This window comes from Hordeum vulgare, chromosome 4H (genome assembly GCF_904849725.1).
Source record: "Hordeum vulgare subsp. vulgare chromosome 4H, MorexV3_pseudomolecules_assembly, whole genome shotgun sequence".
Classification (NCBI taxonomy): Eukaryota; Viridiplantae; Streptophyta; class Magnoliopsida; order Poales; family Poaceae; genus Hordeum; species Hordeum vulgare.
Window position 1 is genome coordinate 223638326 of NC_058521.1, and position 144179 is coordinate 223782504.

The following is a 144179-nucleotide window of genomic DNA, read 5'->3' on the forward strand; positions in this document are numbered from 1 at the left end:
AGGTCATTTTTTATTAAATAGGTCATTTTGGAGCTAACTAAGCTAATTATGTCATTTCGTAGGATAATTAGCCAATTTAGCCTTTCTTGGATGAGTCTAAGCTACGTAGAAGAAGAGAAAGAGAAGAAGAAGTAAAATAAGGACGAGGAGGAGGAGGAGGAGGAGGAGAAGGAGAAGGAAGAGGAGAAGAAGCAGAAAAGAAGAAGGAGAACAAGAAGGAGGAAGAAGAAGGAGAAGGAGGAGCTCCTTCTCCTTCTTCTCCTCCTTCTTCTCCTTCTTCTTATCCTCCTCCTTCTCTTCTTGTTCTTCTCTTCTTCTTCATCTTCCTTCCTTCCTTTCATTTTTCCTCTTTCTTCTCCTCTTGTCCCCTTACTCGGGCTAAATGGGCTAAGAATGCCTTTTTGGAGCTAATTATGTCACTTCTAGGATAATTAGCTAAGTATAGGTCATGTTTTATTAAATAGACCATTTAGGAGCTAACTAAGCTAATTATGTCATTTAGGTTGAAACCTAGCTAACTATATGTCGTTTCGGAGCTAACTTGGGTAAAATAGGTCATTCGGGAGCAAACTACGCTTAGTAAGCCATTTTGGATCTAGCTAGGCTAATTATAGGCCATTTAATACCTAAGTTAGGGGGAATAGGTCATCTTGTAGCTACGTAAGCCTTATTATGTCAATTAGGAGAAAACTTAGCTAACTATAGGTAATTTTTTATTAAATAGGTCATTTTGGAGCTAACTAAGCTAATTATGTCATTTCGTAGGATAATTAGCCAATTTAGCCTTTCTTGGATGAGTCTAAGCTATGTACAAGAAGAGAAATAGAAGAAGAAGTAAAAGAAGAAGGAGGAGGAGGAGGAGGAGGAGAAGGGGAAGGAAGAGGAGAAGAAGAAGAAAATAAGAAGGAGAAGGAGAAGGAGGAAGAAGAAGGAGAAGGAGGAGCTCCTTCTCCTTCTTCTCCTCCTTCTTCTCCTTCTTCTTATCCTCCTCCTTCTCTTCCTCTTCTTCTCATCTTCTTCATCTTCTTTCCTTTCATTTTTCCTCTTTCTTCTCCTCTTGTCCCCTTCTTCGGGCTAAATTGGCTAAGAATGCCTTTTTGGAGCTAATTATGTCACTTCGAGGATAATTAGCTAAGTATAGGTCATATTTTATTAAATAGACCATTTAGGAGCTAACTAAGCTAATTATGTCATTTAGGTGGAACCCTCGCTAACTATAGGTCGTTTCGGAGCTAACTTGGGTAAAATAGGTCATTCCGGAGCAAACTACGCTTATTAAGACATTTTGGATCTAGCTAGGCTAATTATAGGCCATTTAATACCTAATTAGGGGGAATAGGTCATCTTGCAGCTACGTAAGCCTTATTATGTCACTTAGGAGAGAACTTAGCTAACTATAGGTCATTTTTTTATTAAATAGGTCATTTTGGAGCTAACTAAGCTAATTATGTCATTTCGTAGGATAATTAACCAATTTAGCCTTTCTTGGATGAGCCTAAGCTATGTAGAAGAAGAGAAAGAGAAGAAGAACTAAAAGAAGGAGGAGGAGGAGGAGGAGGAGGAGGAGAAGGAGAAGGAAGAGGACAAGAAGAAGAAAAGAAGAAGGAGAAGGAGAAGGAGGAATAAGGAGGAAGAAGAAGGAGAAGGAGTAGCTCCTTCTCCTTCTTATCCTCCTTCTTCTCCTTCTTCTTCTCCTCCTCCTTCTCTTCTTGTTCTTCTCTTCTTCTTCATCTTCCTTCCTTTCATTTTTCCTCTTTCTTCTCCTCGTGTCCCCTTACTCGGGCTAAATGGGCTAAGAATGCCTTTTTGGAGCTAATTATGTCACTTCGAGGATAATTAGCTAAGTATAGGTCATGTTTTATTAAATAGACCATTTAGGAGCTAACTAAGCTAATTATGTCATTTAGGTGGAAACCTAGCTAACTATACGTCGTTTCGGAGCTAACTTGGGTAAAATAGGTCATTCCGGAGCAAACTATGCTTATTAAGCCATTTTGGATCTAGCTAGGCTAATTATAGGCCATTTAATACCTAAGTTAGGGGGAATAGGTCATCTTGCAGCTACGTAAACCTTATTATGATATTTAGGAGAGATCTTACCTAACTATAGGTCATTTTCTATTAAATAGGTCATTTTGGAGCTAACTAAGCTAATTATGTCATTTTGTAGGATAATTACCCAATATAGCCATTTTGGAGCTAACTAAGCTACTTATGTCATTTAGATGGAAGTCTAGCTATTTTTTATTAAAACACTAGAAATAACATACCATTATCGTCATCACAGCGGTGTAGCACGGTGGCTCTGGCTTGTTTCACCTGGAGAAGGCTGCCCTGGAGAAGGCTCGACTATAGAAGGGTCGTGCGATGCGTTTCGGGAGATATTCTGCACCAAACAACGTTTGCAATGTGTAGTTAGCATGAGGACACTCTTAAGATCACTGCACTGAAATGAAACTCAACGTCCCTGCCACGTTAATGACAGGCATCGGGGGAGGGACTTGGCCGCTCTTTCCGCACATAGACTGTACATTTGGTTTCGACAAGTCAAACTTTTTATTTATTAATGAAACGGACATTCAAATGCAAGATTTGAAATAACATGAAGTAGAAACTTACCACGAAGAGCTTGTATATGGCCCTGTTAGACGCATCATTCTGTGCCCTCTCCGCCTCCTACTTCTCCTCCTTCTTCTCCTCTCCTCCAGCTTCCTAATTTCCTTATACTTCTCCGCCATAGCCGCCTGCATTGCCTCTCTCTCTTTCTGAATAGCAGCCTTCAACACAACTCATTGTTAGCAATGTAATCATATTGGTTCCAACGCACAACATACTACGGAAAGATAGTTGAGTCCATTAAACTAACATCGATGGCGAGCTCGATTGGCCGTGGACGACGTGTTATCTCCGGACAAGAGCTCGTTTGGTGTGCCTTTATCTGCCGGAGAGTGCTAGGACAACGTATAAGGCCGTGTCCAATGGCGATCGAGCCATGGGGCCTCCCGTTGCCAGCTATCATCACCAGCTCTGGATCAATAGGCCCCTCGCTCGGGTTAAAGTCCTCCCCTTTCCTTGCCTTCCCGTGATCTCTGTACTTCACGAGCTTGTGGTGGGAGGAGATGTTGGTGAAGTTTTCTGGATGCTCGAGGTCAGACTCAGAGAATGCCTTGACCTTCTTGTACGAGGCAGTATTGGCCATCGCATACAGGTCGTACATCTGTGGCACCTCCGTCTTATTGTGATGCGCCTAAAAGAGAGAGAGTGGAAATTGTATTAGTAAAGGTCTCAATATAGTATTAAGAATGAATTGCATGAGGCATGACGCAAACCACATGGCCAGTTCTCGCTAAATTGGATTAAATTGACGCTCCCTTGATGATGTGGCACGCCAACCATTTTGCCACGCCTCTCCTTGGCGTTGTTGTGGCTGGCCTCCCACGTTTTGGAGCACCATGATCCACCAAGGCCTCCCAACAATCCATCTTATCCACACACCATCTCGGGGGCACCTAAGTTAATAAAGAGAAATTTGAGCGCGTAAGAACCAAATCAAGGAAACTAAATACAAAGCCTTAATAATATGTCATTACCTTCATGTAATGCTCCTTCTCCATCTTAGCATCACGACACTTCGCCTTGTCAATCCTAATACGCTGCGTGGCATAGTAGTCTCGAACAGCCTGCACCCGAGCCTCGTGCCGAAAGTTTTGAAGTAGGCGGCGACATTCAGTTTCCATAACCTTTGTCGCGTCCTCCTCGTATCCCTCCTCACAACTGTAGTAGGTCTGCAAACAAGACAACACCGATTAGTACAATAAATAGCTATGGTTGATTTATAATTGTGTGATGGAGAAATTACCCAGAACTTTCGGATCACCATGTCCGCCCTCGTGTCGCACAAAACACCGTCGATCTCCACCTCCGGCGGGGCCGGGGCACCCAAGTAGTGCTCCCAGGTCATTCCTACCTCTCGCTCCTGACCGGGCAACGTAACATACCCTGCGAAGTTTTTACGGCAAAGCACACCAAGGACGCTGTTGGGCTTGCGGACACCCTTGGCAACAATCCAACCCCTACAGTATGACAAATTAAAGCCAAAACATTAGATATTTGAGAAAACGCGAAGGGAAAAGGTTAAATAAGAGTAAATTAACTTACTTGTCCCCATTTGGCCTAATCGGCCACCTCTTCTCGGGGGTCGCTGGCACGAGCGGGAGACCTGAACTACCACGCTGGTAGACGGTAGCCCCCTCACCCAGCTCCTCGTCGCTACCAACATGGCCACTTGGCTCAGCCCAGGTATCTCACTGGGTCTCTTGGGACGTATCCTCATCCCTGCTTTGCTCCGGAGTCGCCTGGAATGAATCCTCTGGGACACAAGTCTCGTGGGTCGAAGGCTCGTCGACCTGAGGCTCGTCGACCCGAGGCTCGTGAACCGGAGACCGTGTAGCCTCCACCTCAGACGAATCCACCCTAGAAGTCATGTGCTCAGGTGAATCAGCTTGGGGTGGTGGCGGAGACCGTGTAGCCGCCACCTCAGAAGGCGTGGCAGCCACCGCCCTACCTCTCCGGCGACCACGTGTACCTTTAGTACAACCTAAATACCAACATGAGTAATAAAATGTATATAAATACCAATATGCATACAACATGAGTACAACATAAATACCAACATGAATACAACTTGTACCTTTAGTACCTCTTAGCTTCGCGGGGGGTCGACGTCCTCTCACGGGGGGAGCTCCTTGTAGAGTAGAGAGCAATGCTCTCCGAAGAGGCGAGGCAGGAATGGAAGTACCCATCCCATCACCCGCTGACGAGGAAGGATCCGCGGAGTGCTTTCGTCCCTTTCCCACCATCTTTCAACACCAGTCATGACGAAGAGTAAATGAAATTAGTACAACATAAATACCAACATGAGTAATAAAATGTATATAATTTAAGTGTATCATCGTCATATATACCAACATGACTAATAAAAATTGAATACCTAACATGAACTCAAAATTTATATATAGTATAATAGTTGAATACCTGACATGAACTAATAACAATCGTGCTCGGCTATATATGCTTCGGGGTCAATAAATGCATCATGATCATCACTATCATCAATAAATGCATCATCATCATCACTATAACGAAGAACATGTGGAAGGCCACCATTATGTAATCGGTCAAGAAGTGACAGGTCATCCGTAGCAGTAACATCTTCTTCTTCCAGCTCTTCCTGTTCGGGCTCAGGGGTTAAGACGGATTCACTGTCGCTGTCTACTTCAATGTTCTCGGGTGAAGTAGAGCGGTTCTTGAAACGTTTTTTGGACATACGTGTTTCTTGGAAGAATTCTCCTTCATATGTGTCTGGGTTAATGTGAGGTTTGTAATCCTCTTCATTGAGGGTAGGTGGTCTAAAATGTGGTGGCACTTCATAAATGACATCCCAACCTTTGAGATTTGGATCAGTTTGGCAGGCCCACGGTAGATAGAAAACTTGTGTCGCCTGTTGAGCCGTAATATAGACATCGGCAACATCTAAGTGGGTGTTTTGGTTCATGAGTCCTTCTAGTCTCCCTCGGCTCAAACCAATAACATTTGAAGACTACGACGGTTGGTGGGTTTTCACCATAGAATAGAAGTTCATAAATTGCTTCAACTCTTCCATAATACTCAGTGTATCCTTCGCCGATAGCAGAGACATAACAGTTTGTAGTCTTGAGGTCCAGCATAGATAGCTCTTTGCCAATGGTACGAAAGTGATACCCGTTGATGTTGTATTTGTCAAATGAACGGACCTTATAGTCAAAACCATTAGCGACTTGTCTCAACTCGGCGTCCATAGACTCTGCATCAGCCTACAAGTTTAATACGAAAGAATGGATGCATTAGCCGCAAATTAGACGAAGAAATCAAATGGGCACTTAATGGTAATTAATTACCCTTTGTTTGAACCAAGAGATGAAACCGGGATAGTCGCCTCCATGTTTTGCGAGAAGCTCATACTCTTCGACGGATCCTTTTCGATGACCGCTCCATCCGAGAATTTGGCGACGTATCGACTATATCAAATATCCGGGAATAAGAGTAGTTCATAGCAATAAGAAGTTGCGGAACAATAAATTGCCGAGAACTTACTCGATGTACGGCCGCACTTCTGTTAGGTTTGTGAAGATATACAAAGAAATGGTGTGCCATTCTTCGACATCCAACGATTTCCCTTTCAAAGCACCGGATGGTGCGAGCTTACCTTTGAATAGGCTGAGGTTGGATCGAACTTTTTTTGGATCGCCATCATTGTACCGAGGCTTCGGGTTATGCAAACGATGATTTTTGGCTTCCTAGTGTGCTGTCACGAAGTTTGCCGCCTCCTCAGTAATGAATGCCTCGGCCATCGATGCTTCAATTCTATGTTTATTTTTACACTTAGCTCGAAGCGTCTTCTGCATCCTCTTAGTTGAGTAGCACCATCGATTTTGAATGGGCCACCCTATTCTTGCCTTGGTCGGGAGATGCAAAATCAAATGTTGCATTGGATTAAAGAAACCCGGTGGAAAGATCTTTTCTAATTTGCAGATCAACTCCGGCGCCAACTCTTCCATTTCATCTAGCACGCGAGGCGATAGTTCTTTCGCACAAAGAGAACGGAAGAAATAGCTCAGATCTACCAGTACTAGCCATTCATCCTCATGGATAAAGCCACGCAACATCACCGGCATTGCCCGCTCTATCCATATGTGCCAATCATGAATCTTGAGCCCAAATATTTTCAATTTCTCAAGACTCGCTCCCCTCTTTAGATTCGCAGCATACCCATCGGGGAACATCAACCGCATTTTCACCCACAATAGCATTTCCCTCATAGCTGGCCTTTCAAGATTGAACCATGCCTTTGGCTTCGCTATGCTTTGCTTTCCTTTCCGTTGTCGCAAGTTTTGCTACGGTCTATCACATAGAGCCTCCAGGTCGATTCTAGCCTTAGGAATATCTTTTGACTTCCCCTCTATGCATAACAATGTACCAAAAATGGCCTCCGCAATATTATTTTCAGTGTGCATCACGTCAATGTTGTGTGGGCAAAGGAGGTCTTTGAAGTAAGGCAGATCCCATAAGCATGACTTGTGAGTCCACGTGTGTTCCGTATTATACCCTTTGAAGTATCCTGGACGCAAAGGATCAGGCTCGAGAGTGTTTAACTGATCAAGGGTCTGTTGGCCTGCCAACGCAGCTGGTGCAGTGTTTTTGACAACTCTACCTTTGATGAAATTCTTCTTGTCTTTTCTGAACTTATGGTCAGGATCGAGGAATTGTCTATGCAAACACCGGATAATCATGCGGATAATCACCGGATAATCATGCGTCGAGTACATGTACCAAACATGCATTTTGAAATTTGGTTTGGTAGCTGCGTCGTAGGTCTTGATCCCATTATCCGAGGCTTCTTGGAACTCATCCTTAAGTGGCTGCATGTACACATTCATATTCTTCCCCGGATAGTTGGGCCCTGGAATTATCAACATCAGGAAAATGTTCTTTCTTTTCATAATCTCTCCGGGTGGCAAATTTAGTGGAATGACAAATACAGGCCAAGAACTGTATTGTGCTGCCGTCATACCATACACATTGAACCCATCTGTGTTGATGGCAACTCTAGGTTGCCTTGGATCTTCCGATTTATCCTTATGTAATGCATCGAAGTGCCTCCACACAAAACCATGTGAAGTGTGTACCAGCATCTTGTTTCCATCCGCATCTAGTTCGGTTCTTTTGCCCAATTTGTGCCATGTCATCTGTCTGGCCGTCTCTTCGACCATGAAAAGACGTTGAAGTCTTGGTACGTTGGCAGATATCTAAGAACACTAATGGGGATTTTGGTCTGATTTTTCTCACCCATGCCGTAGTTCAAGGACGCATACTCAAGCCTAAATAAGGCACATCCATTCTCACAGGCATGTATCTTCTCATAGGGCATCTTAAGTACACGGAGGATTTTCTCTGACTGGTACAGGTTTGCAGGCAGTACATGGCCTTTGGGTAGAAAGCGTCCAAATATCATCATCATCGCGTCGTAGCATTCTCTGCCTAGGTTGAATTGAGCCTTCAGAGCCATTCCTTGCCCGATGGCATCCAGCTGACAAAGCTCAGTCTGCTCGTGGAGAGGATATTTTGAAGACTCCGACATTTCATAGAAGGCCTTTGCAGATTCCTCCATCTCATCGTCCGAATCCCGAGCATCATCAAAGTCTTGCACCATGTCTTCAATCTCGGTACCATGCTCGCCGGTGCGACGACGAATCACCTCAGCTCAGGCACGTTGGTCAGAGTCACCATGAAAAGTCCACACCGTATAATTAGGGGTAAAATCCCACTTCTCCACGTGTTTACCCATTTCAAACTCTGTTTGCTTTTTCCAGTTGTCGCAGTTGGGATAGGGGCACCATGTTTTTTGCTGGCCATTTGCAAATGCGGATCTCACAAACCCCCTGGTTTTTGTTAACCATTCATGGGGCATGTCTTTCTGACTAGGGTGACCAGTGTACATCCAAGCACAATCACTCATGTTGCCTAGCTACCTATGGGGGCACAAGAAATAAATATATAATTCATCATCTATATTCATACGCTAATCAAGTTTGACAGTTTTATTACATCCATGCAACCTACACGCTAATAGGTAATAATAGGTCCTAATCCCAACCGAGTATGTGTAGAATGGGTTCGTTTTCCCATGCTCTGCTCCAGATGTGATGCAGAATTTCGGGAGCACCTCCCCGCTCTTCTCCTGATACACGTCTCGGTAATAAGCAGAGAGGATGTGTACCCAGAGAACAACAGGGGAGGCACTCACGAAATTCCGCATCGGATCCGGAGCACAACATACGGAAAAACAAACCCAATCTACACATACTCAGGCTGTCCATGGATAATGTTGGACAATTCGAAAGGATGGCGGTTCTAAATATGCAAAGAAATGCATATTCATAGATGTCGCCCTTTCGAACAGGAGACGCATACTGGTCACGCGTACTCATGTTTGAGGAAACCTATAGCTAGCAAGTTTCATCGGCACGAAGACCGGAACATAGCAAATTAAGCGGTAGGAGGAGAAGTCATTTGTGCTCACCAACAAACGCAGGGGCGGAGCTCTTCCAACGCACGTGGAGGTCGTCGAACAACTGCACATTGAAATTCACACGATCAACACAAATATGATGTTTTTATAATTAACATAATCGAAAAATACGTGGCCTAACTCATAATTTTACAAAACTATGACCCCCGTCGGCTTAGTGGCGTCGATGGTCGGTGGTGTCGGGTGTCGGTCGCGTCGATGGTCGGCGGTGTCCGATGTCGGTGGTGTCGGGGGTTAATTGTGTCGGTGGTCGGGGGTCAGTGTCGTCGGGGATCGAGGGTCACTGGCGTCGGGGGTTGGGGTCTTTTCGGTCAACAAGAGGCCGAAGAGGTGTCGGGGGTCGGGGTTGGGGGTCGGGGGTAGGAGGTCGGGGGTCGAAGGTCAGTGGTGTCGTGGGTCGGGGGGCGAGGGTCAGTGGCGTCAGGAGTCGAGGGTCAGTGGCGTCGGGCGTCGGGGGTTGCGGGTCGAGGGTCAGTGGCATATGGAGTCGAGGGTCAATGGCGTCGGGTGTCGGGGGTCGGCGGTTAGTGGAGTCGAGGGTTGGGAGTCGGGGGTCGGGGGTGAACGGTCAGTGGTGTAGGGCATTGGGGGTCGGGAGTCGGGTGTCAGTTGCGTCGGAGGTTGGGGATCGAGGGTCAGGGGTTGGTGGCGTCGGTCGTCGTGGGCCGGGGGTCGGGTGTGAGGGTCCTCTTCTTTCTTCTTATCCTCTCTTCTCTTCTTCTTCTTCTTCTTGATCATCTTATTATTATTATTATTATTCTGTTTTCTCCTCCTCCTCCTCTTCTTCTTCTTCTTCTTCTTCTTCTTCTTCTTTCTTTTATCGTTCTCCTCCTCTCCTCTTGGTTCTTCTTCTTTTTCTTCTTCTTCTTCTTTCTTTTATCTTTCTCCTCCTCTCCTCTTTCTTCTTCTTCTTCTTCTTTCTTCTTCTAGTTTATTATTCTCTTATTTTCTTCTAAGTTTTTTTCTATCTATTTTTTTCCTGTTCTATATAATTTTTCTACTTAATAAACTAACTATCTAATTTAACATAAAAAACAAAAAAAAACTAACTATCCAATTTAACAGAAAAAACACAAAATAAACTAACTATCTAATTTAAAAGAAAAAACAAGAAATAAAGCGAAAAAGATAAAAAAACCTTACCTGCGCAGGGGCAGTGGGCGGCCTGGGCGGAGGGCAGTGGGACGAGGGGAGGGCGAGCTCCGGCCCTCGGCGGCGGGGAGGAGGTGCGGGGGGAGGAGGGGAGGGCGAGCTCCGTCCGCGCGGCAGTGGTGGGCCGGAGCGGCTCCGGTGGTGGCGGCGGCGACACTCGGGTGGGCAGGGCTCGGGGAGGAGGGGCGCGGGAAGGAGGGGCGCATGGAGGAGAGGCGCGGGGAGGAGTTGCGCGGGGAGGAGGGGAGGGCGAGCTCCGGCCGCATGGCGGTGGTTGGCCGGAGCGGCTCCGGTGGTGGTGGCGACGGTGCTAGGGTGGGCAGTGCGCGAGGAGGAGGGCGCGGGAAGGAGGGGCGCGGCGAGCTCCGGTGGTGGTGGCGGCGGCACTGGAGTGGGAAAGGGGCACACGCGAGAGGTCGAGGGGAGCGGCTAGGGTGGAGTGTGCCGTTAGGGGAGCGGGGGGTGGGGGCTGGGCGCCGTTCGGGGGAGCTCCCCTTTGCCGTCTGCAATGGCTAGTAGGCAGACGGAAAGGGGTGGGTGGGTTGGGGCGGGAGTCGACCGTTAGGGTGGCGCCCTTTTGCCGTCCGTATGCGCTTTACCGTCCGCCTGTAGGGCCTTTGCCATGCGTCAGCAGATGGCAAAGAGGTGGCAGACGGCAAATAAAACCTTTGCCATCAGCAACCTCTTTGTCGTCCGCTTTGTACCAATTAACGGCAAAGAGCATCTTTGCCATGCGTCAGCAGACAGCAAAGGCATGGTAGACGGCAAATTTATCAATTCCAGTAGTGATGCGCGTCAAGGGGAAAGGATCTTTGGGGCATGCTTTATTAACGACGGTCAAGTCCATACAAAGCCGCCATTTTCCACTTGCCTTGCATACAACGAATGGATTGGCCAACCACGTGGGACGGATGACCCCCCTGACCAGGTCGGCCGCTTCCAGCTTCTTGATTTCTTCGGCATTGAACTCTTGTCGCTCCAGGGCCAGCTTCCTCACCTTTTGCTTGACCGGACGCGCGTGTGGACAGAAAACAAGGTGGTGCTCAATCACCTCCCTGGGAATGCCGGGAATATCTGACGGTTGCCAGGCAAACACATCAAGATATTCCCGCATTAAGGTGATGAGCTTGCTTTCCTAGTTGTTATCAATGGTGGAGCTGATGGTGAAAGTTACACCCGAGCCATCTTCCTTAGCTGGCACTTTCTTGGTTTCAAGCGGAGCGGCCTTGGACTTTTTGCTTCATGTGGTGGAGCTCTAAGGTATGTCCCCGCCAGTAGCACAACACTCTAACGAGGTGCGCTCGCCGGGGTCGACACGGGAAGCTCCCTTGTCGTCCTTCTTCTCTCCTAGGATCCATGCCGGGGTCGACGGGGAAGGGTCCTGGGCGACGGGCGCTGCCACGACCTCCCAGTAGAGGAGGTCCGTGCATCGGAGTGCATCCTTCTTGTCGGCGCGGACGACTATGATGCTGACCGGGCGAGGCATCTTTAGGGTACCTGAGGCGTAGTGTGAGGCCGACATGAACTTGGCCAATGCTGGGCACCCCAGGATCCCAATGTACGCGAATGGGTTATCGGCGATGTCGAAGACGACCTTCTCCATTTGGTAGTTCTGGTCACTGCCGAAAGTCTCCGGCTATGTGATCTTCCCCTTGGGTTGGATCTTCCTGGGATTGATCCCTTGGAACACGTGTGTGTCCACAAGGTCTTCATCGGGGGTCTGCAGCTTACGGATTACATCGCGGGAAATGAGATTCAGGCCAGCCCCTTTGTCCACCGACATTTTCGTTACTCTAAGGTTGCGGATTGTCGGTGATACCAACAATGCAAGGCACTCGACCAAGGTAATGCGGTCTGGGTGGTCCTCATAGTCGAAAATGATCGGTGTCGGCGACCACTTGAGGTGCTTGCAGGCACCGATGGAGGGCTCTGTCGCAATCACTTCACGCGCCAATTTCTTGAGCTGGCGGTGGGAAGAATGTAGCGAGGCGCCTCCTTTAGGGCACATCATGTCCGTTGCCCTGTGGTATTCGTGGTCACTAGAATTGTCGTCACGGCAGTCTTTGTCATCATCCTCCTCTATCTCCTCCCGCGGCTGCACGGGCCTTGCCTTCTTCCCCTTGAACTTGCCGGTACGGCTCCCTTGGGCGCCCTTCTTCCTACCAGACCCTTCGCCACCTTGCTGGGCCTTCTCCTTGTCACGCCTATGGTATTCGGCTCGCTGCCTCGTGGTAAGCTGTTCGACTTGCCGGCAATGATGGAGGTCGTGTCCCTTGGTGCGGTGGATCTTGCAGTACTGGACGTCGGAGCCATCCGGTTTGTTGGTGCCTGCCAAGGCCTGGGAAAGGCCGCACCCGACGGTATCCTTGACGGAGGCCTTGGCTTTCGCCTTCTTGGCGGAGTCGGCGTCTCATGTCGCCTCGACGGCAAACACGGTATTGCCGTTCCGCTTCTTGTTATGCCGCTTTCCCCTCTTGGCAGGGACATTGACGTCTTCATCTTTGGAATCGGTTTCAACACCGGCGTTCTCGCCGGGGAGCCTTCTCCCTACTTCTGCACGTGCGCATCTATCTGCCAGTGCGTAAAGCTCGGTGACATCACGGACTTTGTTCATTTGCCAGCTCTTCGCCCATCTTCCGATTGCGTACGTTCTGGTGGAACGCCTTGATGACGGTGGCTGGGTGGACGTCTAGGATGTTGTGTTGGATGCAGTTGAACCTCCGGATGTACTTGCGCAGGGGCTCACCCTCCTTATGGGGGATGATGTGCAAGTCACTTTCCTGACCAGGAGCTCTGTGGCCGCCAGTAAAGGCGCCGAAAAAGTCCTGGCACGATTCCTTCCAGGAGGAGATGGAGTTCTTGGGGAGGTGCATCAACCACGACCTGACGTTGGGCTTGAGCCCCAAAGGGAAGTAGTTGGCCAGTATGTTCTCGTCTCGCCCCCCGGCAGCCTCCACCACGAAGGTCTAGATCCTGAGGAACTCCGTTGGAGGGGTCCTGCCATCATACTTTTCCGGGATCCCCGGCTTGAAATTACGGTAGCTGGGCCACTAGACACGCCGTAATTCACGGGTAAATGCTGGACAACCTACCTCGTATGGTAGGTCGCCAGGGTACCCCGAATCCGGTGCGCCAGCGGCGGTCCCATCACTCATATCGGATTGACGGCACGTCTCGCGCCGCCGACAACCTACCTCGTAGGGTAGGTCGCCAGGGTACCCTGAATCCGGTGCGCGAGCGGCTGTCCTTGCACGCATATCTGATTGACGGCGCGTCTCGGGCCGCCGCTCGATGAGGGTGTGTGTCACACCTTGATTTTGCTATCACTTGTCTTTATTATATAATTCTGAGCTTGTTAAAACTTTTTCAATACTAATGTTGTGAGTGCCATGATTGACATTGTATGCTTCTATGCTTGATCATGTGAGGTTACAAAACCCTAAATTCTTTTTTTGGTATTTTACCGATTTCCAAAAACCTTTGATAACCTAAGTAAAACCAGCTTTAGATTACACTGCATGTCTTTGATAACAAGTAGTGCTACTACTCGTATTTGGTAATCTGATTTTTACCTATCTTTATATTTCAAAACCACAAAAATAATTATTTGTGTGAGTATTCTCCTAATTAAATAACCTGTCCATTTCTAAGGTCAGAATTGGTATTCCAACATGGAAACATACTTTTCTGCTTTGGAAAAATCTGATTAAATTTAGAGGTGATGAGAAGGACATATATTTTCCATACATAGGATTTTAAAACCCATTTTATATTATATTTATTGATTAAAACTATAAAAGCTATTTCTATCTGTTTTGGCATTTTGTGATATTTCCAAAGGAAATATTATCAATAAATTCCTAGAAAATTCCAGTGATGTCCCTAAGCCTTGTTTGGTGTTCACATAAAGATTCACCTTGATCAAAGGTGGATAAGGACCCCAAATGACCCAAAAACCCTGTCTGTCCAGAATCAAGTTAGAGCAACTCTACATAGCAAAGTTTGTCCAATGAGGCTAAAACTTTAGAGGAGTCCCTACTACCTCAAATGAGGGTTCTACACCAAAAATTGGATTTGTGGGGCTTAGTTTGCCCACACTCCCTTTGGAAGGAACAGATCTGGTTATATTGGAGTGATCTCAAGTTTACAAAGCTAAACTTGTCTAGTGGAGCTCAAATTTCGCGGAACTCCATGGTTTATCACCAAAACCAAACCTGTTAAGTCTCAGCACCAGTGGTGGGGTGCAACCCCCTGTGACCACTGTCGAACACCTTTTGACAGTTAGGAAAAAGCCACCTTAGCCACAGTTAAACCAAACTCCTTTGCTTAAAACTCTTAGATTAAACAGACAGCACCTGTATCTAACCCCAGTCAACTGGCCCCTCACTGGTTCAAAGTGGAAATGCCAAAAACCCCAATTTAGACCTTAGTTCATGACTAGCAGCACTAGTATTTCTTGCCTCCTTTGACCAGTTGAAGCTCCCACTAACACCAAACGGCTAGCCACACCCCCAACAAGTGCCAGGACATGCTAGACACGTCCAAAGTGCCTCAGAGCGCACCAGCATGCCGTGGCATGCCAAAACTGCGCTCTGGACGCGCTACTGGAAGTCACCGAGGTGGGGCGACGCCCTCGGCCAGTTCCAGCCTCCCCCGGATGTCCAACCTCCTCCCCGACAGCCCCTCTACATCGGGCAAGCCTCAGGGCCCCTCCTCTCTCGCGCTAGAGCTCGCGCGATGCGTGCCCGCGTGCTCCAGATTCGGCCAAGCTTGCGCGGCCACGAATGCACGTCTCTCCTCTCTCTCTCTCTGCAGCGGACCGTTCGGGCAGTCCAATACCACGTCATGAGACCGTGGTTTCAACCCCAATGTCTCTCTGCACCCCCATGCGCGCCACGGTGAGTCACCAGCGCTCCCGAGTCTGCTCACCGTCGCGGGCCTATAAATAGCCCTCCCCCTCGCTCCAGCACCACTCAGATGGCTTCGCCGCATCCACTAGCACCTCCCTAGCCACCCCAGCAAACCAGCAGAACCCCCATGATCGAGATCGACCGAGGCCCCTTCGCCTCGGAGCTTCGGTCGATCTCCGGCTACACGACGGCTCCTGCGCCCCTCGACCCACCAAACTGACCCCCTTCACCCTAGGAAGCTTTCCCCTAACTCGCTCGAGCTTTTCCGTGTCTCTAGCCACCCCCTCGACCACTTCCCGAAACCCCTCCGCCACGGCCTCCTCGTCGCCGGCGAACCCCTGCCTCCCCGTCGTTGTTTCTCCAGGTCAGGCGAACCCATTCCTGTGCTCATTGGAGCTTGAGCACGTCGGCAACCACGTCGGTGTCCTACTCCTCCTCTCTGGCTGGAGGTAGGAGCCAACCCCGACAGGTGTGCCCCACCTGTCGGTGGCCGAGCCTCCTCCACTGCGCTGGCCTCGGCCACTGACCGAAGGGCCACGCGCGTCAGGTTCAAACCTGACGGCACGCGCGCCTGGGCATGCCGTCGGCAGGCCATGGGCCAGCCCAGCTCTGGGCCTAGCCAGGCCAGGAGATGGCCTATTTTTTTTTAAATCTGGATTTCTAAGATTTTTGTAAAACATTTCACCAGTGTAAAAATATAATTCTTCCACTGTTATTCTTCTAAAAATGTGTAGAATTTAATGATATGCTTAGATGAAATTTTCCATCAACTAATCTATTTTACAATATTAAAAAGGGCTAAAATGGAATAGTTTTGCTTATGCTTGGTTGTTTTTAAAAATATTCCTTCAAGGAAAATTAAGGCAAGTATTTTTTAAATCTTATCTTAGATTTATCAGAAATAGGGAACATTTTTAAAATGACTTTGTGGACTGTTTCCGTGTGAGCTATTCCTTATTTATTGTTTTATCGACGATAGGAAATCCGTGTGACGAGGGAATCGGAGCGGAAGACCTCGAAGACCCCGGATACTTAGCGGACCAAGGCAAGCAGCCCTTTGACCATGACTGAGCATATGTTACTTTGCATGTTATAATTGCAAGTATTCCCGTTGCATATGATCATAAGTGCCGGTAATCATTGAAATGATTTTACCGAAGGCTCCTCCGGAGCACATGCATTGAGCTTGACTCTACCCCTTAGGTTCATGCTAATACCATGTTGACAAGTAAAGATAGAAGTAGTATTATTCATGAGCATGATGTTGTCATAAAGCAAGAGTTTATGAAAACCTCGTCGGGTGCCACTAATACCCGAGGGTGATGATGAGTTAGGTGGTCACTTTTTGATGATGAGTTAGCAAAGAGCCACATTACTAGTGGCGGGAGTGATGTGTGATCACTCTCGTGATGGGGTCGTGCCGGGTAGGACGACTATGCCATTTTTTTGAGTTCCAGTCACACCGTTGATCCCCGCATAGTTGGTAGTGTCCAGAGTTGGTGCTCGTAAGACGTACAACATGTGGGCTGGGTACTAATCGAGTGGACCTCTTTGTCTAGTGTCGCAGGGGAAAGGCATTGATCGGGTACATACCTCGGCTATTTGATATACCGCGAGTCGTGGATGACACGGAAGTTTCCCGGATCTCGTGGGTCCAGCGTACTACCTCCGTAGAGTGTAAACTATTCGAATAGCCATGTCCACGGTCAAGGACAGTTGGGTAATCCTGCTTAAACTATGTCCTGAAATTTCCGCATAAACCAAGTGTGCGTAGGGTGAGTATGTGTGTGTGGTAATGAGAAAGGTGTTGCTGTGATAGCGATGCTATGACCAAGTTTGGTGACTTGGCATATAGGGTGAACCCGGATGGTTCAGCCCTCAACAGATATGTTGATATCTGTAACCTGTTCTTCAAGAGTAATTCTTTAAATTGATGCATAAGCAATGATCATTCCCCCCTGATGAGTTATACTAGAAATGCATGATATTGTTATCCTTCACTTTCATTGTTCATATCATGGGCTGTTTGCGAGTACATTCAAAGTACTCATTGGCTTGCCACTGGTTATGTTATTGACCAGACATGGAAGGACCGGAGTTTGGAGATGAGTACGTCTTCGGCGACACCCCTTCGAACTAGGACGCTTCGAGTCAGAATGCCTGTCGGAGTAGGCTTGATGGCATGGGCACCCGCTTAGCCCCTTTGTTTTCCGCTATTAGTGTACTCGTGTGATTTGGCCTTAGGCCCTGTCTTGTGAACTTGACCCTTCGGTCACGTGTTGTAATAATCGGTACTCGGATGTAAGACTCTTTATTCAGAATCTGTGTTCGGTGAGCATTGATCTCTGGGATCACTGAGCACGGCGATTCTCGACTAGTAAGTCGGGGTCCCCACAGTGCGGGCGTCTCCCTCATGGCGCTCATGGATAATGTCCCGCTGATCGCGGCGGTGGCGGGGTATTAAGACCCAGTCGAGTCGTCCTAGACGATGACCCGTTCCCACCGCCACGGAGGAGGGTGCACGGTGACGGTGGGAGCCCCCGTCTTCTCGACACGGTCCCGAGCGTGTTCGCTCGAGGGCCGTTTCGACGTCCTTGCCTGTCGCGCCTGGTCTCCATCGGCGACTGTGAGGAGGCTCTGGATGGTGGACGTCCACTCCCTTTGCTTGTCCGCTGGTGGAGAAACCTCAAGGAGCAGTTGGGCCCCCTTTAGTAATTCCGCCGGCGTAGCCGGCGGCTAGATGAGCGAAGACCGTAGGAGGCTCTCACTTCTAACTGTGTTAGAAGGAGCTCCCTGCTGGTCACGCAGTGGCTCGTCAGCCGACGCCGTAGCAGAGCGGGTACGCCTGCTCGGGGTACCTCGAGAATGAGGTCCAGGGGTCCCCTTAGGTGGGGGCGGATCGCCACCCTCCTGGGGCAATCCGTCCTGCGTGGCCTGAGAAGGCCACGATGTGTGGGCGCGTGCGGGCGTCTGGAGATGCGCCGACGCATCCTTGGACATGGTCGCGCGGCGGTGTCTCGACGTGCTAGGGGGAGAATGATCGCCGCTGCTGCAGGCGACTCCACTCACCTGGGTTTGCTCTCCTGAATGATGCGGAAGCTCAGGGCCTCCGCCCTCTTGACCTTCGCCCGCACCCTCTCCTGCACCCGCCGGGGCCGGAGGACTGGGTACGGGAGTGTTGGTCGCCGGACCGCCCCTCCTGTTGGGGGCCACGGCGATGAAGAAGAGGTGGTGTGCTGAAAGCTATGTCACATTAACGCAATCTCCCCCCCCCACCTACCTGGCGCCAAAGATGTCGGCGATGCTAGGTCGACACCTATCGGGATCAACGTGATACCCTTTTAACCATAGGGAGGGGGAAACAACGTCAAGAGAAGACCTAACGATCAACACCCGGCAAGCCTTTTTACCCAGGTTTGGGCCGCTTACGCGTAAAACCCTACGTCCTGCTCGTCTTATCATTTTAAGCATTCTTCCGTTGTTCATTACAGTTATGATAACCGTCTTCTTGGCCAATCTCCAAAAAGTCTAACCCCTTGTGAATGAGCTAAGGGTATCCTTTTGTAGGCAAAGGGGTCACCTATAGTGCTCGATAGTAGATTCATGAGATGTTACAGTGAACCTACAATAGCTATTATCTATCTACCGCTGTTAGGTGCATTAAATGCAGGTCTTGTCCATGTCAGCTAATTGCTGGTGAAGACATGTGTCCAGGTGTTTCGACACCTGGACGCCCCGCTGGTGCATGCAGAATGCGCTGGAACTAGGTGGGGGTGGCACTGTGGCAACGGCATTCGCCCTCCAATATCTTGCCACGTCATCCCGGGAAGGATGCTTGCAGGGACCTTGGTGCATCGTCCCGGCAAGGAAGGTTGCAGGGGGCTTCGGATTTCTTCCCGGTGACGGATGCTCGCCTCGGCCTTGCGCTAGGTGCGCTCATCACGTCCATTAGTCGAACATGGCCTTGGGTGTCTTCCCGGCAAGGAAGGCTTTTCGAGGCCTTGGATAACTTGGGGGTGCTTCTTGTTTTGATTCCGCTACGCCCTTCCGTCAGGGGCTCTTCACGCCCGTGCACAAATCTGGGGCACTAGAGACCCCAGTCTTTAGTGCACCGACATACAGAATAAATGAATACTAGCAAGGGTGAGGTGACGATGTGTGTTGGATCTAATTCCAAGGTTGATGTGATCAAACACCACACGCTCCCTCTACCATTGGGATTAGTGTTGAACCTAAATAAATGTTATTTGGTATTTGCGTTGAGCATGAACATGACTAGATCGTGTCTATTGGAATACAATTATTCATTCATATAGATTAATGGTTATTCTATTTGCTTAAATAAATAGCTTCAATAGTTTATTGAATCTCGATCACAGTGATACACATGTTCACGATATTGATGCCAAAAGATACAAAGTAGTAATGATAGTACCACTTACTTGTAGCACTGCCGCTTGAGTCATATTGGTGTAAAACGCATGAAATTCCATATTGATGAATCTTTGGACTCACTCGTTTTTGAATCGTTTGAGACATGTGAACCATGCCTATTGGTTTAAACGCATGAAGAAACTCCATGCAGATGGATCGTTTGGACTCACTTGATTTTGAATCACTTGAGACATGCAAATCATGCCACATGGGCAAGATGACTGAAGGCCTCATTTTTAGTGAGACGGAACGACTAAGTGACTTGTTGGAAATAATACATTCTGATGTATGCAGTCCAATAAGTGCTGATGCACGCAGTGGATATCATTATGTTCTTACTTCAAAGATGATTTGAGCATATACACGCATATTTACTTGATGAAACACAAGTCGGAATTATTGAAAGGTTCAAGAAATTCCAGAGTGAAGTTGAAGATCGTCCTGAAAAGAGGATAAAATGTCTACGATATGATCGTAGAGATGAATATCTGAGCTGGAAGTTTTGGTACACATTTAAGACAATGTGGAAATTGTTTCACAACTAATGCCATCTGGAACACCATAGTGTGACGGTGTGTCTGAATGTCATAGACGCGCCCTATTGGATATGGTGCATACTATGATGTCTCTTATTGAATTATCACTATCGTTCTTGGGTTAGGCATTAGAGACAACCGCATTCACTTTAAATAGGGAACCACGTAATTTAGTTGAGATGACACTGTATGGTTTGGACAAACCTAAGCTTTCGTTTCTTACAAGTCTGGGGCTGCGACGCTTATGTGAAAAAGTTTCAGCCTAATAGGCTTGAGCCCAAAGCGGATAAATGCATCTTCATAGGATACCCAAAACAGTTGTGAATACCTCCTATATCAGATTTGAAAGCACAGTGTTCGTTTCCAAAAATGGGCCCTTTCTCGAGAAAAAGTTTCTCTCGAAAGAATTGAGTGGGAGGATGGTGGAAACTTGATGCGGTTACTGAACCGTCACTTCAACCAGTGGTAGCAAGGCGCGGGAAGTTGTTCCTGTGGCGCCTACACCAATTGAAGTGGAAGCTGATGATAGTGATCATGAAGCTTCGAATCAAGTTACTACAAACCTCGTAGGTCGACAAGGTCACGTACTGCTCCAGAGTGGTACGGTAACACTGACTTGGCGGTCATGTTATTGGAAAAAATGGCCCTACGAGCTATGGAGAAGCGATGGTGGGCCCGTATTCAGAAAAATGGCTGGAGACCATGAAATCCGAGAGAGGATCCATGTATGAAAACAAATTGTGGACTTTGGAAGAACTACTTGATTGTCGTCAGCCAGTTTAGTACAGATGGATCTGTAAAAGGAAGACATACGATGATGGTGAAAAGTCACTATTAAGAAAAAGCTCGACTTGTCGCAAAAATGTTTCCGACAAGTTAAAAGAGTTGACTATGATGAGCCTTTCTCACTCCTAGCGATGCTAAAAGAATGTTGGAATTATGTTAGTAGTTGTTGCATTATTTATGAAATCATGCAGATAGGACGTCAAAACATTGTTTCCTCGACGGTTTCCTAAGGATGATATCATGTATGTAAGCTCCAATGATCCTTCTATGGACTGGAGAAAGCATCTCAGAGTTGGTTATACGCTTTGATAAGATGATCAAAGGTTTTGGGTTTATACAAGTTTTATGAGAAACTTGTATTTCCAACGAAGTGACTGGGAGCACTATAGAATTTCTGATAAGTATATGTGATTGACATATTTTTGATTGGAAATGATCTAGAATTTCTGGAAAACATATAGGGTTGTTTGAAAAGTGTTTTTCAAAGGAAAAGCTGGATTAAGCTACTTGAACATTGAGCATCAGGATCTATAGAGATAGATCAAGATGCTTGATAAAACTTTCAATGAAATGCATGCCTTGACAAGTTTTTGAAGGAGTTCAAAATAGATCAGCAAAGAAGGAGTTCTTGGATGTGTTATAAGGTGTGAATTGGAGTAAGACTCAAAGCTCGACCATGGAAGCAGAAAGAGAAAGGACGAAGGTAGTCCCCTATGCCTTAACCATAGGCACTAAAGTATGCCATGTTGTGTACCACACGTGATGTGTGCCTTACCATGAGTCTGTCAAGGGGTACAAAGAGTAATCAAGGATTGAATCACTTAATTGCGGTCAAAGTTATCCTTAGTAAGTAGTGGACTAAGGAATGTTTCTAGATTATGGAGGTGATTAAAGAGTTCGTCGTAAAGGGTTACGTCGATGCAAGCTTTGACACTAATTCGGATAACTCTAAGTAGTAAACCGGATTCGTATAGTGGATCAATCATTTGGAATAGTTCCAAATGGCGCGTGGTAGCAGCATCTATATGATGACATAGAGATTTGTAAAGCACACACAGATCTGAAAGGTTCACACCCGTTGACTAAAAACCTCTCTCACAAGCAAGGCATGATCGAACCCCAGAACTGTATGGGAGTTAGATTCATTACAATCACATAGTGACGTGAACTAGATTATTGACTCTAGTGCAAGTGGGAGACTGTTGGAAATACGCCCAAGAGGCAATAATAAATTGGTTATTATTATATTTCCTTGTTCATGATAATCGTTTATTATCCATGCTAGAATTGTAGTGATTGGAAACTCAAATACATGTGTGGATACATAGACAACACACTCTCTCTAGTGAGCGTCTAGTTGACTAGCTAGTTAATCAAAGGTTGTCAAGGTTTACTAACCATAGAAAAGTGTTGTCACTTGATAGAGGGATCACATCATTAGGAGAATGATGTGATCGACAAGACCCAAACTATGAACGTAGCATATGATCGTGTCAGTTTATTGCTACTTTTTTGCATGTCAATGTATTTGTTCCTATGACCATGGGGTCATGAAACTCCCGGACACCGGAGGAATACCTTGTGTGTATAAAACGTTGCACCATAACTGGGTGACTATAAAGGTGATCTACATGTATCCCCGAAGGGGTCAGTTGGGTTGGCATGGATCAAGACTGGGATTTGTCACTCTGTATGATAGAGAGGTATCTCAGGGCCCACTCGGTAATATAACATCACAACAATCCTTGCAAGCAATGTGTCTAAGGAGTTAGTCACGGGATCTCATATTACGAAATGAGTAAAGAGACTTGCCGGTAACAAGATTGAACTACATATGGAGATACCGATGATCGAATCTCGGGCACGTAACATACCGAAGGAGAAAGGGATCAACATATGGGATTAACTGAATCCTTGACATAGAGGTTCAACCGATAAAGATATTTGTAGAATATGTAGGAGCCAATATGGGCATTCAGGTCCCGGTATTGGTTATTGACCAGAGAATGTCCCAGGTCATCTCTACATAGTTCTCGAACCCGCAGGGTCTCCACACTAAAGGTTCGGTGACCTTTTGGTATAGTTGAGTTATAGGTCTTGGTGACTAGCGTTTGTTCGGAGTCCTGGATGTGATCATGGACGTGACGAGGAGCTTCGGCATGGTACGGAGGTATAGATTGGTATCCTATTTTGGTCTCCGGAAAAGTTTCGGGCTCATCAGTAGTGTACCGGGAGTGCCGCAAGGGTACCGATGGACCACCGCAATGGGTGTGATGACCCAACGGCTTCATGTGGTGTAAGTGGAGGCAAACCATCCCCTAGTGGGCTGGTCGAAGCCTCCCCTAAGGGCCCATGTGGCTGGAGTGGAGGGATAAGGCAAAAATCCAAAAGGTGGAAAGAGTTTCCAAAATAGGAAGGAGTCCTAATAGGATTCCACCTCCCTTGTCGAGGTGGATTCCTCCCTTGTTTGGTTCAGCCGAACCTCCTTGGAGTAGGGGCCAAAGCTCCCTCCTCTCCCCTTCCTCCTATATATATTGCGGGATTTTGAGGGCAGCACCTACCCCTAATTGCCACGTGCTCCCCCCTACTTCTCTCTAGATCTGTTTCTCCTCTAGTCTAGTCTGGCAGTGCTAAGGCAAAGCCATGCTGGATTAGTTCACCATCACCAACAACATGCCGCCGTTCTTGAGAACACATCTACCTCTCCGCCCCCTTGCTGGATCAAGAAGGCGGGGATCGTCATCGAGATGTACGTGTAGTGAACACAGAGGTGTCGTCCGTTCGGCACTAGCTCGGGATGGATCGTGATGGGATCGCGGGACGGATCATGATGAGATCACGGGACGGGCTGCGATTTGGATCACGAAGATGTTCCACTACATCAACCACGTTTACGCTTCCGCCTAGCGATCTACAAGGGTATATAGATGTATTCTCTCCTCTCTTAGATGATCATCACCATGGATAGGTATTGCATCTGCGTAGGAAATTTTTTGTTTCCCATGCAATGTTCCCCAACATTCTTATATTTTGATAGAAGTCATATTGTCAAGGATCATCCAACATGTGTTGCGTTCTCATAATCTTTGGTCGCCAATTTTTTTGCACTAAGTAAAGATAATACTTGCGCATCCAAACACCCTTAAACCCAATCTGTCATCAAGAAAGTCCACCATATCTACCTATGGATTTAATAGGATTTTTCAAGTTTTTTGTCATCGGTGCAAAGCAATAAAAGTTAATCCTAAATATGTATGTTCTATTATTGTAATGGAAAATAATCTTTATACGAACTTATGATGGTAACGGAATAAAAGCATCAGGATACTCAAAAAATATTGCCATCATAAGGGGCAATATAAAATCACGTTCCTTTAAAATAAGAGCTTGGACACCCAAACATTAAAACTGCATGATAACCTCTACATCCCACTGTGATGGACCTATCTTTTATTTTTCAAGCTTTACTTACATGCAAGATTCAGAAATATTTAGTCCTATTTCAATCTCAACTATTCTCCATTTGGAAATTATATTGTGGTAGGGAAAGATGAAGGCATATATATCCAGTTAAATATATGTAATCATGTGTTAATATTATTGACATTATTCCTCAAATGAATAAATTGGGAGGTGAGACATTAAACTCCCTTATTCATTTGTAACTGATTGAAACAGTTTGTTATAAAAATATAATTTGAGTACTGATACGTCTCCAACATATCGATAATTTATGAAGTATTCATGCTATATTTTCCTATCTTTACAATACTTTTTTATGGTTTGATGCATTTCATATGATTTAATTAGAACTAACCTAGAGTGATGTTCTTTTCACCAGAATTATCGTGGTGTTGTTTTTATGCAGAAAATAAAAGTTCTCGGAATCGCTCGAATTTTTTTGACATTTTTTAGGACAATATGAGAAACATCGGAGCGAAGAACCACCGGAGGAGGCCACCTGTGGGCCACAAAACGACACGGCACAGCCACCCCCCTAGGCAAGCCGTATTAGCTTGTGGGGCCCACATGGCTCTAGTTAACATGATTCCAACGCTAAAAATATAACTCAACCTAAATTACATTGAAAATAGAAAAAGTGAAAATTCAAGTCTAAAAGTATTTTATGCAATTTAAAATCAGGTATTCCCACCTACATTAATTAAAATAAATATTATTTGTTGTAAGCAAGAAATATGAGATTAAGAGTAAATAATCCACATAAAATCATGGAAATATAAAAGCAAGAATTACTGAAACTAAATTAAATCTAGGATTAAGTATTATTAATATTTATTAATCAAGCTTCTATGTGTTATGGTCAAATAATATTTACGTCATCGGTGATTATGCAGAGAAGTCCTTGTATATTTTCGATTTCAACCCACTCTACATAGTAATCAACCACAATCAGGAGAGAAAAAATGCACCACCACCTTACCTCCTATCTCCGTCTCCAGCGCATCTCCACGTTGTCGCGAGCCTCCACCACCACCCACCGCCACTCAGCGGTGCGCCGCCGCTACCCCTACGACTTACACCACCGGTGACACTCGATGCCGACGTCGCACCTTCCCCCAACTAATCTCTCTCCCCCTTCTCTACCTCCACCGCTTTCATCTGCCGACCATCTCCGTTGAAACGGGCAGGCGGTGCAAGACTCTTCTAGAAGGGCACGCAGTCGGCACGAGACACGGCTGTGGTGATGGGCGGGACGCGCGAGGCGCGACGTGGCCCGCGTGAGGTGTGGCGGTAGCACGAGGAAGACTGGCGGATCTGGGTACAGCATCGAGAGATCTGGAGGCTGGTGTGGCATCTTTCTCCGATGGTGGTGGCCTCCTGCTCATCCAGGGAAAGAGAGAGACAACCCATAAGGCAAAGAGGAATGAGAGGAAGAAAGAAGAACGAGATGGGGTGAAGGGTGAGGGATGCGAGTAGGACAATGTGTGCCTATTGAGGCAATGCGGCTCGGTGTGGGCTGGTTCAGGATCGAGCCTTGGTTCTCCACAAGAGTGCGGTTGGTGGAAAGGGCATCACCTCTCGCTGGAGCACATATTATTCCTGCCAGAAACCTTGGATCAACCGGCATGGCTCAACGCTGCTCGGTAACGACACCAGCGTGGGTCAAGGGGATCATTCCGGCATCAACATCTACTACAAGAAACTAATGGAGGAGGACCCCAACAACAACCTCTTCAAATTACGCGTAACTCATGTACCAATGGCTTTATTGGTTATTTTTATGAGATTCACCCTCTTTTTGCCAAGGAACAAGCCAGAAGGAGAGTACATGGAGGAAGATGGGAAGAATGGCTAGGCAGATTCCCCTCAACTCTGTAGAGGTGCAGCCAAACAAATCCTAGTTGGACATCATTTGTCGAGGTTTGTATACAACTACACATTGAAAATTCTAGCTTGGTTGATACAGATCCTACTGCTACTGCCTATCACTGACAGCATCTCATATTTTTTTGTGAGATAAGCGTCTCCTCATTTCACCACCAGCCAGCACTACCACAATGGTAGATATCTCACCTGCAACGCCATGTCACTCCCTTGCCTTAATCTCTTCTTATACTTTCTCATCACTTTGTATACTATGTGTGTGTACACATGCATCCATCTACTAGATTAGCACTTGTGTATGATTAATTATTGCACCTTAATTTGAAACTATAACTAAACCTAAATTGTATTGAAAATAGACAAAGTGCAAATTCAAGTCTACAAATATTTTATGCGATATAAAATCAAGTTTTCTGAACTATATTAACTACAATAAATATTATTTGTTGTAAACAAGAAGTATGAGATTCAGAATAAATAATCAACATAAAATCACCAAATTGTAAAAGCAAGAATTACTCATACTAAATTGAATCTATGATTAAATATTATTAGTACTTATTAATCAAGCTTCTAAGAGTTATTGTCAAATAATATTTCCTTATTATATTATAGGTACAATATTGGATAAAGAATCACTTAGTTACAAATTATGAACAATTTGCGTGTTGATCTTGTTCGATTGAAATCTTCCTTAAACCAAGTATTAAATTCTGAAAATAACATTTAAAGAACACCCTTACTTAAATAAAAATAATGGTTAGGTCAAAACCTACTAACTATTTTGGGAGAGCAAACTAAATTACCAGGGAAGAAAAACCATAAGCATCCTATTCATTAAATGCCTATTTCCACATTTCTCGAATGTTAGTCTTTATTAGACTATATGCTTCTTAGATAACCCGAGGCACCAACATTTGAAGGAGTCTTGAGTTGCACGGCCTTTCCGTTATCAAGCAAGTTCATACCTTACATGTCCTTTGTTTATGCTTTCGTAAAAGCGTATGTACAAAAACCTCTACTTACAATATCTATTCATTGCATTCAATAAAATTATATTCAGTAATATCAAATCATTGGTGGGCGGTGGAACTCGAGATGGTTACACGGTGGTAGAGTTCCATTGTACCAAGTTTAATAACCAAAGTCAGCACACATTCTAGTCTCATAGCGATATCGTTGAACACGGAATGTGGTATGGGATGGGCAAGACCTAGTAGTCCTCCTTGATGCCGATGTTCCCTCGCGTAGTTTATCGTCGTGGGGTGTCAATCCATGAGGAAGTACAGGGAGTTGTTCATCCCATCGTCAATGGGTGTTGTTAAGACCCTTTCGGCAGGGGGTGGTCAATCCTCTATCACCAGAGCATCGTAAGCTCGTTGGTTACGGGGTCGTATAATCAATATGTGTTGCTGATCTCTTGAGCGAGGCGCAGGGGCATAGGTAAACATGGAAGGGTGGAAGGACTTGGTTCTTAAGAGGCCTAACACTCATGGATGTGTGATGGGTTGACCTCCATTGCAAAAATCTAAGTTAAAAGCCTATGGGTAAAGTAACACACCTCTGCAGAGTGTAATGAATTATGGCATGTCACTCCTTGGTCTGGGAAAGATCTGTGAATGCAGCAAAGAAAGAAATCTATTAGAGATTCTAATAACCCGTGAAGTTTGAAGACTAAATCTTCTAAATAAAACTTCTGCTCCAGATATTTTATCAAAATCAGTGCTGAGACCTATTTGGAATGAGTAGAAGCAATAGTGGACCTCCACCCGACAATATCAATGAACTTGTTGAATACCTCCTATACTCATCCCTTGTATTTTAATCCCTCTAGAATCCGTACAGCAAAGAAATCGAAGGATCCCGAAGCAGATGAAGAGTTTTCTACAAGAAGCTAGACTTAGCAAGTGAAGCCGAAGGTGTCAACTACATCATCATCAATGAAGTGGATCAAGATGAAGAAATGCCTGGTCATTAGCATAGTCTAGTCATAGAAGTAACCTAGTCATGGCAGTCGTGGCCAAGGCTAGTATTACCATATCGTAGTTCGTAGTGGTATTGTGTATTTCGGTACTAGTAGTTTGAATCTTTTGGATCTTGTTCGAATAAATTTGTAACGTATGAGTTGAGTTGTTCATCTAGTGTTGGTTTCACACACTATGCTTCGGTTGTTCATCTTTCAGGGATATAAGGTTCATGAGACGATGTCTCATGGGCGTTATATCAAAGACTGGCATACTACACCATGGAGTAGTATGCTAGGTCACCGGACTATGCAAGTTGATTATTGCTTCAATAAATTGTTTGCTTGCAAAATCCATATGCATGGTAAATGGGCTAGATTTTTAAATGCGCTTGTCATGTGATTCATGATTCTCTCTTGCATATCTCAAATACTATTCTAGTGTGAGTATCATTGAAATAATCATGCCTAGGTAAAATGCATTAAAAAGCGCTTGTTGGGGACAACCCAACACTTTTACTTTTTGTTTTTGTGTATTCATAAGATAAATCTATTGTAGTAATCATTATTTTCTGTCTTCTATTTCTGTAAGGTGCCAAGTAAATCCTTCGGGATAGTGTGGATACTTCTTTGTTTGATTATCTGGAAAACAAAAACTTTTATGTTCAGTACAGAATTTCTCAAATTTTACTAGATATTCAAGAAATTCTGAAATTTTTACGTAGAATTGCGATGGAAAATCTCCATGTTTTCCTAATTGTTGAGAATTTTTAGAGTCTCACAAGTATGGTTTCCATTTAGATATTCACAGATTGTTCTGTTTTTGATAGATTCTATTTTGCATGCATAGTTTGATTGCTTTAGTGTTTGCATAGCAGTATTTTGTGATATAAATTATGGGAATGATAGAATACAATAGGTATTATGTTATAACAATTGTAAATCTTGTCTCGACAGTACCTAAGTGAATGATCTGTCTTTATTACACTAACCCATGTTACGAAGTTCTGTTCTGTTTTGTATGTTTGAAGTTTTCAATTGTTGGGTGAGATACGATATGGGGAGAATAAGGAGGAGCAAGAATCTAAGATTGGGATGCCCAAGGCACACTCAAGGTAATATCCAAGAACACCTCAGGCGTCTAAGCTCTCCAACACTATCGATATATCTTACTTAGAGATATATTTTCATTCGTCACATGGTATGTTTTTTGCTTTAAGCATCATTTTATTTTGTTAGTATTTTCTTGATGCTATTTATAATCTTGTTTTACAATAAAAAGTAACAAGAATTGCCTTTAGAATACTTGAATTCTATGTGTGATGTGTGTTGTACAAAAATAAAACATTTTTTATAGTATTTGAATTAGCATATTTTGCTGGAACATAGAAATTGTGTGAAATTTTTACACAATAATGTCATACAAATTAATTTTAATTTCCTAAATGTTCATATTTTTTTAGTTAAAGGTACACTTTTTGAATTAATTGCTACACACAATCCTCATTAAACAAATTGTTGTCATAGTTTTGTTATCTACTTATCCTATAGTTTTTGTAGCATATATTCATAGGTATAAATTGTGGGAATGATAGTAAGCAGTAGATAATATTTAGAGATTATTATGAAACTTGTCTTGTCAGTACATAAAGTGTTGCTTTCTTCTTATTTCCACTAACCTATCTCATGAGTTCTTGTCAAGTTTTGTGTGAATGAAGATTTTAAGATTTAGGAAACCGTGGTATGAGAGGAATTAACGAGACACAAAAGCTCAAGATTGGGGATGCCAAATACTCCCTAAGTTAATAGTACAAGAAGTCTCAATAATCTAAGATTGGGGATGCTACGCATCTCACCTCTCTTCATCGACAAATATCGGTTAGCCCATATTGAACCTAAGTTTTTATTTGTTCACATGATATGTGTTATTCTTGGAGTATATTTTTATTTTTTAAAGAAATATCATATATGAAAGTATTTATTGAGAGAGAGTCCTCTAATAGCTAGTTAATTGTTTGACCACTCATTGATCTTCATTTATATCTTTTGAGAGTAGTTTGAGGATTACTCTTGTGATTCACTTATATCCTAAGAGCAAATTGTGATGAATTGAATATCATAAATTTGAAACTATCAGTGTGCTATATTCTTAGTAGTAGTTTTGCATTTGGTTTAGATAGTAAAAACTATTGAAGTTTGATACTCACGATATTGGTCATACAAGCCATTCAAGATTGAGTAGTAGAAGAAAGACAACTTTCACATCAAAATATATCATCTTGGACATCTTTTATGATTGTGAATACCCATTGATTATTTTCAACCTTGATCAAATTACTAAATTTGCACAGGGAAGACAACATAATGGTTAGTTTTGGACATATTTTCATAGAAGTTATATTATTATGGATCCATTAAAATGTCTTTTGCTTGTTTAGGACCTTTTACTAGCCAAAACTTCGTACTAAGTAGAGATATAACTTTTGCATCCAAATACTCGAGCCAAGTTTCTTCCATCATAGTCCACCATACCTACCTATATATGGTATTTCACTGTAATTCGAAGTAAGTTTTCATGTACCACCTCGAAATCTACAAATAAACATTTGTTTTGTGTGCCCGTCCTAATCATGGAGCGGTCGGGTGGTCAATATCTTCCGTGCTAAGCGCGTTATTCTCATGTTGAGTGTTTATTCACTTGTCACTGAAAGAGAGAGGCTGGTAAAAAGGATGCAGAGTACTGCATAATACAAATAAATAAATAAACAAGAACTACCCCTAGAAATTGTATTGTTTGGAGGGCACTTGTGGATACGGCTAGCCATGGAAAGTGTTTCACTGGTTGAGGGGGAGTAAAGTTTCAATTGTGTTTGGGAACCACAAATAATGTGATTAGCATGGAATATATTGAATTATCTTGTTGTAATGAAGATAGGAAAGGCACACCACCCAAAATATACTCATCTCTATTTTAAACAATGAGCTCTAGCACTTCTGCAAATCCCTTCTTCCCTTTGTGAAGGGACAATCTATTCACTTTTATGTTATTTACTTTCAAGCTATTTACTTTCCATGTTGAATTAATTTAGTATTTCAACCTCAATCTATTAGCTGGCAAGCACCATCTGGTGGGGAAATAACCAAACACATATATCTAGCCCAATATATTTGATTAGGATTAATTATTCTTGACAATTATCTTCATGATAATACGTTATGAGGCAAAACATTAAGCCCCTATCTTTGTGTACATTCGATGGATGTTGTTTGTTCTACAAATATGAATTGAGTATTAGCAACCACAGAAGACTATATGATAATTGAGTATGTGCAGCTCTTTCTTAGACTTTGCCGAAAATATGATGCATTGAAATTGTTATTAGACTAAGAACATATGTTGTTAAGTTTCAAGAGAGTGCATTGCTTGAACCATAACATGTAAATTGATTGCTACATTATCATGATGAGTTTTATGAAAAAGAGTTGTTGTTTCTGATGGTACAAAAATTAACTGATATTATCATTGATCAAAATTATACACTATGGTAGCATTCACACTTCATAAATTACATATTCTATCATTTACCTACTCAAGGTTGAGTAGGAATTAAGCTTGGGCATGCTGATATGGCTCCAACGAATCAATGATATATGAAGTGTTCATGCCATATGTACCTATGTTTACAGTAGATGCATTTTATATGATTTAATTTGAACTAACCCGGACTTACGTTGTTTTCAGCAGAATTATCATGGTGGTGTTTTTATGCAGAAAATAAAAGTTCTTGGAATCGCCCAAATTTTTTTGATGATTTTCTATGGACAATATGAGAAATACCGAAGAAAAAACCCATCGTAGGGAGGCACCTATGGGCCAGAAAATAACAGGGCATTCCCACCCCCCCTAGGTGTGCCCTGTTAGCTTGTGGGGCCCACGTGACTCCGGTTGATGTGATTCCAACACTGGAAATTCCTATCTACAAGTTAATCTAGAACTTCTAATCCGCCGCCACAACTCTATTGGTAGAAAAAATCTCATCCGGAGCCCTTCCCAGTACCCTTCCATAGGGGGAAATCATAATCGGAGGCCATCTTTATCATCTCGATGGTGTCAATGATGAGGAGGGAGTAGTTCACCCTCAAGGAAGAGGGTGTGTACGAGTAGTTATGTAATTGGTCTCTCTCTATTGTGTTCTTGAGATGTTACGATCTTGTTGTATCACGGGCTTCGTTAACATAGTTGGATCATATGTTGTTCTTCCCTTGCCATCTTAATGTGATGAATTAATTCTTTCTCTTTGAGATTTTCTTATGTTGGATTGAATACTTTGGATCTGAACACTTGATGTACGTCTTGCATGTGGATACCCGTGGTGACAATGGGGTATTCTATTAGTTTGCTGGATATATGTTATGTCATCAACTTGTGGATTCGGGTGACATTCGGTGGTTTATGTTATCGGTGTACTAAAGAACGGGTCCCTTAGTACCATGACTTGCGCACAAACGACAAAGGTCTCCTGTCAGACAAGCCCTGTCAGAAGACTATGCATCCAACACAACGCCACGTATGAAGACCAGGCCACCGGCAAGTCGCCTTGCCGGTGGAGAAGACCCGACAGCCATCGTGCCCAGTAGGACTCCACTACCACTTCACAGCTCCACCTCATCGGGTTGATTGTCAACGAGCAGGGTGTCGAGCGGGCAGGCGGTTAAGTGAGCCTTTTCCGAGGCACGTGGCACCCCTTGGGATTTACAGCAGCTTTAATGACACCCGTCCCACGGCGTGTCCAGATAATAAGAGGTAGTTGGGCGAACGACACAAAAGGAGAGGCGATACTTGCCGAGAGGCGTCGCGAGCGTGACACCTGATGGCGCATTCAATGCGCTTGTCCTAATCCGTCAGGGTTAGGTATCTAACATTGTAACTCTTGTTAGTAGTTTTGGCAGCTACATGATCCATTAATTGCCCCATGTAATGTCCATTCTAGGCACTGCGGTAACCCCTTGATCGATAGAACGAGGTCCATGGCTACCTTTACAAAGGTCGACACTTTTCCATTTGCACGCGTAACTGCACTCCTCGATCATTCTTATCGAGCTATCATGCTCCTCGAAGTTCGTGATGCTCTTTGTGCCCGCGTCTCCCCATAGTTGAACCTACAAAAGGGGCCTCCCCGGTCCCATAGATTGTCGTACCCCGACATCATTCGCACGCCAGCTAGGGGCGCGAAGTGCGTGAACCTTCACTCACTGCTGCATGTCTTCATCAACATCTTCATTAAACGCCCATAGCTCCTAAGAAGGCCAAGGGAACGTCTGCAACAATCCCGTCTTCGTCCAAGCTGACATTGCAGGCAGCTACAGGCAACACATATGGAAGCAACCATCGAGCTCACCGTACTGGTGAGCGCAGCCACAACACAGTGCAGAGTCCCACGAGCCGCGACCCATACCCCATCATCATAGTGGGGCAAGACGCGTCTGCAGCGGACGGAGACAACGTTGCGGCAACAGCGGTTGCAACAACGACAATGGTGACCATGGGACCTACGTCGTGACCCTCACAAGACAAACGGGACCAGCGCCCGCACGATGATGACCCCGGGCGGCATGAGGACAAGACCCAATCGCCACTCCTAGGGCGCGCATGACCAAGCTCATCATCAACCTCTTGGCGAGGACGTGCAGCATGCAGCAGGACTGGAGAGCGCTCCTCGTGGAACCGCCAGAAGTAAGAGCGCCATTGGTACCTTGCGCTGCTCCATGCCAAGACCTCGGAAGAAGCCCTCGCGTAGGCCCAACTATTGTTGAACTTTCTGCCTACACCGGAGAATATGGAATATTGGAGGGTAACCATACAGAGCGTGATGAGCTTCACAAACCGCGACAAGCAGGAGGTTGCGGGTCCCTCGCGAAGGTGCCATGCGACTCTAGCAGGGCCCACTGCTGGACATGATGCATGTGGAGAACTAACTATGCAGTCGCCCCCACAACAACAACAACCGTCTCGCCAGTCCGAGGTGTAGGACGAAGTGTCCTATGCATCGATAGACCCATAGCAGAAGCGAGATCAACGCTAGGTATTAATGGACATGCGGAAGGAGGATGCTCGCACCACCATTGAGAGGCGACAGGAGACTTGTCGCCAATCAAACGGACGTGCGTACCCAGCCATCGACGAGCCTGCACCTGGGGTACCCGGCAGCCTACCTTATGAGATAGGTTGCGTGGTGTTCACCCATGAGCTGCGGAAAATACACTAGCCCTCCAGTCGGGCCATCAAGCCTTAGCTTCCGTACAAATACGATGGGAAGATCAGTCCATCGGAGTTCCTCAGCATCGACACGATTGTAGTACAAGATGCCAGGGGACAATATGAGAAAGTGTTCGCCAACTACTTCATGTTGGCGATCAAGCCCAATGTGAGGGGTTGGCTAATGATTTTGTCAGAAAGGTATATTTCTTCTTGGGAGTATCTGTACAACCAGTTCATCGGGGCATACCATGGGGGTCACAAACTCCCAGGGCAGCCCATCGACCTACATGTACTTCCCTAGAGAGATGTGAGTCCCTCCGCAAGTACATCCAGAGATTTAGCCGTGTACAGCACAACATCCCTGACTTCCATCCTTCCGCGGTGATTGTTGTGTTCCGTATCAATGTACACAACCGACAGATGTACGAGGAGATGTGCATGTGCTCAAGAAGGAAGACGACTCCCTAGAGAGGATGCTAGCGCCGAGGTTGATTCTAACGATGAAGACGCGCCAGCCTCCAAGGGAAAGGGTCAAGAGGGCAATCGAAAGTGCAAAGGCAAGGCAGGCATGTCCATTGAAGGGTGTGACAAGTCGAGCACCGACAACAAGGCTAAGTCCGAGGGGTCTCGTACGTAAGTTGTTGCCTTCTCCGGAGATGACGAGGCCACGGCAGGAGAAAACGCTGGTAGACCATACTACAGGATCCACCTCACCAAGTGTCAGGACATCACTGAATGGGACCAAGTAGATTAGCTTGTCGATAAGGAGAAGCAACAGTTTGAAAGGCGTGATACGTCTCCAACGTATCTATAATTTTTGATGGTTCCATGCTATTATCTTGTCAACTTTGGATGTTTTGTATGCATTTTATATATTTTTTGGGACTAACCTGTTAACTCAGTGCCAAGTGCCAGTTCATGTTTTTCCATGTTTTTGACCCTTTTCAAAGAAGAATATTAAACATAGTCCAAACGGAATAAAATATTCGGAATGATTTTTTCTGTAACAGAAGATACGCACGTTACTTGAGAACCAAGGCAAAGGACCCCGGGGGAGGTCACAAGCCCCCTAGGTGCGGCCTAGGTGGGGGTGCGCCTAGCCGGCTTGTGGGCCCCCCGTGGTGCCTTTTCCCTACTTCTTCTGCCTATAAATTCTCCAAAAATCTAAAACTACCAAAGGGAGCCACGAAAATACTTTTCCGCTACCGCAAGCTTCTGTCTCCGCAAGATCCCATTTGGGGACCGTTTTGGTTCCCTGCCGGAGGGGGGATTCGGACACCGACGGCTTCTTCATCAACACCATTGCCTCTACGATGATGCGTGAGTAGTTCACCATAGACCTTTGGGTCCATAGCTAGTAGCTAGATGGCTTCTTCTCTCTCTTGCATCTTCAATACAAAGTTCTCCATGATCTTCATGGAGATCTATCCGATGTAATCTTCTTTTGCGGTGTGTTTGTCGAGATCCGATGAATTGTGGATTTATGATCAGATTATCAATGAATATTATTTGAGTTTCCTCTGATCTCTTATATGCATGATTTTGTATCCTTGTAATTCTCTTCGAATTGTGGGTTTTGTTTGGCCAACTTGATCTATAATTCTTGCAATGGGAGAAGTGCTTGGTTTAGGGTTCATACCGTGCGGTGTCCTCACCCAGTGACAGAAGGGGTAGCTAGGCACGCATCGTCTTCTTGCCATCAAGGGTAAAAAGATGGGGTTTATATCTATTGCATGAATTTATCCCTCTACATCATGTCATCTTCCTTAAGGCGTTACTCTGTTTTTTATGAACTCAATACACTAGATGCATGCTAGATAGCGGTCGATGTGTGGAGTAACGGTAGTATATGCAGACAATATTGGTCTACTTGTCTCGGACGTGATGCCTATATGTAAGATCATTTCCTTAGATATCATCATGACTTTGCACGGTTCTATCAATTGCTCGGCAGTAATTCGTTCACCCACCGTAATACTTGCTATCATGAGAGAAACCTCTAGTGAACACTATGCCCCCCGGGTCTACTTCACATCATATTTTCAGCTCTACACTTTTACTTTGTTGCACTTTCTAGCTTCAGATCTCACCTTGCAATTAATCATGAAGGGATTGATCACCCCTTTATAGCGTTGGGTGCAAGTTTGTTTGTTTTTGTGCAGGTACATTGGTGACTTGCCTTGACACTCCTACTGGATTGATACCTTGGTTCTCAAACCGAGGGAAATACTTACTGCTACTGTGCTGCATCACCCTTTCCTCTTCAAGGGAAAAACCAACGCAAGCTCAAGAGGTAGCAAGAAGAATTTCTGGCGCCGTTGCCGGGGAGTATCAAGTCAACAATATTCTCCCTTCAACGTGTCAATTTGTGGAACCGGAGCCTATTCTAAGTGAAGCTTATCCAAGTAACTATCGGAAACTCAGCTCTTGCATTTACTTTTTTGCCTTTTGCCTCTCGTTTTCCTCTCCCCCAGTTCTGAAAAACAAAAAAGTACAAAAATATTTTCCTTTTTCATTCGCCCTTTTCTTTCGCTTGCTTTCTGTTCGCTTGTGTGCTTGTCTTCTTGCTGAAGTCACCATGACTGAAACACGAAATTGTGTGACTTCTCGAATACCAATAATAATGATTTTATTAGTACTCTGATTGCTCCCGCCACTAGTGCGCAATCATATGAAATCAATGCTGCCTTGCTCAATGTTGTTATGAAAGAGCAATTTTTCGGCCTTCCTAGTGAAGATGTCGCATCCCATCTTAATACCTTCATTGAGTTATGTGATATGCAAAAGAAGAAAGATGTGGATAATGATGTGATTAAATTGAAGCTATTTCCGTTCTCATTACGAGATCGAGCAAAAACTTGGTTTTCATCTTTACCCAAAAATAGCATTGATTCTTGGAACAAGTGTAAAGATGCTTATATATCCAAGTATTTTCCATCGGCTAAGATTATCTCTCTCTGTAATGATATCATGAATTTTAAGCAACTAGATCATGAACTTGTTGCACAATCTTTTGTTTTTTGAATGTAAGACAGTAGGATATGCTCCTACTTCATGTATATATTAAGACAACAATTACACATATACAGGAGGGGGGTGGTGTTGGTGGGGGAGGGGGTGAGGTGGGGGGAAGAGTTACATATTAGGAGGCGTCAGCTAGGGTTGCAACAATGTTATCTATGATCTGCACCTTGCTAGCAGGCACACAATATCTAAGGTTGGAGAAGTCTATAACCAATCTACGTCGCCAAGCTCCCAAAGAGGGGGTTACATGTTCAAGGCACTTGTTATTTCGTTCTTTCCATACACTCTAGGCTGCCACTAGGAAAACCTCCATGAACATGCTTCGGGGGTGCGTCGTCCTCTGATGTTGCAGTATCTCCAGCCTATGTCGTCGATCCGCCCATTTGATGTTTAGCATATCCCAACAACGTTGGCTAAAGTGACATTCGAAGAAGAGGTGTTCATGGGTTTCCTCCATGCGTTGGTCACATAGCATGCAGTCCAAAGTAGACCCGATATTGTAATGCCTTCGTTTGAGCATATTCCTCGTATTAAATCTGTCCATCAACAAGAACCACCCGAACACCTTAATCTTTAGGACACATTTCGTTTTCCACAACCAGTTAAACGCCGCATGGACCGTGGCTCCTCCGAAGTAGAACCAACGGTATGCCGCCGTCGTAAAAGTGTCAGCTCCCCAGGCACACACCTAGTCATCTCCTCTAGGGTTCAGTTGAACACTTGTAATTTCCTGTTGCATCACCTTCAGCTCCTCATGCGCTTGTTCCGACAGCGGCAGCGAGAAAGCTTCCTGTAGTGAGATTGTTCCTAGGAAGGTCTGAACCGAAACATCCTCAGAGCTAGTGAAAGAGAAAGCACGGCGGAACTTTTCTGCATAGACGGCATTGTTCCAGTCATCCTTCCAAAAGAGCGATGAGACCCCATTGTTAATCTTGACCCGCGTTATTCCTCGGAACACCGGCATAAGTTTAGTCAGCTCCCGCCACCAAAAAGAGCCACACTGATCTCATGCATGGGGTATTGCATCACTGTAGTGTGTGTTCCAAATTAGTGATACCCATGGTATTTCTCTTCGGTTGTAGAATTTGTGTAGCATCTTCAGGAGCATGGCATCATTTTGCAGCTTGAGATTTAAGAACCCTAGGCCCCCATTTTCTTTGGGGCGGCAAACTGATTCCCAGGCTACTAGGGCATTGCTCTTAAACCCATCCGCAGTCTTCTTCCTCCACAGGCACCGCCTCCGGATCTTATCAAATTGCTCCATGATTATCGGGGGGATTCTTTGAGTCCCCATCGAAAACACAAGCAGCGACGTGATGAGCGAGTTCATCAGAGCTAATCTGCCCGCATGCGACATCAGCGACATGGCAGCCGTGATTTTCCTCTTTACTTTATAGACCAGCGACGTCATGTCCAAAAGAGTGGGTTTAGACGTACCAAGTAGGAGCCCTAGATAAGTGAATGGCAGGGCTGCTTGTGCGCATCCGAAGATCGACATGATGGTGTTGCAGACGTCAGTTGTCACGTTAATAGGGACTATGTTTGATTTCTGATAGTTAATCTTGAGGCCTATAGTCGTAGCATAGTCATCCAGTATTCATTTCATTCTCGCAGCCTGAACGAGGCACGCCGGCATGATGATGATGGTGTCATCGGCGTATTGGATTACTGGAAACTCAGCATCACCTCTAGGATCGATGGGGTGCGATAACGTGCCAAGATTCAACTATTTGTTGATCTCAGTTTGAAGGAGGTCAGCCGTCAGGACAAAAATCAATTGCGAGAGAGGGTCTCCCTGTCTTACTCCACATCTGCAGGGAAACTGTTTACCAGGGATTCCATTCAGCAGGACGAATGATTTTCCTGACGAAAAGATGCATTTGATCAATTGAATCCACCTCGAGTTAAACCCCATACGGCGCATGATTTTGATTAAGGCCGAATGTTCAACAGTATCGAATGCTTTAGTGAAATCCAGTTTAAGAAGAGCTACCTCCTTTCGAGAGCTTTGGCATTGATGGATGTAATCGGAAGCCCATGCCAAGCAATCATGCATAGATCTACCTCGGAGGAACCCGTACTGGTTTCGATGCACAATCTGTAGGTTGATTTTCTGAAGCCGCTGCGCCAATATCTTGGTGATCATCTTGAGGCAGCAGTTAAGCAGCGTAATTGGACAACAGTCGTTTACTGTCTCAAGCGAAGCCGTTTTCGGGATAAGCGTGATGTGTCCATAATTGAGGGATTCTAAGTTTAGACTACCTTGATGAAACTCATAACAGAGATCATAGAATTCCTTTTTGATGATGGGCCATCAAGCTTTTAGAAAAGCCCCGTTAAACCCATCTCTTTTACTACTGCGTCAATTTCCTTCTTTTCAAAAGGGACAGTAAGGGCTTCAAAATCGACCCCTTGTCGAATTAGATGCGTTAAATCAAATCGTATGTCTGGTGATTTTGGTGTGCCTATCCTTGTTCTGTAGGTGTCGAACAGGAGAGCCTCCTTGTCTGCATGTGTCTCAACCACGACGCCCTCTGCAGTTTTGAGCGTGGCCACATAGTTGCGTCTATATCTTTCAGTCGTCACCATTTGAAAGAACTTGGTATTCTCATCCGCAAACTTGATCCATTTGATCGTACATCTTTTGTGCGAGTAGTCTTTCTGATACTGCATCAGTCTGAGAAGGTGAGTTTTGAGAATGCGCCTGAAGTTTCTTTCCGGCATTGTGAGAGTTCGTTTGTCTTTGATGGCATCTATCTCAAGAAAGGTCTTGTTGGTGTTGACAGTTGCTACTTTGAGGCGGGAGATACTGCTGCTCCAGCGTTTTAGCGCAAACAGTACCGCTTTGAGTTTGTGAGAGACTATCAAAGCCGCATTATTATATCTACCATGCTTGATGGGTTTATTCCATGCTTGCGATACCATGTCCATGAATCCTGGGTGAGCAATCCAGTAGGTTTCAAAGCGTAAGGTTTTGTTTCGTGGGATGTTTGTTTGAATCTCTACTGAATAGGGTATATGATCTGAGACAGGGCGAGCCAAGGGATGTACCAAGGTGTTGGGAAAGGAAGTGGTCCAATTCAGAGAGGTAAAGAACCAGTCTAGTTGTTCTAGGAGGGGGTTTCGTTGCATATTTGACTAGGTATAAGGTCTGCCTTTGATTGGAATCTCTGTTAACGCTTGTTTGCTGATGAATTCGTTGAATGTGAACATGTCTTGGATTTCTTCTCCGGGTAGATTACGGTTTGCCGGGGCCCTAATGTAATTGAAGTCCCCAAGTATTTGTCAGTCCTCGGATGCATCAATATTAAGGTCAAGGAGCAAGGTTGTGGAACGAACGCATTGTTCCCCTTGATAGGGGCCATATATATTCAGTAGCTTCCATCTATGTGTTGATTGCGTTGATGTAAACTGAACCCCTATAGCGAAATCTTCTTGAACAAACGTATCTCCTATAAACATATTGATGTTCCAAATCGTGACTAGACCACCAGAAGCACCTTTGGAGGGAATATAGGCAAATTTATCAAAGCGTTCGGGACACAAGGATCTCAAAGCATTAGCATCGAACAACGGCATTGTGGTTTCTTGTAAATAGATGATAGAGCAGCCGCTGCCACGAATAGCATTCGATAGAGCTAGGTGTTTTTTGGGAGAATTAAGACCACAAATGTTCCAACATAAGACATTCCAACGATTCAAAAGCACCATAATAATGATAAAAGTGTTATCGCAAGAACAAGCTTAAGCTTGGTCATCTTCAGAGCCTGGTTCTTCTCTAAGAAGCTCCTTAGCTGCAAGTTCTGCTTCACGTATGGCACAAAGGTGTGTCCCAATGGCTTGCATAGTGTTAATGGCAGTAGGAGGGGGCACCTCGACCTTCAGGGAACGGGAAGCATCTTGTAGTGCAATATTGGGGATCACCCTGGGCTTAACTTTCGACTTATTGATCTTACCCTCTTCCAGGGATGGTATCTTAAAACCATCATATTTGTTTGAGCGCAAGTTGCGGCGAAGGTTAGCATTGTCCACTTGGATCTTCATTTTGCCTTTGTTCTTGTGAGAGATCCTGTCTACTTGTGTCCCCTGATCCATGTTACACTCTGCTTCCACCATTGTAATAGGCTGCTCGAGACTTGGTGGCAGTGGTTGCTCAGGGGATATTGCTTCAATCACAACTGCAGATGGTGAGCTGATCATGGGGAATGTAGAGCAGGTGTTGCTAAAAATCAGACCTTCCTCTCCCAGAGCCACAGCAAATTCCACATTCAGACATTCACGCTTAAATCCATATCCATTATTCCAAGGTCCTCTAGAAGTTAAAAGATGTTTTATGGCCCTAAATATGAAGTCATTCAACTGCTACCTTGCAGCTGGGTCAGTTAACAATAAGGTGAGCACTAATTCTCCATGTTTAGATAGACCAAAACAGATGCCCTCATTATGAACTTCAAGAGATATCGTCACAAGGCCCTCAGAGTGTTGCTGTTGTATTGCTTGAGAGTGCATCACTAATGGAGGCAGGGATCCAGCAGAAATAGCTGTGCTACTAGAGCTGTTTGAATAAGAGATAGGATCATTCCATGCTTGGGAGGCACTATCTGAAATGTTATCTTCAGGGACTAAGCCATCTTGCACTTGGAGCCCCTGAGCAGCAGGCCAAGCTTGAAAATTATACACGTATGGAGGTAATTGTGGTGCATGTCACACACCCCATCCATCATTTTGTTCTTGCTGGTGTGGGGCTACATTAGCAGGAGGCACCACATTAGGAGGAGCTGCATTCTGAACAAGCCAGTTATGCACCTGCTGCTGATACAGTTGCTCAGCCGTTAGGTCAGGGCCAAACAGGGGATGTGGGTTGCCATCAGGAGGAGGGGGTTCCTCCCCTGCAGGACGAACTTCAGGAAATAACCCATTCCAGTCATTGCTACGTAGTATAGTAACTTGGGCAGTCCAGCAATCTCTAGCCCCTCCAAGCTGCCAAACTACAAAACTCTTCGTGATTAACCGCATATTAAGAACTCTCACCTTGAGCGGTACAAATCGTCTATCCAGTCTCGGGTTATACCAGGAAATGAGAGAGCCAAAACCACCTAGGGATTTCTGTATGTAGTACTCTGTTTGATAATCGTAAGGGAAACCAAAGTACATAATCGAAAGTTCATGCCCAAAGGTAGTACTGCGGCGATTCAAGTCTTCATTGTGCGGTACAAAGGTGATGAGGAGGTCTTCTTCCTCAAGCTCTAGGGGAGTAGCAATGGCGGTATCCCTCAAAAAACAATCCGCAAATTCAAAGATCCCAATACCCAATGGATGATCAGAAGATTCAGTGGTGAATATTTGGGATTCATGGAGAAAACCTTCAATTTGAGTGCGGATGGCTGCGCGACGATGTAGAGGAACGTAGTGGCTTGCCTCCGCAATCGCCAGGAATTCGTGGTTGAGGGGTGGGATCGGCCCTACCACCATGCCACTTCTCACAATTCTGTCAGCCGGACCAGGTTCCATGGCGAATCCCGACGTGAGGAACGGCACTGGGTTCAGGGATAGTTGGCCATGGCAATGGAGGTGGTTGGTAGCAGAGGTGACGGTGATGTGGCAGATGACAGGGGAGGGTGCGACGGCAGTGGTATCAGATGGGACAGGAGGGTGATGAGCTCTGTTTGGGAAGGCATAGAATTCGAAGCGTGAGGGGTTGAGATGGAAACTTTAGGCACCCAAATCCATTTAGAATATTTTTCTCTCTTGAGATAGGATTGTACCGCGTGTCCATATGCCCCACACCAGTCGCACCTAGTAGCTCGACGTCGTTTGCCCTGAGAGGGAATAGAGCGGGAAACGACAACTTGTGATTGATTGCAATCTCTGATATTAATGTCCCGAGTAGTAGTTTTGTCTGACGACAAATGATGCTTAATAAGAGCGGGGCAAGCAATCACCTTATGATCAGGAGCTGAGAAATTAATGCAAATCAATCGTGAGAAACAGTCACGCTTATGATGGCCCCATTGAAGGCATCTGGAGCATAAAATCGGCCAATTAATGGCTAATCCCGTGATTTCCTCTGCAGACTATTGGGCTTGCGCTAAGTCCGCTTTGTGATGATCCTCTAGAACCGACGGCCAATCCGAAGTTTGTGGCGCTTATTTAAAAGCTGATTTTAAGAAACACTGAGGTGGTGTAGGGTAAGGAATATTAATCCGAAAGCGGAAACTGCCCAAAGGGAGGAGATCGGCATTAGAGGCTAATCCCAAGTCCTCCAAATCCACTAGCGCAACATAACTCTCCATTAAACGCATATGCGGGCTCTCCTCCGAGGATGGCGTTGTGGCATTGAAATTTGCATGTGTCACGTTGCTTGGACTGTGGGCACGAACCACCGCTTGTGATGAAGAAGCTTCACCTCCATTACGAATGCAAAAGTTGATATGATCAAGTTGAACCAAATCCAAGGAATGACTCAAAACTGGTGTATGGTCGATGACAGTCTCTTTTCGAAGAAAACTTAGATTAGCTTTGATCGCCATAGACCTCCTAGACGAAATGTCAACCAATTCCTCATCAGCATGCCTTTGATAATAATGATGTATAACCTGAGCATAACGTCCCTTGAAGAGGTGGAGATGACAAACAAAATCTGGCCATACTCTGCCTTTGAGCCCATAGATGAAGTGACCCACTTTGTTGTTGGCAACACTAAACCAAAATGTTCTTCCAGAAATTTTTCGGACAGAGAAACCCGAACTTAAACCACCCAAACAGCATTGGAGAGCAATGCCCACTGATTCTTCATTCAAAGGGAATGAGGTCGAATAGAAAGAAACCACCAAGAAGAAAACTTTGCCCGACCGTGGAGAAGAAAAATGCACCGTGGTGCCAAACTTATGCCTCACCTAATTGGCTAGGGCTAAGCCTGGTGAGAAATCCCAGTGTTAGAGCTCTTCCATCTTGATTAACAAGAGAGATCTTCATGGTTGCATGGAGTGGAGAGGCTATGGAGAGGGAGGTGGGAGGAGGACAAGGGGGAGGGAGGGAGAGCCATCATCAGGAATCACTCATGTTGGGAGAGAATGAAATTGACGATTACAAATTGTCCCGCTCATGGCTCGAGTCTTTGGATGATTATACAAATCTTCAATGCTGGTTTGAAATATCTTGGATTCCGCCTCCGGTGGAACTTTCATGGAGATCACATTAGGAGAAGCCAGAAAACTCCTAGACAATATCATGACAAACTATTCTCAATGGAACACTGAAAGGTCACCTACTAGTAAAAAAGTGCATGTTATAGAAGAAATTAACTCTTTGAGTGCTAAGATGGACGAGTTAATGCAATTGTTTACAAGTAAAGGTGGTCCTCTAGATCCAAATGATATGCCTTTGTCTTCCTTGATTGAGAATAGCAATGAGAGCTGGGATGTTAATTTTGTTGGTAGGAATAATTTTGGCAACAACAATGCTTTTAGAGGTAACTTTATTCCTAGGCCTTTTCCTAGTAATCCCTCTAATAACTTTGGCAATTCCTACTACAATGCTCATGGAAATTACAATAAATTACACTCTGATCTTGAGAGTAATATTAAAGAGTTTATCATCTCGCAAAATATTTTCAATGCGTCCATAGAAGAAAAACTGCTCAAAATTGATGACTTGGCTAGGACCGTTGATAGAATATCTCTTGATATTGATGCTTTCAAATTGAGATGTGGTCCTCCCAAGATTAATATGGATGAAACTTTGAAAGCTATGCGTGCTTCCATGAATAAGAGTAAAGAAAGAACCGCCCAAATTCGTGCTTGACATGAATGGCTTAGAAAGGCGTGTTCTCGTGATGACAATCACGAAGATCTCAAAGTGCTTGGTGTGACTCCTATTGAATCCTTGTTTTCTAATGTCAAACCTAATGATGATGGGGCTGGATATGAAACCACTTTGGTTGAGAAACGCCCTAATGATTCGGAGTCTATCTATCTTGATGCTAAAAGCACTAAAAGTGGAGTAGAGGATATCAAAACTATGAGTAGTAATGAAATTACTACTTTGGATTTCAAGAAATTCAATTATGATAGTTTCTCTTTGATTGAATGAATTTCCTTGATGCAATCCATGCTAAACTCTCCACACGCTTATAGCCAAAATAAAGCCTTTACCGATCATATCGTTGATGCTATGATGAAATCTCTTGAAGAGAAACTTGAGTTGGAGAATTCTATTCCTAGAAAACTTCATGATGAGTGGGAACCTACTATCAAAATCAAGATTAAAAACTATGAATGCAATGCTTTGTGTGATTTGGGTGCTAGTGTTTCCGCTATTCCAAAGTCTTTATGTGATGTTCTAGGCTTCAACGAGATTGATGAGTGCTCTCTTAATTTACATCTTGCGGATTCTACTGTTAAGAAACCTATGGGAAGGATCAATGATGTTTTTTTTATTGCAAATAGGAACTATGTACCCGTGGATTTCATTGTGCTTGATATTGATTGCAATCCGACATGTCCCATCATTCTTGGTAGACCTTTCCTTAGGACTATTGGTGCTATCATCGATATGAAGGAAGGGAATATTACATTTCAATTTCCATTAAAGAAGTGCATGGAACACTTTCCTAGAAAGAAAATAAGATTGCCTTATGAATCCATGATGAGGGCTACTTATGGTTTGAGCACCAAAGACGACGATACTTGATTCTATCGCCTTATGGCTAGCTAAGGGCTTTACACAATAGCGCTTGTTGGGAGGCAACCCAATGAATTTATCTTTGCTTTTTGATTTCTGTTTTGTTCTGTCCACACCATCACAATTCTGTTATGATTGTGTTTTTTGTGTTTCTTTTTGTGTTTGAGCCAAGTAAAACCTTTATGACTAGTTTTGGTGATGGTTGTTTGATCTTGCTGAAAAAGATAGAAACTTGCGCTCACGAAATAATTTTTAATTCATATCCAGAAAGAGCTATTGAGTTCATTCTTTTTGCTGCTGGTTGATATGCCAATTGCCCTAATTGTCATAATTTTTCAGAATTTTTGAGATATCAGAAGTATACGAAGTGTACAAATTGCTATAGACTAGTCTGTTTTTGTTGTGTTGATTGCTTATTTTGATGAAACTATGGATAGTATCGGGGGGTACTAGCCATGCCAAACTGAGAATGCAGTAATCTAACATCAATCTAAATAGAAACAAGTTTATTATAGTACCTAAAGAGTTGGTATATTTTTTTCTGTTTAAGTTTTGTGTTGTGACGTTTTCAAGTTTTGGGTGATGTTCTGATGGACAATGGGATAAAGAGTGGAAAGAGCTCAAGCTTGGGGATGCCCAAGGCATCCCAAGCCAAATCCAAGGACACCAAAAAGCCTAAGCTTGGGGATGCCCCGGGAAGGCATCCCGTCTTTCGTCTTCAATCCATCAGTAACGTTACTTGGAGCTATATTTTTATTCACCACATGATATGTGTTTTTCTTGGAGCATCGTGTATCATAGGAGTTTTTTCTTTTTGTTGGGTCACAATCATCCTTGCTGCACACCTTTTTGAGAGGGACATGCATGATACGTCCATTTTGCATCATGTTTTCTTGTTGATACTTATCGCTTCTTTGGCTGTTATTTCACTTCACGGTACAATTCTTGTGCCTTTTCTCTCTTATTTTGCAAGGTTTACATGAAGAGGGAGAATGCCGGCAACTGGAATTCTGTCCTGAAAGTGGAGCAAAGTTGAGATACCTAATCTGCGCAACTCCAAACGCTGTAAAAATCAACGAGGATTTTTTTCTGGATTTATCAAAAATACTGGGCCGAAGAAGTTCCAAAGGGGCGCGAGGGTTTGGCCACAACCATCACGGCGCGGCCACCCCCACCAGGCCGCGCCATGAGGGCTTGTGGGCAACCTGCTGGCCCACTTGCCCCCCTCTTTTGCTATATGAAGTGTTTCGTCCATGAAAAAATCATGGAGGAGCTTTTTCGTGGATTCGCCGCCGCCACGAGGCGGAACTTGAGCAGAACCAATCTAGAGCTCCGGCAGAACGATCCTCCGGGGAAACTTCCCTCCCGAACGGGAAATCATCGCCATCATCATCACCAACACTCCTTTCATGGGAGGGGACTCGTCACCATCAACATTTTCATCAGCACCATCTCATCTCGAAACCCTAGTTCATCACTTGTAACCAATATTCGTATCGCGACTTCGATTGGTACTTGTAAGGTTGCTAGTAGTGTTGATTACTCTTTGTAGTTGATACCAGTTGGATTACTTGGTGGAAGAGTTTATGTTCAGATCCTTGATGCTACTCGTTAACTCTCTGGTCATGAATATGATTATGCTTTGTGAGTAGTTACTTTTGTTCCTGAGGACATGGGATAAGTCATGCTAATAGTAGTCATGTGAATTTGGTATTCGTTTGGTAATTTGATATGTTGTATGTTGTTTTTCCTCTAGTGGTGTTATGTGAACGTCAACTACATAACACTTCACCATTATTTGGGCCTATTGGAAGGCATTGGGAAGTAGTAAGTAGATGATGGGTTCCTAGGCTTGTCCTCCTAAAAGACTTTGTCCAGGCTTGGCCCTTCCTACAAAAGGGATTGGGCCGCTTTGCTGCACCGTTGCTACTTTTGTTACTTGTTCCTACACAATCACTTGTTGCCGATAATTTCACTGCTTGGAGATATTTCCTTGCTGAAAACCACTTGTCAGATCCTTCTGCTCCTCGTTGGGTTCGACACTCTTACTTATCGAAAGGACTACGATTGATCCCCTATACTTGTGGGTCATCAAGACTATTTTCTAGCGCCATTGCCGGGGAGTGAAGCTCCTTTGGTCAGTGGAACTTGGTAAGGAAACATTCATATAGTGTGCTGAAATTTATTGTCACTTGTCACAATGGATACTAATCCTTTGAGGGGCTTGTTCGGGGTATCTTCACCTCGAACGGAAGCACAAATAGTTGCTCCTCAACCTGCTGCACCTACTCAAAATATTTGCTTTGAATTTCCTTCGTGTATGCTTGAGAAACTGCTGGCTAATCCTTTTACAGGAGAAGGAACATCACATCTAGACTTGCATCTGATCTATGTAGATGAAGTTTGTGGTTTATTTAAGCTTGCAGGTGTGCCCGAGGATGAGGTCAAGAAGAAGGTATTTCCTTTGTCTTTGAAGGATAAGGCATTGACATGGTATAGGCTATGTGATGATACTGGATCTTGGGACTACAATCGGTTGAAATTGGAATTTCATCAAAAGTTTTATCCTATGCATTTAGTACATCGTGATCGGAATTATATTTATAACTTTTGGCCTCGTGACAGAGAAAACATCGCTCAAGCTTGGGGGAGTCTTAAATAAATGCTATATTCATGTCCCAATCACGAGCTCTCGAGAGAAATTATCATTCAGAACTTCTATGCTCGGCTTTCTCATGATGATCGCACCATGCTTGACACTTTTTGTACCGGTTCTTTTCTGAAGAGAGATATTGACTTCAAATGGAATTTATTAGAGAGAATTAAACGCAACTCTGAAGATTGGGAGCTTGAAGAAGGTAAGGAGTCAGGTATGAATTTCAAGTTTGATTGCGTTAAATCCTTTGTTGAGACAAATACTTTTTGTGAGTTTAGCGCTAAGTATGGACTTGACTCTGAGATAGTAGCTTCATTGTGTGAATCCTTTGGTGCTCATATTGATCTCCGCAAAGAGAAGTGGTTTAAATATCATCCTCCTTTAGAAGTCAATGTAGTTAAACCCACTCCAGTTGAAGAGAAAGTCATTGCCTATAATGATCCTCTTGTTCCCAGTGCTTACATTGAGAAACGACCTTTCCCTGTTAGGATAAAGGATCATTCTAAAGCTTCAACTATGATCCGTAGAGGCTATATGTGACATCCTCGACTTTTGCTATAGTAAATATTGTAATTAAGCTACAGTGATCACCCGCTAATGATGCCACATCATCGAGAATTACCGTCGTTGACCCGCATTGAAGTTCTATCCGGATTCAGAGATTGAAAACAAAAGAAAATTATATTTATAAATTCATATTAACTATGAAAGGAAGATATGCATAGAAAGAAACTATTAGAAATAATAATAATAAAATAAAGAAAAGAAAAGAAATTAAAAAGAAAAAAAGTAAATTAGAAAGAGGAAATAATAGAAAAACAAAAACAAAAACAAAACAAAACAAGACAAAAAAAGAAAAGAAAAGGAACCCCCTGGCCGACTGGGCCAAAGTGGCCCAGCCAAGCCGGCCCACCCACGCCCCTGGAACCCTAGCGCAGGGACCCCCCTGTGTTCCCCCTCTCTCCCCTGGCAGCGGCGCCACCCCACCCATCACGCCACCCACCCCCCGTGGGGCCCCCACCACACCGACGCCTCTCCTATCCCCCTCCCCCACGAGGCACCCACCTCTCGTTTCCCCTCGATCTGCTCCCTGCCCCACGAACACTCCCTCTCCCGCACCCACGCCCCACGAGTCCCCTGCCTCCCTGCTCGCCCGAGGACCGAGCCCCTCGTCCCCATCTCGGCCGACCCCCCAGATCCCACCCCGAGCTCGCCCCTCCCTCTCGCCTCTCTTCCCCACCGGCGAGCCCCCTCCCCCACCGGGCGTCCCCTGCATCTCCACCCTGCCGGCCGGCCCCAACCCTCCCGTCGGCCTACCTCCCGCTCGGTCCAGGAGGGACCGGGCATGGAAACACCTCCACCTCGCCGGATCCGGCCGGCCTCACCTCGGCCGCCCCCTTCTTCAACGCCGGCACCCCTTCGGGAGGGTCTCTTCCTCATCGGGGCTCTCTCGACGTCCTCACCAGCACCACCGTCATCACCGCGCCATCACCACCGTCACCTCCGCCTTCCCGCGAACTCAGGCTTCACCGGGCCGTCTCATCAACGTTGGTGAGCCCCTCCTCGGGCTCCTCCCAACATCGCGTTCCCCTCACCGTCCCACTTCCGTTCTGGCAAACGGGACTCCGATCCGTCGACGGTAGTGACCGGTAGGAAGATTTGGAGATGTGTTCTTCTACGTTGAGTTAGAGCACAGAGTTCTTTGTAACTGTGTTAACACAGAGAGAGATGGGAGTGTTGAGAGGTAAAATAAAATAAAATAAAAGACGTATTAGATGCCGTATGATTATGTATGTATTGCGTATATAGGTATTTGGAGGAATACGATAATTGCATGATTATGTATCTGTGAAAAAGATGAGTATATGGCCTAAAGTCACTTAGTGGTGGGGCCAACGCACCCGCTGTCTATGACAGGGAGGCCCCACGCGATAATTAAAAAAATTAAGATAATGATAATGTTTTTATTAAATAAATAAATAGATATATTAGTTAAATTAATTAATTGGATAATTAGAATAATTAGAGTATGACACGTGGGTCCCCCACTAAATTAATCTGATTAATTAATATTTAATCTAAATTAAAACTTGTGCCTATGACGTTCGGGACCTGCTAGTCAATTGACCAGTCAACTGTTGATGTCAGCATGACATCATGCTGATGTCATAATAGCTTTTTATTAAATTATTTAAATCTGTTTTTAATTCCTAATTATTGAATAAAACTTTAAAAATTAATATTAAATAATCCGTAAGTCAGATCAAAATATTTTCACCATGAAAGTTGATTAGCAGAACAAGACGAAACCGGATACACGGTCCATTCGTGTGTCACGCGTCCCTAGCATAGCAAACATGGAACATTTCCATCGTTTCTAGTATGACCGGTAGTAGCCCGAGACACGGAAAATATCGTTAGATATTCTTCCGACCCGTCTATGACGCATGTTGCTGCGTTAGCTCATGTCTAGCATGCATCTTGCCATGTCATGCTCTATGTTGCATTGGTGCTATTATTTATTGTTTCTTCCCCCTCTTCTTACCGGTAGACCCCGAGACTCACGCTGCTGCCGGGTACATCTACGACCCTGCCGATCAGTCCTTTGCCGCAGAGCAGCAAGGCAAGCAAACCCCCTTGATCATTCCTATATCGCCTATGTCTTTCTTCCTACTGCTTGCATTAGTATTTTTGCTACTGTTGTAGTTAGCTCCTCTATCTGATGCATAGCCTATTTTTGATGAACTGCTACTTTCAGTCCTGTACTTTAAATCTGCTTAGTATAGGTGGAGCAGTCATCCCCTCTGACCCCGTAGTCCTGTTGCCCCGCTTGTTTTCAAATCTTGATCTCTGATCGACGAGCCAGACCCGACACAGCACATACACCCCCCTTCGTTGTACGATGCTATAGAGATACTATCGGGTACCGAGGGTGACACCTCGCTAAGTACTCCCGATGATATCTCTGTAGTATAGCTAGTCGGTCGTGGTTATCGAGGGTGATTCCACTTTCACCATTCCAGATGTCGCCTCTGTCGTGCAACCCCTCAAGTGTGGGACCCCCGAGGGTGATTCCTCTAAGCCCACCTTGATGGGTACATCGTTCGGAATCCAACGAGGGTGATACCTCGGATTACCCCCCCCCCCCCCGATGTTACAACCACACAGTTACTCGACCATGTTAGTGGGATCTTTGGTGATTAGTTGTAAGACGGGTGGATTCCCGTGAGACTGTGTTGTTGGCCTAATTAAAGTGTTAATGGATTTGGGTATTTGATCTGGGTTGGTCGGAGACCTTTTCGCAGTAACCGGCTACGCGGGAAGAATTATGGGTACTCGGCGTCGTGGTATCAGCCGAAGCTTTTCAGATGTCAGTAATCGTAGTGGCGCGCGCCCGAGTGGTGCCGAGATGCATTGCGCTTGTGATTAAGGGATGCTAGGACTGACGTCGGCCGCCCTCGCATCGTGCAGTAGCGCGGAGGGGAACTGGGCCCATGAACCCTTTGCGCTTAGGATTTAGACCGGCAGGCTGACCTCTCTGATTAGTCTTAGGTGGGGCTGCGACGTGTCGATATTCCGAGGCCGGGCAGGATCCACAAAAGTATGTCCGGCTAGAGTGTTATCGAGCGTGACGGGACATGTGGTGCACCCCTGCAGGGATAAAAATTAACTATTCGACTAGCCGTGTCCACAGTTACAGGACGACTTGGAGTTGTCCCCCTATCTTTTACAACTCCAATTGTTACTTAACTGGAATTAGTTTGCCTCGGGATTGCTTCCTCGCAGGGAGTCGAGGGAGGATCTTTAGGCGTGACCTCACTTTAATATTACTGCAACAATATGACTATTAATGTGTGACCCCTGTTCTACTCTCGTCTATTGCTGCAAGACCCTGAAGATGCTAGTCTTCGATAGGACTAGGCCTTCTCTCTCTATTCTCGCATTGCTGCAGTCAGTCCACATACAAGTCTTGCGAGTACTTTGGATGAGTACTCACCGCTGCTTTGCTCCCCCCTTGTCCCCTTGATCCATTTGCTGCGACCAGATGATGGAGCCCAGGAGATGGAGGTCCCCGCCGCCGACGACTGCTACCCTGACGGTGCCTACTACTACGTGGAGGCCGCTGATGATCTGGAGTAGTTAGGAGGTTCCCAGGCAGGAGGCCTCGCCTCGTTCAATCGTTGTATCTTTTGTGCTAGCCTTCTCTAAGGCACCCCTTGTTTTATGTCCGTACTCAGATATTATTGCTTCCCTTGACTCGTGTGTTTATCGAGCTTCCGTATTCTAGCCCTCGAGGCCCCTGGCTTGTAATATGAAGCTGATGTTATTTTATTAGTGTCTAGAGTTGTGTTGTGATATCTTCCCGTGAGTCCTTGGGTTTGATCGTACGCATTTGCGTGTATGTTTAGCGTACGATTAAACCGAGGGCGTCAAAAGTTGGTATCACAGCCAACAGCCTGTAGGTAGCCCCTTTCTAACTCCTTGTCCGAAGTTGAGTCTAGTGTTTGAAAAACTTTACTAACACTGGTGTTGTGGCTTACGGCCCACATCTCAATTGGGTGGTATTAGTATCTTTTACTCCTTTCCTATACTCTGGGCTCTACTCTCTCTTCTCTTTCGGGTCAAAGATTTTACTAACTCTAACATTAGGTTCTCGAATCACATCGACCCAGAGCGCTGGACTATCTACTCTTTCTCCTGAATATATATTACACACACAGTCATTTGACATCCGTCAATCTTGTTTTCAGATGCGTTCCGCAAGACAGCACGTGCGCCTGACACAGGCCACTGAGACGACTGGGTTCCCGGCCATTTTGGTCGATCTCGTGACCAGGCTGGGATATCGCTGGTACCCCGAGTACACCGTGTTCGAGGATTTCCGTGAGTACAACCAGTACTAGTACCAGGCTGAGGTTCGCATCTTCGACCAGAGGGGCGGCGAGACCCTCGAGCGCCACGTCCTCTGTGGTATTGGAGTGTCGGTCGAGATGGCCGTCCATGATGCGGCCTACATCGCCATCACCCGTCTCCGTGGAGCGTACCCTCACCTGGAGGAGAGCCCTTTCAGATACATCCCGCATGCTCCTGCTGGGGATGAGACTGGGTCTGATCTCACTGCCTACGCTTCCGACGTTCGGGAGCGCTGCGACCGTTCCTACGTCGCTGTCTGCGCCCCCTACGTGACGCGTCGCTACGACGCGCGGGTTCTGGTGCAGTACACTGAGGCACTAGATCGTGCTTTCCGAGCTCTGACTGTGGAGCTGTATGCTACGCGCGCTCGTCTTTACGACGCGTTGACAGAGTTGCAGCCATCACAATGCCCGAGGGTTCCCCCTATGCTCATCCGCGAGCTGAGCAGGACAGAGCTACCGTCAGCGCTCGAGTGGACTGATGTTAGGGGTAGAACCCCTGCACTTGGACCTCAGCTCCTCGACTGGATACGGTACCCTCACCAGAGACACAACAGACAGAGGGTCCTGTCCCTACCTTCTATCACCGCCAGCTACCATGATTCGATCGTCCTCACCGACGTTGATGTAGCCTTATCGCTACATCTCGTTGTGGTACTCTTCCACCGCATGCCTCCGCGCCGCCTAGTGAGTCCAGGGTATCGTCTAATGCGTCCGGGCTATCGCCAAATTTCGAATTTGTAATCGTTAGTCAGTTAGCGAACTTATGTATGGGTCTGTATGTCGAACTCAACTACTATGGAGTATCTATCGCATTTCCCTTTCATTATGCTAGATTACTTCGTGAATGCGTGCGATGCCTTTGCAATTACTTTAAGCTAAACTACCCCTGCTAAATATTTAACCGGATGGTTAGACCAGCTGGCCGCCCGCGTGCCCGTGCCAACGATGCACAACGCCCGCCTCCTGAGTATATGGCGGGGATGATCCAACAGTTTGAGCTGAAGCGCCAGTTTATGCAAGGGCTCATGGATCAGTTCCAAAGGCCAAACATGAACCAACCACAAGGAGTGACACTGCAAGGCTTCTGCCGCCTCAACCCTGCGATCTATCGCAGCTCAACTCACCCTCTTGATGCTGATGACTGGCTCCGTGACATTTCTTATGAGCTGGATTCTGCCAATGTGCCCCTGGCGAGCTATGTCAACTTTGTCGCCTACTTTTTGAAGGGTCCCGCTACTCAATGGTGGGATAGCCACAGGCGCTCTCAGCCTGATGGAACTATCATCACTTGGGCAGAGTTCAAGGCTGCTTTTCGTGCTCGCTACATTCCCCAGGGAATCATGGACCGGAAGAAGCGCGAGTTCCGCAACTTGGTCTAGGGCAACAAGACTGTGGATGCTTATCAGCGGGAATTTCCGGAATTATCTCGCCATGCTGAAGAAGACATTGCGACTGACGCACGCAGGCAGGAGAGAAGTTCCGTGAAGGCCTCCACCCTGATATCAAGCTCACACTCCTCGTTCAGGACTATGCTGATTTCGCAACCCTGGTGAACAAGGCTATTCAGGTTGAGACTGGTCTGCAGGAATATAAAGAGAGCAACAAGCGCAACCGTGACATGGGCTCATCTTCGGGCTCATCTGCACAGAAGCGGAAGATCTGGATTCCCAACAACATGTACCATGCACCTGCTCCTGCTCCGAGGCCGTCCTATGCTGCACCTCGCCTGCCTCCTCCACCACCTAGGCAGCCAAGGCTTCCAGCTCCACCGCCTCGAGTTCCTCCTTCCCGTCCTGAGTACGGGCTGTGCTTCAAGTGTGGCCGTCCAGGTCACTGTGCTAGAGACTGCAGGCAGAATCCGAATCAGTTGACACTTCCCGCATCTGGCTGTGGCAACAACCTGAACCGCAACTTCAACGCTAAGCCTGCTTATGTTCGTGGTTAGGCCAACAACATTGATATGGGTCAAGCTCAAGACTAGCCTGCTATCGTGATGGGTACACTTCTCGTTAACTTAGTACCTGCTTCTGTATTGTTTGATACAGGAGCATCGCATTCCTTTATGTCGGAAAGTTTTGCATTCATGCATGGCATTAAGTACGAAGAGATGAACGTCCCAATAGTGGTAAACACCCCCTCGCGCCAATGCCGACCCTCCATGGTCTGCTCCAATGTGCCCATTGAAATTGAAGGATTGTAATTCTTTGCCTCTCCCATGTTATTAAATTCTTCCAACATTGATCTCATACTGGGGATGGAAATGTTGAAAGCTCATACGGCATCGGTCGTTTGTGCCACCAAGACCGTCCACCTCCTACACCCTTCAGATGAATTAATAAGCTACCATGCTTATCTCGTCCGTAATGCTGAGGCACGGCTGTATGCTTTGAATGCATTAAATGCGTAGCCTCTTAAGGGATTGAAAACATTCCAGTGGTCCAAGAATTTCAAGATGTCTTTCCAGAAGAACTTCCGGGGATTACCCCTGCTCGAGCTTTCGAGTTTGTCATTGACTTGGTACCCGGTACCACTCCTATTGCCAAGCGTCCTTATAAAATGCCACCACATGAACTCCTTGAACTTAAGCACGGAATTGACAACTCGCTCTGTCTAGGTTTCATCCGTCCGAGTTCCTCTCCTTGGGGAGCACCTTCTCTCTTTGTTAAGAAGAAGGACGGGACAAATCGATTGGTTCAAGACTATCGTCCTATCAACCAGGCCACTATTCAAAACAAATATCCTCTCCCTCGGATAAATGATTTGTATGATCAACTTGCTGGTTCCACCGTCTTCTCTATGCTCGACTTGAGATTGGGATACCACCAGATCCGTGTTCGCAAGGAGGATATTCCAAAGACCGCTTTGTTACTCGTTATGGATCATACAAGTACACCGTCATGTCCTTCGGCTTAACAAATGCACCGGCAACCTTCTCTCGATTGATGAATTATATATTCATGGACTACCTCAACAAATTTTTCATGCTATATCTGGATGATATTCTAGTATTTTCGAAGAACAAAGAAGAGCATGCTGAGCATCTTCATCTTGTACTGGATAAGCTTCGGGAGCATAAACTCCATGCGAAGTATTCCAAATGTGAGTTCTGGCTAGACGAAGTGACTTACGTTGGTCATGTGATTTCCAAGGATGGTATTGCGGTCAACCCCGAAGAATGTCAAGCAAGTCAGAAGTTTTCTCGGACTCGCCAGCTATTGCCGTTGATTCGTCGAGAACTTGTCCAAGATTGCGAAGCCCTTAACTAATCTGCTTCACAAAGGTGTTAAGTATGAGTGGACTGATAAATGTCAGGAAAGTTTCCAGGCGCTCAAGGACAAACTGACGTCCGCTCCAGTACTTGCTCCTCCAGATACGAAAAGGGATTTCGTCATATACTGTGATGCTTCTCGTCAAGGAATAGGTTGTGTCCTAATGCAGGATCGCAAGGTGATCGCTTATGCTTCACGTCAACTGCGTGCTCATGAAGAGAACTACCCAGTTCATGATTTCGAGCTTGCCGCAGTCATTCATGCATTGAAGGAATGGCGACAATACCTTGTCGGTAATCGCTGCAAAATCTACACCGACCATCAAAGTCTGAAGTACTTGTTCACTCAACCGGAGCTGAACCTACGTCAACAAAGATGGATGGAGCGTATACCAGATTTTGACTGTAGTATATCATATACCCCTGGCAAGGCTAACGTAATGGGTGATGCCTTGAGTCGCAAATCATACTGCAACCACCTCCAGGTTCATAAGGTTCATGATCGTCTGCAAGAGGAATTCCGTAAGTTGAACCTACACATTGTTCCTCAGGGTTACCTTGTTCCCCCTCCTGAAAAGTGTCAAAAGATGAACCTTTGTGTTGTTAATCAGGGTTCCCTCAGTAACCTAGTGGTTGAACCAGATCTTGTGAGCTCCATAAAGAATCTGCAAGACTTTGACGATGATGTCGACAGGATTAAGAGCTATATTGCGAAGGGTAAACCCTCCTTTTTCACTGTTGATGAAGATGGCGCCTTGTATTTCAAGGGTCGCCTATTCGTCCCAAATAAGAAGGAAAATCTGAGGATCACTGGGAAGGTGATGGAAGAAGCTCATGACACACCATTGTCTATTCACCCGGGTAGTACCAAGATGTACCAAGACATCCGGCAAAGATTCTGGTGGCCCAATATGAAACAAGACATTGCACGCTATGTGGCAGAATGTGATATATGCCGGCGTATCAAAGCAGAACACCAAAAGCCTGCTGGAACTCTGCAACCTATCTCTATTCCCGAGTGGAAATGGGACCATGTTGAAATGGACTTTGTCACTGGTTTCCCCAGATCTCATAAAGGTAATGATCCTATTCTTTTCGTCATTGATCGACTGTCCAAAGTTGCACATTTCCTGGCCGTGAAAGAAACGATTAATGCTAGTCAGCTGGAATATCTCTATATGTCAAGAGTTGTTTCACTTCACGGTATTCCGTTGGTAATCAGTTCGGACCGTGGCAGCTTGTTCACTTCAAAATTCTGGGAATGTTTTCAGAAGGCTATGGGGACTCATCTGTCCTTCAGCACTGCATTTCATCCTCAATCCAACGGACAAGTTGAACGAGTCAACCAAATTCTCGAGGACATGCTTCGAGCTTGTGTCATTTCTTTCGGTAAAAATGGGAGGAATCTCTCCCGTATGCCGAGTTCTCTTACAACAATAGCTATCAAGCTAGTCTGAAGATGGCCCCTTTCGAAGTATTGTATGGGCGAAGGTGTCGAACTCCTCTGAATTGGTCAGAAACTGGGGAACGATCACTCTTTGGTCCGGATATTATTCAACATGCCGAAGATCAAGTCCGCATTATTCATGAGAATCTGAAGGCTGCTCAGTCTCGTCAGAAGAGTCAGTATGACCGTCATCATCAAGATATGGTCTATCAACCTGGCGAAAAGGCTTATCTTTGTGTCACACCAATGAGAGGTGCACACCGTTTCGGAATCAAGGGCAAGTTAGCTCCTCGTTATATTGGTCCTTTCACTGTTCTCGAAAGGCGTGGAAGAGTGGCTTATCAATTGGAACTGCCGGCGAACCTTTCTCAGGTTCACGATGTCTTCGATGTTTGTCAACTCCGTCGCTGCTTCGAGGACCCTATTCGAGCAGTGGATCACGATATGCTTGAGCTACAACAAGACCTCTCTTATAAAGAGCATCCGGTCCGCATTCTCGACCAAGCTGAACGTAAGACTCGTCGCAAGGTCACCAAGTTCCTTAAGGTGCAGTGGTCAAATCACTCTGAAGATGAAGCCACTTGGGAACGCGAGGATCATCTTCGTGATGAATACCTCGGGCTCTTTCCCTCTACCTCTTAATTCTCGGGTCGAGAATTCTTGTTAGTAGGGGAGAATTGTGACATCCTCGACTTTTGCTACAGTAAATATTGTCATTAAGCTACAGTGATCACCCGCTAATGATGCCACATCATCGAGAATTACCGTCGTTGACCCGCATTGAAGTTCTATCCGGATTCAGAGATTGAAAACAAAACAAAAGTATATTTATAAATTCATATTAACTATTAAAGGAAGATATGCATAGAAAGAAAGTATTCAAAATAATAATAATAAAAGAAAGAAAAGAAAAGAAATTAAAAAGAAAAAAAAGGAAATTAGAAAGTGGACATAATAGAAAAACAAAAACAAAAACAAAACAAAACAAGACAAAAAAAGAAAAGAAAAGGAACCCCCCCCTAGCCGACTGGGCCAAAGCGGCCCAGCCGAGCCGGCCCACCCACGCCCCTGGAACCCTACCACAGGAACCCCCCCCCCCCCCCCCGCGCGTTCCCCCTCGCTCCCCTGGCAGCGCCGCAACCCCACCCATCGCGCCACCCACCCCCCGTGGGGCCCCCACCCTACCGACGCCTCTCCTATCCCCCTCCACCACGAGGGACCCACCTCTCGTTTCCCCTCGATCTACTCCCTCCCCCACGAACACTCCCTCTCCCGCACCCACGCCCCACGAGTCCCCTGCCTCCCTGCTCGCCCGAGGACCGAGCCCCTCGTCCCCTTCTCGGCCGACCCCCCAGATTCCACCCCGAGCTCGCCCCTCCCTCTCGCCTCTCTTCCCCGCCGGCGAGCCCCCTCCCCCACCGGGCCTCCCCTGCATCTCCATCCCGTCGGCCGGCCCAACCCCCCCGCCGGCCTTCCTCCCGCTCGTTCCATGAGGGACCGGGCAGGGAGACACCTCCACCTTGCCGGATCCGGTGGGCCTCACCTTGGCCGGCCCCCTCCTTCAACGCCCCCCCTTCGGGTGGGTCTCTTCCTCATCGGGGCTCTCTCGACGTCCTCACCGGCACCACCGTCATCACCGCGCCATCACCACCGTCACCTCCGCCTTCCCGCGAACTCCGGCTTCACCGGGCCGTCTCATCAACGTTGGTGAGCCCCTCCTCGGGCTCCTCCCACTATCGCGTTCCCCTCACCGTCCCGGTTCCGTTCCAGCAAACGGGACTCCGATCCATCGACGGTAGTGACCGGTAGGAAGATTTGGAGATGTGTTCTTCTATGTTGAGTTACAACAGAGAGTTCTCTGTAACTCTGTTAACAGAGAGAGAGAGATGGGAGTGTTGAGAGTTAAAAGAAAATAAAATAAAAGATGTATTAGATGCCGTATGTATGTATGTATGTATGTATGAGATGCGATGTATGTATTGCTTATGTAGGTCTTTGGAAGAATACGATAAGTGCATGATTATGTATCTGTGAAAAAGATGAGTATATGGCCTAAAGTCACTTACCGGTGGGGCCAACGCACCCGCAGTCTATGACAGGGAGGCCCCACGCGATAATTAAAAAAATAAAGATATTGATAATGTTTTTATTAAATAAACAAATAGATATATTAGTTAAATTAATTAATTGGATAATTAGAATAATTAGAGTATGACACGTGGGTCACCCACTAAATTAATCTGATTAATTAATATTTAATCTAAATTAAAACTTGTGCCTATGACGTTCGGGACCCGCTAGTCAGTTGACCAGTCAACTGTTGATGTCAACATGACATCATGCTGATGTCATAATAGCTTTTTATTAAATTATCTAAATCTCTTTTTAATTCCTAATTATTGAATAAAGCTTTAAAAATTAATATTAAATAATTCGTAAGTCAGATCAAAATATTTTCAACATGAAAGTTGATTAGCAGAAAGAGACGAACCCGGATACACGGTCCATTCGTCTGTCACGCGCCCCTAGCATAGAAAGCATGGAACATTTCCATCGTTTCTAGTATGACCGGTAGTAGCCCGAGACACGGAAAATATCGTTAGATATTCTTCCGACCCGTCTATGACGGATGTTGCTGCGTTAGCTCATGTCTAGCCTGCATCTTGCCATGTCATGCTTTGTGTTGCATCGGTGCTATTATTTATTGTTTCTTCCCCCTCTTCTTACCTGTAGACCCCGAGACTGACGATGCTGTCGGGTACATCTACGACCCTGCCGATCAGTCCTTTGCCGCAGAGCAACAAGGCAAGCAATCCCCCTTGATCATTCCTATATCGCCTATGTTTTTCTTCATACTGCTTGCATTAGTATTTTTGCTACTGTTGTGGTTAGCTCCTATATCTGATGCATAGCCTATTTTTGATGAACTGCTACTTTAAGTCCTGTACTTTAAATCTCCTTAGTATAGGTGGAGCAGTCATCCCCTCTGACCCCGTAGTCCAGTTGCCCCGCTTGTTTACAAATCTCGATCTCTGATCGACGAGCCACACCTGACATAGCACATACACCTCCCTGCGTTGTACGATGCTACAAAGATACTATCGGGTACCGAGGGTGACACCTCGCTAAGTACTCCTGATGATATCTCTGTAGTATAGCTAGTCGGTTGTGGTTATCGAGGGTGATTCCTCTTTCACCATTCCCGATGTCGCCTCTGCCATGCAACCCCTCAAGTGTGGGACCCCCGAGGGTGATTCCTCTAAGCCCACCTTGACGGGTACAACGTTCGGAATCCAACGAGGGTGATACCTCGGATTCTCCCCCGATGTTACAACCACACAGTTACTCGACCATGTTACTAGGATCTTTGGTGATTAGTTGTAAGACGGGTGGATTCCCGTGAGACTGTGTTGTTGGCCTAATTAAAATGTTAATGGATTTGGGTATTTGATCTGGGTTGGTCGGAGACCTTTTCGCACTAACCGGCTACGCGAGAAGAATTATGGGTACTCGGCATCGCGGTATCAGCCGAAGCTTTTCAGTTGTCAGCAATCGTAGTAGCGCGCGCCCGAGTGGTCCCGAGATGCATTGCGCTTGTGATTAAGGGATGCTAGGACTGACGTCGGCCACCCTCGCATCGTGCAGGACCGCACAGGGGAACTGGGCCCATGAACCCTTTGCGCTTAGGATTTAGACCGGCGGGCTGACCTCTCTGATTAGTCTTAGGTGGGGCTGCAACGTGTCGATATTCCGAGGCCGGGCAGGACCCAGAAAAGTATGTCCAGCCAGAGTGTTATCGAGCGTGACGGGACATGTGGTGCACCCTTGCAGGGATGAAAATTAACTATTCGGATAGCCGTGTCCACGGTTACAGGACGACTTGGAGTTGTCCCCCGATCTTTTACAACTACAATTGTTACTTAACTGGAATTAGTTTGCCTCGGGATTGCTTCCTCGCAAGGAGTCGAGGGAGGATCTTTAGGCGTGACCTCACTTTAATATTACTGCAACAATATGACTATTAATGTGTTAGCCCTGTTCTACTCTCGTCTATTGCTGCAAGACCCTGAAGATGCTAGTCTTCGATAGGACTAGGCCTTCTCTCTCTATTCTCGCATTGCTGCAGTCAGTCCACATATAACACCCCCCCTTTGATACTGGTGCATATTTAGCTTAGTTCTGATGTAAGTCTTGCGAGTACTTTGGATGAGTACTAACCGCTGCTTTGCTCCCCCCCTTGTCCCCTTGATCCGTTTGCTACGACCAGATGATGGAGCCCACGAGATGGAGGTCCCCGCCGCCGATGGCTGCTACCCCGACGGTGCCTACTACTATGTGGAGGCCGCTGATTATCAGGAGTAGTTAGGAGGTTCCCAGACAGGAGGCCTCGCCTCGTTCGATCGTTGTATCTTTTGTGCTAGCCTTCTCTAAGGCACCCCTTGTTTTATGTATGTACTCAGATATTATTGCTTCCGCTGACTCGTGTGTTTATCGAGCTTCCGTATTCTAGCCCTCGAGGCCCCTGGCTTGTAATATAAAGCTGTTGTTATTTTATTTGTGTCTAGAGTTGTGTTGTGATATCTTCCTGTGAGTCCTTGGGTTTGATCGTACGCATTTGCGTGTATGTTTAGCGTACGATTAAACCGAGGGTGTCACACTATATTAGAATACCTACACCCCCTGAGCAAATTAGAGTTAAACCTAGCATTGCTATTATCAAAGATCTTCTATCCGACGATGTTGAGGGACATAATATTCACTTTTGTGAAGATGCTGCTAGAATTGCTAAACCTCACGCTAGAGACAAACATAGGCATGTTGTTGGCATGGTTGTGGTTTCTGTTAAGATAGGAGATCATTGTTATCATGGTGTATGTGACGTGGGTGCTAGTGTTAGTGCAATACCTCCATCCTTATACGATGAAATTAAAGACGAGATTGCACTTGTTGAGATAGAGCCTATTGATGTCACTATTCAGCTTGCCAATAGAGATAATATCTGCCCTGTGGGAATTGTTAGGGATGCTGAAGTCTTGTGTGGTAAAACGAAGTATCCTGCTGATTTCCTCGTTCTTGCTACCGCACAAGATAGCTTTTGTCTCATCATATTTGACAGACCCTTTCTCAATACTGTCAATGTTCATATTGACTGTGAGAAGAAAAATGTCGTTGTTGGATTTGAAGGCGTCCCACATGAGTTCAATTTCTCCAAGTTTGGTAGACAACCTCATGAAAAGGAGTTGCCTAGTAAGGATGAAACTATTGCCTTAGCTTCTATTGCCGTGCCTCCTACTGATCCCTTGGAGCAATACTTGCTTGAGCATGAAAATGATATGCATATGGATGAAAGGGATGAGATAGATAGAGTTGTCTTAGAACAATATCCTATCCTTAAGAATAATCTGCCTGTTGAACTGCTTGGGGATCCACCACCACCAAAGGGTGATCCTGTGTTCGAGCTTAAACAGTTGCCTGATACTATTAAGTATGCCTATCTTGATGAAAAGGAGATATATCATGTTATCATTAGTGCTAGCCTCTCAGAGCAAGAAGAAAAGAAGTTACTAAAAACTCTGAGGAAGCACCGTGCTGCTATTGGATATACTCTTGATGATCTTAAGGGCATTAGTCCCACTCTATGCCAGCACAAGATCAAAACTTATCCTGATTTCAAACTAGTTGTTGATCATCAAAGGAGATTAAATCCTAAGATGAAAGAAGTAGTAAGAAAAGAAATACTAAAGCTCCTGGAAGAGGGTATTATCGATCCTGTTGCTCATAGCGATTGGGTGAGTCCGGTGCATTGCGTCCCTAAGAAGGGAGGCATTACCGTTGTCCCTAATGATAAGGATGAATTGATCCCACAGAGGATTATTACTGGCTATAGGATGGTGATCGATTTTAGGAAACTGAATAAACCCACTAGGAAAGATCATTACCCTTTGCCTTTTATCGACCAAATGCTAGAAAGGTTGTCCAAACACACACAATTCTGCTTTCTAGCCAGTTATTCTGGTTTCTCCCAAATACCAGTTGCACAATCTGATCAGGAGAAAACCACTTTCACCTTTGCTTATAGACGTATGCCTTTTGGCTTATGTAATGCACCTGTCACCTTTGAAAGATGTATGATGGCTATATTCTATGACTTTTGTGAAAAGATTGTCGAGGTTTTCATGGATGACTTTTCTGTATACGGGTCTTCCTTTGATGATTGCCTCAACAACCTTGATCGAGTCTTACAGAGATGTAAAGACACCAATCTTGTCTTGAATTGGGAGAAGTGCCACTTTATGGTTAATGAAGGCATCGACTTAGGACATAAAATTTCCGAAAGAGATATTGAAGTCGATGAGGCTAAGGTTGATGCAATCGAGAAAATGCCATACCCCACAGATATCAAAGGTATAAGATGTTTTCTTGGTCATGCTGGTTTCCATAGAAGGTTCATTAAAGACTTCTCTAAGATTTCTAGGCCTCTTACCAATCTCTTGCAACAGGATATTCCTTTTATCTTTGACGACGATTGCGAGGAAGCCTTCAAAATACTTAAGAGGGCTTTGATAACTTCACCTATTGTTCAACCACCTGATTGGAACTTACCTTTTGAGATCATGTGTGATTCTAGTGATTATGTTGTTGGTTCTATTCTAGGGCAAAGAGTCGATAAGAAGCTGAATGTTATTCACTATGCTAGTAAAACTCTAGACAGTGCCCAAAGAAACTATGCTACTACAGAGAAGGAGTTTTTAGTAGTCGTGTTTGCATGTGAAAAGTTCAGGTCTAACATAGTTGATTCCAAAGTCACTATTCACACTGATCATGCTGCTATTAAGTACCTCATGGAGAAAAAAGACGCTAAACCTAGACTTATCAGATGGTTTCTCTTGCTACAAGAATTTGATTTGCACGTTGTCAACAGAAAGGGTGCTGATAACCCAGTAGCAGATACCTTGTCTAGGTTGGAGAACGTTCTTGATGACCCACAACCTATTGATGATAGCTTTCGCGATGAGAAATTGAATGTCATCAATGCTTCACGTAGTTCATCGTGGTATGCTGATTATGCAAACTATATCGTTGCCAAATATATACCACCTAGTTTCACGTACCAGCAAAAGAAGAAATTCTTCTTTGACTTGAGACACTACTTTTGGGATGATCCTCACCTTTATAAGGAAGGAGTAGATGGTGTTATTAGGCGTTGTGTACCTGAACATGAACAGGGACAGATCCTACAGAAGTATCACTCTGAGGCCTACGGAGGACACCATGCAGGAGATAGAACTGCACACAAGGTATTGCAATCAGGTTTCTATTGGCCCACTCTCTTCAAGGATGCCCGTAAGTTTGTCTTGTCTTGTGAGAATGTCAAAGAATAGGTAATATTAGCAAACGTCAGGAAATGCCTATGAACTATTCACTTGTCATTGAACCATTTGATGTCTGGGGCTTTGATTATATGGGACCTTTTCCAAAATCCAACGGGTATACTCATATCCTAGTTGTTGTTGATTACGTCACTAAGTGGGTAGAAGCTATCCCCACTAGTAGTGCTGGTCACAACACCTCTATCAGTATGCTGAAAGAAGTTATCTTCCCTAGATTTGGAGTCCCTAGATATGTGATGACCGACGGTGGTTCACACTTCATTCATGGTGCTTTCCGTAAATCGCTTGCTAAGCACGATGTCAACCATTGAATTGCGTCTCCCTATCACCCTCAGTCCAGTGGTCAAGTAGAGGTAAGCAATAGAGAGATTAAACTTATTATTCAAAAGACTGTCAACAGGTCTAGAAAGAATTGGTCTAAGAAGCTCGATGATGCATTGTCTGCTTATAGGAGTGCCTATAAGAATCCAATGGACATGTCTCCATACAAAATGGTGTAGGGTAAAGCATGTCATTTACCTCTTGAGCTAGAGCATAAAGCCTATTGGGCAATCAAAGAGCTCAACTTTGATTTCAAACTTGCCGGTGAGAAGAGGTTATTTGATATTAGCTCGCTTGATGAGTGGAGAACTCAGGCATATGAGAATGCCAAGTTGTTCGAAGAGAAGGTTAAGAGGTGGCATGATAAGAGGATACAAAAGCGTGAGTTCAACGTAGGTGATTATGTCATGCTATATAACTCTCGTTTAAGATTCTTTGCACGCAAGCTTCTCTCTAAATGGGAAGGTCCCTATGTTGTTGAGGAAGTATATCGTTTCGGTGCTATCAAGATCAACAACACGGAAGGTAATTGTCTGAGAGTGGTAAATGGGCAGAAAATCAAGCATTATATCTCAGGTACTCCCATAAATCTTGAAAGCAATATTATCAATACCATAACTCCGGAAGAATACCTAAGGGATATTTATCAGCCTGTTTCAGACTCCGAAAACGAAGAGGTATGTGATTCGGTAAGAAAACAGAGTCAAAACTTTTCCAGTAGTAAATTTTCTCCGTTTTGGAATATTTGAAAAAATACAAAAAATGGAAGTAGTCCGGAAAGTGCGCGAGGAGCGACAAGCCTGCACGGCGCGGGCCCACCCCCTGGCCGCGCCGTGAGGGCTTGTGGCCACCTCGTGTGCTTGTCGGACTCCTTTTCATGCGGGGTACTCCTTCTGGCCTGGAAAAAATAATTATATATACTCTCATTTGGTCTGACCCCTACATCACGCAGATTTCCTCTGTTTTTTGATTCGAGCCTGTTTCTGTTGCAGATCTAGATCGCTATGACTTCCCCAAAAGCTCCGAAGGATAAGATCTTCGAGAAGGTCATCAATCCCTACCTCACGGAAGTGCTGCAACACCCTCAATCTATCGAGATGCGTGAGGGGATGTTGCACATCCGTGATGTTAAGGGTCCCAAGGAGACCGGAAGTGTGGAGACAAGGCTCGAATCAATGGAGCAACAAGTCTTCAAGTGCCAAGGGATGGTGGAGCGTGGACTCAACACCAGCCACATGATGATCATGGAGGTCACCAACAAGCACAGGATTGATGCCAATAATATTGGGAATCACCTCTCCAGGCTCTATGATAGGATTGATCAACTCCAGGCCCAGATCTATGACCTACAACACCAAAACTGTGAGTATGAGTATAGCTTTAAATCAATATGGTTGGCTGCAGATTTGAGGATTCTAGAGACTCATCCATATTTCCATAATGGAGCACCTATGCCTTGGAAGGCAGAGGATCAAACTCATGTTGCAACAACTCTATCACCACCACCAAAGGAAAACAACTGAGCATTGGTATGGGCAATCCCCTTGGCTTGTGCCAAGCTTGGGGGAGTTGCCCCGGTATCGTATCACCATCACATCTTTTGCCTTTACCTTTGTTTTAGTTTTCCTTTTCAGTTTTCTCTTTCTCTATTAGATTAAAAGTCTTAGTGTTTTAGTCTTGAGTTTTGGTTTGTGTCACCCCTGATGTATTCGAGCTCGAGAGCCATATAATAAAGAGTGTCTTAGTTGAAGGGCTTTGCCTCTTCCCATGATCATAAGAGTGAGAATAGAACAAAAGCATGAAAGATCATGTAATGATCTTATGGGAAGTGATGGCTTCACATATAAAAAGAATGAGGATTGAAACTTGTTGAGGGTAGGCAAATGTAGACCTTGGTCATTGTTGCAATTAATAGGAAGTGATAAAGAAGGAGAGGTTCACATATAAATATATCATCTCTGACATCATCAATGATTGTGAACACTCACTAAACTATTGCATGCCTAGAAGTAGATGTTGAACAACGAAGATAGCATAATGAATTGTGTTTGCTTGGCTCCGAACAATGTTATATGACTAGAGATCCCTTAGCATGTGACGATTGCTTCCACCGCATATTAGCCAAAACTCCTGCACCAAGTAGAGATACTACTTGTGCATCCATAAACCTTCAAACTAGTTCTTCCATGAGTGTCCACCATACCTACCTATGGATTGAACAAGATCCCTCAAGTAGATTAAAAGTCTTAGTGTTTCAGTCTTGAGTTTTGCATTGTGTCACACCCGATGTATTCTTGCTCATGAGCCCTATAATAAAGAGTGTCTTAGTTGAAGGGCTTTGCCTCTTGCCATGATCAAAAGAGTGAGAATAGAGCAAAAGCATGAAATATCATGTATTGATCTTATGGGAAGTGATGGCTTCACATATAAAAAGAATGATGATTGAAACTTGTTGCGGGTAGACAAACGTAGACCTTGGTCATAGTTGCAATTAATAGGAAGTGATAAAGAAGGAGAGGTTCACATATAAATATATCATCTCTGACACCATCTATGCTTGTGAACACTCACCAAACTATTGCATGCCGAGAATTAGATGTTGGACAAGGAAGAGAACATAATGAATTGTGTTTTCTTGGCTCTGAACAATGTTATATGATTAGAGATCCCTTAGCATGCGATGATTGCTTCCACTTCACATTAGCCAAATCTCCCGCACTAAGTAGAGATACTACTTGTGCATCCATAAACCATCAACCCAGTTTTGCCATGAGTGTCCACCATACCTACCTATGGATTGAATAAGATCCCTCAAGTAAGTTGTCGTCGGTGCAAGCAACAAAAATTTCTCTCTAATATGTATGATCTATTAGTGTGTGGAAAAAAGCTTTGTACGAACCTGTGATGAGGAAGACATAAAAGCGACAGACTGCATAATAAAGTTCTTTATCACAGGAGGCAATATAAAGTGACGTTCCTCCGCACTAAGAGGACACGCATCCAAACCTCAAAAGCGCATGATAACCTCTGCTTTCCTCTGTGAAGGGCCTATCTTGTACCTTTACTTTTTGCCCTTGAAAGAGTCATGGTGATCTTCACCAATTCCCTATCTCGCCTTTATCTTGGCTAATGTCACATGCTTGGGAAATATCTATATTCATATGTCAACTTGAAGGTAAGTATGCATGAATTATTATTGTTGACATTGCCCTTGAGGTAAGCAGTTGGGAGGAAAATCTGTAAGCCCCTATCTTTCTCTGTGTCCAGCTGAATCTTTGATCTCATGAGTACCACGTGAGTTGTAGCAATTGTAGAGAACGAAAGAATGATTGAGTATGTGGATTTGCTTTACAAGCTCTTATTTGACTCTTTCTGATGGTATGATAAATTGCAATTGCTTCAATGACTAAAGGCTATCGGTTGTTACTTCTCGGTAAGGTTCTTGATCCATGCTTTACTTTGTGAAGGAATTATCACTTTAGCATGAGAGATTATATGTTGGTATTGTTGTTCTGATCATGATCATGATGCATGCATGTTCGTATCTTGTTTTCTTGACACCTCTCTCCCTAAACATGTGGACATATTTATTGAGCTAGGCTATCGCTTGAGGAGAAGCAAGGTCTAAGCTTGGAGGAGTTGATACGTCCATTTTGCATCAGGTTTTCATGTTGATATTTATCGCTTCTTTGGCTGTTATTTCACTTCACGGTACAATTCTTATTCCTTTTCTCTCTTATTTTGCAAGGTTTACATGAAGAGGGAGAATGCCGGCAACTGGAATTCTAGCCTGAAAGTGGAGCAAAGTTGATATACCTATTCTGCGCAACTCCAAACGCCATAAAAATCAACGAGGACTTTTTTCCGGATTTACCAAAAATACTGGGCCGAAGAAGTGCTAGAGGGGCGCTAGGGGTTGGCCACAAGCCTGCACGGCGCAGCCACCCCCCAGGTCGCGCCATGAGGGCTGGTGGGCAACCTGCTGGCCCAGTTGCCCCCCTCTTTTGCTATATGAAGGGTTTCGCCCAGGAAAAAATCAGGGAGGAGCTTTTTCGTGGATTCGCCGCCACCACGAGGCGGAACTTGAGCAGAACCAATCTAGAGCTCCGGCAGGATGATCCTGCAAGGGAAACTTCCTTCCCGGAGGGGGAAATCATCGCCATCGTCATCACCAACACTCCTCTCATCGGAGGGGACTCGTCACCATCAACATCTTCATCAGGACCATCTCATCTCCAAACCCTAGTTCATCACTTGTGACCAATCTCCGTCTCGCGACTCCGATTGGTACTTGTAAGGTTGCTAGTAGTGTTGATTACTCTTTGTAGTTTATGCTAGTTGGATTACTTGGTGGAAGATTTTATGTTCAGATCCTTGATGCTACTCATTACCTCTCTGGTCATGAATATGATTATGCTTTTTGAGTAGTTACTTTTGTTCCTGAGGACATGGGATAAGTCATGCTAATAGTAGTCATGTGAATTTGGTATTCGTTCGGTAATTTCATATGTTGTATGTTGTTTTTCCTCTAGTGGTGTTATGTGAACGTCGACTACATAACACTTCACCATTATTTAGGCCTAGAGGAAGGCATTGGGAAGTAGTAAGTAGATGATGGGTTCCTAGAGTAATAGAAGCTTAAACCCTAGTTTATGCGTTGCTTCATAAGGGGCTGATTTGGATCCACTAGTTTAATGTTATGGTTAGACTTTGTCTTAATTCTTCTTTCGTAGTTGCGGATGCTTGCGAGAGGGGTTAATCATAAGTGGGATGCTTGTCCTAGTAAGGGAAGTACCCAAGCGCTGGTCCACCCACATATCAAACTTTGCTGCACCATTGCTACTTTTGTTACTTGTTGCTTGCTAAGAATCATCTCACGAGACAATCACTTGTTACCTATAATTTCAGTGCTTGCAGATATTTCCTTGGTGAAAACCACTTTTCAGATCCTTCTGCTCCTCGTTGGGTTCGACACTCTTACTTATCGAAAGGACTACGATTGATCCCCTATATTTGTGGGTCATCAATGCACTCATCGTGAATTTGCTAGAATACTCATTGAGCTTCGCTTATATCTTTTGAGTTAGGCAATTTAGCTCACATGTGCCTCACTTATATCTTTTGAGCTAGATAACTTTGCTCTAGTGCTTCACTAAGATTCTTTTTAGAGCACGACAGTGTCATATTTTGGAGAAATAAAAACTGTCGATCTACACTTATACCTTTTTGAGAGTGCTCTCTCTAAGTAACTTGGTAGTAGGCGCATGCTATGAAGTAGTCCTAAAGATGATAGGCATCCAAAGAGGATATAATAAAAACTTCCATATTCAAGTGCATTGATTAGTAAGAGAAGTTTGATTCCTAACAATTAAGTTTTGAGATATGGATTTGGTAATATTAGAGTTATGTTAGTAGGGTGTTGTGAATCTAGAAATACTTGTGTTGAAGTTAGTGATTCCCGTAGCATGCACGTATAGTGAACCGCTATGTTTGGAAGTCGGAGCATAATCGATTTATAGATTGTCATCCTTTGTGTGGCGGTCGGGATCGCGCCATGGTTAAAACCTACCTACCCTTCCCCTAGGAGTATGCGTTGAGCACTTTGTTTCCATTACTAATAAAAATTTCACAATAAGTATATGAGTTCTTCATCACTAATGTGAGTCCATGGTATAGATGCACTTTCACCTTCCACCATTGCTAGCCTCTCTAGTGTCGCGCAACTTTCGCCGGTGCACAAGCCCACCATATACCTTCCTCAAAACAGCCACCATACCTACCTATTATGGGATTTTCATAGCCATTCCGAGATATATTGCCATGCAACTCCCACCGTTCCGTCTCATGACATGTTCCGTCACTTTCATATTGGCATTGCATGATCGTAAGTTAGCTACCGAGATGTTTCAACGTCATACCCTAAGCTAGATCGTTGCACATCCCGGTACACTGCCGGAGGCATTTCCTATAGAGTCATCATCGCTCTAAGTGTTGAGTTGTAAGTAAATAAAAGTGTGATGACCATCACTATTAGAGCATTGTCCCATGTGAGGAAATAAAATAGAAAAAGAGGCCAAAGATGCCCACCAAAAAATGAAAAGAGGACAAAGAGCCCAAACAAAAAAAGAGAGAAAAAGAGAGAAGGGACAATGCTACTATCTTTTTCCACACTTGTGCTTCATAATAGCACCATGTTATTCATGATAGAGAGTCTCTCGTTTTGACACTTCCATATACTAGTGGGAATCTTCATTATATAACTTGGCTTGTATATTCCAACGATGGGCTTCCTCAAAATTGCCCTAGGTCTTCGTGAGCAAGCAAGTTGAGTGCACACCCACTAGTTCTCCTGTTGAGCTTTCACACACTTATAGCTCTAAGTGCATCCGTTGCATTCTAATCCCTACTCATTCACATTTATATCTATTGATGGGATCTCCATAGCCCGTTGATATGCCGAGTCAATGTGACCATCTCGTCCTTTTTGCCTCGCAACCTCCACCACACTCTATCCCACCTATAGTGATCTATCCATGGCTCACGCTCATGTATTGTGTGAGAGTTGATAAAACTTTGAGAAAGTAAGAGTGCGAAAACAATTACTTGGCCAATACCGGGGTTCTGCATGATTTAAATTCGTTGTGTGGGGATGATGGAGCATATCCAGACTATATGATTTTGTAGGGATAACTTCCTTTGGCCTTGCTATTTCAAAAGTTCATGATCACTTTGCTAGTATGCTTGAAGTACTATTGTTTTCGTGTCAATAGTAAACTACTGTTTTGAATCTTACGGATCTGAACATTCATGCCACAAGAAAGAAGTTACGAAGGACAAATTTGTTAGGTAGCATTCCACATCAAAAATTCAGTCTTTATCGCTCCCTAATAATAAAGAAAATACGGTTTTTGGTCGCCCGTCATTTAAATTACCCCCATAGTTGGCTAAAATTACCCACCAATGCCACTCGTAAGTGAAAAAAGGTTCGTTTTTCAGATTTAAGAAGTCGGCGCCGTTCTTTGTTGTTATATCGTCCGATAGCAGTACAAGAACCGACGAGTAGCGCGATGGCTAACGCTTCAAACCTCCACACTCGAGACCAGGATTCGATTCCTGGTCGGGGCGCCCCTTTTTTGTATTTTTTTTTCTTTTTTTTTCTTTTCTGAATTAATTCCAGATTTCAAAAGAACAAAGTATCAAAAATTTATGAGTATAAAAAATGTAGGAAAAAGCAAAAACTGTTTGTGTATTCGAATAATATATTCAAAAAGTCATAAAATATTAATGAGTTTGAAAATATTTATTTATTTTTCTTCTCTAAATTAATTCCATATTTTAAAAGAACAAAGTATCAAAAAATTATGAGTATAAAAAATGTAGGAAAAAGCAAAAACTGTTTGTTTATTTGAAAAATATATTCAAAAAGTCATAAAATATTCATGAGTTCGAAAATTGCTCACATATTATAAAACAAATCACGATTTCAAATAAATTGTAATGAAATACTAAATGATCATGATTTTTGTATAAAATTATCCAGTAATCAAAACATATTCATGAATTCGAATAGCTTGTCCATCATCTTTTAGAAAATCTTCATAAAAATTAATACACATCCATAAATAATGAACAAGACGAACTGTCGCTTACATAAAGGTTTTATTAGGAGATCTATAAAGGTCATTTTATGATTTTATTTAGACCTTTGTATATCAAATAGTTGCGAGTTTGAAAAAAAGTAGGAAAATGATAAACTATTTGTGAATTCAGAAAAATATTCGGAAAATCATAAAAAGTTCATGAGTTCAGAAATTGCTCACACATTATAAAAAAATCACAATTTCAAATAATTTTTCATGAAGTAAGAAATGTTCAAAAATTTAAAAATGATCCGGTATTAAAAGCATATTCAGTAATTTGAAAAACATCTCCATCTATTTTTATAAAATGTTCGCAAAAATTAAAACACATCCGTAAATAATGAACAAAACTAAATGTCGCTTACATACAGGTTTTATTACCGGATCTCTCGAGGCGTTTTATGATTTTTTTAGTCCCTCGCGTGAGGCAAAAAAGGTTTTCATGTTTTGTACAACGCTGAGCCCAACCAAATTGACACAACTTTTTATGGGTTAGTTTTGTACACAATTATGTTTATTCTCGTACCAGAATACTAGTTATGGTAAGCACCGCTACGCTAAGTTAAGTCGAGGCACATCATCCATCAGTATAGCTCAGGCAGGGTCCGTAAATGCAGTTTGCTCAGCCACAAAATATTATGTTTTGACGCCTTAAGAAATCAAGTCGCGATGAGCATCAAATGTTTTGTTTATGAAATCATACTTTTTTATATCTACCACACCTGCATAATCTAATAGTTTTTTCCCGTTGCAACGCACGGGCATATTTGCTAGTCACTTCCGTACTCGAGGACGAGCAGGAGTTAAGCTTGGGGATGCTTGATACGTCTCCAACGTATCTATAATTTTTGATGGCTCCATGCTATTATCTTGACAACTTTGGATGTTCTGTATGCATTTTATATCTTTTTTGGGACTAACCTATTAACTCAGTGCCAAGTGCCAGTTCCTATTTTTTCCGTGTTTTTGACCCTTTTCAGAGAAGAATAGTAAACGGAGTTCAAACGGAATAAAATCTTCGGAATGATTTTTTCCGTAACAGAAGATATGGAGGGAACTTGAGAACCAAGGCAAAGGACCCCGGGGGAGGTCAAGAGCCCCCTAGGCGCGGCCTGGGGGCGCGCCTAGCAGGCTTCTGGGCCCCCTGTGGCTCCTTTTCCCTACTTCTTCTGCCTATAAATTCTCCAAAAATCTGAAACTGCCAGAGGGAACCACGAAAATACTTTTCCTCCGCTGCAGGCTTCTATCTCCGCAAGATCCCATCTGGGGACCGTTCTGGTGCCCTGCCGGAGGGGGGATTCGGACACGGAGGGCTTCTTCATCAACACCATTGCCTCTCCGATGATGCGTGAGTAGTTCACCACAGACCTTCTGGTCCATAGCTAGTACCTAGATGGCTTCTTCTCTCTCTTGGATCTTCAATACAAAGGTCTCCATGATCTTCATGGAGATCTATCCAATGTAATCTTCTTTTGCGGTGTGTTTGTCGAGATCAGAAGAATTGTGGATTTATGATCAGATTATCTATGAATATTATTTGAGTTTCCTCTGATCTCTTATATGCATGATTTTGTATCCTTGTAATTCTCTTCGAGTTGTGGGTTTCGTTTGGTCAACTTGATCTATAATTCTTGCAATGGGGGAAGTGCTTGGTTTTGGGTTCATACCGTGCGGTGTCCTCACCAAGTGACAGAAGGGGTAGCGAGGCCCGCATCATGTTGTTGCCATCAAGGGTAAAAAGATGGGGGTTATATCTATTGCATGGATTTATCCCTCTACATCATGTCATCTTGCTTAAGGCGTTACTCTGCTTGTTATGAACTCAATACACTAGATGCATGCTGGATAGCAGTCGATGTGTGGAGTAATAGTAGTAGATGCAGACAGTATCAGTCTACTTTTCTCGGACGTGATGCCTATATGTATGATCAGTTTCTTAGATATCATCATGACTTTGTGCGGTTCTATCAATTGCTCGACAGTAATTCGTTTACCCACCGTAATATTTTCTATCATGAGAGAAGCCTCTAATGAACACTATGGCCCCCGGGTCTACTTCACATCATATTTTCAGCTCTACACGTTTACTTTGTTGCACTTTCCACCTTCAGATCTCACCTTGCAATTAATCGTGAAGGGATTGACAACCCCTTTATAGCGCTGGGTGCAAGTTTGTTTGTTTTTGCGCAGGTACATTGGTAACTTGCCTTGATACTCCTATTGGATTGATACCTTGGTTCTCAAACTGAGGGAAATACTTACTGCTAATGTGTTGCATCACCCTTTCCTCTTCAAGGGAAAAACCAACGCAAGCTCAAGAGGTAGCAAGGCGCGACAAGGATAAAGGCCAAGACGGTGCTGGTGGTTCTGACAGGAAAAACCATGGTAGCCATGCTGGCCACTGCGGCAATGCCTAGAAGCAAAAAAGAGAAGCCTGCTAGGGGACAAGACAAGAAGTCCGATCACGACGACGGCGATGATGAAGATGAATATGAAGAGGGATATGATGGTCAATAGTTATGGAAGGTGGTACATGCTATGCATGTTGTTGGAGGTGAATCTTTGCACTGCTCCCACTGGCAGCTCAAGCAGCGGGTCCGTGAGGTCAACACAACAAAACTAGTGGAAGAAGAAAGCAAACTCCTCATGTGGTCCAACACACGCATCATCTTTGACAATGAGGATCACCATGACCACACCACTGTTGTCAGATATGCGCCTTTGTCGGTATCACTAAAAATTCTCAACCTCAGGGTCACAAAGATGTTAGTCAATAGTGGGGCCGGCTTGAATTTGATATCGCGTGACGTGATGAGGCAGCTGCAGATCCCCGACACGGATCTCAAACCGACATGGTCCTTCCAGGGTGTCAACCGATGCAGATCTCGGCCCAAGGTAAAGATAAGTCTATCGGTGACGCTTGGTAGCAAGCTTAACTTTAGGACAAAGAGGGTTTTCTTTGATGTTGCAAAGATGTTACTATCCAACATTGGAATCCTGGGACCACGAGCACTGAAAAAATTCATGGATGTATCTCACCATGCCTACAATACACTAAAGATGCCAGGGCCGATGCGCATCATCACCCTCCAGGCCAACAACAAAAATGTTGTCCTTTGTGTCAACAAGATCTATCGGGAGGCAGTAGCAACATCTTCCAACAAGGCACTCACTCCTACCGACAAAGATCCGAGTGGGAAGAAGAACAAAAAGTTTGGCAAGACCTTCGGCGAGAAATCCGGTGAGCGTGTCTCAGAGTGCAGCATACCCCGTCGATGACTTACTAGAGACCTTTGTCACTAGAAGCAAAAAAAAACAAGGTGACCATCCACAAGACGATGCAAGTGGCTGCACGGGAGGACGGCGAGGGTGACAATTCCACCATAAATGTCAGCCTCAACAACAAAGAGGAAAGCGCGCTCATCGCCTTCCTGCGTGCCAATGTCGATGTTTTTGTGTGGCAGCCATCTAACATCCCCGATGTTGCCAGGGAGGTGATCGAGCACTACCTTGTCGTTTGTCCCCATGCATGTCCCGTCAAGTGGAAGGTATGGAAACAAGCCCGAGACCGACAAGAGTTCATTGCAGAAGAAATCAAGAAGCTGGAAGCTACGGGTCTAATTAGAAGTGTGCTCCACACCACGTGTCTAGCAAACCCAGTGGTGGTGCGGAAGGTGAGCGGCAAATGGAGACTTTGCATCGACTTCATGGATGTCAACAATGCTTGTCAAAAAGACACATTCATCCTGTGGCGCATCGATCAGATAGTGGATTGAACTTCTCGTTGCGACTTGTTGTCATTCCTTGACGCCTATTCTCGTTACAACCAAATTTTCATGGCTAAGGAAGACGAAGAGCAAGCCGCATTCATTACTCCATGTCGCACATACTGCTTCAAGTGTATGCCTTTGAGGTTGAAGAGTGTTGGTTCAACATTTGCAAGAGCCTTCAAGTTTGGTTTTGGGCCATAGTTACACAAAATTTGGAGGCATATATAGATGAAATATTAGTCAAAACCAACGACAAGGCCATGCTAATTCAAGACTTAGAAGAAGCCTTTGCAAACTTGCGCAATATCAACTTGAAGCTCAACCCTGAGAAGTGCGTGTTCGGAGTCCCGTCCACCAAGATCCTATGGGATAGAAGCCATCCCCATCAAGATTAAGGTAATTGTGAAGATAACGGCACCGAAGCGCGTCAAGGACGTACGACGCTTGGCGGGCTACATCGCCGCCCTCAGCAAATTCATTTCCAAATCTACAGAGCGCGCCCTGCCGTTTTTCAAAATCCTGAAAGAGGCAGGCCCAATGAAATCGAGTCTGGAAGCAAAGGCAGCGTTTCAGGATTTAAAGAAATAGTTATCCTCGACACCAATACTAGCCGTGCCTAGGTGAGAAGAGCCATTGCTACAGTATTTGGCAGCAACAAATCAAGTGCTTAGTGTTGCGCTAGTGGCAGAAAGAGAAGCTGAAGAAGAGGAGGCAGCAATCCCTAAGGCGGCAACCTGTAAGCCAGATTCTGCTCCGGTGAGCCAAGGGGCCGACAACACAAGTACAATGCAAGGAGAAGAGCAACATATTTTCGAAAAGAATAAGATGGTGCAAGGACCAGTCTATTTCATCAGCACTCTCTTGCAGTGGATAGGTCAAGGTACACTGGGTGCAAAAGATGCATTTCGGCCTTCTCATGGCCTCCCGGAACATGCGCCACTAATTACAACCATGTCATATCATCGTCGTCACTTACTTTCCATTACAACTCATCTCAAGGAATCCAGAGGTAACGGACAGGATTGTCGAGTGGGCGTTGGAGCTAGCTTGTTTTCCCCCAAATTTTAAAAGCATGGCAACTATATAGAGGAGAGCCCTGGCAGAGTTCATCGATGAATGGACAAAAACCCAAGAAGAAGAAATTCCAGAAACGATCCTCCCCGACAAGGAAGCACCTTAGGAATGGTTCATGTACTTTTATGGGGCCTTCTTGCTGCAAGGCGCCAGTACCGCAGTGCTACTCATCGCACCCACCAGAGAGCACCTCAAGTATGTGATCCAGATGCACTTTCCCCCGGAGGCGTGGACAAACAACATATTAAAATATGAGGGACTTCTTGATGGTCTTCGGATAGCAATCTATCTTAGCATCAAGAAGTTGATTGTCCGAGGAGACTCACAGCTGGTTGACGGAGTTATGCTCGTGTGTATGCCAAAGCAAAGGAAACCCACTCCAAGACATTTGGGGGCCGCTTGGCCCACTAGGCCGACTGGCGGCAAGCAGCCCATTTGGCCATCGTGTTACTAGCAGGCTGCCGACGGCTGGCCCCAATGGCAGCAGACAATAAAGGACCTTGATGAGTGGCCCGCGTGGCTATAGGGTGCATTGACAGGCCCGCGTGGCTACAGGACCTCGTTAGGGGAGCAGGGTGAGGCTACAAGACCCAGTCTCCCGGGAGGCTAACCGGGCAAGCCGTCCCTGTAGCAGGCATGCATCTACCCACTCATTTACTGTAGGGCATATTGACCACTTTGGCGCTCGGCTAGCAGGCCCCGCGCAACACAAGACCCGACAGTCGGCGGGCCCCGAGGCCACCCAAAGAGGATGGCTGCTCTGGCCCGCCCCCACTTTTCCCCCATTATTGTTACCATCCGGTTGCACTATAACACCAAACCCCAGCCCCTAGAGAGAGGGGCTAGCCACCTAGCGAACACTGGGTACACACCACGTTCCACGCACCACGAAAAGCTCAAGGAGCACCCAGTATTGTGACCACGTATAGTAACTCCGGGTAGATCGATGTCATGAGTCTCATGCCTTAATCCATTCCAAGACGCCGTCAGCACCCTTCGGCCCCAAACCATGAACTAAGCCCCCCCATGGCATCTGTCGCGGAAATTGCATAATAGTTGGTGCCCACCATGGGGATGGCAGCGACAGAGGTCGGGGTTACGTTCTGGTCGGGATGCTTTACCACCTCTAGCGAGCTCGTGGTGCGTCAACGACATGGCCCTTCGCCTCGAGGACGCGGACTTCCTCGTCGGTGGATCCATCGCCCCCTTCGGCGTGCACCGTGTCTACGTCGCGGTCATCCCCAACAAGTACCTCACCGAGGTGCTTCGCTACGATGAGATATCATCGTCCAATGACAGCAACATCTCCCCCAATCTCGATGACCTTTGCACTAGTGTAGAGGTGATGGTTGCCGCCTCGCTAGGCACCAGGACAGCGTGGCACAGCCCATTACGCGTGACAGTGGACACACTGCATGGCCATCCCGGTTGCGGCTGACCCGGTGGGTGCAACCGCACAGCTCGAGAGCCACCACTAGGACTTGCTCGAGGAGGCAGAACTGCTGGAGGCCACGCAACAAAAATCCAAGGTTGCGCGACGCGAGTTTAACGTGGCCCACGGCCTCACACTGGCTCCCGCCAGGCCCAGTCAGCTAGGGGAAGTACGGCGCCACGGCGGCATCGACTTCGAGGACATGGCCGGCGGCCGGCCCATTTATGACACCCGCGTCAAGAACAGGAGAGTCGCGTGGGCTTCCCTTAGCGAGCTAGGAGAGCTCGAGGGATCGCCCTGCGAGATGCAGCAGGAGCTCGTCCGTGTCCTCGTGGAAGCTATGAACACACAACAAGAGTAGTTGGCCCAGTCGTCTCGCAACCCGGCCGTCCGCGCCAGCTGGACAACCACGATGCCTGCTTCCACCTGGAGCAACTCACGGAGTCCCAGGCCGTCGAAGTAGAAAGCGCTGCCTGCTTACCCTACTTCGGGTTGCACATCGTAAAGGAACCATTCCCCAAGGGCTTCACCTTGGCACGTGACACCCCCAAGTACAACCAACTCCACCAAGCCTGGGATTGGTTGACCGACTACACCACCACAATCGGCATCGCCGATGGAAACAGGCGTGTGGCAGTATGCTATGCGCTCCTCATGCTGCTTGGCTTGGCCCGGACCTGGCTCAATAGCCTTCCAGCCAGCAGCGTCAATGGCTTGCTGGATTTCTAGGAGGCATTTGTGCGCCACGTCACCGGCATGTACAAGCGTCCGGGCTAACCCCACCAGCTCGCCCTATGCGTCCATGGCCCAACTGAATTTCTCCACGCTTACCTCACGTGATGGACCAAGCTCCGCAACACCTATGAGGGTGTCCATGATGTACACGCAATCCAGTACTTCGTTGATGGCTACCGTGATGGCACCCTCCTCAACCACAAGCTCATGCGCCTAGAACCGTCAACCTTGGCATAGCTGATGGTCGTAGTCAACGTGTATGTCATGGCCGAGTCTTGCATGAATCGCCTGGTGCTCTTCGACGCGGCCGGCAAGCCAACCTTGTCCAAGCCGGTTGTTGCCTTGGCAGCCGGCTGATCCGAGTCGGATCAGGGCAAGCGCAAGACCGACCAGCCGAATGCTCGTTATGGCAGCCGACACGTCGCTGCCATCGAGGACGGTAAGATGGCCGACGGCCCAAGATCCAACCGGCGTCAGCGCACCAACATGGGCAAGCACCTTGGCATCCCAAGTACACCTTCAAGGCAGTGATTGATGGGACCTACCAGTTCCACCACGGGGCCAAGCCGGCTATGCACACAACTCGCTAGTGCAACTGGTTCACCAAGATCGTGCGGGGCGACGTGCTCCCACCCGTGCCACAGCTGCCACCGCCGCCGCCGGCTGCTTGTTGGGCCGAGGACACTCAGGATGACTATCCCCGCGATGACGCAACCTACGTTGTCTTCACCATAGAAGACGACGACAAGCACAACCAGCGTAGGCGTGCGTAGCAGGTTAACGTCATCATCACTCATGTCCCCTAGTACATGCAATAGTCGGACAAACCCATAACATGGGGACGCGAGGATCTCCCGGCCGTATTACCCAAGCCGGGCGGCTATGCGTTGGTTCTCGACCCCACCTTCGTCTCCAAGCGGAGCACCTACCGTTTCACGCGGGTGCTCGTAGATGGCGATAGAAGCATCAACATCCTCTAACACGACACCATGGACAAGCTCGGCATCTTGGAGTCCGAGCTACAACCGACCAAGACGGTGTTCCATGGCATCGTTTTCGGTCACTCCTGCTCCCCGATCGGCAAGGTCCGTATGGACATGTTGTTTTGCTTGGCAAAGAATTTCCGCCATGAGCCCATCTGGTTCAATGTCGAGGGCCTCTCCAACCCCTACCTGGCCCTCCTGGGACAGCCTGCCATGGCCAAGTTCGTGGCGGTCCCCCACTATGCCAACCTGAAGATGAAGTTGTCAGGTCCGAATGACATCATCACCATCACCAACGTCTACAAGAGGTCAACCGAGTGCGCTCTAGCCGGCTCTAAGTTGTCCCAATCCCTCGTCATCACCGAGGAGCGGCGACAGATAGACCAATTCATGGCTCTCGCCCGTGAGCTGATGGCCATAACGGAGGCCAAACAGAAGCAGCCGGCTCGGGAGTCGCAGTTCCAGCCGTCCACCAGCAAGGACACCAAGACGGCCCCACTCAACTCGCTGACCCCACCGACAAGTACGTTGTGGTAGGGGCCAACCTTAGCGAGAAATAGGACAGCGATCTTGTCGACTTATTGTGTGAGAATCGGGATATCTTTTCCTGGAACCCAAAGTACATGTCGGAGGTCACGAGGAAGTACATCGAGCACTTCTTACATGTCCACTTGGACGCAAAGCCGGTCAAGCAACCGCTGCGCGGCTTCTCAGAGGAGAAGCGGAAAACCATTGGTGAAGAAATCGCCCGGCAGCTGCCAGCCGACTTCATCATGTAAGTCTTCCACCGGGACTGGTTGGTGAACCAGTGTTGATGCTGAAGAAAAAGAAAACTTGGAGCATTTGTATGGACTACACGAGCCTGAACAAGGCATGCCCCTAGGATCCATTTGCTCTGCCCTGTAACGATCAAGTGATTGAATCTACGGCTGGCTACGAGCTGCTGCCCTTCCTGGATACCTACTTAGCTGTAGGTGCACTAGAGACTGGGGTCCCTTGTGCCCCAGACTTGTGCACGGGCATCGGCGACGCCCCTAACAGCAGTGCACAGGGAAGAACTGCAGAAAGGCAATCCAAGACCCACCAAGGCCACGTCCTTCCCTCTCTCCAGGGGCGTGGAGTACAAGGGCTCCAGACGCAAGGCCCCGAAAAGCCCTCCTTGCCGGGAAGGTCCCCATCGCCCCGGCAAGCCCACTTCACCGGGAAGACACCGGAATATTAGGAAGACCCCGGCAAGCCTCCCTTGCCGGGAAAATTCACACAGACTGGTGAGGCCCCCGGCAAGCCCTCCTTGCAGGGAAAGTGTTCAAGCCCCCGCAAACCCTCCTTGCCAGGAAGGTGACCGAGTCGTCCTGCAGGGACTCCAGGCCAGCGAGCCCCTTCCACTCGCCAGGTGTCCTCCACCGTTTCTACCATAATCCCACCGCTCCAGCACATCCTTCATTCCCCAGCGCAAAGCCAAGGTGTCGATTCACCTGGGTACATGTCGTGACCACCTTGCGGCAGGTCAGGGGTCAGACAAGGCATTTACTACCCTTGACACCACCGAAGAAGAAGGGCGGTGAACACTGTTCACTATGCACCCCGTGAGCACACTGTTGGTGACCCCTTTGCCTATAAAAGGAGGCCCAAGGCTCATTCTTAGAGGTGGGACTTTTTGGGATCGGAGACTCCCTAATCACCTACTAAGTTACTGTAGCAAATCACCCAACAGTAAGCACACAATACAAACTAAGGAGGAGTAGGGTTTTACGCGCCAAGTGGCCCGAACCTGGGTAAAAGACCTTGCCGGTGTTGATCGCTAGCTCCGCTCTCGACGTCATACCTCTCTCTCCCCGCCGAACGATCAAGGGCCTCCTTGAGTTTCCCATAGGTGTCGGTTTCCCCGACATTGGGCTACCACCAGATTAAGCTTAATCTAGCTGATCGGATTAAATCAACTTTATCATCCCCTTTGGGGTGTTTTGCTATATAACCATGGCGTTCAGGGTGGAAAACGTCAGTGCCACCTTCTAGTGCTAAATGCAGCGATGCCTCTACACACAGCTTGGTCGCAACGTGCATGTCTACGTGGACGAAGTCATGATCAAGACCAAAAGGAGACACACCCTCCTGGACAATCTCAAAGAGATGTTCGTGAGCATGCACGAGTTCGATATCTGGTTGAACCCGGAGAACTGCATGTTCGACATACCATCCGGCCAGCTCCTTGGTTTCCTCGTTTCTGAGCAAGGGATCGAGGCTAATCCGGAAGAGATTCGAGCCATTGAGCGCATGGCCTAGCATACTAACATGGCCAAAGTCCAGAAGATCATCGATTGTTTGGCCTCGCTCAGCCGCTTCATCAGTCGGGTGGGGGAGAAGGCGCTCCCCCTCTACCATCTACTCAAAAAGGCGGACAACTTTGTCTGGACTGACCAGGCGGACGAGGCATTGCGTGACCTCAAGCGTGCGCTATCCACCGCACTCGTGTTTGGAGTGTCGGCTAACAAGGAGCCGATGCTGCTCTACATTGCGGCGACCAGCCGGATGGTCATCATCATCGTGGCGTCAACCACTCTGAGCCGGCCCAAGGCCAGCCAGTCCAATGACTGGCCTACTATCTGAGTGAGGTGACGTCTGCCTCCAATCAGAACTACCCTTAATACCAAAAGATGTGTTACAACATGTTCCTAGAGGCCGAGAAGCTCAAGCCCTACTTCCAGGAGCACTCGATCACCATGGTGTGCACCGCTCCCCACGGGGAAATCACGGGCAATCGGGACACGGCCGGCTGGATTACCAAGTGGGCCATTCAACGTGCCGATCACCACATCACCTATGAGTCTTGCACGGACATCAAATCTCAGTCCTTGGCCGATTTCCTCGTCGACCGGGCAGAAACGGAGTATGTCCCGCCCCCTCCGGACTCTACCCATTGGCGCATGCCCTTCGACGGATCGAATATGCGCACCATCCTTGGGGCCGACGTCGTCCTCACCTCCCCAAAGGGGGACCAGTTATATTATATCCTCTAGATCCACTTTGCTTCCTCGAACAAGGTGGCGGCATATGAAGCTCTCACCCACGGCCCGTGGCTGGCCAGGGAGATCGGCGTCCGACACATCCCGTGCTTCGGCAACTCCAACCTGCTGGTGCAGCAAGTCACTTGCAAGTGGGATGCCAGGGACGCGAACATGGCTAACTACCCTTTCCTGGTACAGCAGTTGACCAGCGGGTTCGAAGGCTGCAAGTTCCATCACGTCCTCCATGACGGCAACGAGGCCACCGACACACTCATGAAGATTGGTTGCACCCGGCAACCCATCCTAGCCGGCGTGTCCCTCGAGAACCTACGTAAACCATCTATTACGCCATCTCCGGAATTCGAGTACATCTTCATTCTGGCAAACCCAGGGGCTGCCCCGCTAGTCCTGGGGGCTGTCGGCGCCGACTCAGGGGCTGCTCCGCCCCGGCCCAGGGGCTGTCGTTGCTGGCCCGCCAGCCGCAACCACCACCAACTTACAAGCCACCCCACTCAGCCCGAGGACCTCTCCTCCCATCCCCGGGGCTACCGGCCTCGACTCGGGGACCGCCCCGTCTAGATTGGGGATCATGGCAGCCGGTCCGCCGGTAGTCGACCCCACCCTGACCGGCCCACCGACGACGGCCATACTAACTGTGGTCACGACCCCGTCCTGGGCACAAACCATCCTCAACTACCTCGAAAGCGACAACCTGGTAGCCGACAAGGTCAAGACCTGACAAATCAAACAGTGTTGTGCAACCTACACCATCATGAACAACGAGCTCGTCAAGGGCAGCGTGTCTGGAGTGTTCAATGCTCGAAGCCACCAGCCGGCCGCGGCTATACAAACTATCCCGCTCACATGGCCTTTCGCTGTGTGGGCATTGGCATGGTGGGCCCATTCAAGACCGCCCGACGTAGGACGACACATCTCCTAGTGGCCGTCCACAATTTCACGAAATAGATCGAGGCCAAAGCGATTAAGAAGCTAGACGGCTCGTGGACGTCATGTTCATCAAGGACATCGCCGTTCACTATGGGCTGCCAAACAACATCATCACCAACAATGGCACCAATTTCTCTAAAAGTGCGCTCGCTCTCTACTGCGAGGCAAAGGGAATCTTGCTGGACCTCGTGTCTGTGGCCCACCCATAGTTGAACGACCAGGAGGAGCGACCGAATGGCATCATCTTGACCGGCCTAAAGCCATGGCTGGTCAAGCCGCTAGAGCACTCAACACGCACTTGGGTTGAGGAACTTCCGGGTGGGCTATGGATCCTGCGGACCACGCCCAACCAGTCGACCAGTTCACCCCCTTTATGCTAGTGTATGGGGCGGAAGCAATCATTCCCACAAATGACGAGTTCGACTTGCCACGAGTCACCCTTTACACAAAGGCTGACTCAAGATAAGCACGAGAAGACGGTGTCGAGCTGATCGAGCAGTCACGTGAGCTCATGTTGTCGATATCATCCATATACCAGCAGGGTCGATCCCACTAGTACAACCGACGGGTCAAGCCCCTCTCATTCTGTGAGGGAGACCTGGTGCTCCGGCTGATCCCACGGGCAGCCATCCAGCACAAACTATCCTCCCCATGGGAGGGCCCTCTCATTATCAACAAAGCACTAAGCAACAATGCATACTACCTGATTGACACACATAAGCCAATAAAGAACAAGAAGGATGAGTGCGTGTCCGAGAGGGAGCGCCCGTGGAACGTAGAGCTCCTCAACCCATTTTACAGTTGAAGAAAGTGTATGTATGAATCGCCTCCTTTTTTTCAAATCAATGACTAGCTGACACCCCTGAGCAGGTCTCGGGGACTGCTTTTCCAGTCCTATCTATGCCAAAGTAATTATCTTTCTATTGGCTGCCCCCGGACCGGCCGAACCGGTCTGGGACTAGCCGGCCCACCCAAACCCTCCCCGGACTGGCAAAGTACATTACCCCCTCACCCGTGGCCTAATCCTTGCGAGCTACAGACCACCACCTGGCTGTCCGGCCAGTTTGGCACAAGCAAAGAGGCGGGGCGGATAGGAAAAACAACAAGGGGCGAGTCATCTCTAGATGCGCTAAGTGGACCGTTCTAAACCAAATTTGCAAAAGCCTAAAGTACCAACACTATGCCCTCCCCAAGCCCACTCCTCACCCGGCCACAGTCCGCAACCTGATTGTATAGTCAGCAAATACAAAGGAAAAGGGAGCAGGGTGCATGGGAAAAATGACTAAGGCAAGGGAAGTGTCGAACGGGCCGGCTGACGGCAACCAACAAAAGTCATGATAACTGCAGGGCTTAAATAAAGATAGCGACACATGGCTCAGAGTGCATTACATTAATCCTACACCCTTAGTGGGCGAAATTGTGTATAACAATGTTCAAAAGGAGAAAAGAGTAGGAAATAGAATGCCTAGACGGCTGGCGGCTGCTGGTCCGCTTTCCCGTCACGAGCCGGCGGAGGCGTCTCGACCACGGCCAAGTCGCCAGCCAGTGGAGTCTTCTCGCTTGCCTCCGTGTCGCCACCCGACGGGATCTTCTGGACCGCTTCAGCGTTGCCAGCTGGTGGCTCCGCTGTTCCCATAAAGGATGTGGTTGCCCCTTCGATGTCCACCTCGCCCACCACGTCGTCGGCAACACGCTCCCCTAAGCTGGAGCTGACGTTCTCATCGACGTAGCCGAGAGGGGCGCGAAACTCGTCCTCTAGGATGGGCACACCATCCTCTCCTAGCTGTGGGAAGTATGCGTCCAGTGATGCATAGTTGGCGACCTTGTTGGCCCAAAGGCCAATGACCTCGTCGCGCTGCGTCACGTCGCTTCGTGCCTCCGACCGCATGGTGGCCAGATATCCCAGGCGGATGCACGGGTACCAAGAGAGGGCAAAGCCAATGCCATCGAGGTGCTGCTCCGCGTTGTAGACACCCTCCACAAGTCAAACTATCCCATGACATTCTCAAGCCACCGAGCCACCTGGACAGAGGGAATATCCGCCGCTCGGTCAGGCCACAAAACCTTGATGAGGTCCTCACCAACTGACCGAAGCCGCCCAAGGACCACCTGCGTGTCGGTCAAACTTGTCAAAATCAAGATTTTGAATCGGAGTAGACCTCCATTGTTAGGACCGTGAATTGTACAATAATAACTACTAGGACCGTAGAAACTTAGATTTTATGAGAAAAATCATAGAATCAGAGGGGCTAGTTCGGATCGTATGGTCGTAAGATTCTAAGACTTGAGTCATGACTGTGACAACTTTGGTGTGGGTCAGCCGGAGCTAAGAGGCAAGGGCCACATCCTCCATCGCCTAGCCGGCGCTCTCGTCCACCTTGCCCGCATCCGAGCATAGCTCCTCCTGATGCTCCATGGAGGCCCACTCTGTCCGCGGCTGGGTCTCCGGGAAATGAGGTGGACCAGCAAAAAATTTAAGACACGAGATGGCCATGTCAAGCTGTCGCCGACTATTGGCAAAACGGAACCAAGGAAAGGCCAAGACACTTACTGGATAAGACTTCGTCGACCTCGTGGAAGAGCTTGAGCGTATCGGTTGCCTCCCTCTCCTTCCTCATCTTGGCTGCCTCTGCCCTGCAGAGCTCCGCTCCGAGCCGAGCCACCTCGGTGTGGAGGGCCTCCGCCTCCTGCCCCCTCATGGATGACGTCCTTAATGCATCCTGCTTCATTGTTGCCTCCTTCTCTAGCGCCCCGGTGTGCCGTCTGGGCGGCCTTTAGTTGCTCCGGCGCCACCCGCTCGGCCTCGAGCTCCCTCCCTAGCCGGTCGCAATCACTAGCAATCTTGTCGTGCTTGTCTCGGATGGACGCAAGAGTGTGGTGCATCTCCACTACCTCGTCCTTGGAGATGGCCCCATCTGCATCAAAACATTGGTCAACAACGGGCATGAGAAGAACATAAAAATCCGATAGAAGATTTGGCCCGACTGCCGCGCAGATGTGCAGCCGTCCCGAATCTCGGAGACTACACCAGTGGGTGTGTCGGCGTGCACCCACGAATTTGAGGAGACAAAAAATGCAAAAGGAACATTTTGCCCGACAGCCGCGTAGCCGGCCCTAATCTCTGGGACTAGACCCATTTGGTGCACTCGGGCGCATCCACCACCCGAAGACGTACTACAGGCTTTGTGCAGCTCGGCCACCCATATCTCGAGCTCCTTCCGGGTGTTCAAATAAGTGTTCTAGCTAAACTTACATAGCGCATACGCCTATTTAAAGAGCGCGACGTGTTTTGCCATGTTTGCCAGCAAAGGAATTAATGGAGAAGTGAGAAGAGTTAAAAGGAAGATTAGGCCCGACCACCACGCACCCGCACAGCCAGCCTGAATCTGGGGGACTACATAAGGTGGGTGCGCTCGCACGCCCTCACTGGAAAGCGGAGGAAATGAAAAACTTGTGGCGCCTACCTGGATGGTCGGCTCCACTAGCTGGAAGTTGCTCACTACCAACTAGGCAAAGGCAGACATCCCATCGTTATATTTCGCCATCACGTCTGTCGTGCCGGCTAGCACGACCGCTTGCCCTTCGGCTGACGCACTCGCCTCGGCTGCTCCCGGGACATGGCTCCGCTTTGCCAAGTCCTCCAACATGGCAGATATCGACTGACCCATCCGACTGGTCCTTCCACTGGATGCCCCGAGCGCGTTCGGACATGGCCACGCCAACAAAATCAGTAGGGCCCGGTCGCCACACCCATGGGCAGAGGCTGGGTAAGGTGAGACAACTCAAACGTCGGGCTCAACAGCTCCTCCTCCCCCAACACCGCCTCTGTAGGTGATGGCACCTCTGTCTCCAGGACCTGCTTCGGGGCCGTCTCTCGGCCCGGCTCCGTGCGGGCCGGCGCGGCCTTTGGGGCACGAGCCTCGGGGGCCACCGACGTCGTGCCGTCACTTGTAGCCTTGGCCGAAAGGTCCCTCGGGGCGGCTGCTGCTCCGCCACTCTGGCCAATCGAAGCTGGGCGGCATGCTCCCTCTCGAGCCATGACATTGCGGCGTGCTCCGTGGCAAACTTTGCAGCCTCCTCTTCGGTGGGACCCGACAGGGCGGGTGGCGGAAGTTCGATTGACTCGCTGCGAAGTAAAAAAGAAAACAAGAGGGCACGAGCTCAATATCCCAAACCAGAAACAAAGAGGGAAAGAGAATGAGCCTGAATACCCAAAAACTTACCCCGACATGAGGGAGAGTGGACGTCTGCAGTGCCTCTACTCCCTGTGCACCAGCACACGGGTGCCCGACGGCAGCTCGGCTGACCGAACTTTCATGGCAACCGGATCGATCGAGAGCCCCTCGAGTGGACGCTTGTTCCTCCGTTGTTCCTCCATCGTCTATCGGCGGGCCGGATGGACCATAGCTAGCTGCCTCTCAACCATAAGTTCCTCGCTCCCTCCTCGATTGCAGCGTTGGGATGTCTCCGCTACAGCAGGCAGCGCATCCACAATACGCACGTCATCATCATCATCTTCATCATTCTAGTCCTTCAAGTGCACATCGGGGCGAGACTCACCAAAGGACCCGTCCTGCTGGCCATGGCGCTGGATGGAGCCACCTCCTCGTCCTCCTCCTCCGCCTCTAGCATGGTCTAGCCCCTGGAGGTGCTAGAGTCAACCCCGTGCATCTCGTAATCGAGGCGGCCGGAGTCCACGCTGTCTGCCGCGAAGTGCCTCGTGTTCGGGCCGTCCGGCATGAGCTACCGGCTGTAAAGTTAGAAGATGTGCAACTGTGTGTCAGTCATCACACTAGGAAACTAAAAGCAAGGTGAGCCAGTCAGCACTTAATGGAAGCGTAGGAATGTCGCAGCAAAATGGCTCCATGTCAAACCACCAATCATCAACCCGTGGCCTGAAATTGGTGATGGAGTTTACCCGGGTGGCTATCTTGGACGATGCGAGGTTGTTGGTCGACAGCCGACATGGGTATTTCTGCAGGCCCATGTCGTAGATACGGTGCGGCTGCTCCTGCAGCAGCACCACTCGACAGAACATGAACGCCACCACTAGATCCGGGGGTAGAAGCCCTAGGGAAGCCTTGAGCTGCTACAACTGGCTCACAACCGCTGTGACCTCCTAGCCATGCGTCTCGAGGAGCGAGTTCACGTGAGTGTGCGGCATGTCGACAAACAACAAGAGATTAAGTCAATCTTGTCTCTGATGCTGCAAACATAGAAGAACGACCGCTATCACTTCTTGAAGGACTCAATCAACTTCATGCACGGGAAGAACACATTCCACTAGGCTGACACCACCGCGCCTCCATAGGAGGACGACAACTCGTCGTTCTTCTGGGCAGGAAAATGAAAGAAGACGAAAAAAGAGAAGGGAAAGGACAAAACCCGAAGGAACCTTCGCACAACATGGTGAAGAAGGTGAGGTACAGGATCGAGTTTTGCCTCACATGGTTGATCTAGAAGCGGTAGAACTCCAGGAACTATCACACGAAGCGGCTAGATGGCAGCTTGAAGCTCAAGTTAAAGTGCGAGCCGAAAACCATCCACCCGCCGAGGTGCCACGCCGACACGTGTTCACCCTCGGGCGCAGGAGCCACTACCTGACCCTCCGACGGGATCTCGTGTGTTCACTGGTGGTAGTCGATGTGCTTGTTTGTGATGACAGAAACCTCCCATTAGCCGGCGACAACCGCGGTCGCCTCCACAGTCGTCGATGAATGTGCGGGGAAGAAGAGGCTGGAAATGCAGCCACCCAACAGGTCGACCGCGGGGAAGCATTGCGGGTGCATGGAGGAAGGAGGGTAGGCGGCGAGTGTTGTGGGCGCTAGGACAAAGGGAGGATGGCAGCAAAGGGCATCCTGGCTGTTCCGCAAGGTGGGAGACTAGGAGCAGGGGCAGATGGTTGGATCTCCAATCGATGGCCCGTGTGTGCAGAAGATCCTGTTCACGGGCTGAGGCCTAGCGGTCTAGGCCTGCGACGGCATCCCGTCGTTCGTGTTGTTGTGGGTTCGTCTCCCGTGAAAGGGCCACACGTGGCGCATGCCGGCCGGAGCTAGACCCGAAGCGGCATCACAGGACCTGAGGCGTTGGGCAATAGCCCGCTGGCCACCGGCCGGCAATCCGTGCCAGTTGCCGGCATTTAGCATCTCGCCCGCCAGCCTCGACGGGCCCTTTGACTCCAATGACGTTAATCTCCATGGGGGAAGATGCTAACCACCCTCGTCTGGAGGCCTCCCAACCCCAACGAATATGGGGGCTACAAACGGGGTTATGGCCCCTCAGTTTGCCAAAGCAAAGGAAACCCCACTCCAAGACATTTGGGGGCCGTTTGCACCCTAGGCTTGCTGGAGGTAGGCGGCCCATTCGGTTGTGGCACAACTCGCGTGTGGCAAGGGCCCGCCCGTCCGGTTGACCCTAACGGCAGCCGGCTGGTCAACGTCCGTCCCATCCATCCATACTAACGTATGACGACAAGATAGGACACCGACGAGGGGTACACATGGCTACACGTCGTGTTAACAAGCACTGTGTTGCTACATGACCGCATAATGGGAGCAAGGCGATGCTACGGGCTCCCGTCACCCCTCACGCTCACCGGGCAGGCCGGCCCTGTAGCAGCCGTGCGTCTACACACTCCGTGACAACAACGGTGTGCTAACCACTATAGCAATCGGCTGGCGGGCCCCGCGCCAGACAAGACATGGCAGCCGGCACGCCCCGAGGCCAGTTAGAGACGCTGGCGGCTGGGCCCCGCCACCTCTTTTCCCCCATTATTGTAACCATCCGGCTACACTATAACGCCGAACCCCAAGCCCCAGAGAGAGGGGCTGGCCACCTAGCGAACACTTGATACACACCACATTCCACACGCCTCAGAGGCAGCAAGATTGGTAGCGAGAGCTCCATCTTCTTCCTCACGAATAGGTCCAGGAGCACCCTGTACTGTGACCACTTATGGTCACTCCGACAGGACTAGGGGTTTTACCTCCATCGGAGGGCCTTGATGCTTGGTAGATCGGTGTCATGTGTTTTCACTAATTCATAGACGAGCGGGCGCGCGTCGGCCCCAAACCACGAAGTAAGCCACCCCTCGCATCTGCCGCGGAAATACCACGATATTGGTTGTGTGTCATATAAAAAAGATTACCAAAGTCCTCTGATGGAAGCCTATGTAGATGCATCGAGGAAGTTGGAAGAGGATTTTGACGGTCTATAGGTGGAAGATATTTCGCATGCAGGGAACGGCATTGCCGATGACATGTCAAAACAAGCTTCTCAAAAGTTGCATGTGGAACGTGGTACTTGTGTACATCGTCTGACTCAACCATCTGTCAGTCCATTAGATCGGCAAGACAAGATGAGAAAGATCAGTTCTGGTGACTATATCAGAGCAGAGCCAAGAAAGTAGCCAGAAATGATAAGTTGATTGCCGGTGAGCAGCAAGCTCCGACAAACCTAGTGGTCCTTGCCATCAAAGCTAGCACTCTCGCAGAAGAGATGTCTTTAGTCAGGAACTCTCCTGATGGTTACTACATGTGAGTCATGCCAATTCCATGCCAAGCAGATACATCGGAGAACACAAGCCCTCCAAAGCAGACAATACTACTGGCCATTTGCGGTCCGCAGGCTCGACATCGTTGGCCCTTTTCCACGTGCTACTAGGCCTTTGTATTGTTGTTCGTACCAACTGAAAACTTTACAAAGTGGTACAAAGTGGAGATAGTGAGGAAGGTGATGGCGCAAGCAGCAGTCAAGTTCGTTAGAGGGATTGTTTGTTGTTTCAGACTACCCAATAGAATCATCACTAACAATGGCATGTAATTCATTAGTAACATCTTCACGCAATTCTGCCAATACATAGGTGCTAAGATATACTTTGCGTCGGTTGCACACCCTAGGAGCAACGGCCAAGCATAGAGGGAACACACTGAAGTGTTGTGCGGCCTCAAAACGAGTACTTTCAACAAGATGCACAAGCATAGGAGGCACTAGATTGATGAGATGTCATCGGTTGTTTGGTCGATCAGAATGACGCCAAATCGAGCCAATGGCAAGACAACCTTCTCCCTGGTTTATCCTGGCGGTGCTCCCCAAGGAACTCACATACAGATCACCTCGAGTACAATATCTTGATGAGGAACATCAAGAGCAATTGCGGCAAGATTGTGCCACGCTCCTCGAGGAAGGTCGTCTCCAGGCTGCATTGCGTGTCACCCGATAGAAGCAAGCTCTCCACCGCTATCATAGCCCCGAGGTGTGCACTAGGGGCATTCCGTAAGGTGGCCTTGTCCTTTGACGTATCCATTACGTGAAGGGAACAAACAAGTTGACACCAAAGTGGGAAGGACCTTACCGAGTGGTACAAGTCACTAGGCCCGACATAGTCCACCCGGAGATCGAAGATAGCACCCTAATGAAAAACTCCTGGAAGATCGAGCATCTTCTCAAATTATACTTGTGAGGCGTGGATACCACCGCCCGACAACCTATTTTGTACAAGTCATCCGAACAAGGCTTGTAATCCTTTGTACAAAGCCAAGCAAAGACCATGTGCATAGTCAATAAAGCTAAGTATTCTGCAACTTCTTGTCAAAGTACATATTTATTTATGTATCCTACATTAAATGTTGTGTCCGCTTTTTAACTTGCTTATGATAACTATTTAACCGCCAAGGTTCCTAGCCTCATCTGTTTTCTCTTCTTTATTTTTCTCAAAAGGAGCAAGGGTCCCTCGCGTGCAAGTTCTCCCGGGGGAGTGACAGTATGGTGTAACACCATGTGTTTAGCTTTCCTCACTAATTAACTTATTTCGAAAATTAGTACCAATGAATTTTTTTGTCAATGCTTGTGATGCTTGAAGTGACTGTTGTTTGCTTGCTTGCTTGTATGCTTGTGTTTGATTCTCAATAATTCTTGTTACTCTCGAGACTCACCTCCTTGACCAATACTCCTGCCTAATGATCATGCCATGTGTTTTGGACAAAAAAACTATTTTTACCAAATATTATTTTCATCAAAAAGCATTTCTTTGCATTGAGCATTCAAAACCCCTCAGATGGGATTTGTATTACAAGTCCTCAAATTAGGGAATTTTTTTTGCACCAATTATTTTATGTAAAACCCATTATCAATATAGCTTCACAAAATCACAATATTATTATTTTAAAACTTATTTTTCGATTTTATTTAAATGCCTTCGTGTGAGGTCAGAAATGGACTCTTATGAAGGAAAGTTATTTTTATTGCTTTCAAATTATTTAATAAAATTTACAGAAACTCAGTGGACATATATATTCCATATATATGAGTTTCAATACATGGTCATGTTCAAAATATTGGGCAAACCCCTTCGAAACTCTTCCTGCCTATTTCAAGCTTTTGGAATATTTCTATAAGAAATATTCTCCATAAATTCCACTAAAATTCTAGCATGTCACATATGGTATATGTGATGGTCTTGCCAAGTTTCATCTCAATCCAAGTTGATTTGGTTCCCCTAATATTTGTAAAACCCTATCTGTCTAGATCCAAATTTGAGCAACTCACTACTCGAATCTGCTGGTTTGCCCACAGCCAGAGCTGACGGCAAAGGACAGTTTAGCTGATGGCAAAGGCTTTGCCATCAGTGAGCTGTCGGCAAAGGTACCGGCCAAGATTTTATCGGCAATCACCTTCTTTGCCGACAGCTGGAGCTCCACCGACGGCAAAGACTTTGCCATCAGCTTTGTAGCACGGGCTGACGGCAAAGAGCAGTGGCGGCAACGGCGCAGGACGAGCTCCGTTAGAAGGTTAACGGCAAGCTTTGCCCACAGCCGTAGAAAAGCTGACGGCAAAGCCTCTCCTCTTTGCCCACAGCCGTAGAAAAGCTGACGGCAAAGCCTCTCCTCTTTGCCCACAGCCGTAGCAAAGCTGATGGCAAAGCCGAAACCCCTAGGCGCCCTAGGTCCCCTCTTTGCCCACAGCCGTATTAGAGCTGACGGCAAAGCCCCCTTGGCCGCCTCTTTGCCGACAGCTGAAGCCCAGCTGATGGCAAAGCCAAGAATTTGGTATTGCCAGGATACACAGGCTGCCGCCACGTGTCTTCTTTGCCTACAGCTCACTGACGGCAAAGCCTTTGCCGTCAGTGAGCTGTAGGCAAAGACCCTCTCTGCTTTTTTTTATATTTGTTTTCTGTTAATTCCCTGCATTTGAAAAACATAGATACAAACAGCAACATATATATATTGAATCTGCCCCTAAACAGCACCACAAGTGCATCACAAAGTGCAAACAGCACAACACAAGTGCAAACAGCACGAATATATGTCATTAAAGTGCAAACAAGATCACAAATTATTACAAAGCATCACAAGTGCATCCACAAATACAATTGCATTACAAAGTTCATCTAGGACTACACAAGTGCATTACAAAGTCTCGAGCATCCATCCATATGCCATGCTGCTTTATCAAAATCTGCATAATGAGAAAGAATTTAGAAGAAGAATACAATAAGAAAGAAGTTATCTAAATTAAGCTAAGCAATTAGAAGAAGAAGTGGAAGAAGAAGAAGAAGAAGAAGAAGTGGAAGAAGAAGAAGAAGAAGATAGAGAAAAAGAAAGAAGAGAAGTTATCTTTTTCTCCTCTTTCTTCTTCTCTTATTTCTTTTTCTGTAATGTGGTTACATTTCTAGACTTTGGTTTCACTTGTGTGCGCTTATGATTCTTTTGTTCCTAGGTACCATTTAGACTTGTGCAAAAATGTTTTGGTCATACGTTTTCTCCTGAACGAATTTGTGAATTGGCTTTTTAGTGATCTGAATCTGCTGCTGATCTGTATCCATTTGTGTGCGTCTATGGCTGCTGCTTCCAACAACATTTCCTCAGGCAATGGATGCAATGATGCCGAAGAATCATATCAGTGTGAACAACATGTGCCAAGAGGATGAGTTTGAATCTGGTGACGTGGTGGTCTTGGGGTATTGGCTGAGAGGAGATCCGGATGGACACAGAGGTGAGCATGCTAATAACCTGTTTACTGTAATTCGACGCCCCTTGGATTGTTGGAGTTTGAATCGTACTCAACAGTCCATACTTGTGTCATTTCTAATTGTAGTTCCTAATTACAAGGGTGAGCAGCAGTAGCGAAGCATAGTGGAGGATGTTTCAACAAAATAAACTTAGATAAAGTCGTATTGAATTAGTAAAGTACTATGCCAACTTAGCTTCCTTTTGAGCAAAAGGTTTTGTGAGTATCCACACAGGTCTGCACATAGTTTTCATGGTAGATGGTCCGTGCTTCTTGTCTTTATATGATGAACATGTAGTTTAATGCTATTATCTAGGTGAACAGAAAGTATAATTAATTTGATATTCCTTTTATTACATTTTTTGTCTTATATATATATTCCCTGAATTAAGCTCATGGGCCAATATCTGTTCTGCACATTACACTAAAAAAATACTTTTTAGCAGCAGCAATATGACATATGTAATCTCAGCTAGGTTGCTTACTTAGTGGCCAAACCATGCATTACTTTCTAAGTTTCACATTAACCGTGTTTCCATGCACATCACCCTTTATTTGTTGGTTATGATCTCATGGATGATTTTATCCTTCACCAAATTTGCACAGATATGCAAAAAATATATATTTTTCTTCATTTTGAGATTAAGATTCAGTCTCAATACTAGAGTCCAATGGAAAGTTGAGCTTAGATGATTGCATATGAAGTAACCTTTGACCTTTACATCTAGCTTTTCTATATTACTTTTTTGTGTTTAGGAAAACTGGAATCAGACTTCAGCGGGTTAGAAGTGGTGCCATTGTAATTCATATTTGTTTGATCTAGGAAAACTACCGAGGCCGACTACTATCAGCTATGACATTTTGACAATTACATGTAATGTTCAAGTTCGGTTTATTTTCCTGATTAGTGATACCAAACAAGATCCATCCTCTTGAATTGATGGTTGAGAATAATATCATGACAAATTGCTGCCTAGAATTCTACAGCCAGGTGCCCAGGTGTGTTTTTGTTTCCCTGGCTTGCTTTTCTTCCTTTGCACAGCAACGCGCGGGGCATCATCTAGTAATCTAAGTTGATCTAAACAATAAGAAGAATAAGAACGTGAGGAATAACTTACCAAATGCCAGGAAACGAAGGAGAAGCTGCATCTCCGTTGGTCGCTGGGTTGCTAGGGCTCTCACCAGGAGAAGTAAAGGGATCGTGGGATTCAACTCTTGAATGATGCTGCAACAAGGCAAGAGTTAAAATATGTGGTTAGCACGGCAACAGACAATGGTATAAGACCGTGCAAGGTTGGTCATTGAAAGGGAACTCACCGTTCCCACCGGAGAAGGCATCGGCGGAGGGGGCGGCAAACCTTGCTTCTCACACATAGCCTGCAAATTAGTTTTCGAGGAGTCAAAGAAATAGCCTTGTTGCGTCTCACATAGCCTTGCTTCTCACACAACTGACTTACCGTAACGAAGTCGTGCATGGCCTTCGCATGGGCATTATTGCGTGCCCTCTCCTCGTCAAGCAACCTCTGTGTATTCCGGTCCCTCTCCTCCAACAAGAGCCTGGTGGCCTCCCTCTCCTTCAAAAGTTGGATTCAGTAGGGTTCTTCCAATGTTATAGTTGTAAGCTTCGTAGCCATTTTTTCCTCAACATATGTATAATTTTGTTTTTTGAATATTCATGACTGACTCAATTCATCCTAGGATGTTCAGATGTCCAGGTGAAAACAATAATAGGGCTGTAGCTGGCATGACAAAAGCAACAGCAACACAAAAGTTTCATTGTCAATGTTGGCCAGAATGGAATGTAGTCAGTAGTGTTTACTAGTATGCAATTGCTTACCAGAGTTCATTCTAATTTAGACCACCTGTTTTGTACCACAGGGGATGAGACAAGGAGCCAAGGGATGTTAGGCCAGTCAGCATGTCGAAATTGACGATCCAGAAAGAAAAAAAAGGTTATGAAGGACCAGTTCAACAGTCAAGTCTTTTTTCCTGGACCCATTTCAGCAGTGAGGTTACTTTCACAAACCAGTCCAATGACCAGGTCCAAAAGTGACATTTGTACATACATACATACCGTAAAGTACGGGGTACTACTTCTTTTCCAAGGAACACAAGTCTCTGAAAATTCAGGGACAACTTAATTTGGCCCAAAGTGTAGTTGATTGCACAGCAAAGAATGGTCGTGGTTTTCAGTTTCTCCCAACCACACCGCACAAAAGATCAAACACAGATGACAGCACTCAGCTACCAAAGAGAAATAAATACTTTTATGTTTGACGATCACAGCATCCAACACCCAAGCTGACGATTTCAGATATCCCAAATATCTGATAGCAGTAGCTCTATGGAGAGCTGGAGGAAGAAGCAGTTGGGAGGCCGAACCTCGCGCGGACGAGGGGAGGAGGAGGGGCCGGGGCCGCGGAGGAGAGGAGGAGGAGGGGCCGGGGCCGGCGGCGTCGGGCGGGGGGGCGGCGGGGGCCGGGGCCGGCGGCGCCTGGCGGGGGGGCGGCGGGGGCCGGGGCCGGCGTCGGGCGGAGGGGGCGGCGTAGCGCTGGGCGGCGCGAGGGCGGGGCGGCGCAGCGCTGGGCGGCGCGAGGGCGGGGCGGCGCAGCGCTGGGCGGCGCGAGGGCGGGGCGAGGAGAAGAAGAGAGCTGCAGCGCGGGGCGAGGAGAAGAAGAGAGCTGCAGCGCGTGCACGGCAAAGACAGGTCACGGGGGGATAAGGCAAAAAAACGGTGGCCTCTTTGCCCTCAGCCAGCTGTCGGCAAAGACAGCCGTTAGTCTTTGCCCTCAGCCAGCTGTCGGCAAAGACAGCCGTTAGTCTTTGCCCTCAGCTGGCTGTCGGCAAAGAAGGCCCCCGTTTTTTTTTCTGGCCGAGGCGGCGACTGGGTTAGCCCCTATGCCGTCAGCCTTGCTATGCCGACAGCTTTTTTGTCCTTTGCCGTCAGCTGGCTACTGGCTTAGATAAAGCGGACGGCATAGATTTTATTTGCCGTCAGCCCTTCCTATGCCGTCAGCATTTATTTTGGCTGAGGGCAAAGGCTCTTTGCCCTCAGCCCCGTAAAATTGCTGACGGCAAAGCTTAAAGCTGTCGGCAAACTAGCAGATTCCAGTAGTGACTCTATATTGTTAAGTATCTCCAATTGTGCTCAAATTTAATGGACATGTTCTCATACTCCAATAATGCATCCACACCAAGTGGCGCATCAAGGATAATAGAAGAACTTGTCCCAAGCCCCTCAAAACCCTCTCTGTAGATTTTTGACTTTGGGAAACTTTACATTATAAAGTTTCTCCAATTTACCCCATACTTTTTGGGCATTCCTTAATGCTCAAATAATACCGCCATAACAAATACTGGATTTGTGGGAATTGATTTGAATAGTTTTGTAAGCAGAAAGCCATTTCTTCCCATTTCATGGGTTTTCCAAGTCTACATTGGAAACCTTCTCCACCAAATCCAAAATTTGGTGTCCAAGCTTATTTTCATCAATTGTTTGATGCAGTTAAGTTTCATATCCATTGAATTCCATCTGATTGCCTGGACACTCATCAAACACCATGTGTGCACTCACTTTATTGGCTACTTTGACCCCGTCCACTTTTACCCTTGAGCTCAACTTTCTACCACTGCCTCTCCCAGTTACCTTTTTACTCCAGTAGCTTTGCCATGGCCACTGGTCAATTATTGGAGAGAGACCCTTTGTAGCTACCACTCATTTTCTCCCTTGGATCACCATTTTTACCATTCTTGTCCCACTTCTACTTAAGCCAAAGCCCCCATCTCTTTCCAGAGGGTCCCTAGCATCCCAAGGCATAATTTCAAATCAAGAGATGGCATGCTCATGTGGAGAAAATGAGCATCACATCTACAAGTGGAGTTCTGGCTGAAATGTAGCCTTGTACAACAAGTACTAGCTACCCTCCTCTGATTGATCTCAAACATGGCATTCTAGTAGTCCTTCCATGTATAAGACTGGTAGACAAGGTTTCACCTCAATTCACTTTCTTGGAAAACCACTTATGCCAGCCCAAGTTTGCTGCTGCAAACTTAATCAGACTCCAAACCCATTCAAATCACCTCCACTAGTTACCAAACTGCAGAGTTTCCTTCCTGCATGTGTGCCCTACGTGTTGGACATGTTTTACTGGTCATGAGTGCCCTGTAGACATGAGTGGCCGTGCTGACCATGTTGGCAGCCTGCAATATTGGTGCTCTACCTCTTGTCCTCTTGTTGCAGCTTGTTTCCGACCATTGCATCGTGTCAAAGAGGACCAGCGGGTTCCTTTTGACTAGTCTCAGCTCTTCCCGACACCTAGAAGCAGCCAAGCTTCCCTAGGGACACGTGTCCTCCCCGTGCCCTCGGAGCTCCGGGAGCTCCCGGGCTCACCCTTTGGTCGCCCCCTCCATTTAGGACCTACCTCGATCCCCTGATGCCTCCCACCTACTCCCCCTTCTTCCACAACTCCCCAAGACCAACCCTCCCATGGTCGAAGCTTGGCGGCGGCTTCCGTTCGAAAATTTAGATAGGGCCGAGACTCCCATTGCCCCTAGCCTATCCTACGGGCACTCCTAGCCGGCGCGAGCCCATTCCACTTCCTTTGGTCCTTCTCTTGGCGCCAAGGACTCGAGTCCAGAGGAGGCTATGACCACCTCCACTGCCCCATGGGCCGGCGCCGCTCTGGCCTTCTCTGGCTAGTAGGGGGCACCCAGCTAGGTGTCGCTCGCGTCCCCGTTGCCAACTGGTGGCCGGACCGCGGGACATGGTGGCCAGGAGTGTGGGCCACTGCCGATGGGTGCTCTTCCTCTGTTTCCTGCTCCGGCGGGAGGTAGATGAAGGACCTGACAGGCGGGTCCCCAACGTCAGCCTCCGAACCGGTTGGGCCCCAAGTCCCTGAATGCACCCCCGCCGTGTTGCGCCATGCAAGCCGGAAGCGCCTTCCTCTAGTGCACAAACGGCGTGGCACCCTCGCAGCCGTGCAACTGGGCCAGCCCAATGCGTCGCAACGCTAAACTGCGCACAGTGCAAGGCTGAGGCCCGTTGGGTACTTCTTTGCCTTCTATTTATTTTCTTTCAGTAACTTCAATAATCCATAGAATATTCATTTGGTTTCCATTTTTGATGATTCAAATTCCCACAGGATCCTAAAATCGTGGCCCATCTCGATATGTGCCTTGAACAATTTTACAAGGAGATTTTCTGTGGTGTTTTTTTAAATCAAGTCTGGGTATTCTAAACACCACCTCTGCAAAATCATATAGGGTTCAAAACAACTCCAAATGGAGTGATTCCAAATTCTAGAGCCTTCTAATATCATATCCTATTTTTGAAGCCTTGGTCAACATTTCTGTTGCAATAAATAAATAGCTCCCTTTTGCTATTTACACCATGTTATAAAATCCCTAGAATATTCATGACAACTCCAAATATAGTGAAACCACTTTCTAAATGTTTCTAAAATTGTTCTGTGTTAAATAAGTGCCTCCACTCATTTTTATCATGATATTTTTTGTAGACTTCCTTTAAGATCACCTATTCCTTCCTTTCATCCATTCAAACATCCTTGATGGTCCAAATCCCCTATAGGAAGCTTGAGGTATTTTCTTATGACTAGAGAGGTCCAAGAAAAGTAAAACTTCTATTTTACATAGCACTTTTGTTCTGCTAGCTTTGTGGCTGACTGTGATTATTTCCAACGATAGTTGACGAGTAGACGGAGTACTCAGAGTTGGATCGGACGACCTTGAAGACCCCGAGGATTTATTTCAGAAAAGGAAAGCAGCCCTTTGACCATGTTTGAGCATATGTTATATTGCATGCTAGTGTAGCAAATATTTTCTTTGCATGTGATCATAAGTATCGGTAAATCATTGAAGTGATGTTACCGATGGCTCCTCCAGAGCACTTGCATTTTGAGCATGATCCTACCACCTATGAGGGTCACGCTATTGACATGTTCACAAGTAGAGCTTAGCATGGTAGCATGAGCATGATGATGGTATAAATCAAATGTTTATGACAACCCCGTCGGGTGCCACTAATGCCCAAGGGTGATGAAGAGTTAGGTGGCCACTTTTGGTGACATGGTGCACCAGGTATTTGTGTGTGTATGGTTTCAGAAATAGGAATAGATTTATGATGTGTCGACCGTCCCAACCTTACATGTACGACCACGTTACACCTTTATGGGACGAAGCTTTGTTGATAACTCTAGTCGATGCTAGCAAAGAGCCACATTACTAGTGGCGGAACTGATGTGTGGTCACTCTCGTGATGGGATTGTGCCAAGTAGGGCGACTATGCCGTTTTTATGTATTCCAGGCACATCGTTGGTCCCTTCATGGATGATACTGTCCAGAGTTGGTCCTCGTAAGACGTATATCATGTGCGCTGGGTACCAATCGAGTGGACCTCTTTGTCTAGTATCGTGAGGGGAAAGGCATTGATCGGGTACTTACCTCGGGTATGCTCTATAGGCGAGTCGTGGATGACAAGGAAGGTTCCTGGATCTTTTGGGTCCAGCGTACTACCTCTGAAGAGTGTAAAACTATTCGACTAGTCGTGTCCATGGTCAAGGATAGTTGGGTGGTGCTGCTTAAACTATGTCCAGTCGTTTCCACATAAATCAACTGTGTGTGTGTGTGTTTGATGGTGTCATCATGAAAGTGTTGATATGACCAAGTTTGGTGACTTGTCATATCGGGTGAACCCGATGTGTTCAACCCCTAACCGATATATTGATGGGGTTTTCATCATTGGTTTGAGTTTATCCCTCTACATCATGTCATCTTGCTTAAAGCGTTACTCTATTCGTCATCAACTCAATAGACTAGATGCATGCTAGATAGCGGTCGATGTGTGCAGTAATAGTAGTAGATGCAAAAAGTATTGGTCTACTCGTCTCGGACGTGATGCATATATGTATGATCATTGCCTTAGATATCGTCATGACTTTGCGCGGTTTTATCAATTGCTCGACAGTAATTTGTTCACCCACCGTATTATTTGCTATTTTGAGAGAAGCCTCTAGTGAACACTATGGCCCCCGGGTCTACTTCACACCATATTTTCAGCCTTACTCTTTTACTTCATTGCACTTTCCGCCTTCAGATCTCACTTTGCAATCAATCTTGAAGGGATTGACAACCCCTTTATAGCGTTAGGTGCAAGCTCTTTTGTGTTTGTGCAGGCACTCTGGACATGACGCGATTCTCCTACTGGATTGATACCTTGGTTCTCAAACTGAGAGAAATACTTACTGCTCCTGTGTTGCATTGCTCTTTCCTCTTCAAGGGAAAAACCAACGCAAGCTCAAGAGACGGAAGAAGGATTTCTGGCGCCGTAGCACAAGAATTTCTGGCGCCGTTGCCAGGGAGGATCAAGTCAAGAATAGTCTCCCGTCAACGTGCCAATTTCTGGCGCCGTTGCTGGGGATGATCAAGTCAAAAACTCATCCAAGTAAGTGTCGCAAACTCATCTCTTGCATTTACTTTTTTTGCCTCTCATTTTCCTCTCGCTCACTTCTGAAAAACAAAAATTTACAAAAATATTTGCCTTTTTCGTTCGCCCTTTTCTCTCGCTTGCTTTCTGTTTGCTTATGTGCTTGTTTGCTTGCCGAAGTCACCATGACTGAAAACACCAAACTATGTGACTTCTCGAATACTAATAATAATGATTTTTATTAGTACTCCGATTGCTCCCGCCACTAGTGCGGAATCATATGAAATCAATGCTGCTTTGCTGAATCTTGTTATGAAAGAGCAATTCTTCGGCTTTCCTTGTGAATATGCCGCATCCCATCTTACTACCTTCGTTGAGCTTTGTGATATGCAAAAGAAGAAAGATGTGGATAATGATGTGATTAAATTGAAGCCTTTTCCTTTCTCGTTGCGAGATCGAGCAAAAACTTGGTTTTCGTCTTTGCCCAAAAATAGTATTGACTCTTGGAATAAGTGCAAATATGGTTACATATCCAAGTATTTTCCGCCGGCTAAGATTATCTCTCTCCGTAATGATATTATGAATTTTAATAAACTTTATGATGAACATGTTGCACATTCTTGGGAGAGAATGAAATTGATGATTAGAAATTGTCCTGCTCATGGCTTGAGTCTTTGGATGAGTATAGAAATCTTTTACGCTGGCTTGAATTTCGCTTCTAGAAATATCTTGGACTCCGCCTCAGGTGGAACGTTCATGTAAATCACGTTAAGAGAAGCTACAAAACTCCTAGACGATATCATGACGAACTACTCTCAGTGGCACACTGAAAGGTCACCTACTAGTAAGAAGGTACACACTATAGAAGAAATTAACTCGTTGAGTGCTAAGATGGATGAGTTAATGAATTTGGTTGCTAGTAGAAGTGCTCCTTTAGATCCTAATTATATGCCCTTGTCTTCCTTGCTTGGGAGTAGCAACGCTAGCTTGGACGTTAGTTTTATTGGTAGGAATAATTTTGGCAACAAAAATGCTTTTAGATGAAACTATGTTCCTAGGCCTTTTCCTAGTAACCCCTATAATAACTTTGGCAACTCCTACAACATACTCATGGAAATTACAATAGATTAACCTATGATCTAGAGAGTAATATCAAAGAGTTTATCAACTCGCAAAAGATTTTCAATGCGTCCATAGAGGAAAAACTACTCAAAATTGACGATTTGGCTAGGAGCTAGCATTGATAGAATGTCTAGTGATATTGATGCTTTGAAAGTTAGATGTGCTCCTCCCAAGATCAATATGGATGAAACTTTGAAAGCTATGCGTGTTTCCATGAGTGAGAGCAAAGAAAGAACCGCCCAAATCCGTGCTAGACATGAATGGCTTAAAAGGGCGTGTTCTCGTGCTAAGAATCACGAAGATCTTAAAGTGCTTAGTGTGACTCCCATTGAATCTTTGTTTTCTTGTGTCAAACCTAATGATGATGGGGCTGGATATGAATCCACTTTGGTTGAAAAACGCCCCAATGATTCGGAGTCCAGCTATCTTGATGCTAAAAGCATTGAAAGTGGAGTAGGAGATATTAAAACCTTGAGTAGTAATGAAACTACTACTTTGGATTTCAAGGAATTCAATTTTGATAGTTGCTCCTTGATTGAATGCATTTCCTTGATGCAATCCATGCTAAACTCACCACATGCTTATAGCCAAAACAAGGCCTTTACCGATCATATCGTCGATCCTATGATAAAATCTCTTGAAGAGAAACTTGAATTGGAAGTTCCTATCCCTAGAAAGCTTCATGATGAGTGAGAACCTACTATCAAAATCAAAATCAAAAACTATGAATGCAATGCTTTGTGTGATTTGGGTGCTAGTGTTTCCGCGATTCCAAAGTCTTTATGTGATGTTCTGGGTTTTAATGAGATTGAGGAGTGTTCTTTTAATTTGCATCTTGCGGATTCTACTGTCAAGAAACCCATGGGAAGGATCAATGATGTTCCTATTATTGCAAATAGGGACTATGTACCCGTGGATTTCATTGTGCTTCACATTATTGCAATCCTACATGCACTATCATTCTTGGTAGACCTTTCCTAAGGACTATCGGTGCTATCATCGATATGAAGGAAGGGAATATAAGATTTCAATTTACTTTAAAGAAGGGCATGGAGCATTTTCCTAGAAATAAGTAATATTGCCTTATGAATCCATCATGAGGGCCACTTATGGTTTGATCACCAAAGACGACGATACGTGATTCTATCGCCTTATGCCTAGCTAAGGGTGTCAAACAATAGCGCTTGTTGGGAGGCAACCCAATGAATTTATCTTTTTCTTTCTGTTTTGTTGCGTCCACACCATCATAATTCTGTTATGATTGTGTCTTTGTTGTTTCTTTTTGTGTTTGAGCCAAGCAAAACCTTTATGACTAGTCTTGGTGATGGTTGTTTGATCGTGCTGGAAAAAGACAAAAACTTTTCGCTCACGAGATTATTTTTAAATTTTTTTTTTGAGAAAGAGATTTTTAGTTTATTCTTTTTGCTGCTGGTTTATATGCCTTTTTCCCAGTCGGTCGGAAGTTTTCAGAATCTTTGAGGTATCAGAAGTATACGAAGTATATAGATTTCTACAGACTGGTCTGTTTTTGACAGATTCTGTTTTTATTGAGTTGGTTGCTTGTTTTGATGAAACTATGGATAGTATCGGGGGGTACTAGCCATGGAAAAGTGGGAATATAGTAATCTAACACAAATTTGAATAGAAATCAAGTTTTCTACGGTACCTAAAAGGGTGGTAGTTTGTTTTCTTGTGCTAATGATATCACGAGTTTCTGTTTAAGTTTTCTGTTGTGAAGTTTTCATGTTTTGGGTGATGTTCTCATGGACAAAGGGATAAATAGTGGAAAGAGCTCAAGCTTGGTGATGCCCAAGGAATCCCAAGCCAAATTCAAGGAGACAAAAAAGCCTAAGCTTGGGGATGCCCCGGGAAGGCATCCCCTCTTTCGTCTTCAATCCATCGGTAACATTACTTGGAGCTATATTTTTATTCACCACATGATATGTGTCTTGCTAGGAGCGTCTTGTATCGTAGGAGTCTTTTCTTTTTGTTGTGTCACAATCATCCTTGCTACACACATTTTTCAGAGAGACAGGCATTCACCGTGATTTTGCTAGAATGCTCATTGTGCTTCACTTATATCTTTTGAGCTAGATAATTTTGCTCTATGTGCTTCACTTAGATCATTTAGAGCACAGCGGTGCATGACTTGGTAGTTGGTTTGTGCTATGAAAGTAGTCCCAAAGGTTATAGGTACCCAAAGAGGATACAAAAACTTCCATCTTCATCTGCATTGAGTAGAAAGAAAAGTTCGATTCCTCTCAATTAGTTTTGAGACGTGGATTTGGTAATATTAAGAGTTATGTTATTAGGGTGTTATGAATCTAGAAATACTTGTGTTGAAATTAGTGATTCCCGTAACATGCACTTATGGTGAACCGCTATGTTAGGAAGTCGGAGCATAATTGATCTATTGGTTGTCATCCTTTGTGTTGCGGTCGGGATCGCGCGATGGTTAACACCTACCAACCCTTCCCCTAGGAGTATGCGTTTAGCATTTTGTTTCGATTACTAATAAAAACTTTTGCAACAAGTAAGTGAGTTCTTCATGACTAATGTGAGTCCATGGTATAGATGCACTTTCACCTTCCACCATTGCTAGCCTCTCTAGTGCCGCGTAATTTTCGTCGGTGCACAAACCCACCATATGCCTTCCTCAAAACAACCACCATACCTACCTACTATGGCATTTTCATAGCCATTCCGAGATATATTTCCATGCAACTCCCACCGTTTCGTCTCATGACTTGTGCTGTCACTCTCATATTGCCATTGCATGATCGTAAGATAGCTAGCGAGATGTTTCAATGTCATATGCCAAGCTAGATTGTTGCACATCCCGGTACACTGCTGGAGGCATTTCCTATAGAGTCATCATCGTTCTAAGCTTTGAGATGTGAGTAAATAAAAGTGTGATGATCATCATTATTAGAGCATTGTCCCATGTGAGGAAATAAAAAAGAGAGGCCAAAGTTGCCCACATAAAAAAAAGAGGCCCATGAGCCCAAATATAAAAAAAGAGAGAAAAAGAGAGAAGGGACAATGCTACTATCTTTTTCCACACTTGTGCTTCATAATAGCACCATGTTCTTCATGATTGAGAGCCTCTTGTTTTGTCACCACCATATGCTAGTGGGAATTTTCATTATAAAACTTGTCTTTTATATTCCAAGGATGGCCTTCCTCAAATTGCCCTAGGTCTTCGTGAGCAAGCAAGTTGGATGCACACCCACTATTTCTCCTTTTGAGCTTTCACATACTTATAGGTGTAGTGCATCCTTTGTATGGCAATCCCTACTCATTCACATTGATATCTATTACTGGGCATCTCCATAGCCCTTTAATACACCGAGTCAATGTGACCATCTCCTCCTTTTTGTCTCACAACCACCACCACACTCTTTTCCACCTATAGTGTTATATCCATGGCTCACGCTCATGTATTGCGGGAGAGTTGAAAAAGGTTTGAGAAAGTAAGAGTGCGAAAACAATTACTTGGCCAATACCGGGGTTGTGCATGATTTAAATTAGTTGTGTGGGGATGATGGAGCATAGCCAGACTATATGATTTTGTAGGGATAACTTTCTTTGGTCTTGTTATTTAGAAAGTTCATGATTACCTTGCTAGTTTGCTTGAAGTATTATTGTTTTCATGTCAATAGCAAACTATTGTTTTGAATCTTACGGATCTGAACATTCATGTCACATGAAATAAGTTACAAAGGACAACTATGCTAGGTAGCATTCCACATGAAAAATTCAGTCTTTATCACTTCCCTACTCGAGGACAAGCAGGAGTTAAGCTTGGGGATGCTTGATACGTCTCCAACGTATCAATAATTTTTGATGGTTCCATGTTATTATCTTGTCAAACTTTGGATGTTTTGTATGCATTTTATATATTTTTTGAGACTAACTTATTAACTCAGTGCCAAGTGCCAGTTCCTGTTTTTTCCGTGTTTTTGACCCTTTTCCGAGGAAGATTTTAAACGGTGTCCAAACGGAATAAAACTTCCGAAAAGAATTTTTTCGGAACAGAAGATACGTGCCAGACTTGAAAACTAAGGCACGGGCCAACAGGGTACCCCACAAGCCCCCTAGGCGCGGCAACGGGGGCTGGCACCTAGCAGGCTTGTGGGCCCCCTGTGGCACGTCTGCCCTACCTCTTCCGCCTATAAATCCAGAAAAATTTCAAAACTGAAGAAGAGATCCATGAAAATACTTTTCCGTCGCCGCAAGCTTCTGTCTCTACAAGATCCCATCTGGGGCACGTTCTGGTGCCCTGCCGGAGGGCGATTCGGATACGGAGGGCTTCTTCATCAACACCAAGACCTCTCCGATGATGCATGAGTAGTTCACCTTAGACCTTCGGGTCCATATCTAGTAGCTAGATGGCTTCTTCTCTCTCTTGGATCTTCAATACAAAGTTCTCCATGATCTTCATGGAGATCTATCCGATGTAATCTTCTTTTGCGGTGTGTTTGTCGAGATCCAATGAATTGTGTATTTATGATCAGATTATCTATGAATCTTATTTGAGTTTCTTCTGATCTCTCTTATGCACGATTTCATATCCTTGTAATTCTCTTCGAGTTGTGGATTTTGTTTGGCCAACTTCTTCTATGATTCTTGCAATGGGAGAAGTGCTTCGTTTTGGGTTCATACCGTGCGGTGACCTCACCCAGTGACAGAAGGGGTAGCGAGGCACGCATCGTGTTGTTGCTATCAAGGGTAAAAAGATGGGGTTTTCATCATTGGTTTGAGTTTATCCCTCTACATCATGTCATCTTGCTTAAAGCGTTACTATGTTGGTCATGAACTCAATACACTAGATGCATGCTGGATAGCGGTCGATGTGTGGAGTAAAAGTAGTAGATGCAGAAAGTATCGGTCTACTTGTCTCGGACGTGATGCATGTATGTATGATCATTGCCTTAGATATCGTCATGACTTTGCGTGGTTCTATCAATTGCTCGACAGTAATTTGTTCACCCACCATATTATTTTCTATTTTGAGAGAAGCCTCTAGTGAACACTATGGCCCCCGGGTCTACTTCACACCATATTTTCAGCCTTACTCTTTTACTTCATTGCACTTTCCGCCTTCAGATCTCACTTTGAAATCAATCTTGAAGGGATTGACAACCCCTTTATAGCGTTGGGTGCAAGCTCTTTTGTGTTTGTGCAGGTACTCTGGACTTGACGCGATTCTCCTACTCGATTGATACCTTGGTTATCAAATTGAGGGAAATACTTGCTGCTCTTGTGCTGCATCGCCCTTTCCTCTTCAAGGGAAAAACCAACGCAAACTCAAGAGACGACAGAAGGATTTCTGTCGCCGTAGGTCGCCATAAATCTTGTATCAGAGCCATCTTGACTGTAGGAATCCCTTAGTTAGCATGGACGTTAGTTAGGACAAAGTACATTCCAGACCTTTCAAAAGTACTTGCAAAAACCTGTATCTTTCTCACCTCTCCTAAGATTTCAGAGGAAGCAAGGTTTTTGCCTTAGCACTCCCACTCTTATTTTCTTGACACTCCATGTCTGCTTCTTCAAAACCTGCAAATGGCTGCTAGCAGCCTTATGCCTGACCATAGGATTACTTAAAATCCTCTTGGCAAATCGGAAGGAAGCAATCTTTCCAAGCGACCACCCATCAACTGAAGGAGAAGGATGACAATACTACGACCAGACGACACCAACAGGAGTACCTCCATGAGGAACGAGTATATCGAGGCCTCGAAGATGGCGACACCCTCGACACTGTTCGGGAGTGATGCCACCTTCACCTACAATGAACATGACGTAATAGATGCAAGGCCATGATCTGCATCGCTAATAGATCGACCCTGTCAATATCAAGATTGTGTCAACTACCACCGGTGGATGAGAACCTCGCCATTTGGTCTGCGTCACCCTAGTAAGCAGGAAAACGGTTCTCTTCATCCCCCGCTCTAGGTTTCCATATCGCGATCAACATGACTGACGGGTTGGAACTCTATCATGCCTTGCTGACACCATTTCATGAAGGTCGTCCACTTAGAACTCCCAACAACTTGAAAGGCAAGAAGACAATGGCAAGATTATGAAGACAACGGAAGATCCTGTCAATGACAGCCATGAGGAACCACCTTCGTCGGCAACTCACCACACGATAAGTCATCAAGAATTATTTCAACTCAACCCGAGTCATTTCGGCAGGCATCAACAAGAGACATGGCAACACCATTAGAAGATCGAGAAGACTAAGCATGCCCTCTTTGGGACAGGAAGCAAGCACGACTGTCGAGTCCGAGAACCCCTAGGGTAGGATGACTCGTAAATCCCTTATGCAAAGTCAAGTCCGTGAAATGGTTCGGATGGAACCATGTTGTGTGTTTCTTGTTTTTGTGGTTTGTGCTTTGATATAAGTCGCAATTTTGCTCTAGGCAACAAGCATGTGGTTATATCACCTGCCTCATCTTGATGTTGAGTTGCTTTTCCAACGCTTATTTGATTGCACTTGCGCTAAAGGACCCTTAGGCACTCCCCTCTGTGCTACTACTCTCTCCCTCACCCCTCTCAACAACTGAAGACCAACAGGACAAGATACACCAGGGATCCACTTCGACGGACACCGACATTGAAGACACTGACTATACCATACTTAACTTCACGCCACCCGTAGGAGTTATGCTTTCCTCGAGATTGGAAACCCTGCCTAGCCCAGCCTAGCCTCTGCAAGCCTTTCCAGCTCAAATTTCTGGTCATGTGTCTAATACACGGATTTGCCAGAACACCCGTCGAGCCGCGATTAAAACCCCCGCTTAGCACTAGGTTCTTTATGGAACAAGTGATCACGGTGAACGAGTATCCTTCGTTCTTAAGCTAGCACCATAACCCTGATGCCATAAGAAGGACCGTTCTCGGGGTATAAGAGTATTAGACTAAAGATTGTTGTGACGATGATAGTTGTCTTGAGGATATAGCTAGACTACCTTGGTGGATCATGAGACCCTTATAAAGATAGGTGAACTTGGTGGAACAAGTTGACAAAGTAGCATAACCTACATATACCTGGAGTAAGTTGGATTCAGTAGGACGATTATGATGATTGGTGGTATAAATGATTTAGCAAGTAATTGACGTGGTTTGATGATTTTACCATAATGAATTGGAGTATCGAGTAGAGTTCTTATTGGACTTGAGTTTTGGATTTAAATAGGTAGTCTGTATCGATGATGACAGAGACCACATGGTTCGGAGTAAATTGGATTTGGCCCGAAGATCTCGATCATGATACCATGTTTCGCGGTGGATAATGAGTGCGTATACTTGGAGTTGTCGAATTGATTTACAAACCTAGGTGAATTGGCCTTGGAGATTAGATGGCCATGATATTGAACTCGGTGGATGAATCGTGAAGTAATCCTTGCAATAATATGTGAATTATGAGGACTCTAAGTAATTATGTAGAACCCCATCAATATTGGATTTGTGGGAGTAATGGATCCAGAGTTGGTCGACCAGATTGGTGGACCACTTGATTGGATTTGTAGAAGGGAAACCAGGCTTGGATTGGTATACTAAGTGATTCCTTAATATAGAAATGCAGTACCCTGTCTATTGAATGATCTAGTTGAGCACTTGGAATTGTAGTATCTCAGTTCAAGCATAACGGCTTGTATGCTTCCCCGAGGTTCTTGCATAAGGATGCATTTGCATTATAGCTACAAAATACTTGTGGTGTTTGGGTTTAGTCCTTCCCTCGACCCCGGAGTTGATTAGCATGAGTGGTACGGAGTTGAGTTATGTGAGATGGTATCTTGATGAAATAGGGTGATTTTGTCCAGAATAAGAGGTCAGACTATTAGCATCGAAGGAATGTGCTTACTCTGAGTCTCCGAGCTTAGACTCATGAGCAGGACCCAACCCATACCCTTCGCGAGAAGCCTTCGAAGACCACTGCAACACCCTCTAGGAGAAGGACCACCCGCGACCATAGGTTGCCTGCCTTAAGGGAATCTAGGACTTCCCCATCAGTGGGGAGCTACACGAAGGCATTGACCCTCATGTTCTAACGCGAGACATCTAGATGTCACTAACCGGCATGAGCGGCCCCTGGACCCAAACCAGACACATTATCTTACCACGTATTCTTATCTTGGAATGCACTTGCAAGCTGGAACATTGCACGAACTTAGTTCACCAAGCCCTTGACCCTCGGTCAAGCCTAACTTAATGCCAGAACCCGCTCAGTCAGGCAAAGAAGTGCAGATCATTCGAAGTTGTATCATCAAGCACCTCAAGGCGCACAACAGCAACATGGGGACATGAAGACTACCTCCGACTCAAGATTTTGTATCTCTCCAACACCTACCCTAGAAATCTCGGGGATAAGATTTTCTTAAGGGGGTAAGGTCTGTAACAACCAATGTTTAGCTTCGCTGACTAACTAACTTATTTCAAAAATTAGGACCAATTAAAATTTTTGTGAATGATTGTGATGCTTGAAGTTACTGTTGTTTGCTTGCTTGCTTGTATGAATAGTTTTGTAAGCAGAAAGCCATTTCTGCCCATTTCATGGGTTTTCCAAGTCTGCATTGGAAACCTTCTCCACCAAATCCCAAATTTGGTGTCCAAGCTTATTTTCATCTATTGTTTGATGCAGTTAAGTTTCATATCCATTGAAGTCCATCTGATTGCCTTGACACTCATCAAACACCTTGTGTGCACTCACTTTATTGGCTACTGTGACCCCTTCCACTTTTACCCTTGAGCTCAACTTTCTACCACAACCTCTACTAGTTACCTTTTTACTCCAGTAGATTTGCCATGGCCACTGATCAATTTTGGGAGAGAGACCCTTTGTAGCTACCACTCATTTTCACCCTTGGATCACCATTTTTACCCTTCTTGTCCCGCTTCTGCTTAAGCCAGAGCCCCCATCTCTTTCCAGAGGGTCCCTAGCATCCTAAGGCATAATTTCAAATCAAGAGATGGCATGCTCCTATGGAGAATATGAGAAGCACATCTACAAGTGGAATTCTGGCTGAAATGTAGCCTTATACAACAAGTACTAGCTACCCTCCTCTGATTGATCTCAAACTTGGCATTGTGGTAGTCCTTCCATGAATAAGAATGGTAGATGATAACCCACGAGTATAGCGGATCAATTGTAGCCTTTCTCGATAAGTAAGAGTGTCGAACCCAACGAGGAGCTAAAGGTAGGACAAATTTTCCCTCAAGTTCTATCGACCACCGATACAACTCTACGCACACTTTACGTTCACTTTACCTAGAACAAGTATGAAACTAGAAGTACTTTGTAGGTGTGATAGGATAGGTTTGCAAGAAAATAAAGACCACGCAAATAAAAACTAGGGGCTGCTAAGATAAAGAGACAATTACTTTAGTTTAACGAGTTTGGAAAAGTGGTGGTAGGAGTTGCGGAATAGTCCCTAAGCAATTGACTACGTTACTAGACCAATAGCATGTTTTATGTGAGAGAGGCCACTGCTAGCATGTCATCCCTTACTTGGAATTCTATGCACTTATGATTGGAACTATTAGCAAGTGTCCGCAACTACTAACATTCATTAAGGTAAAACCCAACCATAGCAATAAGATATATTGGTCCCCTTCAATCCCATATGCATCAATTTCTATGCTAGGCTGAAGCTTCTGTCACCCTTGTCCTCCAATACATAGTCCTATCAACATACTACTAACCCTATGGTGTGATCCACGCGCGCGCTCATATGATGGGCACCAAAGGACAGCAACATAACCACAAGCAAATTAAACCAATCATAGCAATTCATCAATCACCGATAGGACAACGAAAATCTACTCAGACATCATAGGATGGCAACACATCATTGGATAATAATATGAAGCATAAAGCACCATGTTCAAGTAGAGGGTACAATGGGTTGCGGGAGAGTGGACCGCTGAATATAGATGGGGCAAGGTGATGGAGGTGTTGGTGAAGATGACGGAGGTGTTGGTGTAGATCGTCGTCACACGATGATGTCCCGGAAGGCGTTACGGCGCCGCCGGAAGAGAGGAGGAGAAAGCCCCCCTTCTTCTTCTTCTTCTTCCTTGACCTCCTCCCTAGATGGGAGAAGGGTTTCCCCTCTGGTCCATGGTCTCAATGGCGGCAGAGGGGCGAGAGCCCCTCCGAGATTGGATCTCTCTCTGTGTGTCCTTCTGTTTCTACGCTCCCAGATTCTGGCTTTCACCGTTTCTTAAATTCTCGGATATTCATAACTCCGATTGGGCTGAAATTTTAACACGATTTTCTTCCGTATATTAGCTTTCTTGTGGAAAAATAAGGGGCCCAACCGCCTTAGGGATTGGTCACAAGCCGGCCAGCCGCACCCTAGGGGGCGCGCCTCCTGGGCTTGTGACCTCCTTGGGCATCGTTTCTCGTTGATTCTTCTTCCCAGAAATCATAAATATTTCATAAAAAATCACCGTAGGTTTTTTATTGCGTTTGGACTTTGTTTGGTATGGATATTCCGCGAAACAAAAAACATGCAACAAACATGAACTGGCACTGGGCACTGGATCAATATGTTAGTCCCAAAAATAGTATAAAAAGTTGCCAAAAGTATATGAAAGTTGTAGAATATTGGCATGAAACAATCAAAAATTGTAGATACGATGGAGACGTATCAGCATCCTCAAGCTTAATTCCTGCTTGTCCTCGAGTAGGTAAATGATAAAAAAGGTAACTTTTGATATGGAATGCTACCTAGCATAATCTTGATCATATAATCTAATCATGGCATGAATACTAAAACACGGGTGATTCGAAGCAATGGTCTATCATTTGACGTAAAGACAATAATATTTCAAGCATACTAACAAAGCAATCATGTCTTCTCAAAATATCATGGCCAAAGAAAGTTATTCCTACAAAATCATATAGTCTTGCTATGCTCCACCTTCCCCACACAACGTATTTAAATCATGCACAACCCCAGTTTTAGCCAAGCAATTGTTTCATACTTTACTGTTCTCAAACTTCTTCAACTTTCACGCAATACATGAGCGTGAGCCATGGACATAGCACTATAGGTGGAATAGAATATGGTGGTTGTGGAGAAGACAAAAAGGAGGAGATAGTCTCACATCAACTAGGTGTATCAACGGGCTATGGATATGCCGATCAATAGATATCAATGTGAGTGAGTAGGGATTACCATGCAACAGATGCACAAGAGCTATAAGTGTATGAAATCATAAAAAGAAACTAAGTGGGTGTGCATCCAACTCGCATGCTCACCAAGACCTACGGCAATTGAGGATGCCCATCATTGGAATATACAAGCCAAGTTCTATAATGAAAATTTCCCACTAGTATATGAAAGTGACAACATAGGAGACTCTCTATCATGAAGATCATGGTGCTACTTTGAAGCACAAGTGTGGTAAAGGATAGTAGCATTCTCCCTTCTCTCATTTCTCTCATTTTTTAATTATTTTGTTTCTTTTTTTGGTGGGCTTCTTTGGCCTCTTTTCTTTATTTGGGCTTCATTGGCCTGTTTTATTACTTCCTCACATGGGACAATGCTCTAATAATGATGATCATGACACTTTTATTTACTTACAACTCGATATTTAGAGAAAAATATGACTCTATATGAATGCCTCCGGCGGTGTACCGGGATGTGCAATGATCTAGCATGGCAATGACATCAAAAAATGGACAAGCCATGAAAACATCATGCTAGCTATCTTACGATCATGCAAAGAAATATGACAATGATGGTGCATGTCATAATAAACGAAACGATGGAACTTGCATGGCAATATATCTTGGAATGACTATGGAAATGCCATAATAGGTAGGTATGGTGGCTTTTTTGAGGAAGGGTATATGGTGGGTGTAATACACCGGCGAAAGTTGTGTAGTACTAGAGAGGCTAGCAATGGTGGAAGGGTGAGAGTGCGTATAATCCATGGACTCAACATTAGTCATTAAGAACTCACATAATTATTCCAAAAGTCTATTAGTCATCGAAATAAGCTACTAAACGCATGCTCCTAGGGGAAGGGTTGGAAGGAGTTAACCATCACGCGATCCCGACTTCTACACAAAGGATGACAATCAATAAATAAATCATGCTCCGATTTCGTCACATAACGGTTCACCATACGTGCATGCTACGGGAATTACAAACCTTAACATAAGTATTCCTATGAATACACAATTACTCACTAGCATGACTCTAATATCACATCTTCATGTCGCAAAACTATTGCAAGGAATCAAACATATCATATTCAGTGATCTACAAGTCTTATGTAGGATTTTATGACTAACCATGTGAATGACCAACTCCTGTTGACTCTCTAAATAGGTATAAGTGAAGCATGAGAGTTTAATTCTTTATTCAAAAGATATGCCCCGCTCTAACATATATAAGTGAAGCAAAAGATCATTCTAGAGATGGTGGTTTTCTATGTGTAGGGAAACAGGCAATCCAAACTTCAAATGACATAAGTGAAGCACATGAAGCATTATATAAAACCATACTCAAAAGATATAAGTGAAGTGCAAAGAGAATTCTATAAATAAACCAAGGACTATCTCATACCAGCATGTTGCATAAAAGAAAAATGAAAAATAAACACAAAAGACACTCCAAGCATTTGCACATATCATGTGACGAATAAAAATATAGCTCCGAGTAAAATTACCGATAGATTGTAGACAAAAGAGGGGATGCCTTCCGGGGCATCCCCAAGCTTAGACGCTTGAGTCTTCCTTGAATATTACCTTGGGTTGCCTCGGGCATCTCCAAGCTTAGGCTCTTGCCTCTCCTTATTCCTTCATCCATCGTGGTCTCACCCAAAACTTGAAAACTTCAATCACACAAAATTCAACAAAACCTTCATGAGATCCGTTAGCATAATAAAGTAAATCACCATTTTAAGTACTGTTGTGAACTCATTCCAAATAAATATTAGCATTATATCTACTGTAATCCAACTTCACCATGGTTCATACCCCCCGATACTACCCATAGATTCATCAAAATAAGAGAACAATGCATAGAAAACAGAATTTGTCAAAAACTGAACAGTCTGTAGTAATCTGAACATTTACCATACTTCTGATACTCCAAAAATTCTGAAACAATTATGATAATTAAGGAAATTTGTATATGAATCATCATCAAAAATAATCAAAATCAATATCTCTCTCTGTATAGGAATTAAAAATAATTTAGTGAGCACAAAGTTTCTGTCTTTTTCAGCATGATCAAACAACTATCACCCAAACTAATCATAAAGGCTTTAATTGGCACATTATTTTTATAATACAATGGAATTGTACAAGGGTATAATTATTTCTGTGAGAAACTTCCATGAAAAATTCTACATTGTTTCCATGAGCATGAACAGAAGTGTTCAAGGTCGACCCTCACTTCTGCAATGCATCACCTTTCAATCGCTTCTCTTTTTGAAAATGTTTTAAGTTCCCCTCTATTTTTTTGTTTTTAAACTAAATAAAAGCACTCAATAGAAATAAATGACTCTCTAAAACTTCCGGGTTGTCTCTGAGGCAGCGCTTTCTTTAAATCCATTAAGCTAGGCATAAAGTGCTCAAGTAATGGATCCACCCGGATCTCAAGGTATATCAAAGCAAATTTTAATTAACAATGATTTGTAATTTAGTAGTGAGCACAAGGTAACATATATAATGCAATGACAAAGTCTAACTCTCTTCCTATGCATTGGCATGTCATAAAAGAACAATTCATGCACATCAAGTAAAGGCCAATACATAGCATAAGCAGTTTCTTGCAATTTTATCTTATTGGAAACATAGAGAGGTGGAGATGTAGTTCCTCTCTCATAATAATTGAAAGTAGGAGCAGCAAGAACACGCATATTATATTCATCAAAAATCATCATGTGTAATAGTAGAAGGCAACCCATCTATGTAATCCCTAATAAGAGCAAACTTCTCCAATATAGTGTAGTTGGGAGAGTTCAAAAAGATAATAGGACTATCATAAGTGGATGCGATAGCAACAATTTCATGTTTAACATAAGGAACTATAGCAAGTTCATCTTCATAAGCATCATTCACATTGGCATCATGGACACAAGCATAGCAAGCATCAAGTTCATCAAAAAGGGATATTTCAAACGAATCCAAGGGATCATGAGAACGAAGGTAAATTAAACAATGTATGAGTTGAAGAGTTACTCTCATTAGAAGTTGGGAATGGGTAGCTAGTCCGCTCTTCCTCCTTTTGTTCTTCGCTCTCCTCGTCATCTTTTTCATGTAATGAGCTCACAGTTTCAACATTTTCTTCTTCCATAGTTTCCTGCAAAATATTATTCTCTTCTTGGGCAGCGTAGGATTTCTCCATAAATCGATCAATATGGGCATTATATTCATAATTAGTATAAAAATAACGAAGTATAACAAATTTTCAGATCGATAGCAGCAGCATCATTATCATCACACCTTTTAAACAGAGCTTCAATTTCATAAGCACCCATAAAAGCAACAAACTCTTCTATTTGTTCCACATCATCGTAATCATATATACCATTAGCATAAGAAGCCAAAGTTTCATTAGCATTAAATTTACAAGAAAAGGGAAGGTGTCTAGCCTTCATCCTAGAGCAATAAGTAATATCATATCTCGAGCATAGCTCCCAAGCATACCATTTCAACATATGAATTTGATCCCATAATAGTTTCCCTTTTTCAGTCAAGCGATAATCCCTAAAGTATTCACGTTGATCAAACGTGTATCCCATTATATAATTTAATGGGGTTTTCTCAAGATTATTAAAGAAGTGCATAATATTTTCCACATAACGAGCATCAAGGGTTCTAGGAGGTTCCTCATCTCCACGAGTAGCAAGTACACCTAATGTTTTTGGTAGTTCGTGTTCCATATCCATAATTAAAGATAGAGAACAACTTAGAACAGGAAATAAATCTACTTAGTGATAAATCAAACAAGCACACACGAGAATATTCACCCCACGCTATTGCTCCCCGGCAACGGTGCCAGAAAAAGGTCTTGATAACCCACAAGTATAGGGGATCAATTGTATCCTTTGTCAATAAGTAAGAGTGTCGAACCCAACGAGGAGCTAAAGGTAGGACAAATATTCCCTCAAGTTCTATCGACCACCGATACAACTCTACGCACACTTTACGTTCGCCTTACCTAGAACAAGTATGAAACTAGAAGTACTTTGTAGGTGTGATAGGATAGTTTTGCAAGAAAAGAAAGAACACACAAATAAAAACTAGGGGCTGCTAAGATAAAGAGACAATTACGTTAGTTTAACGAGTGTGGAAAAGTGGTGGTAGGAGTTGCGGAATTGTCCTTAAGCAATTGACTACGTTACTAGACTGATATCAAGTTTTATGTGGGAGAGGCCACTGCTAGCATGTCATTCCTTACTTGGAATTCTATGCACTTATGATTGGAACTATTAGCAAGCATCCGCAACTACTAATGTTCATTAAGGTAAAACCCAACCATAGCAATAAGATATATTGGTCCCCCTTCAGTCCCATATGCATCAATTTCTATGCTAGGCTGAAGCTTCTGTCACCCTTGCCCTCCAATACATAGTCCTATCAACATACTACTAACCCTATGGTGTGAACCACGCGCGCGCTCATATGATGGGCACCAAATGACAGCAACATAACTGGAAGCAAATTAAACCAATCATAGCAATTCATGAATCACCAATAGGACAACGAAAATCTACTCAGACATCATAGGATGGCAACAAATCATGGATAATAATATGAAGCATAAAGCACTATGTTCAAGTAGAGGGTACAGCGGGTTGCGGGGTGATACGTCCATTTTGCATCATGCTTTGATGTTGATGTTTATTGCTTTTTGGGCTGTTATTTCACTTCACGGTACAATACTTATGCATTTTCTCTCTTATTTCGCAAGGTTTACATGAAGAGGGAAAATGACGGCAGCTGGAATTCTGGCCTAAAAAGGGAGCATGTTTGAGATGCCTATCCTGCGCAACTCCAAAAGCCGTGAAAATGAACGTGGAATTTTTTGGGGATATATAAAAATACTAGGTGGAAGAAGTACTAGAGGGGCACCACCTGGAGGCCACAAGCCTGCCAGGCCCGGCCTACCCCTGTAGCCGGGGCTGGAGGGCTTGTGGGCCCCCTGTTGCCCCTCCGGCGCTCATCTTTGGCTATAAGAAGGGTTTTGTTTGGAAAAAAAATCAGAATGGAGCTTTTTCATGGATTCGCCGCCGCCATGAGGCGGAACTTGAGCCGAACCAATCTAGAGCTCCGGCAGGACGATCCTGCCGGGGAAACTTCCCTCCCGGAGCGGGAAATCGTCACCATCCTCATCACCAACACTCCTCTCATCGGAGGGGACTCATCACGATCAACATCTTCATCAGCACAATCTCATCTCCAAACCCTAGTTCATCACTTGTAACAAATCTCCGTCTCACGACTCCGATTGGTACTTGTAAGGTTGATATTAGTGTTAATTACTCCTTGTAGTTGATGCTAGTTGGATTATTTGGTGGAAGAGTTAATGTTCATATCCTTGATGCTACTCATTACCTCTCTGGTCATGAATATGATTATGCTTTGTGAGTATTTAATTTTGTTCCTGAGGACATGGGATAAGTCATGCTAATAGTAGTCATGTGAATTTGGTATTCGTTCGATATTTTGATGTGTTGTATGTTGTTTTTCCTCTAGTGGTTTTATGTGAACCTCGACTACATAACACTTCACCATTATTTGGGCCTATAGAAAGGCATTGGGAAGTAGTAAGTAGATGATGGGTTGCTAGAGTGACAGAAGCTTAAACCCTAGTTTATGCGTTGCTTCGTAAGGGGCTGATTTGGATCCACTAGTTTAATGTTATGGTTATACTTTGTCTTAATTCTTCTTTCGTAGTTGCGGATGCTTGCGAGAGGGGTTAATCATAAGTGGGATGCTTGTCCAAGTAAGGGCAGTACCCAAGCGCTGATCCACCCACATATCAAACAATCAAAGTAACGAACGCGAATCATATGAACATGATGAAAACTAGCATGACAGAAATTCCCGTGTGTCCTCGGGAGCGTTCTTCCTCCTATAAGACTTTGTCCAGGCTTGTCCCTTGCTACAAGAGGGATTGGGTTACTTTTCTGCACCGTTGCTACTTTTGTTACTTGTTGCTTGCTACGAATCATCTCACCATACGATCACTTGTTACCGATAATTTCAGTGCTTGCAGATATTACCTTGCTGAAAACCACTTGTCAGATCCTTCTGCTCCTCGTTGGGTTCGACACTCTTACTTATCGAAAGGATAACGATTGATCCCCTATACTTGTGGGTCATCAAGAATCTTTTCTGGCGCCGTTGCCGGGGAGTGAAACACCTTTGGTAAGTGGAACTTGGTAAGGAAACATTCATATAGTATGCTGAAATTTATTGTCACTTGTCACTATGGATACTAATCCTTTGAGGGGCTTGTTCGGGGTATCTTCACCTCGAACGGAAGCACAAAGAGTTGCTCCTCAACCTGCTGCACCTACTGAAAATATTTTCTTTGAATTTCCTTCGGGTATGCTTGAGAAACTGCTGGCTAACCCTTCTACACGAGAAGGAACATCACATCCAGACTTGCATCTAATCTATGTAGATGAAGTTTGTGGTTTATTTAAGCTTGTAGGTTTGCCCGAGGATGATGTCAAGAAGAAGGTCTTTCCTTTATCTTTGAAGGATAAGGCGTTGACATGGTATAGGCTATGTGATGATACTGGATCATGGGACTACAATCGGTTGAAATTGGAATTTCATCAAAAGTTTCATCCTATGCATTTAGTACATCCTGATCGGAATTGTATTTATAATTTTTGGCCCCGTGACAGAGAAAGCATCGCTCAAGTTTGGGGGAGGCTTAAATCAATGTTCTATTCATTCCCCAATCATGAGCTCTCGAGAGAAATTATCATTCAGAACTTTTATGCTCGTCTTTCTCATGATGATCGCACCATGCTTGATACTTCTTGTACCGGTTCTTTTATGAAGAGAGATATTGACTTCAAATGGAATTTATTGGAGAGAATTAAAAGAACTCTTAAGATTGGGAGCTTGAAGAAGGTAAGGAGTCATGTTTGAATTTCCAGTTTGATTGCGTTAAATCCCTTGTTGAAACAAATACTTTTTTGACTTTTGCACTAAGTATGGATTTGACTCTGAGATAGTAGCTTCATTGTGTGGATCATTTGCTGCTCATGTTGATCTCCCCAAAGAGAAGTGGTTTAAATATCATCCTCCTTTAGAAGTCAATGTATTTAAACCCAATCCAGGTTAAGAGAGAGTCATTGCCTATAATGATCCTATTGTTCCCAGTGCTTACATTGAGAAACCACCTTTCCCTGATAGGATAAAGGATAATTCTAAAGCTTCAACTGTGATACGTAGAGGCTACATTAGAACACCTACACCCCCTGAGCAAATTAGAGTTGAACCTTGCATTGGTATTATCAAAGATCTTTTGTCTGACAATGTTGAGGGACATAATATTCACTTCTGTGAAGATGTTGCTAGAATTGTTAAACCTCACGCTAGAGACAAACATAGGCCTGTTGTTGGCACGCCTGTTGTTTCTGTTAAGATAGGACATCATTGCTATCATGGTTTATGTGACGTGGGTGCTAGTGTTAGTGCAATACCTCAATCCTCATATGATGAAATCATAGACGAGATTGCACCTATTGATATAGAACCTATTGATGTCACTATTCAGCTTGCCAATAGAGATACTATCTGCCCTGTGGGAATTGTTAGGGATGTTGAAGTCTTGTGTGGTAAAACGAAGTATCCTACTGATTTCCTCGTTCTTGCTACCACCCAAGATAGCTTTTGTCCCATCATATTTGGCAGACCTTTTCTCAATACCGTCACTGCTCGTATTGATTGTGAGAAGCAAACCATCACTGTTGGCTTTGAAGGTGTGTCACATGAGTTCAATTTCTCCAAGTTTGGTAGACAACCTCATGAGAAACAGTTGCCTAGTAAGGATGAAACTATTGCCTTAGCTTCTATTGCCATGCCTCCTACTGATCCCTTAGAGCAATACTTGCTTGAGCATGAAAATGATATGCATATGGATGAAAGGGATGAGATAGATAGACCTATCTTAGAACAATATCATATCCTTAAGAATAACTTGCCTGTTGAACTGCTTGGGGATCCGCCCCCACCAAAGGGTGATCCTGTGTTCGAGCTTAAACAGGTGCCTATTACTCTTAAGTATGCTTATCTTTATGAAAAAAGAGATATATCCTGTTATTATTAGTGCTAGCCTCTCAGAGCATGAAGAAAGAAAGTTACTAAAAACTCTGAGGAAGCACCGTGCTGCTATTGGATATACTCTTGATGATCTTAACGGCATTAATCCCACTCTATGCCAGCACAAGATTAAACTGACCCTGATTTCAAACCAGTTGTTGATCATCAAAGGAGATTGAATCCTAAGATGGAAGAAGTAGTGAGAAAAGAAATAGTAAAGGTCCTGGAGGCAGGTGTTATTTATCCTGTTGCTCATTGCGATTGGGTGAGTCCGGTGCATTACGTCCCTAAGAAGGGAGACATTACCGTTGTCCCTAATGATAAGGATGAATTGATCCCGCATAGGATTATTACTTGCTATAGGATGGTGATCGATTTTAGGAAATTGAAGAAAGCCACTAGGAAAGATCATTACCCTTTGCTTTTTTATCGACCAAATGCTAGAAAGACTGTCTAAACACACACACTTCTACTTTCTAGACGGTTATTCTAGTTTCTCCCAAATACCAGTTGCACAATCTGATCAGGAGAAAACCACTTTCACCTGCCCTTTCGGTACCTTTGCTTATAGACGTATTCCTTTTGGCTTATGTAATGCACCTGCTACTTTTCAAAGATGCATGATGGCTATATTCTCTGAATTTTGTGAAAATATTGTTGAGGTTTTCATGGATGACTTCTCCGTTTACGGGTCTTCTTTTGATGATTGCCTCAGCAACCTTGATCGAGTCTTGCAGAGATGTAAAGACACCAATCTCGTCTTGAATAGGGAGAAGTGCCACTATATGGTTAATGAAGGCATCGTCTTAGGACATAAAATTTCTGAAAGAGGTATTTAAGTCGATAAGGCTAAGGTTGATGCAATAGAGAAAATTCCATACCCCATAGATATCAAAGGTATAAGAAGTTTCCTTGGTCATGCTGGTTTCTATAGAAGGTTCATTAAAGACTTCTCTAAGATTTCTAGGCCTCTTACCAATCTCTTGCAAAAGGATATTCCTTTTGTTTTTGACGATCATTGTGAGGAAGCCTTCGAAATACTTAAGAAGGCCTTGATAACTGCACCTATTGTTCAACCACTTGATTGGAACTTACCCTTTGAAATCATGTGTGACACTAGTGATTACGCTGTTGGTGCTGTCCTAAGGAAAGAGTTGATAAGAAGTTGAATGGTATTCACTGCGCTAGTAAATCTCTTGACAGTGCCCAAAGAAACTATGCTACTACGGAAAAGGAGTTTTTAGCAGTCGTGTTTGCATGTGAAAAGTTCAGGTCTTACATAGTTGATTCCAAAGTCACTATTCACACTGATCATGCTGCTATTAAGTACCTCATGGAGAAGAAGGACGCTAAACCTAGACTTATCAGATGGGTTCTCTTGTTACAAGAATTTGATTTGCACGTTGTCAACAGGAAGGGTGCTGATAACCCCGTAGCAGATAACTTGTCTAGGTTGGAGAACGTTCTTGATGACCCACAACCTATTGATGATAGCTTTCCGGTTGAGCAGCTGATTGTCATCAATGATGCGCGTAGTGCACCATGGTATGCTGATTATGCAAACTATATTGTTGCCAAATATACACCACCTAGTTACACATATCAGCAAAAGAACAAATTCTTATTTGACTTGAGACATTACTTTTGGGATGATCCTCACCTTTATAAGGAAGGAGTAGACAGTGTTATTAGACGTTGTGTACCTGAACATGAACAGGGACAGATCCTACAGAAGTGTCGCTCCAAAGCCTATGGAGGACACCACAAGGTATTGCAATCAGGTTTCTATTAGCCCACTCTCTTCAAGGATGCATGTAAGTTTGTCTTGTCTTGTGATGAATGTCAAAGAATAGGTAATATTAGCAAACGTCAGGAATTGCCTATGAACTATTCACTTGTCATTGAACCATTTGATGTCTGGGGCTTTGATTAAATGGGACCTTTTCCAAAATCCAACGGGTATACTGATATCCTAGTTGTTGTTGATTATGTCACTAAGTGGGTAGAAGCTATCCCCACTAGTAGTGTTGATCACAACACCTCTATCAGGATGCTTAAGGAAGTTATCGTCCCTAGATTTGGAGTCCCTTGATATCTAATGACCGACTGTGGTTCATGTTTCATTCATGGTGCTTTCCGTAAAATGATTTCTAAGTATGATATCAACCATAGAATTGAGTCTCCCTATCAGCCTCAGTCCAGTGGTCAAGTAGAGCTAAGCAATAGAGAGATTAAACTGATTCTGCAAAAGACTATCAATAGGTCTAGAAATAATTGGTCTAAGAAGCTCGATGATGCACTGTGGGCTTAAAGAACTGCCTATAAGAATCCCATGGGCATGTCTCCGTACAAAATGGTGTACGGTAAAGCATGTCATCTACCTCTTGAGTTAGAGCATGAAGCTTATTGGGCAATCAAAAAGCTCAACTTTGATTTCAAACTTTCCGGTGAGAAGAGGTCATTTGACATTAGCTCGCGTGATGAATGAAGAACTGAGGCATATGAAAATGCCAAGTTGTTCAAAGAAAAGGTTAACAGGTGGCATGATAAGAGGATACAAAAGCGTTTGTTCAATGTAGGTGACTATGTCTTTCTATACAATTCTCGTTTAAGATTCTTTGCAGGCAAGCTTCTCTCTACATGGGAAGGTTACTATATTGTTGAGGAAGTATACCGTTCCGGTGCTATCAAAATCAACAACATGGAATTTAATTGTCCGAGAGTGGTAAACGGGCAGAGAATCAAGCATTATATCTCAGGTACTCCCATAAATGTTGAGAGCAACATTATCAATACCATAACTCCGGAAGAGTACATAAGGGATATTTATCAGCTTGTTTCAGACTCCCAAAACAAGGAGGTATGTGATTCGGTAAGTAAACCGACTCCAAAACTTTTCCCGTATCAATTTTCCTCCGTTTTGGAATATTTGAAAATTAGAAAAATTTAAATTAGTCTGGAAAGTGCTCGAGGAGGCGACAAGCCTCCTAGCCCCGGCCTACCCCCCTGGCCGGGGCTGGAGGGCTTGTGGCCACCTCGTGCACCTTCCGGACTCCATTTTCGTGCGGAGTACTCCTTCTGGTCTGGAAAAAATCATTATATATCCTCCCGAAAGGTCTGACCTCTATATCACGCAAATTCCCTCTGTTTTTGTTTCGAGCTTGTTTTCTGCCACAGATTTAGAGCAAGATGTCGTCTCAGGAATCTATGGGGGAGAACAATCTCCCTCAAGTCTATGGAGAAGTATATGCTGATCTGAAAAGGATGGACGTCATGGAGGCCAAGGAAAGGCTACCTAAAGAAACCAAGGGCAAAACTAAGGAGAAGAGTCAGGCATGGGACGAAGTGCAGTCTGTGCTCAACAAGGAAGAAGTTGAAGAAGTGGATTTCCTCCAACCCTACCTCCACCTATTGTCTCCATCCTTGATTGAACTCTTGAGGTTTTGTGAAACAAATCGTGCTCGCAATACTTATCTCACTCGTGAAGTTGTTTTGCTGGAGAAACATATCACAGATCTCCAAGGTATAAATCAAAGATTAATGGCCCGCTTGGAATCAAAGATTGCACCAACTCCACCACCATCACCTCCAAAGGAAGACAACTGAGCATGGGTATGGGCAATCCCCTTGGCTTGTTCCAAGCTTGTGGGAGTTTCCACGATATCGTATCACCATCATATCTTTTGCCTTTACCTTTTATTTTAGTTTGTTCCTTTTCAATTTTCACTTTCTCTAGTAGAATAAAGGTCTTAGTGTTTTAGTCTTGAGTTTTTGCTTTGTGTTTCCCCCGTTGTATTCGAGCTCGTGAGCCATATAATAAAGAGTATCTTAGTTGAAAGGCTTTGCCTCTTGCCATGATGAAAAGATCGAGAAAGAACAAAAGCATGAAAGATCATGTAGTGATCTTATGGGAAGTGATGGATTCACATATAAAAGAATGATGATTGAAACTTGTTGAGGGTAGACAATCGTAGACCTTGGTCATTGTTGCAATTAATAGGAAGTGATAAAGAAGGAGAGGTTCACATATAAATATATCATCCTTGACACCATCTATGATTGTGAACACTCACTAAACTATTGCATGCCTAGAAGTAGATGTTGGACAATGAAGACAACATAATGAGTTCTGTTTGCTTGGTTCCAAACAATGTTATATGATTAGAGATCCCTTAGCATGTGATGATTGCTTCCACCTCATATTAGCCAAAACTCCCGCACCAAGTGGAGATAATACTTGTGCATCCATAAACCTTCAACCCAGTTTTGCCATGAGTATCCACCATACCTACCTATGGATTGAATAAGATCCCTCAAGTAAGTTGTCATCGGTGCAAGCAATAAAAATTGCTCCCTAATATGTATGATCTATTAGTGTGTGGAAAATAAGCTTTGTCACAGGAGGAAGACATAAAAGCGACAGACTGCATAATAAAGTTCTTTATCACAGGAGGCAATATAAAGTGACGTTCCTCCGCACTAAGAGGACATGCATCCAAACCTCAAAAGCACACGACAACATCTGCTTCCCTCTGCGAAGGGCCTATCTTCTACCTTTACTTTTTTCCCTTGAAAGAGTCATGGTGATCTTCACCAATTCCTTGTTTCGCCTTTATCTTGGCTAACGTCACATGCTAGGGAAAGATCTATATTAATATGTCAACTTGGAGGTAAGTAGTAATGAATTATTATTGTTGATATTACCCTTGAGGTAAGCAGTTCGGAGGCAAAACTATAAGCCCCTATCTTTCTCTATGTCCAGCTGGAACTTTGATCTAATGAGTACCACGTGAGTAGTAGCAATTGTAGAGAACGAAAAGATGATTCAGTATGTGGATTTGCTTTACAAGCTCTTATTTGACTCTTTCCGATGTTGTGATAAGTTGCAATTGCTTCCATGACTAAAGGCTATCGGTTGTTACTTCTCGGTAAGGTTCTTGATTCATGCTTTACTTTGTGACGAATTTGTCACTTTAGCATGAGAGAATCTATGTTGGTATTGCTGTTCTAAATCTTGGTCATGATGTGTGCATGTTTGTATCTTGTTTTTTCGAAACCTCTCTCCCTAAACATGTGGACATATTTATTGAGCTAGGCTTTCGCTTGAGGACAAGGGAGGTCTAAGCTTGGGGGAGTTGATACGTCCATTTTGCATCATGCTTTCATGTTGATATTTATGGCTTTTGGGGCTGTTATTTCACTACACGGTACAAAACTTATGCCTTCTCTCTCTTATTTTGCAAGGTTTACATGAAGAGGGAAAATGCCGGCAGCTCGAATTCTGGCCTGAAAAGGGAGCAAGTTTGAGATGCCTATTCTGCGCAACTGCAAAAGCTGTGAAAATCAACGTAGAATTTTTTGGGAATATATAAAAAATACTGGGCGGAAGAAGTACTATAGGGGCGCCACCTCGAGGCCACAAGCCTGCCAGGCCCGGCCAACCCCCTGGCCGGGGCATGAGGTCTAGTGGGCCCCCTCTTGCCCCTCTAGCGCTCATCTTTGGCTATATGAAGGGTTTCGTCCGGAAAAAAATCAGAAGGGGGCTTTTTCGTGGATTCGCCGCCACCACGAGGCGGAACTTGAGAAGAACGAATCTAGAGCTCCGGTAGGACGATCCTGCCGGGGAAACTTCCCTCCCGGAGGGGGAAATCGTGGCCATCGTCATCACCAACACTCCTCTCATCGGAAGGGACTCGTCACCATCAACATCTTCATCAGCACCATCTCATCTCCAAACCCTAGTTCATAACTTGTAACCAATCTCCGTCTCACGACTCCGATTGGTACTTGTAAGGTTGCTAGTAGTGTTAATTACTCCTTGTAGTTGATGCTAGTTGGATTATTTGGTGGAAGAGTTTGTGTTCAGATCCTTGATGCTACTCATTACCTCTCTTGTCATGAATATGATTATGCTTTGTGAGTAGTTACTTTTGTTCCTGAGGACATGGGAAAAGTCATGCTAATAGTAGTCATGTGAATTTGGTATTCGTTCAATATTTTGATGTGTTGTATATTGATTTTCTTCTAGTGGTGTTATGTGAACGTCGACTACATAAGACTTCACCATTATTTGGGCCTAGAGGAAGGCATTGGGAAGTAGTAAGTAGATGATGGGTTGCTAGAGTGACAGAAGCTTAAAACCCTAGTTTATGCGTTGCTTCGTAAGGGTCTGATTTGGATCCACTAGTTTAATAATATGGTTAGACTTTGTCTTAATTCTTCTTTCGTAGTAGCGGATCCTTGCGAGAGGGGTTAATTATAAGTGGGATGCTTGTCCAAGTAAGGGCAGTACCCAAGCGCCGGTCCACCCACATATCAAACTATCAAAGTAATGAATGTGAATCATATGAACATGATGAAAACTAGCATGACAGAAATTCCCGTGTGTCCTCAGGACCGTTTTTTCCTCCTATAAGACTTTGTCCAGGCTTGTCCCTTGCTACAAGAGGGATTGGGCCACTTTGCTGCACCGTTGCTACTTTTGTTACTTGTTGCTTGCCACGAATCATCTCACCATACAATCACGTGTTACCGATAATTTCAGTGCTTACAGATATTGCCTTGCTGAAAACCAGTTGTCAGATCCTTCTGCTCCTCGTTGGGTTCGACAGTCTTACTTATTGAAAGGACTACGATTGATCCCCTATACTTGTGGGTCATCACGGGGGACTGGACTGCTGAATATAGATGGGGGAAGGTGATGGAGGTGTTGATGAAGATGATGGAGGTGTTGGTGTAGATCGCTGTCACACGATGATGTCCCGGGGGGTGTTCCGGCGCCGCCGTAAGATAGGGGGAGAGAGCCCCCCTTCTTCTTCTTCTTCTTCTTCTTCTTCTTCCTTGACCTCCTCCCTAGATGGGAGAAGTGTTTCCCCTCTGGTCCATGTTCTCCATGGCGGCGGAGGTGCGAGAGCCCCTCCAAGATTGGATCTCTCTCTCTATGTCCTTCTGTTTGTGCGCTCCTAAATTCTGGCTTTCACCGTTTCTTAAATTCCCGAGGATCCGTAACTCCGATTGGGCTGAAATTTTAACACGATTTTCTTCCAGATATTAGCTTTCTTGCGGAAGAGGGGGCCCAACCACCTTAGGGATTGGTCACAAGACTGCCAGTCGCGCCCTAGGGGGGCGCCTCCTGGGCTTGTGACCTACTCGGGCATTGTTTCGCGTTGATTCTTCTTCCCAAAAATCATAAATATTCCATAAAAAATCACCGTAGGTTTTTTATTGCATTTGGAATTCGTTTGGTATGGATATTCTGCAAAACAAAAAACATGCAGCAAACAAGAACTGACAATGGGCACTGGACCAATATGTTAGTCCCAAAAATAGTATAAAAAGTTGCCAAAACTATATGAAAATTGTAGAATATTAGCATGAAACAATCAAAAATTATAGAGACAATGGAGACGTATTAGTAGACAAGATTTCACCTCAATTCCCTTTCTGGGAAAACAACTTATGCCAGCCCCAAGTTTGCTGATGTAAACTTAATCAGAGTCCAAACCCATTCAAATCACCTCCACTAGCTACTAAAGTCCAGAGTCTCCTTGTTGCATGTGTGCCCTACGTGTTGGACATGTTTAACTAGTCATGAGTGCCCTGTAGACATGACTGGCCGCGGTGACGATGCTGGCAGCCTGCAATAATGGTGATCTACCTCTTATCGTCTTTCTGCAGCTTGTTTCCGACCGTTGCATCGTGTCTTAGAGCACAAGGGGGGGTCCTTTTGACTGGTCTAAGATCTTCCCGACACCTAAAAGTAGCCAAGCTTCCCCAAGGACGCGTGTCTCCCCCATGCCCTCGGAGCTCCCGGAGCTCCCGAGCTCACCCTTCGGTCGCCCCCTCCATTCAGGGCCTCCCTCGATCCCGTGCTACCTCCCACCTACTCCCCCTTCTAACACAACTCCCCAAGACCAACCCAAGGCTGCTCCGAAGCACTGTTCCCCCTCCTCCCATCGCCGAAGCTCGCCGGCGGCATCCATTCCAAAATTTGGACAGGGTCGGGACTCCCCTCGCCCTAGACTCTCCTGCGGGCACTCTTGGCCGGTGCGAGCCCGTTCCCCTTCCTCTGGTCCTTCTCTTGGCCCCAAGGACTCGAGTCCGGAGGAGGTTACGGCCACCTCAACTGCCCCACGGGCCGGCGCCGCTCTGGCCTTCTCCGGCTAGTAGGGGCCACCCATCTAGGTGCAGCTCGCGTCCCTGATGCCCTCTGGCGGCCGGACCGCGGGGAATGGTGTATGGCAGTGTGGGACACCGATGATGGGTGCTCCTCCTCTTTTTCCTGCTCCGGCGGGAGGTAGATGAAGGACCCGGCAGGTGGGGCCCCAACGTCAGCCTCCCAAGTGGTCGGGCCCCAAGTCCCTGAAGCCGCCCCCGCCGTTTTGCGCCACTCCAAGCCGGAAGCTACTTCCTCTAGTGCGGCAACGGTGTGGCATCCTCGCACCCGTAAAACTGGGCCGACCCAATGCGCCGCAGCGCTAAACTATGCACAGTGCAAGGCTGAGGCCCGTTGGGTACTTCTTTGCCTTCTATTTATTTTTCTTTCAGTAACTTCAATAATCCATAGAATATTCATTTGGTGTACAACTTTGATGATTCAAATTCCTATAGGATCCTAAAATCATGGCCCATCCGAATATGTGCCTTGCACAATTTTCCAAGGAGATTTTCTGTGGTGTTTTTATTTAAATTCAATCCTAGGTATTCTAAACACCACCTTTGCAAAATCCTATAGGGTTCAAATCAACTCCAAATGGAGTGATTCCAAATTCCAGAGCCTTCTAATATCATATCCTATTTTTGAAGCCTTGGTCAACATTTTTGTATGACATATTTCTGTTGCAATAAATAAATAGCTCCCTTTTCCTATTTACACCATGTTACAAAATCCCTATAATATTCACGCCAACTCCAAATCCAGTGAAACCACTTTCTAAATGTTTCTAAAAAATTTCTATGTTAAATGAGTGCCTGCACTAATTTTTATCATGATATTTTCTGTAGACTTCCTTTAAGATCACATGTTCCTTCCTTTCATCCATTCAAAATCCCTCAAGGTCCAAATCCCCTATAGCAAGCTTCAGGTATTTTTCTTATGACCAGAGAGGTCCAAGAAAAATAAAATTTTATTTTTTGTAGCACTTTTGTTCTGCTAGTTGTGTGGCTGATTGTGATTGTTTCCAACGATAGTTAACGAGTGGACGGTGTACTCGGAGTTGGATCGGAAGACCTCGAAGACCCCGAGGATCTATGTGAGCAAAGGCAAGCAGCCCTTTGACCATGTCTGAGCATATATTATATTGCATGCTAGTGTAGCAAATATTTACGTTGCATGTGATCATAAGGATCGGTAAATCATTGAAGTGATGTTACCGATGGCTCCTCCGGAGCACTTGCATTTTGAGCATGATCCTACCACCTATGAGAGTTACGCTATTGACATGTTAACAAGTAGAGATAAGCATGGTACCATGAGCATGATGATGGTATAAATCAAAGGTTTATGAAAACCTCGTTGGGTGCCACTAATGCCCGAGGGTGATGAAGAGTTAGGTGGCCACTTTTGGTGAAGTGGTGCACCAGGTGTTTCTGTGTGTATGGTTTCGGAAACGGGAATAGATTTATGATGTGTCGATCGTGCAAACCTTACAAGTACGACCACGTTACCCCTTTATGGGACGGTGCTTTGTTGATTACTCTAGTCATTGCTTGCAAAGAGACACATTACTAGTGGCGGGAGTGATGTGTGGTCACTCTCGTGATTGGGTCATGCCAGGTAGGGAAACTATGTCTTTTTTACGTGTTCCAGGCACACCATTGGTCCCTGCGTGGATGATATTGTCCTGAGTCGTTGCTCGTAAGACATACATCATGTTGGCTGGGTACCAATCGAGTGGACCTATTTGTCTAGTATCGTCAGGAGAAAGGCATTGATCGGGTACTTACCTCGGGTATGTTATATACCGCGAGTCGTGGATGACACGGAAGTTTCCCGAATCTCATGGGTCCAAAGTACTACCTTTGCAGAGTGTAAAACTATTCGAATAAACGTGTCCACGGTCAAGGACAATTGGGTGGTGATGCTTAAACTACATCCAATCGTTTCCGCATAAATCAAGTGTGTTTGTGTGTTTGATGGTGTCATCATGAAAGAGTTGATATGACCAAGTTTGGTGATTTGGCATATCGGGTGAACCTGGTGTGTTCAGCCCCTGACAGATATATTGATATCTGTAACCTGTTCTTCTAAATATCATTAGCTTATGTTGCTCATCCATGATCATGTTTATTTACAGTTAAGATGCTATCCACCAATATTGCATATCACTTGTTATTCTACCAAACGTATTATCCATATCATGGGTTGTTTGCGAGTACATTCAAAGTACTCATTGGCTTGTCGATAGTTATGTCATAGACCAGGTATGAGAGATCAGGATATGGTGAAGAGTAACTTGGTGACGTTCCTGCGAGCTAGGACGCTTCCCAGTCATAATGCCTGTAGGTTAAGGCTGATGGCATGGGTTCACGCTTTCGACCAAAAATTCCTCTATTGGTCTAGTTTGGTGTGTTGGCCCTCAAGGGCCTATATATGTAAGAGTTGATTCATAAGGTCGTTTATTGTATCAAACAATATTTGTGTGTTTAGTGAGCATTGATCTCTGGGATCACTGAGCACGTTCATTCGGCGATGTCGACTCGTAAGTCGGGGTCCCCACATGTGGGCACCTATGAATGCATTCAAGGATGGCCATCTTGCGACAAGGAGTGCAACTAACAAAAGGCTTAGTCACAAAAGGCTTTAAGAATTTCTTTGTTGTAGGCTATTTGCCCTTAAACGATTCGATTTCTATCAAAAAACATTCACACGAAGGACCCTTGCCGAATTTGTCTTCCCTCTAATTTCGAGTCCTCTCAACAACCCGAGTAGCCGCGACAAGGATAGAAAGGTGGTCTAGCTGACAGCCGCTAAGGACCCTTTCCTAAAGCGTTCACGGCAAGAATACATGCGCCGGCGGGCATTTCTAGTGAGCCTAGGGATCAAAAACATACAAGTGCAAAATCGGACATAAGGGAAAAATGGCCACCCGATAGGCATAATACGCATTTAAATATTTATTAGAATGTACCCCGACAAATTTTCTTTGAGTTTCTGCAGGAATACAATGGGTACAAGCTAAACACAAAAGGAGATATGCCACTACAATTTGGCAATTGATCCCAAAACAAGGCCTAGCGGATGGAGCCATGTCCGGACCAGCCAAGCCAAGGTGCGAGCCTTCTTAAAAATCTGGGTACGACGTCATTGCACCTACTCGAAGTCGTCGCCCTTGAGATTGACATTAGGGGAGTTGCCTCCGTCGTTGCACTCACTGGAGGAGTTGAGCTTGGTTTCTCTCGAGCATTATGCGCAACACTTTAGCCGGGTACAGGAGCTCCCGAAGAACTTCAAGAGAACGTGGCGGCTCCGTCAAACTTGAAATAGGGGAGATGCCCTGGACCCAGTCTGCAGGAGGGAGAAAACAACTTCCACCCTTGCATGAGGAACATAGCGCTGCCGGGAGAAAGATCGACCGGAACCCACACAGGTCCATTGCGGCAGCCGTCCGCCTGAAGCCATAGGCCTAGGGGCCTACTACCCTCCATGGACCTGGAAAATGGGTCGGGAAGTCATAGCCAACTGCAAGGATGATGGTGAAGTGAGACCACGATATCGTGCGTCACCTCTGATGTAGGGGTCTCCACCCAGGTAGATGGTAAGAGCGCCCCTCCATGGCTACGTCGACTCCGGGCGCCTCTATAATAGCCCAACTACAACCGTTGCCATCCTTGTAATATTCCATGTGGAGACCTTCTATGTTTGCCATCTTGTGGTTTGTTTAAATAAAGTTTTCCTTCATGTCATTCGTTTGTTACATCATAGCATCATGTCATCATTCATAAGTTTGCATCTTGCTTGTGTGAAGTGATATGTTACGGTGTGTTGTGGTGAGTGTGTGCTTGCAACCAAGTACTAGTATGTGTAACCCCTCCCTACAATTTCTATAAACTAAGTGTCCATCTCTTATATAGCTTGTCTAGACCCTACCCTAGCCTATCCTATCCCCATTCCTACCTTCTCCTTCCGTGCCACCACATGTAAGCCTACTCCCAAGCCCACGCCATCGCCAAGCCCGTCGTGCTCCGGACAAGCTATTGCTTGTGCTCGGGGTGACCTCTTCGTCGAAAATCCGCTCCTCTTGTGTCGCGGGAAGGAGTCTTCATATCTCCTTCTTCTTCCAAGACAATCAAGGGAGCGCCAAGGCCCAGCTCATCCTCATCCTGAGCCTCTTCTTCTTCTATGTCCCGGATAGCCGCAATCCCGGACTTCTCTGATCCCTCATGACACATCCATCCACCTTTCGGTCACACCTACATGTCTAGTGGACACTAGGTGCGCCTCTCCTCCTCCCTGCCCTTTCTTGTAGTCTAATGTGTCCTATAGATGTTGTGACAACCATGCCATCAGCGTGCTCTAGTTGCTTCCGCCAAGTCCAGTTTTTTGTGTGTTGTTGTCGTGCCGCGTCGTAGCCGAGCCCCCCCTCCATTTTGATTCGTTCAGTGTGCATGCCTCGTGCGAGCAGCAGCTCGTCGGCAAGCCTCGCGTACTCGCCGTGCCTACCTTGCCTGGCTTCCCCGCATTTTGCTTCCCGCTTGGAGAACCCAAGACGAGCATGAGCTCGTACTTGAGATCGTTTTAGCCGACCGTCTTAGGACCCACCTACCCCGGGAATTGATCCCCCACGAGATCCCGCATCCCCATCGTCGTCCTGTTTCCCCGGTAGACGCTGTTGTAGCCACCGACACTGTCACCTTCTTGTCTGGATTACTTGAGAAGCAGAACCAGCGCCATATTTTGTTCAAAAGGGGTGAAGCATCCTCCCTATAAGCTATCCGCGTCGTACCCCGGTGGTATTACTGCTCGTGCTCTACACAGGCTTCCCGGGTGAAGGGCCATGGGACTTGCTTGTCATACACTAGGGCCCTGGAGTCACTACCAAGTGGCCCCTAAATTTTTTAATTTGTTTTATTTCATTTTTGTGCCTTTGTTTCTCTTAATTCCATTTAGGGCAAGTTTCCTCTTAGGTCTTATCCATTTCTATCTGTTGCCATATAGGGCAGGTCCTATTCTGGACATAGCTATTTGAGTTCATGCCTAATCTGGCAGCTACCATTTTGGGCAGGTTTTAGCTTATAGCCTTGAGAGTGGATTTTGTGCACTGTTTTGTGGGAGATTTTCCTACAGCAACATATGAGTTGATGCCTAATCCAAGGAATCCAATGGTGCCATTAGTTTAGTCATTTATTCAAGTTTGTGAAAATGTTGTTTTGTGTTAAGATGCCATTTTGTGAACTTTATATGAATTAATCCTTGCGCCCTTTGGAAAACTTGTCAATATGAAAGTGGTAGTATTTTCCTTTGCCATGAAGGCCTTGTGTATTTGGTGGTTTCTTGCTGTGAACATGCCATCCCAATAATGTTTTTCTGTGACATGTTGAAATATGACTTTGTCTGAAAACTTTTTCAAGTTGCTATATTGCCATGATGATTTCCATGCTTATACAAGTTCTTTGTGCTAGTACTTTGGTGTAATTTAAAGAGCTTGTTGCCCTATTCAAGTTGGTGCCATTTCTTTTCATGATAGGTGTTGCATCTTAGTTATTCATTCTATCAAACATGCCATGTTGTTGTAAATTGTTGTCTGTTCTCTTTGTGAAATTTTGCGAAGTCTGAGAATTAGCTATTATCTTCATGCCATTGTTAGAGGATGATATCATGATTTATGTGCAATTTCAGCTCATGCTTAGTGGGAGTGATTTGCAGTAGTTGTTGCCCTCTATCACCCCGTTAAGTTTCAAGCCATGAAAGTTGTTGTAGATTAGAGTTTTATTGCTGCCAACATGCCATCATGTTAAAACCTGCAAGTGTAAACTGAGATTTTCACTTAGTCCTAATCTGTGATATTTCTTGCCATGTTGGCACATTGATTTCCTTTTATCCATGAACATATCCATGTTGCTGTTATCTAGGGTTTATTTAATCATTGGTAGCTTCATATTCATGTCTTGGTTGAACTTGGTGAGTAGGTGGCTAGTAGTTTTTATATGAACAAAGTGGTATGTTGTTGTTTGTGGGCTGTTTTGTTGTTGAACTGTTCTGTGCTTTGTGTGGGTTGTGCTCCTTTGTTTTGCATGATCATTAAGTATTTGACCTAGAATTTCGTGCCCAATTCAATGGCATACATGGGGTGCCAAGAAATTTCCCATAGCTTCTCTCAAATGCCGTTTTGTCATCGTTGCCTTCCGTATCTTGTTTTCTGAGTTCTCAGAGATCAGTAGCTCGGTTCGCGACGTTCTTCATATGGATTTGCACCGTTTTCCGATGATGCATCCAGTTTTTCCATGTTCATGCATGAACATATAAATAATCTTGTGGTTGTGTCAACAATGGTAATAACTTAATAAATGCATGAGAAAGATGACTAGTGTAGCATTTCCATCCTTCTTTCATAACATACTCATGCATCATGTTGTCTGAAGCTTTGTACCTTGTTGTGTGTTCATTGGATATGTATTCTATTTTGGGTAGCATTGGGTGTTGAGAATGAGTACGAGGATCCCATTGAGTACGTTCATGAAGAGCAGGATTTGTACCCCTCAGAAGAAGTACGAACAAGATGACCGTGACCTTGATATCATTTGTAATATTGTTGTGCTTAGGTGTCTCGTTTACATTGCTATTTACCGCTGGCTACTAACACGTCTCCAATGTACCTATAATTTTTGATGGTTTCATGCTATTATCTTGTCAAACTTTGGATGTTTTGCATGCCTTTTATATATTTTTTGGGACTAACTAATTAACTCAGTGCCAAGTGCCAGTTCCTGTTTTTTCCATATTTTTGACCCCTTTCAAAGGATATTTTGAAACGGAGTCCAAACGGAATAAAATCCCCGAAAAGATTTTTTCCGTAACGGAAGAAGATCAGGAGACTTGAGAGCCAAGGCAGAGGGGCCCCAGGGGCCCCACAACCCCCCACCACACGGCCAGCGGGGAGGCCGCGGCCCTCAGGCTTGTGGGCCCCCTGGACACCCTTTGCCCTAGGGGTTGTGCCTATATATTCCCTAAAATCCCAAAAAAAGCAGGAGATAATTGAATGTACTTTTCCGCCGCCGCAAGCTTCTGTCTTCGCAAGATCCCATCTAGGGCACATTCTGGTGCCCTGCCGAAGGGGGGATTCGGATACGGAGCGCTTCTTCATCAACACCATGACCTCTCCGATGATTCTTGAGTAGTTCACCATAGACCTACGGGTCCATAGCTAGTAACTAGATGGCTTCTTCTCTCTCTTGGATCTTCAATACAAAGTTCTCCATGATCTTCATGGAGATCTATCCGATATAAACTTCTTTTGCAGTGTGTTTGTCAAGATCTGATGAATTGTGGATTTATGATCAGATTATCTATGAATCTTATTTGAGTTCCTTCTGATCTCTCTTATGCATGATTTCATATCCTTGTAATTCTCTTCGAGTTGTGGGTTTTGTTTGTCCAACTAGATCTATGATTCTTGCAATGGGAGAAGTGCTTCGATTCGGGTTCATACCGTGCGGTGACCTCACCCAGTGATAGAAGGGGTAGCGAGGCACGCATCATGTTGTTGCCATCAAGGGTAAAAAGATGGGGTTTTCATCATTGGTTTGAGATTATCCCTCTACATCATGTCATCTTGCTTAAGGCGTTACTCTGTTCGTCATGAACTCAATACACTAGATGTGGGGACCCCGACTTACTAGTGCAGAATCGCCGTGCTCAGTGATCCCAGAGATCAATGCTCACCGAACACAGATACTGAATAAAGAGTGTTACATCCGAGTACCCATTATAACAACACGTGACCGAAGGGTCAAGTTCACAAGACAGGGCCTAAGGCCAAATCATAGGAGTACACTAATAGCGGAAAACAAACGGGCTAAGCGGGTGCCCATGCCATCAAGCCTACACCGACAAGAATTCTGACTCGGAAGCGTCCTAGTTCGTAGGGGTGTCGCCGAAGACGCACTCATCTCCAAACTCCGGTCCTTCCATGTCTAGTCAATAACATAACCAGTGGCAAGCCAATGAGTTCTTCGAATGTACTCGCAAACAGCCTATGATATGAACAATGAATGTGAAGGATAACAATATGATGCATTTCTAGTATAACTCATCAGGGTGGAATGATCATTCTTTATGCATCAATTTAAAGAATTACTCTTGAAGAACAGGTTACAGATATCAACATATCTGTTCAGGGCTAAACCATCCGGGTTCACCCTATATGCCAAGTCACCAAACATGGTCATAGCATCGCTATCACAGCAACACCTTTCCCATTACCACACACACATACTCATGCTACGCACACTTGGTTTATGCGGAAATATCAGGACATAGTTTAAGCAGGATTACCCAACTGTCCTTCACCATGGACACATCTATTCGAATAGTTTACACTCTGCAAAGGCAGTACGCTGGACCTACGAGATCTGGGAAACTTCCGTGACATCAACAACTCGCGGTATATCACATACACGAGGTAAGTACCCGATCAATGCCTTTCCCCTGACGACACTAGACAAAGAGGTCCACTCGATTGGTACCCAACCCACATGTTGTACGTCTTACGAGCACCAACTCTGGACTGTACCAACCATGCGGGGACCAACGGTGTGACTACAACTCATAAAAATGGCATAGTCGTCCTACCCGGCACGACCCCAACGCGAGGGTGCCCACACATCACTACCGCCACTAGTAATGTGGCTCTTTGCTAGCACCGACCAGAGTAATTAACATAGCCCCGTCCCATAAGGGGTAATGTGGTCGCACTGGTAAGGTTGGGACGGTCGACACATGATAAATCTAATCCCATTTCCGAAACCTTCCTCACACCTAATACCGGGTGCATCACTTCACCAAAAGTGACCACCTAACTCATCATCACCCTCGGGCACTAGAGGCACCCGACGGGGTTTACATCAACTCTTGCTTTATGACAACATCATGCTCATGAATAATACTACTTCTCTCTTTACTTGTCAACATGGTATTAGCATGACCCTAAGGGGTAGAGTCAAGCTCAATGCATGTGCTCCGGAGGAGCCTTCGGTAAAATCATATCAATGATTACCGGCACTTATGATCATATGCAACGGGAATACTTGCTATTATAACATGCAAAGTAACATATGCTCAGTCATGGTCAAAGGGCTACTTGCCTTGGTTAGCTAAGTATCCAGGGTCTTCGAGGTCTTCCGCTCCGATTCCCTCGTCACACGGATTTTCTATCATCGATAAAATAACAAATAAGGAATAGCTCACACAGAAACAGTCCACAAAGTCATTTTAAAAATGGTCCCTATTTCTAATAAATATAAGATATCATTTTAAAAATGCTTGCCTTAATTTTCATGAAAGGAATATTTTTAAAAACAACCAAATAGAAGCAAAACTATTCCATTTTAGCCCTTTTTAATATTGTAAAATAGATTAGTTGCTGGAAAAATTCATCTAAGCATATCATTAAATTCTAAACATTTTTAGAAGAATAACAGTGGAAGAATTATATTTTTACACTGGTTAAATGTTTTTATAAAAATCTTAGAAATCCAAATTTAAAAATAAAAGAAAAACAGGTCAGCTCCTCGCCTGGGTCGGCCCAGAGCGGGGCGGGCCCATGGCCGGCCGACGCTTGCCCAGGCGCGCGCGCCGTCAGGTTTGAACCTGAAGCGCGGGGCCCTGCGGTCAGTGGCGAGGCCAGCGCGGGGGAGGAGGATGGGCCACCGATAGGTGGGGCACACCTATCCGGGTCGTCTCCTACCTCCACCCAGAGAGGAGGAGGAGGATGCCGAGGTGGTTGCCGACGTGCTCAAGCTCCAATGAGAACGGGAATGGGTTCGCCTGACCGTCGCCTACCTGCTGGTGGTCGAAACAACGACGGGGAGGCATGAGTTCACCGACGACGAGGAGGTCGTGGTGGAGGGGTTTCGGGAAGTGGTCGAGGGGGTGGCTAGAGACACGGAAAAGCTTGGGCGAGTTAGAGGAAAGCTTCCTGGGGTCAAGGAGTCAGTTTGGTGGGTCGAGGAGCGCAGGAGCCGTCGTGTAGCCCGAGATCGACCGTATCTCCGAGGCGGACGGGCCTCGGTCGATCTCGAGCACCGGGGCTCTGCTGATTTGCTAGGGTGGCTAGGGAGGTGCTAGTGGATGCGGCGAAGCTATCTGAGGGGTGCTGGAGCGAGGGGGAGGGCTATTTATAGGCACGCGACAGTGAGCAGACTCGGGAGCGCCGGTGTCTCACCGTGGCGCGCATGGGGGTGCAGAGAGACATTGGGGTTGAAACCACGGTCTCAGGACGTGGTATTGGACTGCCCAAACCGTTTGCTGCAGAGAGAGAGAGAGGAGATATGTGCATTCGTGGCCGCGCAAGCTTGGCCGAATCTGGAGCATGCGGGGGAGGAGGTTGGACATCTCGGGGGAGGCTCGAACTGGCCGACGGAGTCGACCCCACCTTGGTGACTTCCTGTAGCACGTCCAGAGTGCAGTTTTGGCATGCCACGGCATGCTGGTGCACTCTGAGGCACTTTGGACGTGTCTAGCTTGTCCTGGCACTTTCTGGGGGTGTGGCTAGCCGTTTGGTTTTAGTGGGAGCTTCGGCTGGTCAAAGGAGGCAAGAAATACTGGTGCTGTCAGTCATGAACTGAGGTCTAAATTGGGGTTTTTGGCATTTCCACTTTGAACCAGTGAGAGGCCAGTTGACTGGGGTTATATACAGGTGATGGCTGCTGAATCTAAGAGTTTGAAGCAAAGGAGTTTGGTTTAGCTGTGGCTAAGGTGGCTTTTTCCTATCTGTCACAAGGTGTTCAGCAGTGGTCACAGGAGGTTGCACCCCACCACAGGTGCTGAGACTTAACAGGTTTGGTTCTGGTGATAAACCATGGAGTTCCACCAATTTTGACCTCCATTGGACAAGTTTAGCTTTGTAAACTTGAAATCACTCCAATATGACCAGATCTGTTCCTTCCAAAGGGAGTGTGGGCAAACTAAGTCCCACAAATCCCATTTTTGGTGTATAACCCTCATTTGAGGTATTAGGCACTCCTGCAAAGTTTTAGCCTCATTGGACAAACTTTTCTATGTAGAGTTGCTCTAACTTGATTCTAGACAGACATGGTTTTTGGGTTATTTGGGGTCCTTATCCACCTTTGATCAAGGTGAAACTTTATGTGGACACCAAACAATGCTTAGGGACATCACTGGAATTTTCTAGGAACTTATTGAGAATATTTCCTTTGGAAATATCTCAAAATGCCAAAACAGACAAAAATAGCTTTTATAGTTTTAATCAATAAATATAATATAAAATGGGGTTTAAAATCCTGTGTATGGAAAATATATGTCCTTTCG